Source organism: Parus major, chromosome Z (assembly GCF_001522545.3).
Source record: "Parus major isolate Abel chromosome Z, Parus_major1.1, whole genome shotgun sequence".
NCBI classification, from domain to species: domain Eukaryota; kingdom Metazoa; phylum Chordata; class Aves; order Passeriformes; family Paridae; genus Parus; species Parus major.
In genome coordinates, this window is record NC_031799.1 from 70,203,841 (window position 1) to 70,309,701 (window position 105,861).

Sequence of the window (105,861 nt, forward strand, 5' to 3'; positions counted from 1 at the left end):
TCGGGCTGTGCTGCCAGGAACAGGGACAGGAGGAGAGGGAACGGCCTCAGGCTGGGCCAGGGGAGGTTTAATTGGATGTAAGGAAAAAATTCTTCCCAGAAAGGCCTGTGAAGCATTGGAACAGGCTGTCCAGGGAGGTGATGGAGTCACCATCCCTGGAGGGATTTAGAAGATGTGTAGATGTGGCACCCTGGGACATGGTTTAGTGTTGGGCTTGGGTTGCTGCTGGGTGAATGATTGGACTCACTGATCTTAAAATTAAATGATTCCCTGAAATTTCTCATGAATTCACATACCTCCTGAATCTAGTGACTGTTAAGTGAGTCTCCAATACTCCAGGAATTGCAATTAAGTACAAAGGAGTTAGCAAGACAGGAATTTCTCCCAGCTGTTGTCTGCATTGAAAGATGCAATTTGGAAGACATATGTTTCAGTGCAGTGACATTATACACCTTGTTTCTCAGTCTAGACAAGCCTTTAGCATTCCCACCACACCACCAGAAATTCCACATTCTGAGGAGAGGAAAAGCCTCAGAAATCTCCTCACCAAAGGAGTTGCAAAACACACTGCCCATGAAAGAGAGTGCTTCTCCTTCATGGCTCACTCAGCAGAACTTTAATATCTACAGCAGAAACAGCTGCTAAAGAGAGAATGTGAGGTTTAGAAATGAGGGTTGCTGGTGCATGCCTGTCCAGTGACTTGGTTTTGCTGGGTTTTTCTTAACCACAAGCATAAGAATATGCATCACAAAGACAAGAGCACAGAAGGGAGAGAAAGGAGAAGAAAGCTGATTCTTTACTCCTCCTGGGGTACAAAAGGGGCTATTTTCATTCTGCAGCCTACTGCAGTGCAATGTTTTCTTCATCTACATGCAGTTGCTCCTGTATTTTTGTTGCACTTGTAGTTCGCCAACCTATTTTTTTGAGGGGGGTTTAAGTGGAGGGAAAGGTACGTTGCTATCCCATGCAGTCAGACACTGTGGAAAATGTGATAATTTACAGCATGGACCCTCTGCCAGTGGGGGAAAAAATAAAATGACAGTAGAAACTCCACATTTTAGTCCTTAAAAAAAAAAAAAAAAAAAAGTTTCATGCTGGGCTGAGACTCCTCTCTCAAATCCACATCAAAGCTCCCATTTTGACAACTTGTGCTAAAGTGGCCTATCTTTCCTTAATACAGCTGAATTACCCTGATGCAAGAGGACAGGATGCAAGTACCCTCTGCCTGTGCTGGGCCAGAAGACTTAAGCAGAAAGATGAAAACAAACAAAACCCAGTGACAGTACTCCTGTGACAGTAACATCAGAAACCACAAGGCGGCTCAGCGCTCGGCAGCGCCAGGACTTGTGAGGTGAAAAATAAAAATAAAAGTCCCCGGTTTTTAGAGCCGAAAGAAAGGTTGTCAGACAGATGCACGCTGATTAAGTCCCAGCACTGAGTAATTAAAAGACTCTCTAGCTAAATAATTCTCGTTTTACAGTGAAAAAAAAATTATATATATATAAAAGGCAGAAGCAAGAGCTTATCTGTTCCAGATAAGTGCAAGATATCGTTCCAGCAGATTGTTGGTAGACCATCCCACCCACACAGAAATTAGATGGGACACATTTTAATGATGCTATATCCTTTCAGCCGTGCTTTCAAAAAGATTACATTTTTTTTTCCACTCCAGAGTTATCTGGTAACTTCTGCCTTATGAAAGTTTAGCTGTGTTGTTAGTTGAACCCCTTTGCTCCCTGCTGTGTGCCATGTACCCACCAGGTCACCCTGACACCAGAGCCCTTTGCTCTGGGTACACGCTGCAGGACTGCTATGACAGCTGAGCCCCTTTGGCAAATATCTACTTCAGGATCCCAAAACAATTTTCTCCTGCTCTTTGCACTAAGCCAAGAGTACAGCCTGCTTTAAAACAACGAAATCAAACTCTTCCTCTGGAGTGGATAATTCATTTAATTTATTTATTACTTTATTAGTTTATTATTTATTAATAATTTATTTCTGGATGCTTTAACAAATTCCCATCCAAGGAAGTACCCACTTCATTTATTGCTTAGTAACAAAGTCCCTGGCAGATCTGCTGGACAGAGCAGAATGGTGAAAACACAAACTGCACAGGTAAAGGAACAGATCTGTACTTTGTGGCCATGTCCTGGTCCTGCCTGAATATTTTCATTTCTAGATTCTCACTCTTCAAAGGCAAGGTGGAGATCAGTTTTGGGCAACCACAGACCAAAGCAGACCACCTGCTTTGCAGACCTTAGAACAAAAAAAAATATAGGGGATGTGTTAATACAGTTTAAGAGGGGACATGGCAGGTGGAGTGACTTGCCAAATGACACCCACCAAGAAAAGATCATCTTAATTAGAAATAAAGAAGGTAACCCAGTGAAGTAAATTTTTGCCACACTCCTGATCACTCCACTGTACGGTTCAAAGACAGGTTTTTGTCTTGGTTTGGCCAGTGTCAATCAGCAATTGAAGAAGGAACCCTTGGACATGTCTAAAATCAACAAAATGTCCAACAGCTGTAGAAGATAGACCAAAATCTTTAGAGGAACTTTGTTAGAGACTTGAAAATGAGAACTATTCTGCTACAAACAGAAAGAAATTACTTTGATCCATTAAAACAGGGAAACTGATAAAATTCAGACCATTTCCACAGTGAGACACCAAAGACAAAGGACCAAAGGGTAAGAGTGTCATAATTCTAGTCAGGATCCATTGAGGCACCCTCCTGCAGCAGCTGGCACTCTTCATTTGTTGCATGGGGCTTGTTGATTGATGTCCTCCCCTCTGGAGGTGCTGGGCAGGCCTCCTGTGAACTCCTGAGCTGCCAGATCTGGCTGTGCAGAGGCAACATGCTGGCTCAGACCGCCACAGCTGCTCCCAGCACGGAGCTGCCTGATGGCTCAGGGAAAGACACCCATCCCAACCATCCTGCTTCCAGGGCAAGGAGCCCTTTCCTTGCCAGAGAGGCTGGGGAGAGTCACCTGAGCTCCATAGGCACAGGAGCTGGAGGCTCAGAATGAGACAGGGAGGGGATTGAGCTCTGCCAAGGCGTTTCCCACTCTGCCTCAGCTGATGCTGTGCAAGAATTTTGGTGCTCGCCCCACGCTGACCTCTTCTCCCTGTGTGGTCTGTGTGACACACTGCCAGATGCAGCACTGCTGTAGTCCTTAGAGCAGTTCAAGGTTATTAAAAGAAAAAAGAAAATAAGGGGAAGAAAACCTAGCTCTCTCTTCTGAGAGTGGGATGCTGCCCAACAGATACAATAAAAAGAAATTAAATGGTGCTAATTTGTTGATTGCTTACAGTGCCATGAACACGGCAGATTAAATAGCAAATTTATAACCTGACTGCACTCCAGCTGAAAAATCACAGAGTTTGGAAGAGAAAAGCCCCATAAGAGTGCTGCTGTGCTACTTGACTGCTTTTTCAATTGTCATGACCCACCTCCCTGCCTATTTTACAAGACATTTCTTTTCCTTTCCTGCTCCAGTTTAACAGGTGCCTGGTGCAGGAAAAGGAAATGAGGCAAACATAGAGGAGGACAGAGGCAAAAAGGTGGATGGAAGCAGGGCAAAGGGACACAGAAACATTACTTGAACAATGCTCAGACTTGACATTTGCAGGGTTTAACATGTGACAAAGGCTCAATCTTGGGAGCAAGGACAGACCTGTGGGCCTAAGAAGGAAGGCAATGTTGTTGTAGGAAGCAGAGAGGAAGAGGCCAGTGCTCTGGCTCTCCTAGTTGCTCATCAGGCTGGAGGAAATAAGATTTCCTCATGTTGAAGGCCAGCGGCAGAGAGGACTTGTTCCTCTGGGCATCAGACCAGCAGGCCAGGATGGCTCTTTGAGGGCTGCAGGATAAACAGGCAAAGAGAAAGCCTGGAAACCAGAGATGTTGCACCAATGAGGGCACAGCATCACTTTAAAGCTTCCCTTTCATTTTAAAAATATGATTATGGGCTCCTAACACCACAGGGAATAAACCCAAAATGTGGAAGGGCCTAAATACAACAAAGGGAGTCTGTTATGGGAACAGACAGCCTCAAATATGGAGGGAAGCTTTTCAGTGAATGTATGTCCCAGTGGGAGAAGTGGTATGAGCACTACTCTTCCTTATCTGCATCAGCAATTCCAGTGATCAAGTGGGAGGGTGGAGAGGAACTCACAATTTCTCCCAGTAAGCATTTGGCTTGCTTGTGGATGGGACAGGAGGACACCAAAATCAATGACTCTTCAAGACCAATCAGTGTTAATTACATGCATGTGTAGGAAGGTGTTGATAATGGCCCGTAGTAGGAAGCAACTCTGAGTTACCCTGCCTAGAGCAGATTGCTAGAGTTGTGATTTTTCTTTGCTTTTCCTCACCTTCGCCCCAGGATAAAAAATTGAGCAGCTCCTGCCTCTATTCTGGCTCTTGCTCATTTGCTCCTTCCCCTGCAAGCTGGCTCTGCTGAGCAACCTGCAGCACTGGCGATCCCAAAACCACATTTTGTCTCCTCTCTTCATCCTGTTGCCTACAGGAGTGCCAGGTTCTGGCTGACAGGCTGCTCTGCCTGAGTACTTGTGAAGCAGAGAGGCTGTGCCAAGGAATAGGCAGTATGTCTGAAAACTGAGCACACAGATCAGTGTTTGGCCCTAAATAAGGACATAAAATACATTACAATGTGTGAGTGTTAGAACCGATCCAAGTTTTCACATTCTGAAATCCTGAGGGGAATTGCTAATCTAATTTCAAGGGGGAAGAAAAAGCGGGGGAAATGTCTCCTTGTAAAAAGTTAACAATTTCTATGCACCCTGATCAACACCCTGTGCAGATGAGGGGTGCTCTGCACAACTCATTTTGGGTCTTGATTAGGAGTGAGTGGTGGCTCTGGCATTGGGCTGAGACCAAGGCAAGGCCAGGGGCCGTGTTCTGAGTCACCAGCACTGGGTTTTACAGGCTGCTCTCAGAAGCAGCTGTGGGCAGGAGGGCTGTTTGATCTCCTATGATTTTCCCTACCTGGTATGCTGGCAGCCCTGCAAGACAACATTTTGCTAACCTCTCAGAAGACTTTCAGGAATTTCCACAGGAAATAAACAGGAGGCCAGGCCCTGGAGCTGCTCTGCAGCAAAAAATGACAGAGGGGAGTTTGGAGGATTCACATCTGGAATTCAGGGAGGTGCTGGCAGCACGGGCTTGCAGGGGTGAGGTGGCCTCGTCTGCAGGGATTTGGGCAAACTGCTTCTCCTGTAAAGGTCTGTGTGCCTGTGCTGTCCCTCAGCAGATATTGATGTGGCCACTGGCCCTGGTCTCAGGTGTTGTCTCTGTGGCCTCTCTTAACACACACAGAAAGGCTCTGCTGCAGAGCCCTGATTTCCCAGTTAATCACATTGGATTCATGGGAAGGAAAGAATTCCTGGACTTCTAAACACCCCAGCTGAACTGCAAGGAGAGTTACTGAGGAGTTTGCTGCTATCCACCAGCTTGTAATCCCCCCAAAAAGGCAGATCTACAAGCATACTAAGCTGAAGGTATCACTGAGGCAGTGAAGACATCATTATGATAGCCCCACTATAAAAAGTTTCATGGAACTCCACAAAGGGTCCTTTGTCCAAAATTGCTCCACTCAGCTGCTTCCTTTTTACAGCCAAAATAGCATGGCTAGCCCTCAAGAGGAGGTGAAGGGTGAGGGGTGAGAATTAATTCTCTTGGAGCACAGGACATATTATCAATGAGTCTCCTACCAAAATAAGCCCAGGACATCCAGCACAGGATAACATCTTGGACCTAGGGGGTGTAAGTGCATCCCAGGATATTTTTTCCAGCCACCAGTGAGTACAAAGATGCAAATGGCTCAGAAAGGGCCTCTGCTCTACCTCTAGGGTGGGAAAGTCCCACTGATGGTTAGCAGCAAAGGCAAATGGAAGCCTGATTTAAGTGGGAGGTGAGACAAAACAAGTGCAGTGTGGCTTTTTTTTTTTCTAACATGCTTTCCATGGCATAGATTTCATCAGAAGGCTTTGAGCAGCCAAGCTGCAGAGGCTGTAAGAACAGATGGAAGGTATCACTCCTGAGCTGGAAGCTGCCATCTCCCATCAAGCAGCAGTGTCCAGTGCTCTGCTCCTCCTCTGCAGCAGAGTTAGCTAAGAATAAAATTCCCACAAAATCTATAGCAGTTGAGGGAGATGCAGACATTTACACACTGAATGTGGCTCTATCATACATGGCAGACAATCAATTCCAACTCCAGCTTAAGAACTGAATAGCATTTTGTGGGAAAAGTAAACAAGTAGGAATAGCAGAGGGGACAGTTAGGTGATCCTGTGCTGATTCATGAGCACCCATGCTTTCATGACTAAGGGGTCAAGACTCCAGAAATCTGAGGCATGGAGGCTTCTGTTTAGACTTTAAGATACCTCAGTTACCAGGGTGTAAAGCACAGGCTGTCATGTGTGAGGTGGGGAAAGAGTGGAGCTCGTACTAAACCAGAGAAAGAGGATGGTGTATGGCACAACATTTATATTTCCATTCCTCAACACCTTCTGTCTAGAGAAAGACTGTACCAGATTTCTCCTTGTCTTCCAGGAAGAAAAGCGTGCAAGAATCACACATGTGATAGCATGGGGCCAACCTGGATAAGGAGCAATTTTCTTGTACTCCATCTTTATCCAGACCTTCAGCTGTCTAAAACAGGACACATCTTTCTTTATGGCAAGCCAAGTGTACTGCATACCAAACCAAAGCCAGTGGCAGTTCTAAAAGGCACATTCCAGTCACATCTGTCATTATCTCAAGCCCTTCATGCCCCATTTTGGGTGCCAAAAAGGACTGCCAGCGAGTAATTACCACACAGCTTCTTGCTCACTCCCCCACCAGTGCAAAAATGAAAAAAAAAACTCCTGGGCTGAGACAAAGTTTAACAGGAAAAGCAAAAGCTGCACACAAGCAAAGCAAGACAAGGAATTCATTCCCTGCTCCCCATGGGCAGGCAGGTGCTCAGCCATGCCCAGGAAAGCCAGGCTCCATCACAGGCGCCTCGAGAAGACAAAGGCCACCACTCCAAATGTCACCCTCTTCCTTCTGCCCCAGCTCTGTGTGCTGAGCCCAGTCCTGTGTGGTCTGGGACATCCCTGGGGTCAGCTGGGGTCAGCTGTCCTGGCTGTGTCCCCTCCCAGGTCCTTGTGAGGCCTCGCTGTGCAAACACTGAGCTGCCACAACCAGCCCTGAGTTACCAACACTGCTTACAGGTCCAAAGCACTGCCACACTCCTGGTACTGTGCAGGAAATTAACTCTGCTCCAGCCAAAAGCAGCACAAAGTGATTGCCATGCACTGGATATCACAGCTGTGCTCTGCTCCAGCTGCCCTTAAATGTGCTCTTTCTGTGGCATTCTGCAATAAGTGAAATTGCTCGTATTTTTTTCTGGCATAGGGTACTTAGACCTTGCAATTATCCAGGTAAAAGCATCCAAACAGGCCATGGACACAGAGCATGACAACTTTGGGAACTGGTAGCTTTGGGTTACTGCACTACTAAGTAAATGGAAATTTATCTTGATGCCCTGCCTTGGGTGTTCTGGTGGATGAAGTAGGCATTGTTGTGTTGATTAACACGGCCTTTTGTGTCTCTGAGAATTTCTTCATGGCTGAAAGGGCTAAAATCTGATTCCTCTGCAGGAGACTGCCACCCACGTTATGGGAGCAGACCAGAGAATGTCTCTGCACCTCTGCTGCTCTCTTCTTGCTCAGGGTTTTGTTTTTGTCTGTCAGTAAATGTGCTGGGCAGTGAACAGTGCTGGCTGAGACAAAGGTACGTGCCCCTTCCTGCGCCCCTTTCCACAGAAGCAGAAAACCTTTGGTAGCAGAAGAATGGAGGTGGGCAGCACCTCAACACCTGCCCAGCAGAGGTGAAGGTGTCAATTCCAGACAAACATTTTACAAATTAGAGACAAGTGTCAGGCAAGAGTAGTGCAGAGGACCAGAGAAGATGTGGTTGGATTGCCTGGATGCTGCAAGTTAAGCACTGTAATGATGCCTTGAAGACCCAGCTGACTTCCCTCATTGTTGTTTTGTACTTTTACTTGTAAAAAACCAGCTGAATCTTCACCACTGTCTACTGCTCAAGAACCCTTTTGCTCTAAATAGACAGTTTCTGATGCCTGTGAAAAGTTCTGCTGAGTGTGTTACTTTGACAAGTATTGTGAAACATGATTTCATTACTAATGCCATGTGGTTAGAAAGGAATACCCCACAATCTATCCAGATTAATCTGCAGACACAGTTTGTCAGACAGATGCAACTGCCAGATTTGCAGCTGCAGAAGTGAAACCAGAGTTTGGTCAGAGTCAGTCACTGGTAGAGCTGTGCTGTGCAGTTAGACCTGCACTTGCTGTACAGTGAACCCAAAATTTCAGTGCATTTACAGCTGCTGCAGAGTATGAAAGCCAGCACAGTCCAAATGGGGCAGAACAGCATCAAATATGAGAACACACTTTTCCCCTAGTGCTGTTTTATTAAAAATATTTTATTGTAGAAAAAACTACCTAGCAGTCAGAGAAATCAGCAAGATTGAGGTTAGAGTTGCCATCAAAACTACCTATTCTTTCAGTTTGAAGTCATTCCCCCTTGTCTTCTCATTCCAAGCCCTTGTAAATAGTTTCTCTCCATCTTTCTTATTGGATTCTTCAGGCACTGGAAGCCTCCTCAAGGCTGAACAAGCCCAATTCTCTCAGTCTTTTCTCACAGTGGAGCTGCTCCATCCCTCTGGTCATCCTGGTGGTCTCCTCTGGACTGGCACCAACAGGTAGATCTCCTTCCCGTGCTGGGGAAGAGGAAACCACAAAGGAAACCTGCACATACAGAGCAAATTAAGGATGCAAATTAAGGTCAAGGATTCCAGGTGGGAATTCTGTGACAAGTCTTCCTTGGCTGTTCTTCACTGCACTGACAGGATAGTGCTCTCTGAAAGCACCACTTCCACAGCAGTGTCCCCTCACTGGTTCACCACAGCAGCTCTGTCATCCAGGACTGGGCTTACCTGCAAGGCTGTTGTGTGTCCCATCCTATTACTCACCTTTGTGCAGCCTGCAGGCTTTGCTTGTTCCTCTTTGCTCAATCAGAGTGGGATGCTGCTGAGGTCAGACCCCTTATCACACTGCACTCTGCAATGCAGACAGAGCAGTCCCCACCACTTGTAGCTCTCAGCACACACACACACACACACACACATCTGCCTCTATCATCAGGAAAATGAAGCAGCAGAATTACCCCATGGCAAGATCTCCACGACAGGTTTGAAATGCTGCTGTCAGCCAAGGTATGTGGAGGCATGAACTGAGATCCTTTGCTGTAGCCTGCAGAGAGCCTTTGCTGTCATGCTGTAATTTACATCAGTTACCTCTGCCAGTTACTGCTTTATTTTTTCATCAGCCCAAATGTCCTTCATCTGAACAAAAATTACATCCCTAACAACAACATAGCAACATGTCAAAATGGGGGCCTCTTCTGTCTTATGAACTTCTTGATGAATTCCACCTCCACTGGTGAGGATGCACCAGCATGGAAAACCATCACCAGCCAGTCAGAGAAACCACCATGGTTTATCTATCCAGTTTAGCCTTTCCTGAGTATTAAAATCAGATTGCTAGACAAGATCTGAGGCCTCATATGCTATCAGTTTCCATTTTAAAGGAGCACTGAATTTCATTCTGCTGATTCTTGCCTAGTATATCTAGTAGTGCACACCTTTCTCCTCAGTGCTTTTAGTTAGAATTTGTTAAATTCCAGAGTTTACAAATTTGACACTTGCTAGGTGTTCCATAGGTGTAAATCAGATTTTACACTGCTTCTAGGACATCACAACATCTGAGGATCTGACCTTTTAAGCTGAACATATTTGCTTTTCTAGGTCTGTCTGAATAAAAGCAGATAGATTTTTCTTTCCATTTGGGGAATTCTGCCCTCTCCAAACCATTTCTGAAACCACTCCTGGCATAAACAAGAGTATTTCAGATGGTTAAGATATATCTTTTCCCTAACAGCCAAATTAAGACGTGTTATCTGATGAAATCCAAGGCCTGATGCTTGCTACATGAGAACAATACCTATTTTAAATGCCAATTCATAACATCTTTACTATAAATCACTTGGACAACTGCAGTGTCTTGTTTTTGTTCCTGTATAAAGGTCAAAGTGTCATAGTGAACAGAAGTGCTCTACAAATACTAGGAGCTAATATTCTGCATGACTAAATGCTTGACAGAGAAAACACATCACTTACAGCAGACCTGGGCAGAGCAGCAGAGTTTAAAAAAATATCCAGGATCAGACTTTCTGATATGCTTTTCTGAAGAAAGAGTGCCTCAAGGGCAGCAGAAGTGACACAAATGGCTTTTTGCCATCATCTCACACTGTACCTTCCCCACAACTTTATCTCAGACCTCATCTTACCTAAAAAGCCTGAAGGTTTATGACACTAAAAGCATGTGTGTTTGTGTCTTAGTGCAGCTTTGAACTCCCAAACACTTGCTGCTCTTTAAAAATAATGGTCATACAAATGACAAAACAAAACAAAACAAAACAAAAAAAGGTCCAGTTTTGGTCTCACACTTATTTTAATTGTCACAAAATTCATGGTTCAGAAGAGACATAGGGGAGGCCTAACCAGGATTATTGGGGTGTTTGTTGTTTTATGGCACTATTTGGAAGAGTTTTATCAGGAAGGCTGAACACCAAATTGTATTGCAGACAGCTTCCAAGAGCAACTTTTTGTTTTAAGACCATAAAAGGCAAAAATAAACTGCCTTTTTCTGTGTGATCAAAGACCCAGCATAAAAAGTGTCAGGAGGACCTTAAATGCCAGTTCCTGTACTCCCAAAGTGTGTATCTTGGACTTCTTCCAGTGTGGGAGCAAGATGGACTTTTATTTTTATTTTCCTTTTAAATGGGAGAAAGCTGCCAAAATACATAAGGAGAAGGATTAGAGCCAGTTGCTTTTTGTTGGTTCTTTGGTGGGAACACTGCCAGGCAAAGCCGTATGCTGAATTCCCAGGGAATTTCACTCTCAAAAGCCAGCTTCTGGATTTCCCTCATTTGGGAAGCTCTCCCTGAAAGGGATATTCATATCTAGGAATCAGCTCAATGCAGAATTGTTGTACTGGCAAATTGGCTGCTGTCTATTCAAACGCTGCTCTGCATGGAAGCCTTTGCTGGGGTTACTTTTTTTTTCCCCCCCCCTCCCCGTTAGGTTGGGATGCCTGGTGAGCTGGGCATGTTTAAAAAGCAGGATTGCAGAGCACCCTGGGTAATCCAAAGTGTGCTCTTACAAAAGCAGGAAGAGACCATTGCTCCTGGTATCAATAGCTGCTAACACTGACTCTCCAGGGTCACTTGCCAAGGCTGAACAATCGGCCACAAACACATTATTTCTGTCTTCTCGGGGCCTGTGACGGTGTTGCAGCTGTTATCCTACAAAGGGACAGAGGGATGCCTCTTGCTACTCATCCAGGCTGTGCCAAACATCCTCCCTGTCCTGTGCCTCCCCTCTGCTCTGTTAGTTGGTCACATCACTGGGGAAGAAAGGAATATTTCTAAAGGAAGCTGCAGCTTCCCAGAATCTTCTTGCTTTCCTACGTAAGCAGAGGAAAAGGATGTGAAAAATCAGACAAAAGATGCAATTCTGAGAACTGTTTTGACATGGCAACGGTTTTGTCAACTTGAAAAAAAAATAATCTGGGCAGGAATCACACTTCTTATTTTTCATGTGTCAAGGAGAGATTTCCTTGAGGGTTTCCAACAAAAGACTGTTCTGTAGAAAAGCTAGACCCATGATTAAAGCATTAGACAGGGCATCTAGATTTTTCTTCCTCAGAAGATAATTTTTACATATCTATATATCACTTCATGCCCTTATATTTCACTCTGTAAAATGGGTACAATAACATTTATGTATTAGAAATAAATTCTTGAGCTGTTTTGAGACATTCAGAGGCTGTAGTGATAAGGGCAACAACAAAAAGTGCCAAGAAATAGCAGTATATATTACAGATACTGCACAGAAAAACTAAGCAACTTGTCAGACATTTCAGTTGGCTTCAGCAGATAGAAGAGAAAGAAAGCAACAGCATACATCATTGGCCAAGCATGAAAACCACATAATCCACCTTTAACCTACAAACTTCTGTGATTTTGAAATAGATTGTTTCTCTGTTCATTAGTACATTAGTAGAGGCATTATTTATCTTTGCAATAAAGTCCAAATGTCCTTATTACTGCTGAACCCTGATGCTGAAATGTAGCTCTTTTAAAGTTAGCAGCAATCATTTGCAATACAGTAAGCAGATGGAGACCCCATCAGAAATCAATGTCCCATTGTAATAGGTCCTGTGTGTCTAGACAGCCAGAGACAGTCCCAGCCTTTGAAAAGATTACAGGCTGAATAGACAAGAGAAACAAAAAATGTGGAGAAGAAGCCAGCAGACCACAAATGAAGTGTTGTGCTCAGGTTCCCAGTGCTGGTCCCTGGTGAAACAGAGATGAGGATATGCCTGGGGGTGCTGTGGCTGAGAGCCTCACACCCCACCTCCCACTCTGGGCACAGAGTAAGGACTGCTGAAGGGCTCCTGCTGCCAGTGAGAATAACAAGGAAAGAAAGATAACAGGATCATCCAGGGATTCAGCAGCGGAGGAGAGCTGACATGATATTTATCTGCTGTCTGCAGGAGAGAGTCATATTTCTTTTGCACAGATGGATGTGCACACAATCAACTTCTGAAGATGCAAAACAAGGGTTTCTGATTTCCACCCAGGCTTACCTAGTGATTACACTAAAGCCAGAGATAACTGTACCTGCATCTGAATAATTTTAATTAGCAAAAATTAATTAGTGCTCGTACATGGCAGTACCTGCAGGTGGAGTGGACTTGCTTAAGGTTAGTTAAGGTCTACTTAGGATTTATCTTCCGTGAAAACAGTTTATGTGACCTCCAAAATGGCCTGAGAATTTCATCCAAACTTGGCAATTAGTTTCCCCATAAGAACTGTGAAAATCTGTGGATTGATAGTGAAGACAGAAACAGTGATGGTATCTCTCCAGCTGTACAACCTTATCCCACTGGATATTGGAGCTTCCATGCAGACCAACACACTGAGAATTTGGGTTTCTTTTGTTCACTGCATAACTAGTTTGCAAATGCATTTATTGTATCTTACTTTAACAGTCCCTTACATACCTTTCTTCTCTTTAACAGCAATAGGATTGAACAGTGGTTAAATCAGATTGGTGTTTTTTTTAGTTCATATGCTTTGACTGTGAGGAGTTACTTTTGATACTCTATTTCCTCTTAGCATCTTATCCTGAAGATTTGATAGAAATCTGAAGTCCAGAAACAGTCCTGTCAAAGCAACTTCTGAACCAATAAAAATCAGTATTAATCTGAAAATGCATGTCTTGGGCTTACCTCACTGGTTCAGGACTTCTACAGTGTAATCATCATGAATACACACTGAGAAATCTGTCCCTGGTGACAGAGGGACTGGGGCTGGGTTTTGCTGCAGCCCCAGATTTTGGCATGCCCAACTCAGATGGTTGTTGCGACAGGCTGCTCCCTCTGCATATCCTGCCTGTGCCCACCTCTCCTTCCAACCTGTCCCAAGCCTCCAGAGAGCCAGAACATTGTTGTGAATTCAAAAACCCAACATTTCTGTGGCTAAACTCCCCCAATGTCCCTAAGGATTCCTGCCTGCTGCTGGCCAGGTGTGCACCCCACTACCAGCCTTGCACCCAAAGGCTCTACCACTGCTCCTCATGCTCAGGGACTGTTTCCCTGTGGTGGTGAGAACACAGATGTGATACAGCCCAGGCAGATGCTCCTGGATGAATTGCTAGCTTCTCCCCCAGGGCTGGAAACACGGCTGACTAGAAAGGAAGAAGTGGCCTCCTCCCTCACTGAGCTGGTGTGTGCCACCAGACAGTGCCAGCTGGCCTTATCCAGGTCAGAGAGGCACCCAGCATTTTGTCCTGGCTGGAAAAGAGGAGCTTAAGACAAGGGGTTCAAGAGGGAAAAGCAGCCAAAAGTCTTCTGGGGATGCACAGCTGCCAGCTCACTGAGTGTGATGGTGTTGGTGGTGCTGAGCAGCAGGAACATTCCAGTACAAGGAAAAGCCTGTTGTATTTGGGGCAGTACCTGCATATTGCAGTTGCCAGAAGAATGTGAATGAATGGCACTATCTTTTTCTTCATTGATCTGAGCACAGAAGACCTTCAGTGATTCAGTTTTCCTATCAAGAGGACATTGGTCTGATGAATCATTGCTGTCTGTTTGCAGCATCAAGGGGGGATGTAGGAGGTACTGCTTTGGGTTTCAATCACAATATGAGATTGAATCAACAGCTCACACATCTACATCCAACTACAAAAACCACATCAGTGCTTTTGCTCATCACCTAAAACCCACATTTACTGAAAGCTTTGCCTAACAGATTGTACTATATGGACACTGTGATTTCTTTTCTGAGCAAGACACAGAACTATCAACATTTTTTTGCTGATGTGCTGGTTCAGACTGTAGATTAATTGCCCACAATGTTTCAGTCCAAGACTCAAACAAACTTCTTTCATTTTAATACATTTACAGTTTCAACAGCTGAGTTATGTAATATTAATCAAAACTTGGCATAGACACATTAAAAACAGACTATGCCTTTTTTTTTTTTGAGTGAGGTGACAATTTACAACTAGACAACAAATGTCTAGGTTCTGGGAGATGAATCTGGAGAAACAAACTAATTTATTGCAAGAATCTTAGTCATAGATGAAGAATCCATTTTCTTGAGCATATAACTTTCTATTTAAAACTGTTCTTTCATCCAGTTACACGCTAAAGATGAGTTTTCTTAATTAGGAAAGAGGGTATAGCTCTTACAAGTCCATTTTGCACTTTTCTTATTTGTGTCTGTCTCCGTGCATGCAAAACAACCTGTTAACCACCCTGCTTATAAACTCTGTCTGATACTAGGAACCCTCTATGTTTTTCTATTCTACATTGCAAATTCTGTTCTCATTGTTGTGCGTGCCTGTGACCTTTTGCCTTCAGATTCAGCTGAAGTCCTCTGGGAGATGACAGAAAGAAAAAAAAAAACAACAACTTTAACTTGGCTAGATACAACAGTGGAGAGTCATTAAATCTTGGTGACCAGCTATTCAGTTACAGTCCATTTAATCATAGAGCAGCAAAATAATTGGCAATGGCTCAAGGCAAACTAATTATTCCAATCTGAAACTCGGCAGGGTAACAAGTAAACTGTGGATGAGGTGGTGATAGATTTTGCACATCTGACAAGCCTGATCTGTGAGGCTCCTGACAAGGAGAATAATGACAATCCAGGAAGTGTTCTCTCTTCAGTCATGTCAAAAAATGAGGAAAGACTGGGAGCAGAAAAACATCTGCTGGAAGAAGAGGAAAAGACCACTTTCAGGAGCAAAAAAGGGAGAGGGATGGGCTCTTTAAAAGCCTCTAATCTAAACCTTAAGGTTGCATGGCCACAGGGGCACAGAGGCAGGCTAATGTGTAGTTTGCTCTTTCTTCTTTTTATTATATTTTTTCCCCCTCTGTATGTCTTGCATCAGCCAAAAAGTAATTAAGCTTGCTGGCAATCATATGCACCCCGGGAAAACCAAGTGGCAAGCTCAGAGAGCTGCTGGGCTTGCAGCCTGGGGAAGGGATTAGCTGGAGCATTCTGGGTGCATTCTGAGCACCAGTGCTGGGAGGCTGGCCTGTGAAATCACAGCCACCAAGGCTGTGGAGTGTCCATGAGACAGAGCCTGAAATCGCAGCAGTGTTGACTCAGCCCATTGGAACTCAAAAGACATTAGGGTGAGTATTTGCAGGTTAGTGAGGGCACAGCCTCTTCCTCTTCGGGAGGTAATAAAACCACTGCTGTCTGGAGAGGCTCTAAAAGGCCACCTTAGGAAAGTAAACATTATTCACTCCTGGAAGAATTCAGGAGTCAACTGGATGTTGTTCTGGTGCTGGGTGGAAATTCAGATGTGCCTCACTGACTTCAAAAATGAGGAGATCTGCCGAAATGTTTGAGAGATAGCTTTGAGGTCAGAATTTCCTGGCATGGACGTACAAAAGTATGCCTCCTTCTTTCTGTATGGTAGCACAAAAGCTTTCCAAAATGCAGACAGGGTGTACAAAAGCTTTCCAAAAAACAGCAAAGCAACAAAGTGGAAATTATTCATGTGGGAGCTGTGAAGAAGTTATCACATCTTGCTCTGTAAGGCATAACCTGGTGAGTAACTTGCAAATACCAGAACTTGCAACAAAATTCTGTCATTAAGAAGTGTTTTTCCACTGACCCTTAAACAGAAGAACTAATGACAGAAGCCAAAGCTTAAACATTATAAGCAAATAATTCAGAATAAAAATTTCAGTGTTTTGGGGAATAAAACCTCACTCTCTGCACCTACTTCTGTGATCTTTAGTGGAGGGGGACAGGACTCTCAGACGTGCAAGAAAAAGAGAAATAAAATTTAAACTGAAGAGATGAGCTGTGTACAAATGTTTATTAAAGTCACCACTAGAAATGTACAACAGGTTTGAAATCAGACTACTTGTTTCTCATTCATTGTAATTCTTCTGCAGAAACCAGAAGTGATCATAAAAATTACATAAAAATCCAGATTTGAACAGGACTTCAAACTTACATGGAAAGCAGTGCCTGAGATTAAGGTCTCAATTCTCTGTCAAACTGTCTCTTTAATATTTTCATCAAGAAGAGTCCACCTCTTTCCTGGCTCCCATGGCTAATTACTCTCATGGTGTTTTTTTCCCCCCCGAAACTGGGAAAGGTATCTATAGATAACCAATTTGTGGAGATGATGCTTAAATGAACTTCCTTCCACATTTGTTTGTCATTGCTTCTCAGCCTAGGAACCTGGGGGCTGATCTCACCGTGATGACTGATGTCAGAAAAGGGCACTGAGTACTTCTGTCTTTTCTGTGGTCATTCTTAATTAACCTTCCATCCCCATTCAGCACACCTGCAGCTTTGTCGTGCTTCCACTCTGTAACAGAGCTTTTATTTGCTGTGTTTGACATCATTTCCCAATTTGAGCTCTGGCTGAATTCTTCCCTTGCTAACTACATTACTGGATGCAGGAGCACAGTTTCTATATTTCTTTGTGGTAGTCTCACCTTTTCCATCTCTCTCGAATCTCTCTTTTGCATCCTTCAGTAACTCACTGTTTACAGGATGTTTTGCTATTGTGCCTGCTCCTTTTTCTGATGAAGAGTGTAGGCCAATTTTATGCCTTGAAACTGAAAATACTCCAGTACTCCTGAGCTCCTTTGCTCTCCAAGGGGCACAGAAAGGTCAGTGGCTGGTGCAGCACTGTGCTGTTTTCTCAGCAAATACTGAGTTAGCTGGAGGATGGACAGCAGCTTGCATGTGCCATTTGAGTGAGCTGCTGATAATCAGGTGAAGCTGCTTCTGACAAAGGGGTGGCTTTCTTGCACAAAGGCATGAGAAGAATGCCTGTCTGTCCCATGCAGGATTTTCTGTGAGTCTGTACACCATTTCTCTGATTAGCTGAGACTGAGAAACAAAGAATCAGAGAGGTGCTTCTGAGAGCTGATAATTCATACCTAAGACAGGCCTAAGGCAAATTTGTGGCTGTGGGTAAGCACTTGTGGCTTCAAAACACACAGGAGAAAAAGATCCTTTCCACAGACAATTAGGGAGGAATAGGATTATGAACTGAGCTACCTGCTGAAGGAACAGAGAAGGCCTTTTAATTGTCCTTTACTCTGTGCAGTGGGCATAGGGACAATGACAGCTGGCTGAACCTTACCTCCCAAGCACAGCTACAGTCCTGCTGCACTGCCTCCATGACAAAGAAAGAAGCTGAGGACACCAGTACAAGTGATCCTCACCTCTGTTTGACCCTCCCTCCTGTTTCACCGACTTTGATGATGGCAGAGAAAGAGCCTGCAGATAAAATGTGCTCTCAAACCCAGTTTTTTTCTCCTGCCAGCAGAACTGGCAATCTGGGTATTACCACCCTCAATTCCCTAAAAAATTGAACCTGAGGAGATTCATTTGAGCAGGAACAATAGCAGCTCTTTGTTATTTGTACTGCAGCAGCACTGGAGGTTTGGATGGAGCTCTCTGACCATTCTCAGCTGGTGAAACCCATGTCCTGGAAAAGCAGTGAGTGGTAGGCTGAGCAGCTGCCCAGACGGGGTCACACAGGACTCGGAGCTCTAAAGTTTCACACACATCACAGTAAATTCAAGTAGTGAGACCTTGCCCAGCAGCCTGAATCAAAACCTGGTTCAGTCAGATTCCTCCCACCTGCCATTCCTTATTTTTGATGCCTGCATTTTGTTCTGAGAGCAAACTTTGGCATCTGGTAGCAGAATACTGAGTCATGATCACTTAACCTGGCAGCCCTCAGTAATCCTTCAATATTTAACAAACATCATTTCATATTATGTTTTCTACAGTTGTTACTTTTGTTTATCTCAATGGTGTAGTAGCAATTAAATTATTATGTCTGTTAAGTGAAAATTAAATAAAATTATGGATGCTGAAAGCAAGCAGGGAGCACAGAGCCTGTGTGAAACTAAGTCACACAAGGTTCTCACTCTGGCCTGAGAAATCATAAGGAGGAATCCAAACAGTTCTTGGAGAGGGACAACAACCTTTGCAGGTGTTGTTTGGATCCTTGTTGTTTACTTGCAAGAAACAGTCCAGGGGTATAGGAGCCAATTGACCACTGATGGTGATGGTGTTGGTTTAATGAGCAATGAGAGTTTTACCTCTTGGACCTTCTCAGACCTATCTATAAAAAAAGATTTAGAATAATAAAACTAGCTATCTTAAGCAACCCAGCTAAGACAGTCTGTGTCGTACCTCGCTGTTCCTAACACAGAGCAACATAAAATTAAATATTTTGAAGCATCATTCAAGAAGGAGTATTATGTGTCTTCTTGGGAATGTTATGCAAGTATGCAACCATGCAGATAACCATTAAATTAATCTTATTGACAAGTAACGTGTTATTTATTTACTAAGAATGTGGCAAATTCTGTCATATTACATATCTGAAAAAGACTATTATTAACCAGCATAGATAACCTCAGTGAAACAGAATTAAGAAGAGAGAATTAGAATAGTTTGTAAGAGTAGAGTCAATAACAATAGAATTAGAATTAATAGAAGCTGTAATTTTTAATGATATGGAAAACAATCACAGAGGAAGACACCTGAATGTCTCATATAACCTAAAAAAAAAATCTACTACCCAAAACCTGAGTAACACTTCAGGAAATCCTTAACAGATTCCTTTATCACAAAATGCATGCCACCGAGGGATGCAAAAAGTTGTTGATCCAGATGTTGCTGTTTTCCCAGCATCAGTAACTGAATTTATAATGATAAATTGGGAACAGGCAAAAATTACTCATCCAATGTCTGCATATATCTTGAGCAATCCATGATTATGAAAGTCAGGAGAAATCCCAAAGCCAGAAAACATTAGCTCCTTATCTTATTCAAGGCCAAATGGACTTTACTTTTTAAACTTCTCTTATCTATTTAGTTGTTCATATTAGGGAGGCACAAACAGATATTTGAGTATTGCAAATGATGAGGGATGAGCTACATTTATTTCATCCATAAATATTTTAATCAGATAAATGGCTCAATACTTTTTCTTTTTTTTCCCTTAAAGGACTATTTTCTGTATTTCTGAAGAAAAATATTCTACCATACATAACTTCTGTTGAACTAAGAGAATTATTTAGACTCCCTCCTCATGTGTAATTTAATATTCCTGTCGTTGCTTTCAGTATTAAAACAGTTTTGTTAAAAAGAAGAACAACAGGAAAAAACCTTACTAAATTAATGCTTTTTCTGTTCTGTTTGCACATATTGCTTCCTAGGAAATAAAGTGGCATGAGACACTTCCTGTGAAGACTAGAGTATGTGGGATTAGACACAGACAATCAGCTGTCTTTTGCCATCCTGGAAATGAAAGAGCAAATGGGTTACACTTTACTTTTCATAAGAACTGAAGTTATAATTACAAATTCCTTTCTTCTAACAAAGTATTGAAATCAGAGTCAACTTTGCAACTGAATTAATTAAATTTTATATATTCACAATGGGCTTTTTGTATTAGTTTTTCTAAGACATGTAAGCAGCAGTTTTGCACTGAGTATTCATAAGTTGTTGAATGCTGTACATAAACTGTGAAGTCTAACATCAGGAAGCAATACAATTTAGAAATAATATTACTTTAAGAGATTTGATTGACATTTTCTCTTTTACCCAAGTCAGCATTCACAATAACCAGACTTCTGGAGAAGAGATATTATTCTAAAAAATGAACTCGGGAACTCAGACTTAAATGAGAAACAAAATGAATCCTCACTTAAAAGCATTATAAGACAAATTCTTAAATTTCCTGTAAGTACCCTGAAGGAGAAAAGTAAGTTAAGCTTCAGGAGAAAGATCACCAAATTTTAAAAGTGTGTACATATACTACTATCAAAAGGTTCTTTTACGTTAACAGCAAGCCAAATGGGAGCCTACTAAAATAATCCTGTTTTCACCAACATGTCGAAGCCAAAAAGAACCTCAACAGGGTCCGAGAGAGAGGTGACGTTTCTGGAGCTTCGATGCCATCTGCTGTCCGGGTAAAAAGAGTGCAGTGATCCCGACATCCCCGCAGCACTTTTCCATTCCCATATGGAAAACTGAGCATGGGCTCTCCCCACAGCTGCCGGCTCCTAACAAGGTGACAGCAGAATTAGAAAGAAAACACCCCCAAAAGCTTCTTGGGACTGGGCAGCTTTCCAAGGAATGGGGAAAAAAGGGATAAAAGAAGGATGTAAAGCAGTAAACTGACACCTAGATTCCATGCAAAGAGGGAACAACTATTTCAAGAAAGGGAAGTGGGCACCAACTTCGCAGCTTTTGAAAAAGTTTTCTCCATCAAGATTCCTTTCAAGACAGTAACCTCTCTGCTTGGGTCCTAAAGTTAGGACAGGAGTCTATCTTTAAACAAGACTGCTTACACTTCAAAGATGAGAGACATGAGAAGAAGCTACAACAAAACTGCAAGTACAGATGGTCTAAGATTTACATCTTAGCTGTAAACGGCAGGAGATTGACAAAACTCCAGGGATAAAAGATTCCAAAAGACTTTATGTCTTTTGAAGGCCCACAAAAGTGAAATTTCTAGTCTATTTTACCCAACTCCAGATTTCTACTGTGCAAGTTTGGACTTTCACACTGAAAAATTCCGTGGCATTTACAAAGAAGTAAGGTTTCTGTGGCACTCCCACTTCAGAGAGCAAAGGCAATGTCACTTGCCAGAGAAAAATGAGGCAGTGCATTAAGTGAGCAGTAAGATTTGGGAATCTCCTACCTGAAGCAGCAATCAGATACTTGAGGAATTCATGTTGAGGCATGGGTTAATTACTTTTCCCAACACAACAGAGTCAATATGTGCATATTTGAAAAAGCAGCACTTATCATATTACAATTAAATTCTTACTGTAGGGATGAGCAACATTGGCTTTTATAATTGTTTTCCTTGGGGAATGTAGACATGAATCTTCCTGCTAAGCCAATTAATCTCCACTGCGGTCAGGGCTGCAGAGTTTCTGCTCTTTTGCAGAGTCCTTTGCCCTGTCTTTTTCCTGTCAGCAAGACAGCAAAAGTGTCTTCTGCAACTCTGGAATTCTATGATGAGATCCCAGAACGCCTGAACCATAGCAACCAGCTGCAGCAATCATGCATGTGCTGAATAGCTGGGGCTAATATGACTTGGGTTTCCAGGCACAGGACACATCCTCTGTCCTATTCTCAGCAGGTAGAAGAGATTTAATGCATCTTGAGTGCATTGGGTGGCATGTGTACATGGATAAGCATGTAATTCACACGAGCTCTTGTGCTTCAGCTGGAAACATTAAAGCCCCATCCCTTATAAGAAGCAGCACACTGCTGAGGGTGGCATTTATCTGGGTCCTTTACCTCTCAATGTGAAGTGCTATTGAACATGGACTAGTACTGCTCCACTGCCAGGTTCTTTCTGTTTTCCCCATTTCTTCTGCTCCTTTTTCTAAGTGTGCACATCTATGGAAATAGGGTCCTTTCAGTCTTTTCTCTTACAGCAAGCATGCAATAGCAATGAGCAGAAGAAAGAATGATTTGTAAATCCTGATAACTCTAATTTCTCCTCTCAGTGCCAGTTAACTCAGACAACATGACCTCTCCATTAGGTCTCACCAAAGTTTGGTTAAAGTCTGCCTGCTTCGTTTGATCTGATGTTTGCCCTTTATGCTTAACTTGAATTACTTTATGCTTAGTTTTTTAAAAGTTCTTACCTCAAGCAAATTATCCCTTTCAGGCCTCTTGCACTTCTCATGATCTTATTTGTATGTGACAATTGTAGCAGAAATGAAGTGCCACTGTAACTATCAATATTTGTAACCTGACATGCAAGTGAACTCTGCATAAATCCTGAAACAGAATTGCTGTTGTTTGGTCCTCTTCTTCATCTCAGAAAACACCATTTAGCCAAGTAAGTATGAAGACAAACCCAGCAATACTGATCAAATTTGATTTTCCCCCTCACTGAACCTGTTTTCTGACAAACAATTAGTGAATGACTGTTACTTCTTGTTCTCACTGGCAGTAATTTAATTTCCTCTTTCATTTTAATTTAAAAAAAAAAAAAATACTGTGAAGCTAATTTTCGAGTCATTGTGCTTTGCAGAGTCTGCCCAATGGGAGAGGATTGAGCCACATACAGCTAAAATCAAACCCATTAGCTGATCCTTTACTTCAGGCAGGATTAGCAGGCAGGCCTCTTTACCCCCAGTCAGGCATCCTACCTACTTCCCTGAGCCACTTCTTAAACCTGCAGTTGGAAACTGCAGAAAAAGAAAAGAAGAAAATATTCAGTTGTGAGTAAAGAGGAAAAACCATGCTACTAAATCCCAAGGAAAACAGCCCTCTGTTTTATTCATATTTGATTTCAGTGGTAACCATGGGAAACCAGAGCCAAACCTGGTACCCTCTTGTGTACTGCAATCCCTGACTCCAGCGCAGACAGAGACACAAGAGCTGCAATGGAAAAGGGCATGTCAGCTAAAGGTGGCTCAGTTAGCACTAGAAAAGGCTTTACTTGAGAGGTTCAGTAGAGATCCAACCCTAAACACGAAATGGCCAGGTGGACTCGAGAGACTCTGCGGCACTGCTCGGTAACAGCACCCTGGGACATGGCGTTTTGCAGGGACCTGGTGTGTGCAGCCTGAGCACAGGAGTGCTGGTGATGCGCTGGGTGTTAGAAAAACATGATGTACTAACTGAGGATGTGACACTGCAGTGTGCAATGCAATATGGACCACGGCTCTGGGCTTTAGGAGAGACAGAAGGCCCCTCTGAGTTAACAGACTGACACTACCTACAAGCTGAACTTTTTCCCCCACCAAGGTTGACAGGTAGAGGGAACAATCTGTTCATCTGTTTTACATTTCAGCCTTTCACAACTCTCTAATTATTCCATCTGCCCTAGCTCAATTGTTTGCTGAACCTTGAAATTTGGCTGGTAAGTAGTGCTCAACTGGAATGTGTAGTGCAGCCAACTAAGAGTCTGTGCAGATCTTTCTTAAAGATAGCACCCAGCACGCTTCTCAGCCACCTAATGAAGCAAGGCAGTGCTTCCTGGTGAGCCTGCTGCCCCATTAGCATTCAAGCACTTGCTGTGGCAGTTGTGTCCAAATATCTGTGGATGCCTTTCTAAAAAATGACATTAACTACATAAAAGGGAAATACAGAACAGGGAACTGTGTGTGTGCATCCACTTGGGTGTTAGGAGTGTCTAAGCACCATTCAGCACCATTCAGCTCAAGTCATCTGAAGTAATGCAAAACATAAAAATAGTATGTTTTGGATAGTACTCTTGAGTGCTAAGAGCTCTCAAAAAAGCCTGGATATTCTGATGATGCCCTTTGCAGAGATGAAGCATTACCCACATAACTCAAAGTTATCTGACAAATAATTAGCATTACTGGCACGAATGGTGATTAGTGCCATCAAGGTACAGGAGGTGAGGAACTGACTCCAGGAAGAGTAGGAAGAACAGGTGCAGAGAGGGTCTTAGTTCAGGAGTAAGATCTTAGAGAATTCTCTGGGGTCTTACTGTGAGTTTCCTTTAATGACAGTGTTGCAAAATGTCCAGAAACTTAAGAGTATTGGCTCAAGGCTTACAGGCACTGTCCATGTGGAAAAAGATGTGCCTCTGAAAACTCTGAGTATATAAATGTAAGCAGCATAGACTCCAAACCCTTTGGTGACAATAGGAAGAATTTCTGTGAGATCAGCAGTTGAAAATTGCTGAAAGACACAGGAAAGTCTCTTCCAGAGTGTGTAAATGTGTCTTAAATGTATCAACATGTCACTAAGAAGACAGAGCTGTGAGAAAGTCAAGTGGTTCCACAGTGCAGGTGCAAAGCAAGATCCAGAAGCACAAACCACAGCAGTGACATGCTACATAGGCTCCAGCTCAAGTTCAAGAAAGATTAAATCAATTCAGAACAATTGCAGAGAATGGCAAATAAAATATTCGTGAGAAAGAAGGCAAGACTACAGAAGTTTGGCATATTTAGTCTCACAAAATGCAAGCCAAGAGTAGTACAATTACTTCACATGAATACAAACAAATGCTGAAAACCTGAGTGGCCATGCTGGCTCAAGACCAAACAGGTTTAAACCGATCACAAACACATTACACAGGAGACAGGAAGACACTGAGTTTCAGGAGAAGCAGTTTTTGACTCATCATAATTAATTGTGAGAGTCGTGTGGAATAAAATACTCTGAACCTAACAATACAAAACCAACAACAAAATCCCCGATTCTATTAAGTTTTAAGGTATTTCTAGGAAATAGGGACTCATATTTGATATGCTGGCCCTGTCTCATATTCCTGCATTCTACATTTGAGATAGAGCACAGTGTGTGGGCATAGAACTACAGCGTTCCTGTGACAGTCTGGTTTCTGGTCCCTAGAATTGGTTCTCCTGGGGGAATTCACCCTCCCTGGCACCTGCAGTAAGGGAAAGGCCATTAGAGCCATTTCAGGAGGATGTCAGAGATAACACAGATGTTAGACATACCAACTGAGATTATGGGATTATGCTGGTATGGATGTGCTACTCAAAAATAAGGAAGAACTGGCCAGGGTATAACTGCAATGATCCAGACACAGGAGAGTTCAAGATCCAGGGTGGGGAGCAGGAAGGGGAATAGCCCTGAACCTCATGACTGAATGCTGTGGCTTACTCAGGGAAGAGGTAGGTGTGAGGAAACTCCTATGGGAGCCAGCTCTTGTGGGGTTTCAAGGGCAAAGGAGTTCATAAGAAAAGTCCATGCTGATGCTCAAGGATAAAACACAACAGATATTTTAGGAGGTTGGCTTGGCTAAAAAGAGAACTCATGGCAGAGCAATGCAAAAAAAACCCAAACCCAAAAAACAACAACAACAACAAAAGAAAAAACCAAAACAACAACAACAAAACAAAACAAGAATGCATAAGCATGTTGGGAGTTATGAGAGATTATGACAGAGATTATATTATTATTTCTGCTGAGGTGTGAAGAGGTGTAATCAGGAAAACCAAAGCTAAGCCAGGGTTCAAGAAGTGCTTCTGCTGCTATGTAAGAAGTAAATCAGGTAAAGAAATTATGACAAATGGGTTGAGTGGTACATTGATGATTGCCTGCAAATGCAGGCAAAAATTAGGTACTTTGTGCCTTCTTACTCTCAGTTTCCACTGATACTGTTCCCAGGTGTTTTAGCCCAAAGGCAGGGGTGGAGGAATTCCAGGAGTAGAGGAGATTCAGCTTAGGGGTCTCCTAGAAAATCTTACTTTATACAATTCCATTGACCCAAGTAGGATTTGTGTGAAGGGAATTGACTGAGGTGGCTGACGATAGCATGAGGCCACTCTCTGCCATTTTTGAAAGGTTGTGGAGCCTGGGGGAGGTCCCTGATGATTTTATGTGCACCTAGAAGGCACCTAATGATTTTATGATTCCCAGGGTCACTCTGGCTGGGGCAGACAACTCCAGGCACATGAGCTAAGAAGGTTCATTGGGTAATACCTCGTGACTCCCTGGGAGGCTGCAGTGCAAAGTACCACAGGCTTTCTCCACATCTCAGCACTTCTGGCCAGCCCTCTGGGCTCCCTTGATTCCTTCCACAAGGAGATTTTCACAGAATCTCGGAAAAGTTTGGGTTGGAAGAGACCTCTAAGATAATTTAGTTCCATCCCTCCCCTCCATACTCAAAAGCAGGGGTGCCTCCACTAGATCAGTAGCTCTGGGCTTGAACACTTCCAGGTACAGGGCAATCACAGCTCCTCTGGTCAAGTCTGTGTCAGGGCCTCACTACCCTCTGAATTAAGATTTTCCTCCAAATATCCGACCTCTTTCAAGTTAAAATTATTCCCCCTTGTTTTATCACTACATGTCCTCATAAAAAAAGAAATCTCTCTCCAGGTCTCTTGTAGTCTGTTTAGGTATTGGAAAGTGCTCTAAGGCTTCCTTTCTCTTCTCCAGGCTGAACAACCTCAACTCTCTCAGCCTGTAGGAGTGATGCTTCCTTTTTTCCAGGCACCACAGAAGTCCCTTGATTGCCATGACTTTTCAGATATGATGGAGAGTGTCTTGGCAACATCAGCCAATTCTGTCAGGACTCTGGGATCTCTCTCATTGGGCCCCAGGGACTTGTGTCTATTTTCTCTCCTATCCAGGGTGCAGGGAGGTGGTCAAGGGTCATCCCCTCTGCTCAGAACCCACCAAGCCTCACTGAGGCACTGTGTGCTGTTTGGGGTCCCAGGCAGAGCTGACAAACCAGAAGGGCTCACAGGAGGCCACTGGAACTGAAATGATCACCCTCAGAGGAGGGTCTGTGGGGCTGGCTCAGTACAGAACAGAATGGTCTGAGGCAGCTCACAGTACACTCTTGTGCCTGTGGGGATGAGATCAAGTGGATGGGGCCAGGGTCTTCCCAGTGAAGCACACCCTTTGGAAGGGGGGCAAGAGACAGTGACAACAGCAGAAACTAGAGAAGTTCAGCATACAGCTAGAAGGGGAAAAAAATTAGAATAATTATGCACTATAGCAGGAGCCAGAAGAGGCTGTGGGATCTTTGAAGGTTTTCAGATTCTGGCTGGACAAAGCTCTGAGCATCAGGGTCTGAATTCATCCTGGAATCCATTCCTCTGCTCCAAGCAAAAGTTTGGGGCAGAAGCTACCTGTATCTGTGCCAGCTACAAGGCTTTTGTGGTCTGTGACCTAGGAGTTGGTATTGTTTTACACAAGGTTTTATGTACACAGAGTAACTACACATCCGAGCGAATTCCTGCTGAATCCAGAGGGCTCACACTCACCAGCTGTCAGGTTACACATATGTTAGGAAAGCAATGTACTGTAGCAGCTACATTACTCCACAGCAGATGGCCTGTACAAGCTTGAACACCATGACAAAAGCTTCAGAGCACAGCACATTGTTCTCTTTTATCTGGAAGTCAGTACAGAAAGCAAAGTGTTGGAAAGTGCATGCTGAAAATCTAGTAATGCAAAAATCCATAGTCAGATCTCTGTAGAAAGATCTGTTTTGGTGTTTAATTCCTTATCCCACACTGGGAAAGACTGCTCTGTGTGTGTGGCTGCCCATCTTAGGCCAAATTTGTTTATATGAGTTTCAACTGCATTTTGATTAAATTAAAATACTTTCAGATAACCACAGTGATGACTGCAATATGATTAATGACTCATACAAAAATAAACTGATCTAATTTACTCATAGTAGGCCCAGCTAGAACTGTAGGATTTGATTCACTATTTTTCAGATAAACATTATTCTTGGAATCGATGTTCCAGATTAATTGCTGACGACTCCTGACGTCATTTTCCTAGAAGCTTTTAATAGAGCACTCAGCAATCCATTCTGCAACTGCTCAGTCCCCTCCTGAAGCTGGGAAGACTCGCCCTGTGACAACTGTCAATAGCAATGGGCTGCCCTGGCTGGCTGCAGTATTTGCCATTCTAATGCCTCATGCAATTATTGGCCTTGCTTTGGAATATTCAGATGTCTGGCCTTTCCACAGCAGCTCTGCAGAACCACAGGAGGACAGTGTAAAGCTTCCATCTCCCATTTGTCCTTGTTATTACAGGACAGGCAGGGACAAAGAAGCTCAAACAGAGCCTAAATATTAGAATAGCTGGCAAAGAGTCTGCACTCTGAAACACTGTAAAACCCCCCTAGAGCTACAGCAGCCCTTCCTGCTAACAGACACAGGCACCAGATAACTGTCTTCAGAGGCATTTGTCAACTCCCAATCAGTTTTATTCCCTTCCCTTTCAGCTGTCTGGCACTCCAAAGAAACCAGTGATTAAATAAGGAAACTTTTCAGGGGTAAAAATATTTTTTCATTTCCAGATAAACTCCCTTGAAGCATACAGAATTCAATACCTCCCTCTCCTAGGTGACAAGTCATTTCTGCACAGCACAGATTTAAAGAGTTTGATTCCAGTGCCCATCAATAGTATGTTCAGGGTAATGACACTGCTGGGATAAGCTTCCAGAGTCACTAGCCATGGCTGTTACATGCCTGGAAGATGATCTCTTCTTGGAAATGCTTGTGGCAAGAAGCACTATGCAGCCTGGTACTTGACTTCAAGGTCCATTTGGCCTTTCTTGGCAAACCTCATTTCCTGCAGTTGCAAAATGACACTGACATGATGGCAAGGGAGCCTATAAACAAACAAACAAACAAAAAGCAAACATCCAAACAGATACACGAAGGGGTTAGATTCCAGCTACAAGCCCAGTGCTGTTGTGAAGCTGGACTATGCTCTAGGAATAGTTCCTGGAGGCAGAATGCTTTGCAGACACACCCTGGACTGAGATTCCCTTTCCCACCCCTTGTCCCTCACTTCCTTAATAAATGGTATAAAATAAATTAACAGTGATTTCAAATTAGGAAGTGCATGTACTTACTATAGCTACTGCTCCTGAATCTCTGTATAAAGGAAATAAAATAAAGGAAAAGGCTTTGCAACTGAATGGGAGCATTTATTATATGTTTAAAGAAAATTTTCAGATTGGAGTCAGCTGAGAAATCTTTTGTGGGTTTCCCCATACTTGGTACTGATTTTACTGATAGAAAATATCTAGATATTCCTAATACAATTACTACACCCACATAATTAGCATAAAAAATATATAAGCCTGTCAGGACAATAGTCTAATACACTTACCACTCTGTTATTTTATAGTGAATTCCAAGTATTCTTGGCAGCTGTCTGAGTGTCAATCAGGCTAAAAAAATTAACAACAGAAAAGCAATCACTCTCAAAATAAAAGACCTCAAATGTGAATCCTGCATAAAAGAAATTTTAGTCCCTTTTATCAATACAGACTGGGTTTCATTTTGATCTCATACTAACTTCCCATCAGTCTGTGCAATAACACTGAAATGTAGGTTCTTCTCTGCAGACTCCAGTGCTAACATCTTGGTGTCCAAGGGCTGATGGGAACTCTAATGGGAATTTCCATGCTTCTGAGTGTACTGCTGAAAATGCACCCAGTGATTTCCCTTATCCAAGGCAGTACCACTGCTTCAGAGTGAGATGCCTCCAAGTCTGAAGGATCCAGCCCCTTTTGATGACCTTTATTTTTTCAGACCATGAGACAGGCAGACATGAGAGATTACAGATAAATCCAAAGAAAAGCAAGATACAGACCCTCTTCTTCCTGCAGCTGGTAGCTGCTGAAGTGGTTACAACCACCTTGCCTGTGTAGATCCACTGCCTCCATGGTCACTGCCAAATACCTCACTGTTTAATTAGCTGATTAACCTGCACAGGTGCTTTTCACTATCGTGACAAACAGTGTGAAGCTGCTTCAGTGTTAGTCCTGCACAATAAATGAGGATTATTGAGGAAGCGTGGTTGCAGCTTCACAGTGCAAGTAAACCCTCGAATTATTTCTGTACCAAAAGAAGTAATGCTGCCAACAGGAGGTAGATAAAGCTCTAGAGTGCATATGGAATAAGATTAAGCATGAATTAATGAATTACTGCAAACTGGAATCTAAGCAGAGGTCAACCTGCTCCAGACATGTGCTTGCAGTTAGTTCAGCCTTCACAAAAGGTCCACTGGTGTTCTCAACTAATTTGTGGTACAGAGAAAGACAGTGGGAGATCTGCATGGAGACATGTGGAATAGCAGAGACCAGTCAATTCAATGGAAAATCTCACTACAATGTCAAATAAACACTACAGCCTAGGCTACCTTGCATTAATTCATTTATATTTCATAAAACAGAAAAAAACCTGCTTTTGAAGCACTTTGAAGGGATAGATCACTTATTGTGAAATAAGTGTGAAATGCTATCTTTAATGAAGGGTAAGGGCATGTTACTGCCTGACAGTGATGGTGCTAACTTCCCTCATCTCTCCATTACCAGCTGTTTGATCCCAAGCCCATCCAGGCTGTGCTGCCCTTCTGGAGCTCTTCTATACATTTACCTGTATAACAATTCTTCCTAACCACCACCACAAGCTCAAAATCTTGCTCTTCCTTCTATAACTTCTGTTATCCAGACTTACAAGCATCTGCCTGGAGTACTCGCCTCTGCATGCCTCCTCCCAGTTCAACACAGCCAAAATAAATTGTTTTCTACACCTTCAGGCCATTTCTGTCACTGCTGTCTTGTGTTTGAGAACCCTGCATCCACCTCAAAGGTGTGAAATAGAATGTGATGCTTTCTTGCAAGCACCATTTCACCCCTTGCATCCCTAAACAGTTCTTTGGGGTGAAATTCACCTTCATATCTTTTATCAGCCCTAGAATCTGGGTAGGACCTGTAAAAATTATGGCAATGATAAAAATGGTGGGCAGCCTTAATTGCATCCAGGCATCTAAGACAGTGGGATGACCCAGGTAACAAAGAGGGTATGTGTAGTTACTGCATGTTAGAGCAGAAGTTGAATTGACTTACCAAGAGCACTGATTCGTGTCTTTGCCTCAGTGGTTGGCACTGAAAACCACAGAAACTTTTCCCAAGATAAGCAGACAAACTGCAGTATCATGCAACAGGGACTTCTTTTGTGGCTGGAGAGGTGACACACACATAACCCGAGATGACAACACGCAGACATGTGCACACAAACATTACCCTGTAACAATCAGGGTCCTTGAGCCCACAGGTGTGCTCACAGCTGTGAGCAGGTATGGGTGAAGACCAGTTCCTGGGGAATCATGGACAACCAAAAGGAGCTGAGGAAGGCAAAGCCATGGCAGCACAAAGCTGGAGTAAGTGAGACAGGGAGATCAAGTTACTTGCAAGCAAGGATACAAAAGTAATCATCATATGCAAATTAATCATCATATGCATTTGCCACCAAAACATCTTTCTAAGTCTTTGGCTTCATTTCACATCTCTCTCAAATCAATCCAAGTTGTTTTTTTTTTTTTTTTTGTTTGCATAGGAGAGGTTTGCATGCTCACTGAGTCAGCATATAAACTGTTATAAATGAAGTTAGCTAACTGTGATGCTCCAATCTGCACACAGGGTGATTACTCAAAATACTTCAGACACAGAATAAATAAAACAAAAACCACCAAGCACTGGCTGTCGAGAAGAAGCACTATGAAACTAAATTATGAGAGGACTCTGGGGGAAAATTCCAACCCTCAATTCTGCAACTGCAAAAAAGAACTGGAGAGCCAAGTCCTGCCAGATTTTATGGAGCTGAATGGGCTGAGCTAGAGGAAATACCAAGAATCTGTTTATTTATTATATTCCCCATACAGTGAGCTGTCATAAGTTCCTGAACCACTCAGAGGGAAAAAACAAATCACAGCTTCTTTTTTTTTCCTCATTCTATTTCAAAATTCAAATAAATGCTCAGAAAAAAACTTCATCCTTAGCCATTCACAGCCTCTGGAGTTGTTTCCCAGTTATTCTGGGGCTTTTACAAGCAGAGCTGAACAGCCACTGTGCAAATGAACCCTCAGCCCTGGGCAGACCTGCTTCACACACTAACCAGCAAACACAGAAGTCAGAATGAGTCGTTTAACACAATCTGAGCAGAAAAGAGTAGCGAAACTGTCACAACCCCCCAGCATGAGGTACTTCAGTTTGCATGTGAAGCTCAGCACTTACATATCTGGACTGCTGAATAAAAAGTTAAAAAAAAAAATCCCTTTTATCTTCAAAGTATCGACTCAGATTTGGTATCAGGCAATAGTGAAAGTGAACAAGCAGCATATTTTAAGTTGTAACCACCCAAGCAAAAAATAGCAAGTGATATTTTTTCTCTCTCACTCATATTTTTTTTTTTTTTAATGGCTCTCCACACAGAGCAAGCAAGTTATTGTGTGCTGTCAAGAATGCTGGATTCCTACTAGCAGCAGTCAGCGGTTTCTTTTTAGTTGCGAAAGCTGCAGGAGGCTCTGGCTGTCTGGCAGCTCTGTGTCAGAGCATGAGCAGGACACTGGCAGAAGCAGCACCTCCAGCCCTGTGTGTACGTGTAGCACATCTCCATTTCCTCACTTCCACAAGGAAAGGGGTCTCCCACTTTCCTTTTGCCTGGCAATGCCGTCTGCTGGCCATGCCGCTGGGAGGAAATGGTAGGAAGCCAAGTCTAATGTAAAAAATGAGTTAGAAGATGGTTCTTATTACAGACACTAAGCTGACAATGTGGCAGGCTAGAAATTCTCCAGTCATTACACAATACCAGGAAATTTGGAGTTTAACTGCAATTAAGTCAGCCTGACATCAGCACCCCCTTTTGCAGAAAGACAGCCCTGGGAGATACCACACCTGCAGATGGAAGAGGCTACAAGGAAATTCCACACCTGGTGATTGAAGAGGTTACGAGGTGCAGGGGAAAGGGTCTCTTTTACCAACACAGCTGGCTCAAATTTGTGTTTGTTTGTAGCAGCTTCTCTCCTGTATTACCTAAGGAGCACCAGGGCAAGCACAGGTTAATGCCCATCAAATGTATGCATCAACTACTCAAACACTAAACTACAAACTACTAAACTCACCGTGAGCCAGCAGCGTGCACTCAATGTGCTCACAGCCCAGAAAACCAAATGAATCCTGGGCTGCATCCAAAGCAGCATGGGCAGCAGGTCAAAGGAGGCAATTCCACCTCTCTTCTCCTCTTGTCAGACCCTTACCTGCAGTATTGCATCCAGCTCTGGGGGGTCTCAATGTGAGAAGGACATGGAACTGTTGGAGCAAGTAGAGGGGAGGCCACCAAGTTCATCAGGAGCATCTTCTCTGTGAAGTCAGGTTGAGAAAGCTGGGGCTGTTCCACCCTGGAGAAGAGAAGGTTCCAGTATCTGAAGGAGCCTACAGGGAAGCCAGAGAGGGATGCTTTCTTGGGAACTGTAGAGATAGGACAAGGAGGGATAGGTACAAACTGAAAGAGGGTAGATTTAGTTTGGACATAGGGAAGAAATTCTTTACTGCGAGGATGGTGAGACACTGGAAGAGGTCACCTGGGGAGGTTGTGTGTCGCTCTATTGGGAACGGAGAGAAGAACAACACAGACTCTCTTGTGGAGTCGAACTGGAGAGTTTTCTCCCAATTTATTGCTTCAGATCTTTTTTATAGACCAATATGTGAAAGTACAGAAAAGAAAAACTCTTATTGATTAGTAAACTAACACATCACCATCACTGGTCAGTGGGGTACACCACCCCTTGACCTTCTCTTGCAAGAAAACGAGGAACAGACAAACAGCACCTGCAAGGCTGTTTTCTGTCTCTGAGGATTGTTTTAATTCCTCCCTATGATTTCCCTGGCCACTTTCTCAGGCAAGACTGAGAAAGTTATGTGGCCTGCTATTCCACAGGCACCATGCTCCCTGCTTCACAGTTAACATCCATAGCTGTGGATGCCCCAGCCCTGGCAGTGTTTAAGGACAGGTTGGATAAGGCAACCTTGAGCAGCCTGGTTTAGTGGGAGGTGTCCCTGCCCCCTGGCAGAGGGGTTGGAACTAGAGGGTCTTTTATATTCTATGACACCAGCACTGGCAGAACTTCGGTGTTTCAACCCACGTGTGTACTAATGAACTTACAAGTAGTGTGTCTGTGACACTCATTTCAAGAAGGACATTGAGGGGCTGCAGCGTGCCCAGAGAAGGGAACGGAGCTGGGAAGGGGCTGGAGCCCCAGGAGGGGCTGAGGGAGCTGGGAAAGGGGCTCAGCCTGGAGAAAAGGAGGCTCAGGAGGCCCTTCTGGCTCTGCACAAGTCCCTGCCAGGAGGGGACAGCCGGGGGGGGTCGGACTCTGCTCCCAGGAACAGGGACAGGAGGAGAGGGAACGGCCTCAGGCTGGGCCAGGGGAGGTTTAGTTGGATATTAGGAAGAACTTCTTCACAGAAGGGACTGGAGTTGGATGGATTGGAATGGGATGGGATGCCCAGGGAGGCTGCAGAGTCACTGCCCCGGAGGTGTTCAAGGAAAGACTGGACGCGTCATTCAGTGCCTCGGCCTCATTGACACGGTGCTGTCCGCGCACAGGCCGGATAGCCTCAGAGACCTTTTACCCCTCAACCGCTCCGTTCTCTCTTTCTCTCTCTGTCTCACTCGATACATACATATTTAGATATATAGATATTTGTATTTCTGGGTCTCTGCCCGCGCCCCTCCTCCCGCTCTCCCCGCCCTCAGGAGTTCCCGCGCCTGCGCCGTGCCGGGCGCCTCAGGCCGCGCATGCGCGTCCCCCCCTCCCGCCGAGCCCGACACCGCCTCCCTCCTCCTCCTCCCTTTCCCGGCCTCTTCCCCGCCACCTCTTCCCGGGAAAGGGACGAGGGCGGCCGGAGCGCGGCACGTAACCGCCGCCATGCAGATCACGCTGAAGACTCTGCAGCAGCAAACCTTCCGCATCGACATCGACCCCGAGGAGACGGTGCGGCCATTCCCGGGCTCCTTCCCCATCCCGCCTCCCCCACCCCCGGGACGCGGCCGTGGAGAGGGATGCGGGGATCTGTGCCCTCGCCCCCGGGGAAAGGGAGGGACGGACCCCTCTGGTGAAGGTGGCCGGAGATTCAGGGAGGGGATGGGGGCACGGGGGTGATGCGGTGTCCTCCCGGGACAATTTTGGGGGGTTGGGGGCCGGGGGGAGGGGGTGAGCTCAGCCGGGGGTGATGAGGGACCCCTTTTCCTCGGGATGCTGGTGGGGAAGAGTGACTTCCCATCGCCGAAGGAAAGGCTGCCGTGGCCAAACCCTCGGCGGAAGGACTTTTCCCCCCTTGTTTTTGAGGAGAACGCCCCGGAGGTGGGAGGGGGAATAGCTCTGAGGTGGAAAGGGGAAATAGCCCGGGAGGTGGGAGAGGGGCTAAATATCTCACGTAGTCGTGGGAAGGAGAGGAGCGCTATAGGAAAGGAAAGTTTTTCCTTACGGGGTTCGGGGTGCCGTGGGTTAGCAGTCAGTGGGGCACAGATCGCTGCTGGTTTATAATGGGAGCACTGGGAGAGGGGATATGCTGAGACTGTCTCTCTCCCGGGGTGGGGCTGGGGGTGCAGCAGGAGGAAAACGTGGTGGTCCTTCCCATCCTTCTATGGATTCCCACAAGGGAAAAGCTGGGGGAGATGTGGGGCTTTTCTGCTAGGGCAGGAGCATGATTTGGAGAGGGGCTGGTGTTTGCTCCCAGGTGCATCGCTATGTGCCCGGGCAGGTGTGTGCTGTGGAGGTGGGAGAGTGCGAGGAGGGTTTATTGTTTGGCCTCACGGGGCGAGCTGCAGTGATTAATCAGTCTGTACTTAGAAGGGGAGGGAGTGCAGGAGAGACTCTGCTGACCTCGGTGGAGCTGGTGTTGGCGTGTGTGATGGGGTTCACAGCAGCCTCATTCCCCTTCCCCGGTGCCTTTGGATGTGTGTAATGATGCTGCGAGTGAGGAGACATGTTTTGCTTCCAGGTGAATGTTTTCTTCTGGCACACGGGAGCCCGCTGGAAAATCCTCAGGGAAATGCAGCATTCTGAGATGAGAAGGGCCTTAAGTGAGTTGGCAGGGTTGGAAGTTGCCTTGTCACTTGCCTGAGCAGGGATGGTCAATCTGATAGCCAAGGCCATACACACTTGTGGCCTTGGTTTGAAAGATCTGGGGAGGCTGGCAGCTTTCCAGCAGCCTTTCCTGTGGCAGGTGGGCAGTGAAGCTCTAGAAACTATGGAACATTGTATCTGCTCTTAAAAAGTCTGTTGGTTTACCCTCTTCCATCTTAAGAAAAATAAAGGATGACAGTTTTAAGTTGGACTAAGAGCTCACTTGGGTTATCATTGTGACTGAGAGACATGTCAAGTGCCTAGGAGAAACATGGGTCAGAAACCTAGAAATATTTAAACCATAAGTCTTTACTGTTACTGAGAAAACTCTCTTTTTTTTTTTTTTCCCCTCTCTTGCTCTCTGCATTCAGTAAAATCCTGGGAAGTAAATTCAAGGAGAGGACCGAAGGAATGTTACCAGTCAAAGCCCTCACCAGTTTATGAGACAGCAGAATGCAATGACTACAAGTTGGATTGTGGGAAATGAGACTGCACCCTCTGTTTATAAATGTAGCTGCTACAGTAGCTCAAAATTAAAATGCTCCTCATGAGCATAACTTCAGGTTTTAGCCAGGAATGGGTGGTAAGACAAAGGAAATCTGGTAGAATTTGAGGAGAACTTTGTTTTAAAAGCAGCAGGATAAAGACCTGATGTTATTAGCTGTAGAGGTGAAGAACCTGTTTAAATTTCTGTGGCACACGTTTTAGAAAATTATGAAGAACTTACTCTTGGAAGTATTAAAAATCATATTGACTTAATAAATAGAAGTTCAGCTTTGGGCCTTCAGTTACAAACTGAGTCTTAAAATCAATCAGAAAACGATTTAAAATATGCTATGTTGAGGAAGTGCCTCACAAGTGTGTGCTTTCAAGTCCTCAGTCAGACTTTTTCGAATACACAAATTTTAGCTAACTATGCTGGTTTCTTAGATTAATTTCCTGAGATCTTGAAATGTGTTTCATGTAGTTTGGGGAACATTACTTTTAGTCTTTGGACCATGTGTGTGTTTCTCAGAGGTAGGCTTGTTTACTTGGATTTCTGCCCTGTGCTGTGACAAGGCCAAAAATCACGTAGTTGTGATAGGCACAGGAAACCTGTTGATCCAAAGTTGGGTTCTGTTTCTGTAAAATTGCTTTCATGCTCCTTTTCTCCCCTTACTCTCAGTACCAAATTAATCTGGAGAGACTTGATGTTACTGTGCAAGGTAGCATTCTGACAATATTTAATGCTTGTAGCTGAGAGCTGCTGCTGATAAGAATGTTTAAACCACCCTCCAATGAGAATTTGAAGCAACACACATCCTAATAACTAATTAGCTTTGCTGCTTAGCTTTTTGCACAAGCAACTGGTGGGTTTTTTTTCCTATTAAATCACACAGTTGAGTTTTAAACTTTCCTTCAGTAGTCTGACTCTAGTTTTGGTTTGGTTGTGTTTTAAAACATTAGCCAGCTGAGTATTTTGAGTGAATAAAAACTGTACTTGAAGCTATCTTGCTTGACAAAGCACTGGGTGAAGACTGTCAGGTACTCTGACTGACTAAAGAAGATGAAAAGATTTAGCCTCAGGCCCTATTATTGGGGAAAGCCCGTTATCAAATGAAATTTTCGCAAGCCTGGCTGTTTTTCCTCAAGTATTGTGATGCACCCATCAAGCTCCACACAGGGGTGCATATACCTATTGTGGCCGTTCTGGTGTTCTGAGCGGGGCCACGCAGGGCTTGAGCGCTCTGACTTAACCAGGGTAAATGAAAGCATGTATCAATCTGCACAAGCTGCTGCTTCTTTTTGTTGGCTCTCTGTGAGAAAGTAAATACGTGAAACATTGTGTTAGGAAGGAATAACAAGCGCTGTCTGACACTGATGCAGGCCTGTGTAGCCACATCTCTTGTCTGAAGTGACAGTGTTGACACTGTAAGCTTCTAAATGTAGCATTTCTGTTGTAGTTATCTCTATCTAGATGCTAAGCAGGGTTTTAAAAGTCTTCAACAAACATTCTTAACTCTGAAAGTGAAACACTGGGCAAAAGTTAAGTCTGTCCTGTTTTGTTTTCAGCTCCCCCTGTGCTGTTAGCCCAAAAACCTGGTTGTCAAAATGCAGAGAAGTGCAGGGAATATTCAGGATGTCAGCAGTCTTTCGGCCGCAGTCTCTATGTCACATAATATGGGCTTTCACATTTCACTGTTCCACCACAGCACTTGAACACCCAGGAAAAGCCAGCTTGTTTAACACCGTGTCAGCAGAACACATAGTTGTGGAAGTCTGAGCTTCTGCTGTGTTCTGGTGTGTCCATAGTATGTGTGTGCTTTATTTAAATGTGTTTATGGAGATTTCTGGATGCTAATGTTACTGTGTCAGAATAATTAATTTTGTAACAGTTCTGGAAGAATCAGAGACCACTGATGAGTGAAATGGTGCAAGCTGACTCCAGGGCTTGTAACTTGTGAGTGAGTATGAATGAATGTACTCTTGATAACCTCATTCATACATGTGTTTCAGTGCAGATTAATCCTACAGCAGTTGTGGGTAATAGGATTGTTTTTGTGTTTTCCTGAGGGTTTATCATTTTAGTGGTTAGAGGAAAAGTGCTCAGTTCAAAATCCAGAAATACCCTTCTAGGTTAAAGATGTTTCTCTGCTTCAGGTTGTGGCATTTTTCTATAATTGCTCTTTGGGTTGTACAATTAGTATTTTTCTCCGCTTCTGGAGGATTGTTTTGTTGTTCTTGCATCTCTTTAGGATTTTATTGTTTTTGGGGGGGTGTGTGTGCTTGCAGGGGAGGAGGTGGTGTGAATTTGAAGGTCTTGCACTTGCTACTTGTGGTTTGATATATGACTCTGCAAAATTGTAACTTCAGAGATAACTAGAGTAAGAGTAGCTACATTTTTTTTTCATTGTTTTCATGCTTTCTTCATAGACTGTAGCATTTTGGAGTTATGGTCTGTTACAATTCATACTTGTTTAGCTAAGTCTCTAGAGGCTTTTTGCCACTGCTTTTCTTTGGTGTATGGTCCTTTTCTGTTTCCTGGTTAGAATTAGGATTTTCTAGCAAGGAAGTAGTTCTGATTCTTGGCTGAAGAAGGCTAGGTTTTCACATGTTCAGGAGTATTTTCCTGACATTCTAGTGAGTGTTTTAAATAGAATTTCCAAAGAAATTTGGGTAGGATGACATATTTTTTTTAAAAAAAATTAAAAAAGGAAAGGATAAGATAGCATAAATTACTTCATACAACTAAAATTATTTTATTCGTATTGGAATATGTTTTTATATGTTGTCCATTTTTCAAATGCCATGGCTGTGCCCATAATGTTTCAACTATTTTATAGAGAATCTTCTTATCCAATTTAGCTGTCAGCAAATAAAAGTTAGCTTTGTACTTTTAATAATTTGGCAGTATTATGTGCTGTATTCCTCAAAATCTAAACTGTCTTGGGCCACCATTCTCAAGGTTGCCAGTACACTGAGAAGTTAAATACAGAGATTGTACACATATATCTAAATATTATTAATGAATATATCTAGATATAGAGATTGTACACACTTAAGGATGGTTCTATATATATTAAGGTCTGTTTTGCAGGTATGACTGGAAAACAAAGGTATCTGTCCTTGATATGGATAACAACAGGCTGGAAGGTGTTCCCTTTGAAGGTTGGTGAAAGTGGAGAGTACATTTTAATTAAAAAGAATTGATATGAGCAGATAATCCAGCTACTGTCTGGAGTCCCATTGCTGCCCTTGTGTGTAAATGGCTGTGTTTGCTGACAAACCTTTCGAAAATATATTTTTTTTAATTCCTGAAACACAGAAAAGGATATCTTTAGGTGTGAGATAGGGGGGTGTAAAGTTAGAGCCCCCTGGCAATGTTTTCTCTCGCCAAGGTTTGTGTCTTTGGTCATGGTTCCTGTGGGTGGAGTGGACTCGGTGAAACAAATATCTCAATTTCACAGGATGTGGTGATGTGCAGCCTGTCTTACCTAGAGCCTGTAAAGATAACTGTCCTCTGCATGCTGCCCTGCAGGGAGCACCAAAGGAACGGGAAAAGGAGAGGGAAGGGCTTGCTGTGGCTGTGAGCACACAGAGTGTTGTCTACACACTGACTCTGGTTCTCCTTCTCTTTGTCTTTCCCTGTGTTTTGAAGCAACCCTCCAACTGGCAGGTCAGCTTGCAGTGTTGCAAAAGGGTTTTTTAAGTGTCTTTTTAGAACTGATCAAAGTGGCCTGTCAGTCTTCTTCATACTCAAATAGCTGTGTCACTTTTATACTTGTAAATGGGTTTGTGGGGAATGTGCCTGTTGTGAAAATTGTCTGCCCAAAGCTACAGGAGGATTTTTTGTCCTAATCAACATGACCATGCAAGAGTCACCACTCAGACTGTAAGCTTCCTTCCTAAAAAAAGCCTTTGTGTCTTCAGAGGCAGGAATGTCCATCTTGCTGCTTTTCTTCAAGCTGCAGATAGCTGAAAGCTCTGCTTTAGGTTGAAATTTGTGTTCCTATGTTGGTTAGTACAAAACTGCATGAATGCAGCTCTTTTAGTCACCTTTTTGCATCAGAAAACTGGCCTCAGTGTCTCCTCTATCTGTCAGGGCTTAGATCAATTTTGAAATGCAGGGCAGAAGTGTGTGGAGGCTTGGAGGCCAGGTTTGAGATCAGAAATTATTTCTGTTGATATCTGGTCAGTGCATAACAACTACTAGACTTAAAAATTTCATTTGTGTGTAGATGAGCTCAATTTTGTGGAGGAAATTAGAAAGGTAGAGGTAATTGCAGAGAAAGTAAATGTCAGGGCTAAATTTGGATTTTTACCTTGACAATTCCAGACTGTTTTTCTTCAGAAGAGGATGCTTCTTTCTTTGTATACAAATTTCAACAACAGTAAATACAGCAAGTAAATAAAGGAGGTTATGAATGCTTTATCCTGTCTGTTTTTAAATGCTGGAGTAATTCTAGATGCCTTGTTTATTTGAGTACAACTGGGTTTTTTTTTCCAGGCACTTACTAAGCTCGTAAACCTGGCTGGGTTAACAAGGCTCTTCCTCTCCTGTGGTTCTTCCCAATTATTGTATCTGTTATGCCTTTGAGGCCTGAAGTAGGGCAGTGATCTGTTCATGTAACCACCATGATTGCCTTCTGACTGAATATGAGTGTCCTGTTTAGAAAGATAATATAAGGGAACACTGTGAATGGAGTTTTGTGCCAGAAAAGCCTGCTTTTCTAATTTGTAGAAAGAAGTAGCTGGAACCAAATGCATTCTTACCAGTAAAAGTACTGTAAAGCATTGATTTATGAGCTTAGTAGTTTCTTATCCTCTGTGTGTTTTCCGTAGTAGGCACAATATTTGTCATTAATCAGTTGCTGATCATGGAGTTTGATTAAGGGTAGTAAAACCTGTTGCACTGGTCAGTTTGTTGCTTCATTAGCAGGTTTATTGTCTGATACAGCTGCATTGTCCTCGCCTGACTTTGAGCAGTGTGTATATGGCAGTATAACATGTGGTAAATATTTTTGCAAGGGCAATGGGAGGTGAAAACTCAGGAATATCAAAGCTAAATTCTAAACAAGTTTTCAGACTGTGATGTCCTCTCTCAGGGAGGAGGAAAAGGGCAAAGCCCTTTGGAGTAAAAGCTTTTGTCCATGTCTAACTATGACTTTTCCCAAAGTCTGGATGAAACCTGTTAGCCTTCTACAGAAAAATATGAAAAGTGGCAGAGAATTATAAGTAGATTTAAAGAAAAAAACCCTATGTGCAGCATTTATTCTCAAAGAGAAGCAGTTCAGCAGTTGGTAGGTTGGTAGTGAGGGTCTTTCAGACTTGGTCTTGGGATGCATCTCTTCACAGTCCTTTAATTGATTTGATTTGGAGAATTGGAGTAAAAATGAACAGAAGCATGATGACATTGACAAACACAAAATTTGACATTAGTGCCTGGCTGCCTGTTTGAGGGTCAGACTTTGGTAAGTGGCCCTCGAATGAGAAGCATTGATTGATTGGAGTTGGGTTCATTAAAAGGTGAAGCCCTAAAGATCACAGATCCTGAGACGTCCAGGGAGAGTAGTGATGCTACTCTGCTTCAAATGTGCTCTCCACCTGTTCCCAAGGGCAATGAATTTCTACCTTTGGGAAGAGATGCCTGGAGCCTCTGGAAAACTCTGACATGAAACTAAAGAGACCTGCTTAGCTTAGCTCACAAATTTTGGTGAAATTGTGCAAATGTCTTATGCTAGTAAGCACCAAGGGATGTGGGAAGGCTACTCATGCTTGAATTATAACATCAACATAAAAAAAAATCAGTATTAGTAGTTTGGGAATTAACTTGGGCAGGAAACTAGAAGACTGCCAATATCAGAGTAAACTTTGTAGCAGCCTCTTAGTAGAAGTAGCAGACAGCCTTGTCTGCGGGTACATCAGATTCCTGATGAAGATTGTGGGGTGGAAGATGTGCTTGTGGCTTGATGTCTACAGAAGAGATCCTTTCCCGTTTTGTATTCAGTTTCACCCAACATCTCAAGAAATTCAGCAATTTGCCTGTGTAATTATCCATTAAAACCAATGAAAGTACCCTGTTCACGTTTTCATTAGGATTTATGGAATGAGGCTTTGAATAAACTTATGATTTTTGCCTCTTCTGTGTTAGCATTTATATGAGGTAGGGGAAATGAAAACTGGTGTGTGAGAGGGAAGAGGGGGAGAGTGTTTGACCCATGGGAGCCGCTTCCCTGGACAGAACCCAGTGTGCCCTGCTGGCTTAGCTGGCAAAAAAGTGACTGCAAGGAACAACTGCAGAACTCAGCACTGGTGATTTCATGAAACCCATTTTTAGATGCCTGTCTGGGATGCAGCTGATGACTGGTGTTTCTTTGGAAGACCTCAGTTTTTCAGTTAGGAGTTGATTTGCTCTAGCTCTTTATTAAACAGATTGCATGGCATGTATTCTCTAGGACGTTGCCTTCAGTTTCTGAGGGAGTCTAAATTCATAGAGGACAGAAAAAAGTCATCTTGACTTGTAAGTGTGTTGTTTCTGAATCTTTAAGGTAAAGTGTTTGCAGATGAATTGATGCTCATTTTTAAAGGTATTGCCATGAAGTACAGGCTCTGTTTATTGTGCTGTGAAATTTTATTAAGGGCAGAGGAAAAATGGGATTTGGTCAGGACCGAAATACATTTTGAACCCTAATCAGGTTGAATAAAACTAGGAAGCCTGAAGGTTTGGTTTATGGATCTGTATTTATGAGAAAAATAAATCATAACCTATGGATGATTTCTCAGTTTGACAGATCAATGTGCTGGGTGTGCTTCCCCAAAATTAATTTTCACTTAATAACCAATGGTGGTGCTGAAGTCTAGGTTCTCAGCAACCTAATTTGCTAGAGGCAAAGTTTAGGATGTTGCTTTTTTCAGGAGTTCACTGCACCAGCAGCTGGAAGATGCAGCTGTCTTTTCTGAAAAGCATTGAGAAGGCTTCTCCCTCTCTCTCTCTTTGTTTTTTTTAATTCTTCCTTGAAAATGGAACATCTGTGGTTTAAATCTAAATGAAGGTGGATCAGACTACTGTCTGACCTACAGGTTGTTGCACCATCATGCATTTTCTTCTCTCAGCAGAGTTATGAAGGCATACCTCACTATGCTTTCAGTCACTCCAGTTAAAACTGCAAGAGGAAATTCTATGCCACTGGAATGTTACTGCTAAAATTGATGTATCTGATCTTATCTATTCCTTTTCTTTTTATTCTGAAAAATAAGTATTGTATCCTCTGCAAATGATGTGTTTCTGGCCTCTTAGGCTAGGCAGTGATGAAAGCCAGAATAGGCAAGTGCTTTTTATTTTAGCCTGAGTGTTTCTTGAACTTGTCTCTAATAGGAGAATGATGAAGTCTGCAGCTGGCTGCATTTTCTTCCAGTTCAAGCTCTAGTAGTTAAGAGTTGGTTTAAGTCCTTTTGTTTGTTCCTTTGAATAGCTGTGATGCAATCAGTTCATTGTATTCATTTGAGATATGACAGATTCCCTTATCTAAATCACTATCCTTTATAAAGCAGTTAGGCAAGAGCTCTGAAATGCTCTTGAATCTAATCTGGAAATTATTTGACTATTTGGTGTATTTTCAGTTTTAAAGTAGCAACTTGAATAACATTACAGAATTTTTAATTTGTAATTCAGAGCCCATGGTGTGTTACTGTCAGTCACCATAATATCTGATATCTTTGGATGGTAAGAGTTCACAGTAGAGTGAATGTCCATTTAAATGTGAGACCTATGTAAATGACATTTCCTTTGCAAATGGCTGAGCATAGATAGCAAGATACTGTAAATTGGCTCAGTTACGTTAAGCTTAAATTTCTTTTAGAATTTTGTAAGCTGTCAGCCAGAGAACTTGAAGTCATTTGTGTTCCAATTTAGGATGTAATCTGTTCTTAAACTGATTGATGCATGTGGCAAGAATACAGGCAGAGAATAAAGACCAGCACTGAAAATTTTACTGCCTATTCTCCTCTGGACTTCCAGTTTTTCCAAGAATTAAGAAGTTAAAGGTGGCCTCTGTATTGGCAAGCTCTAGCCAAAGATTGTTCTTTAGGAAAAAACTTGTAGTTTATGTTCAGAACCACCATGGGTCTGTAACCTCACGGTGTTATTTGCATTGATAGCTACTTCACTGAGGCAATAAATGCCAAACTCCTTCATGTGGATCCAGCTACTGCATAGTAATTAGTATAACTCTTTATTCTGTCCTTACCTAGACCACCACAATAATAAAAATTATGTAGTATTAGTATGCAGAGAGGGTTTTTGGATTGTGGAAGGGGACTGTACAGCTGAAGCACAGTCACTTGAATGTCCAACAAGGATGAAACTGCCTGTGGCTGCCACGTCAGTTCTCCTAGGTGTAATCCTGTGGAACATGCGGCTGCGTGCTCTTGGTGGTCCTCAGCACGTGGAAGATGTGAACCTGTTGGAGCTGGTCCAGAGGAGGCCATGGAGATGTTCAGAGAGTGGAGCACCTCTCCTGTGGAGACATGCTGGGAGAGATGGGGTTGTTCAGGCTGGAAAGGAGAAGGCTCTGGGTGAAACCTTGGAGAACCTCACAGTGCCAAATGGGGGCTTATAGGAAAGATGGGGACAGACTTTTTAGCAGGCCTGTAAAGAATAGATGTAAGCAAGGGATTTTGTACAGTGAGGATGGTGAAACACGGGAACAGATTCCCAGAAAAGGTTTTTTTTTTCGTTTCCCTTGGCCCCATGGTGTAAATGGAAGTTTGTCTACATCTGGAGATGAATGCCACCTGCCAGAGGGATGAAAGCATAGTCCTGTTTATTGCAGACTTATGGAAGGGGGAACATTTTGGGAGGTTTTGGAAGAAGGCAATGCCTCAGGTCACTTGCAGTACATCAGTCACAGCACAGTAATAATAAGGGGAAATCGTACACACAGGTGGTCAGCAAAGGCAAATTAATTGTTGGATCCTCCTACAGTATGTATCTTAACTCCTTTCCATGGATCCAATTATTGTGTAATAAATCAACATGTGTGTTCAGTGTGTCCTGACCTAGACTTTTAGCTGTTCAAACATAAATGTTTGAGAGAACACATCTTGGTTTTGTTCCTTGTGGGAATAAGACTGTTGTCTGGAATAAAACAATAGAAAATGAAGAAGACAAAGTAGATATTTGAAGCTAGTACCTTGATTGATGCAGTGGACATGAAACAAATTTTAATTTTCTCTCACAAAATAGATTATACATGTTAGTGACATTGCAATACTTGTTACAAATCTATGGGTAACTGGGTATAAAAGAAGCAGCCTCCAGTCATTATCTTTGATTGGTAAAAATGCATAAGTGTAGGAATACATAAGGAGAGTATTAAAAAGTAGACATTTGGAAACATAACAGGTTTTTACCATGATTCAAGGGATTCATTTGCCCTGGTGTATGCAGGACTTTAAATGAAGTTATGTGAAGTATTAGTATAATATATATATTTAAGTTTAGGAAAAAAATCCTTGGTGACTTCTCTGTGGTGAAGAGGAGATTGTTCAGTAGCAACGTGAGTGACTTCCATCCTTAAAATTGGGGAGGAATTAACAAGTTATATTTTTAATTTTCAAGAAAATATGCTTTAAAAATAAACGTAAGTCCAAAGATAGGACAGATTGTTGTAAAGTAAGTGCATGAGAATGATGATGCTTTCAGCAAATTACTGTCGAATTTGACTGTCCTCAGAACTCAGGGGTGGCAGAGAGCTGCTCTTCATTTTGCTGTGGGAAAGCAACTGCCTGGTTGGAGACTAATTCCAAAGCATTTGGCAGGTGCTGGGATGGCATGTACGATACAAAATACCAAAATCATCCTTTCTTCATCTGCTGGGGAAGAAGACCTGGCTCCCTATTTTTGTTTAGTTCCATAGAGGGATGCAATATGTTGCGTTCTATATCCTTGCAGAGTTTTATGGAAAAGGTTTTTCGAATATTTAGGAAAAAAAAAACAACAAACCAGCAAACCCTTTATAAAGTGGTGTTAGCTTGTAGTAATAAGCTCATAACAGACTGGTTGTCTTTGTTCTGTGTATACAGGGAGAGTCTGCAAGAAAGCAAGAAGAATTGACTGTTTGTGCAGGCAGTTTGTCTTAAAACATGACAGCAGATGTGAATGCTTTTACAGGAGCTTGCTTTACCTCCTCAGAACAGGATTATGGAGACTTTCTGGAGAGCTGGGGGCATTCTTACCCATGACAACTAGCAGTGCCACTTGAGCTACTGGTGCTGTAAAAGTGTTGGAAGATACATCAGTGGTCCATGCAAGCAAGTAAATGTGTAGGCTTAGAATTGGTGTGTGAAGCTCCAGAAATTGTGGTGGAGGGGGAGGAGTTGGAAAGTGTTTATGTAAGATAAGCCTCTGAACATTTTGCACAAGGCTTTGCATATGGGGGCTTCAAGGTTGAATGTCATGGTGATCTTAGCAAAAAAACCCCTGGCATTCCCTGAAAAGTGGTTATGATGATGAAAACCTTCAGCTGTTTATAGCAGGTGTACCTTCTGCATTCCGGGAAAGAACAGGGCAAATGGGTCAAGAGATGAAAACAATTTTTAATTTACTTTTTCGCTGTGTTGTACACTCATACTAATAACTTCTCATGGAAAAAAATAATTACCTAATTTGATTCAGCCCAGGAGACTATTTGTGAAAGGGACATGTTGCTCTGCAAAGTGGTTACAGTGACATACTCAGAAGACTGATAAACTTGACATAATCAAGACATGATTGAAACTACTCTTCAGTATTTAAAACTTAAAGTATACTTAATTAGGTTTGTACTGTGAACTTTGTTTTCATTAAGACTGTTTTTGTGCTTTAGGTGAAGGCACTGAAAGAGAAGATTGAATCAGAAAGGGGGAAAGATGCCTTTCCAGTAGCTGGCCAAAAACTAATTTATGCAGGTAATGGATATTCTGAAGGTAACTTATCTGAACTTGCCTTATTTTATTGTTGTTGTTTGACTTGGATGTGAATGTTCAATCTTATAAGAATTCTAAGAACTGAAGTACAGGCAGGATAAGAGCCCCCACAAATGCGAAAACAAACTCAAGGTTGAACGGAACTCTTCATTTTGAATTGGAATTTTTTAGGTTTTAATACATGTGTGTCTGTCAACTTTGCTCTTATAACAGAATGTCTTGGGGGTAAACTGGGTGAAGAAGAAATAGCTTTTGTTATAAAAATTCAGGATTTAAGCAGGTCAAAGCTGCTGTTCTGCTTAATTCTTTTCTTGTTCAGTTTATGCTGTGTATAGCTGAAGCATTGCTGTATATACCTCAGAGAATTAAAAAACAGATTATTTCTTTAGGATTAACAAAAGAAACCCACCACCAAATCCTTGCTCTACAAAGGTACTTTCAGTACTTTTAAGCTATCACTAGAAACGTGTATTATGTACAAGCAAAAAGCAGGCTAATGTCAGTTAAAAACATGAAATTAACTTTATTTGAGCTTTATTTTACTTCCCTTATTCATTCTGGTGCTAATACAGAAATCCATTTTTTTTGTTCTTACTTCATGTCAGAACTTTGGTCCTATTCCAGTACTCCCTCTAGTGTTTTTCTTTTTCCCCTCTAAAACTGAGCTTGAAAGAAGCTTTGGTGGACATTTTACTTTTGTTATGTACTGCTTTGTAACGAGTATTGTCTTTTTCACTTGTAATGAATAAAGCCAGTGTTAACAGTGGAGAGATGCTAATGGGAGAGAAGTTGTGAGTCTGTGTGTTTGTACAGCTCCTCTGGACTGTGTCTGATATCAGGTTTTATCTCCCTGGTGCTTCAGTGAGGGGAGTGCATGTCAGGAACATGAAGGTGGAAATCTCGTGCATAACCAAGGAATGTGAACCAGGCAGAAGGCTTTGTGCAATGTGTGTAACTGCTTGGCACTCTTAATACTGTGTTTCTGTGATTGCAAAAATCAAAGATTGCATAAGATTCTGTGACATGACTTGAATGTTTTTTGAAGCCAGAATGCATCTACAGTATTGAATAATCCTACAAGCAGTAGGAAATATAGGGAATAAGATTGAGAATATAATCTTATCCAAAGGTGGATTCTGTCTTTTTTTCTTTTTCTTGGACAAGAGATACGAGGGTATATGATTACATTTTTACTTTTATTAAAATGAGCTTTAGAATTTTCATGATTTGTTAAAGCAAAGTGATACCCCCAGCTGACTTTGATTAGAGAGGCAGATCCATTGTGTTGACATCTGTATTAGGGTGAGGTCTAGAAATCCTGAGTGTGGTGTGCTCTGAGAAGACAGGATGTCTGTATATATACTTCCATAAAGCATATCTTTTATATTGCATACACATTCATTAAAGCCTTCCCCAAAGTGCCTATGAAAAGTTGTGAGTAAACCCATGTAGGTTCTGAGTCAGATGCTACAGGTATTGCTATTACTGCCCTACATGTATTACTTCCTTAAATGTTTGACCTGCAGGACTGGTGGAACCAGTCTTTTGTGTTCTGAGTGCCATGAAGTGCCTGTGTTGTTTTATTTCCTTGCAATCCTCAGGATAAGGATGTGTCATTCTAGTTGCAGTTCACTAGAGAGGTTGTGAAATGGAAGCAGTCTGTGGCACATCTTCAGAAAATTAATCAGTTTAAATTGTAAAATACTCCCTGAAAATTCTAACAATCAGTGCTATAAAACTCACTGAAATACAGACTTGATTTTCTGATTTGTGGTTCTACCTCTAAGTCAGTTTATTCTAAGAAAAGGCAAAAAGTATGTGTCTTATTGTGTTCCTCAGTTCTTTCAGAAGTGTTTCAAATCTAGTTTACAGTACCATGTCTGCTTATGAAACATCAAAAGTCATAGTTTAAAAAATGTTTCTGGGTTTGCCTGTTAGCTTTTTCATCCTTCTGTCAAGATGGCAAATTCTGGAATGATTCTAGCTCTTTCTAATGTTTTAGTCTCGCAAATTGTTGAAGTTGCAAGGTCACACACTTGTTATTGCAGGTAATGCTCTTATCTGAGGAGCAAATGGAAGGTAAATAAAAAGGAGTTTCCCTTACTGTGTAAGCAGGCATAATACAATAGACATATTTGGTTAAGCTTTTTGTGTGTTAACACCTCTCCTCTGTATTACATGTGTCTTTGTAAAGGATCCAGTGAATCTTTTCAGATTTAATGCTTTTTGTTTTAAATGGTTTTAAAGCCTCTTCAGCACTTAGGGCAGCAGCCCTCAAGCTATCCACTACTCTGCACTCATATGAGGAAAATTGTAGCTCTACTGCCGGAGCATAATGGCCAAACTTCTTGTTGGGTTGTTTAATGTTTAAGAATTTGCATGTTTTTGTGTGGAAATCCCAAGATCATCTATTGATTCACTAAATAACTTCTTAATTTCTGCCTGTTTAATTTCCCAGGTAAAATCCTTAATGATGAAACTGCTCTTAAAGAATACAAGATAGATGAGAAGAACTTTGTTGTGGTTATGGTGACAAAAGTGAGTAATCGTTTATTTTGAATAGGAAACTTCATTAATTTAAATCTGTTTTAATTTGTGATGAGTGATTGTATATGGCCATCCTTAAAACCAGTGGGATTTCACCATATGCAAGTTCAGGTCCAGTACAAAGCTTGTATGAATAGATAAAAAATACTGCTTCACAGTCTTGGTTTGCCTAGGCTGATTTTTGCTGCTGCTCTGTGCTGAATGGTTGTATCAAAGAAAAAAAAATTGCTAATGGCTGATTCTACTGTTTATTCTTTCTTGTCTCTCTCTGTTTTGGTTTTTTTTTTCCTTTTATTATTAAAAGGAAGAAGGCAGCCTAGGTAGTTTGTTGTTAAATCCTGTGTATGGAACTGTTCCAGCCTTGCCATGTTGCTTTTCATAGTTCATGGCTTTTTCTTCTTTCAGACCCAACAGCATAAACCAGTAGAGACAGGATACATCTGGCAGTAAACAAACCTATGGGTTTTGAAAGGCTGCAAGTGCAATTTATAGGGAATGGCTGTGACACGTGTTTGAAGTATTTCTTCTCTGAACCACTTGTCAGGCTGCTTCCAGGAATCAAGCCACTGATTTTCCAGGCATTCCAGACCATTGCGATCTGAATAAAACTGGCTTCGTCTGTGCTTTGGAATATGACATTTATTTTGAAGCTGGAGTTCTTCCTCCTGACAAAGAAAACATATATTCTGTTGCCCTTTATTTTTATCTGGTACTATTAAACATAATTAAATGTGGGCTTTTTGAAGATAACTGTTGTTGCTGTTTTCCTGAATGAACAGCTTTCTAGTCTGTGGTTTGCCACAGAGGCATTTATCAGTACAAGAAAACATGTACAGATGATATGTCAGAGTTCAGTTTTTAATTTTGTTGATAGCAGAAGACTCCAGAGAAGTGGTGCAATTGCCAGTCCTGGAAGTATTCAGTAAATGTGTGGCTGTGGCACCTAGGGACAAGTTTAGTGGTGGGTGTGTCAGTGCTGGGTTAGATTTAATCATTTTAGAGGTCTCCTCAACAATTCCATGATTCTAAATGCAGATCTCCATGAAGAACTGCTAAATTCAGTATATTCTGATAATAAAGGATCTGTAGTTTCAGTATTTCTTCAGTCTTAAAATCTTTTTGTTAGTCTTGGAGCTCAGTTGCCCTTTCCTGATTCTGTTGTGGATAAGACATGCCCAGTCATGTAGGCACAGACTGCTAACTTTGTCTGATGCTCTGACGTTGCATTAAGGGTTTAGGAATCCAGCAGAAAATAACCCCCCTTGCATTCCAACTGTGTCAGTGTTTCCTTTGAGTGCTTAAAATGTTATTTGCTGTGCCTGTCATGTTGGAAGGTATTCATTCTTAAGCTCACCTCTCCTTGCAGACAAAAGGAGGAGGTAAAGATTTTCTTCTTCAAGCAGGCAATGTCTGAAAGTGGTACACACCTTGAATAAGTAGTTTTGTTAAAGTTCAGCTATTTCTCTTGGAAAGGCAAAGATTGGGGTCAACTTTGTCAGCTCTTGCGGTTATTTCTGTGTGGAATTAATAATATAACCAAGAAAATTTCAAGTTTCCATAAGAGATGTGAACATTATTTCACTGTTGCATACAAGTATTATTCACTCTAAATATTCTGCTGTAAATTTGGTAGTCCTTCATTTTGCTGTATCCTTGGTGCTTGCTTCAGAACTGAAGTATTTGAGATGTTATTTTAGTGCTCTGAATGCAAATACTGCATAACTAAAACATGTTGCAGGTGAAGTTTAATTTTTTTTTTTTCATCTTGTTTTCCAGCAAACAGCATTCATAATGAAATGTGATATCTCTCTTAATCACTTTTTTCCAGATCTGAGTGGTGAGGGAAGCTTATGCCTGTTCTGCAGAGAATTTTTTGGCAGCTTGTTTGGTTTTGTCTAGAAAAATGTGCTTTTGTAAAATACAGGATTGTTTTCATATTTAGAATATTGTGGTCTGTAAATATTTAGATCTTTGCATTTCACTTTATCCTCACAATGTGAGCACTCAGGTGTCTAAGTGCTTCACTGACCCTCTTAGTTGCTTGTTTGAACACAGTGAAGGGTGTTAGAGGTTTAATGTCTTGCACCACGTTAATGTTGTGCTTGATGCAGAGGCAGCAATATCAAACACAAATGGTCTAAACAGAACTTAGTGGGTTGCCTGTAGAGAGCCATGGATTTATGAGCTTTGTGCTGTGCCTGAAGTCTGTTGTCCTCCTGTAGCCCAAAGCAGCAGCTGGAGCGACTCAGCCGTCAAATGCCACTTCCACTGTTGGCTCAACAACTGCAGCTCCCACAGCAGTTGCTGCACCAATCCCTGTTCCTGCTCCTGTGCCAGCTCCTGTCCCTCCACCACCAGCACCAGATGCAGTGGCTTGTGAACCTGCACCTGTGAGTGCCCCAATAGAGGAGAAGCCAGAAGAAAAACCACCTGAGGCACCAGCTGCTATCAGTCCATCATCAATTGACAGGTATGAATAAGCCTCCAGGAATGGATTCCTGTTTCTGTTGCTTCTCGTTTTGATTTTAAGTTTTCACTACAGCGTTATCCAATCACACTCTCCCTTCTACGTAATTTTTCTTCATTCTTAACTGGAATTTCAGTCTCTGACTCAAGTATAACATTACTTGAGTTGTAAGACGTGCCTCTCCTTGCTTTTGCCTTCTGTGGTTGTAAGACGTGCCTCTCCTTGCTTTTGCCTTCTGTGGGAAGTGTGGTTTAGAGAACAAACTTGTGGAGGGGAGAGTTAAAAGACACAAGACTTGAGCTCCTGTTAAACATTTCAGAGTTGCTATCCTCCAAGTTTCTTTTCAGACTGAGGATATTCACCTGCAGTGGGGAATCTACTGCTCACAAAGCCCTTGAAGTCCTAAGAGGAATGTGTCCTGTCCTGCTCATAACCCTCTGACTGTGCATTGGGTCATGTTGGTCAGATTCAAACCATAAATTCCTTATTGCTTATGAGTCCCTTAATTTCTGGAAAGAGCTTTTTCTTCCAAAATGTAGGATATGGTGTCTTAAAGCTACAGGGTTGTTGTTTATTTTTTTCTGAATGTTCCTTGGCCCATCTACAGGTAATTGTGGGACCTAGGAAAATTTTTCACCTCAATTTTCTACAATTGAGAAAATCAGGTGGAACATAGAAGTTTCATCCCTATTGTATGCTGTTGCCATTTTTTGCATAAGTTGCCTAAGTACTGCATGGGATTAAAGTATTGTTAACTGGAATTTAATGGCCCCTGAAGTGCTACATACCATCAAATCTCCATTTTTCATACTCTGGTTTTTAATTAACTGTGTGTTATTTCTGGGAATACTGGTGTACACAGTATTTTTTTAAGTGATTGTTTTTAAACACCATCAAATACTGATTTGGTCATAATGAAGCAAAACTTGCAATTGCCTAATGTCTTGAAAAACTCATCACTAATTTCTTGCACTAAATACACAAATTGATGATTTAATTTTGCAATTCTGAGAAATTGGTATCTCTTAGAAATGGAATGCAAATGAAGTTTCATTTAGCAGTCAAATTAACTTAGTTGTTAAAAAATACTAATGAGTGGGGTTTTTTCTTATTTTTTTCCTTGCTCAGTTTGTCCAGTAGGTTCAAAGATCAATCTTTCTTACTGAAACAGTGTTTTTCATGTTTTTCATGTACAGATTGCAGTTTTGCAAAACAGCAGTAAGGGAGCCTCAGTGTACACACATAACAGGGAGGAACAAAATAATTTAACATATAGATTAATGTTAACACCTGCCTTGATTTCAGTGAGTACTGTTTGCTTCTGATTTGCTTTGGAAGTTAAATTACTGAGGCAAGATTTATTGACCCAAGGCCAGGCCAACTGGCGCCCTGCTTTGCCTTTGATCTTTTTTTGATTGTAAATCTTAACTACTGACAGATACTAGTGAAGCATTCTTGTTGGAACAAATTATTTCTTGCATAGATCTTACAGAGATCTCTCTGTAAGTGCCTTGTTGGATTTTTAGTGGCGTCTTCTGAAAACATTCAGATCAATCTGATGATCTTTCACTTGCTGGTAGGAGTTGCCAACTCTGGTAGCCTGATTAATGTGAGGCTCCTGCAGCTCCATGTCCTCAAGTCTGTCACATTATCAAGACTGAACATGTATTCCCAAAATATACACACAAGATGTATATAGCTATAAATATATGTCTGGCTGATTAGGTCAGCTCAGGCAGGGAAAATCCCAGCACTCATGCAGGATACATCAGCCACATCCTGTTCCCTTCTGGCTATTTAGGGCAAAGCCCACTGCTGCAAAATGAATATGTACAAAACAGAAATGAAAAATAAGAATTTCTGTTTTGATAGCTGGCCCCTTAGACTCTGCCAAGTTTTTGGTACGAGGGCATGGGGACCTGAGCCCTGCAATGCTGTTCCAGGCCCTGATTCCCATTGCCTTCACATGCACACACACACAGACACACAAAGGTCTCACACAGGAACTGGCTGCAGTCCTTGGCCTTCAGACTTCCACAGTGTCTGGTCTCAGCAGTTGCTGGCTCCACAGGTGTCTGGATCCCCCTAACTCACAATTCCCTGTCTCTGTGAACACTTGGAATTCCACATACACATGTGTGTGTAGAACACACACACACAAACACACACCCCCTGCATTATGAAAAATTTTAAGAAGTAGAATTTAATGAAAAGACAGAATGGATGGATGGTGACATGCAGAGCATGGCCAGGCAAGTGTTTCTTATATATGACTGGCCCTTTTTCTCCTCTTTTTGCTCTCTTGACCTGTGCTTTTCTTCTGCATCGTGCCTTAAGCTTTCCTTTCCCTGCCTTTGGTTCTTCCTCTAGATTTCCCCCCAACACTTTTTCCTGGCACCCCACACTGAGTTGCACCACTCTGTAGGCTCTAATGCCCTTGAAGGAGTCCTGTTGAACCACCCCAGGTGCCATCCCAAGACCAAGGGGCTGATGATTTAATTTTGCAGCCCTGGGAGTGGGGCTGGTATTCCTCTGCCTAGTGTTGTGCCTCTGTGTTCCTTGCTGTTCACGGAGGTGAGCCTTTAATCCTGTAATTTAACAACTTTGATAACTTGAGATGGAGTAATTGCAAATGTTAGTAGTTTATACTTCTGGGAAAGTAGTATACAGAGATTTTAATAAGTGCTTGCCACTTACCTCCTTGGGTCTTCATTGAGGTCAAACTGGTGACTGTGGGGAAGCAGTTAGTGAGACTGCTGTGTGCTTTTAAAAATCCACCTTGTTCTCCCACCCTTTAAAGCATTCAGGCAAGCAGATGGCTAATCCCTGAGCAGATGGGCAAGAGCCAAACTTCTGGGGGGTAGCGGGGGAAGGTTGGCCTTGTGTTAAAAATGCTAGCATTGTAAGTTTGTAAAATCTATTCTCACTGTAGGACCAAAAGAGAGCTCTTTGGAAAGCTTTGTTGGTTTTTTAGAAACAAAAGGTGCTATTAAGAGTTACAGCTGCTGCTGCTTTTTTCTTTTTTCTTTTTCTTTTCTTTTTTTTTTTTTTAAAGAAAAAACAAACCAGGAAGTTTCTCAAAGTTTTGTAATTACCATTGCACTTGTCTTCATCTTACAGTACAACAGGTGATACATCTCGATCAAATCTTTTTGAGGATGCTATAAGTGCACTTGGTAAGTGGAGAGTTTTTTTAATGTAGACATTATTTTGGTGCAGCAGAATCATGACGGATTAGCAGATGTTGACATTTTCTTCTCTATCTGTCATTGCTAAAGTTATAATCAAATTGCTCTTCTCTAAGACCTGAAGTTGATATCTTGGAACCAGCTTCAAGAGCTACTTTACTAAACAATATTTCCCCTTTACATATTCTTATTGTGTGAAAGGAAGATCCTTGCACTCCTGCTTTTTTCCCCCATTTGCTTTAGTTTCTCTCTAACTGTTCACTTTGAAGTAGCTTGAATAGAAGATTAGATCTAAATATGTGTGTGCTTTTCACTTTTGCACCACAGATTGCAGGGCTCATAAAATGGATGCCTTTATTATTCACTTGTTCCAGCTTTAAAAGTACTTGCTTTTTGACACATTGAGATTAGATAAATTCACCAGATCTGCTGCTGTCTGGGCTGAGAAATGAATGCCTCCATGTATTTACAGTCAACTTACTTTTATTTTGACAATTTAAATAATATTTGTTTCTCAGTGGAATAGACAGAATAAAGACAACAGGAAGGTCTGCCACTCACGCTGATTTGGGTAGAAAATTATTAGACAAACCCACAGCTCCTTACTCCTGATGAAATTTTTGGTTTGTTTTGGAGTGTAACAAATTCAGGTACAGAAATAAGGAGGAGGTGGGGTTTTTGATTTGTCTTTTGTCTTTAAATATGAAGCTGCAATTTGGTACAAAGAGTAAAACCAAATGAAGACTTATATTTTTGTGTGGATGTATTGGAGGTAGGTGCTGTGATTAAGCAGCAGAAAGTGATTTAGGAGCAGCAGTAACATTTTACATGAATTAGTGGTAGCAACTCCATTTAGTCTCTCCAGCTGCAGCTTAGATCTTAGGTGTGACATACTGTTTTAAATTGTATCATCCAAAATAGCTGATAGATACTGATAGCAGGAGACAAAAACTAAACAAAAGCAGAACTAAAGTGGCTGAAGTGAAGGTGCTTCTTTAACTATTCATAATATCTCAGTGGCCAAGATGAGGTCATCACCAACACAAGTGTTTAACAGTGTTATCAGCAAGTTAATTGAACCTGGTGATCTTGATTCAAATCTCTTCAAAATTGGGGGGGAAAAAAACCAAAGTATTTCAAGAACATTACCTCATGATCCTTTTTATATGGGAGTTTTTTGGTTGGTGTCTGATGGAGTAAACCCATCAGACAAACCTGACGTGTTTGGAAATAAGAGGTATTCAGTGTGATTTAAGTGTTGTCAGCCAAAAATTTTTAAGGGCAATAGACATGAACTCTGTTGTTCTTTTTCTTTAAAAACTGTCCTGAAGGGTATTTGCTTGCACAAATTGATGGAGTGTGTTCTCACATCCTAAGTTGGATCCTATACATATTCTAACTGTTGCTTCTCAATTACACTGTCTGAAATTAATTGACTTTGCTTTAAAAACAGGGATTGGTGTCTATGATTTGCTGTTGTTTTCAGTTAAATGCTGAAAAGTGATGTGGCTTTGTGTATTATGTGAAGATCTGCATGTCTTGCAGTCCTTGTGCAACCACATCTTTCACAGGAACAGCCTAAGATTTCTTGAGGCATAGGATGAGAATTATTGTGGGGAGTATGATGAACTGGATTCGAGACTTAATCCAGCTTTAAAATGTTATTTGAAAGACAAAAGCAAAGAGAAGAATCAATTCAACATTGACCTCAAACATTTCCACTAGCACTAGGGACAGAGAGGCCTGACTCTTTACCATGACACTGCTGGTGTGCAACTTCTGAATTGTTATTCTTGATCTCATTCCTGCACAGTTTGTGAAGTAGGCTGCATGGAGTACATGCACTTACATTTTTAGTAATTCTGTTTTCCTCCTTTGGCTTTTAATTATGCCTTAGGTAGCAGCCTGTGCAGACCAAGCCAGCCTTTTTGCACCTTTTTCCTGTATCAAATCTCATACTGTTCCAGTCTCTACCTTATTTGCTTATAGCAATAATAAGCAAAATATAAGCAAAAAATACAAGGCATAATAAGCAAAAATATATTTGCTTATACTGAAAAAGCAATACTCATTGCTTATACTGAAAAAGCAATGTTCAAGTAGTAACTAATTACATTTACAGGTATTTTGTCTGCTTGGTTACTTTCTTAGGAGTGGTAAGGGTAAACTAGTGTGGTGTAAGGAAGAACATGAGCAGAAGTAATAATATCACAGTGTTGGGACAATTATTGGCTTGGCTTTTTTTTTGCTCCCCTGAAGATACAAATAGAAGTATGTATCTTTAGAGCAAGGTTTGGTGATATTTTTATTTCACATCTGAAAAAATGGAGGCAGATGATGTTATAGGCCTGTATGAAGACATGAAGAGCTTATTCCTTAAACTCAGGTAGGCACTATTACTTTGAAGCCCAAATAATAAATACTCAAATTAGTCAAGGCTTTTAAATCCTTTATTTCTGGATAATGCACAAGTACCCTTGGGCTAGGGCTGTTTTATTGTTTGTTCTTGACTATACTGCCCTAAGTCATACACCTACTGATTATTTAGAAGCACACATTAAAAAACAGGCAGTGGGGTTGTATTAATGCTGGCTTGAGTTAGACACCTTCTCCCTAAGGGAATAAAACATAATGTTTTCTTTGGCTCTTTTAATTATGACTTACTTGCTTTAGCAGAATAGCTCTTGTATTTGTTTCCTGGGTTTTTTTAAAATATTATTATTAATCAGTTGTTTTTTTATGACAACTGTTAATTATTTAACTTTCTTGTCACTAACTTGATATTTGCAGAGTCAGTCAGTAGTAGGATTTCACTGAGATCAGGAATACCTTAATCCAAGGAAGAAGGTATTTTAATGCCTGGGTTTGTTTGTATTTTTTTTTTGCCCCCCAGGAAGATAACCTTGAAGACTTGCCCAATTGCAATGTATAATAGAATAGTTACCTTTTTTTTTTTTTAAATTTATATACTTGCTGCCTACTTTTGAGGCAGGAAAATTAAATGGATTATGAAAAGAGATTAATAATCTTCCTAACAGTTATATTAGTGAACAGTTGCCCTTAAATTGCTCCATATACAGTGTATGTACCTTTTGTCTTGATTGATGCAGGTGTGGGACAGTTTTCATCTCTTTTTGCTGTAAGAGGTGGGGGATTTGATGGGATGGATGTCTTGTCCAATGTTAAATTGAGTAAGATAAGAATTAAATGGGATAACTTGGTTTCCTGAACCCCACTGAGGTCTTGGATGATGTTCCTAGATACAACTTCTAAGTCTTCTACGTGATTTGAGTTGGTCCACCTTAAATTGGTTGAGTTACTTTGATCATCATCACATAGTGATATATAGCAATATATAATATATAATAATCACTAATTGTCATCTGTCTAGCAACAGCATAGCAGAAAGTCTTTATTTGGAAAATCCTCAGTGGCTAATAATTTGATAGGCAGATTTCAAATGAATACATTTCCAAATGTAAGCTGCAGGAGACTTCTCTTGATTACATCAGGAATTGAATATTAGCTGTGAGGATGCCCTTGACCTTAAATGAAAACATTGAAGAGAGAACATTATTTCAATTACAAGTACAGAAGTATCACAAGTACTGCTTTTGTCAGTAGAGGTTTGAATTTTCTTCATTACCTTCCACTATTTCCAATCAAATTCATAATGAAACCACTGAATATTTTTGGAATTAAAGCCACAGAACCATGGCATGTTTAATATAAAGCACTCTTTGCAATGAATGACTGAAATTCAGGTAGAAATTACACTTACCCCTTACTTTTTTTTTGTGTGTGTGTGTGTGATTATTTTCATCTTATTCCCTCAAAATGGTGTTCCTGTGACTTCTAGTGACTGGTCAGTCCTATGAGAACATGGTGACTGAGATCATGTCCATGGGCTACGAGCGGGAGCAGGTGATTGCAGCACTGAGGGCCAGCTTCAACAATCCTGACAGAGCGGTGGAATACCTTCTGATGGTGAGCACTTACCTTACTGCACCTTCTTTTTTGAGTTTGGTTTCCCATATAGTGCCTTTCACTTTGATTTTGGGGTTATTTTGGACATGACTCAGTCACTCAGAGTGACATTTGCCATCTGGAAAGGTGAGAACAAAGTTTTGACAGACGTGCTCTATTACAGAAAACACTGAATAATCCCTAACCACCTCTACCACTTCTTTGCTTTCATTTTTTGTTGATTGATATGGATATGTCTGTAAAGTATGTCCAATTACAGTGATATAGCTTTAACTGCCAATGGTTGGCTCAGTGGTTTTGTCACCTTTGTGACAGCATTAGTTGATTAGTTATACTTTTGTATCTATATTGTTACCATTAGGTTCCAATACACTGTTTTTGCTAATAATGCACAGTGTTCTTAATATACTTTCCAAGCAGAAAGTTTTGAGAGGTTTTTTTTTAACTATTCTTATCTGGTGTTTTCATTTCAGCAGTTTTTTAGAGAAGAAACAATTTTCATTTGGTAAATAAAGCTTGAAGGGTTAAACAAACTTCACTGGCATGAGAGGAAATAGAAGAGTAATTTCACTTTAATGAAAACCCTGTGAGTTGTTTTAGGGACTTTTTGGATCGTTTATTGTTGTATACCTTAATCTGACAGGTGAAATGTAACCACCATAGAATCTGTCTGATTTTGTTGCTTAATCAGTATTTCCAGTACATTTAATTTTCACTCTGGCATACCACTTTTCTCCTGATGGGGTTTTTCCTTTTAGCAGATCTGAACTTTATTAAAATCTGGCAGCCAGATATCTTGACCTAATCCTTGCAAAATACATGTGGATTGAATTTCTGATTGATTGATAAGAAATCTAGCATCTTTACCCTCTAGTTATAAAACTTCAATTTTGTTAATGAAGTTTTCCTTCAGTAGTTACAACTACAAGTCCCTGGCATGCTTCCTACTTACATTTATGTTCCCAAATCTACAAAACTTGGTAATCTTCAAATTTTCAAGTGACAAAAACAAATGTTTTGAGTACAATAATGTGAAAAGTTCAATTTCCAACTAGCACTAGGCCAAGCAAAGGTGAATGCAAAAGCTCTCAATTCTGTCATAAGTCTGAAAGTTCAGACATTTGTTTTTCATGTTGTAAAAATGTTGGGTTTACTGTTCATCTAGTCTGTAAATACACTGTGAATTCAGTGCCTCCTCTAAGTGTGGGGTCTGCTGTGTGTGTGGCAGCATGCAATTCTTGTGCACTCAGCTTCTGGCATTTCCCTCCTCTAGCTTATTTCTGTTCAGGAACTCCAGAAGAGAGATAGAATATCCCTGTGAAGGAGCTGCATGTCACATCTGCCAAGTGCTTTGACTGCTAGGAGCAGTTCATTTCTAGTCCTTCAGTAGGTCCTGTATATAAAATGGGTCCTTCTGTTATGTAAGATGTCCCTCTACGTTTTGTGTTATCCTTCACTGGAAATACCTTTTATTTTTTCTTCCTCTTCTTCCTGCTGGGAAAGGGAGTAGGGAGGAATGGTGTTGCTCTTGGAGATCGTATTAGATGGCAGACTTTTTGCTGTCCTTCTAGAAGAATCCTCATGCTGTAAGTCATCTTTATAACTGTGCTAGATCTTCTGGGGTCTGAAGATGTTCCCTACTTTCCTGCCGCATTAGAAAAAGGTTCTTTTTAGTCACTATTCATCTGATCTGTTGATGACACTGTTCTTTGACCCTCTCTCTACATTACTTGCCTACAAACTATCACCAGCATTATCTTTTATATAATCTGCAGATTAAGATTAAGACATTGAGATCTGTAAGTGTAACAACACTGTCCAGGTTTAAAGAACCTGGGTACAGCAAGGGTAAGGTGTTCAAAAGGACTTAAAGTGCAATTAAAGCACAGCTGTTCCTCAGACAAGCCCTGAAATTTCTACTTGTTTTCCATGGTTCAGATGGCAAGCTCTTCAGTTTTCATGGTTTGGTCATTGAAGATTATAGATGTAATCCTGCAGTTGTAGAAGGAATTGCAAAAGATGATCTTTATTTTTCTATGCCCCAAACTCATCTTTGGTGGCATTTACATTCAGAGCTCTCTTTCAGCCAAGGGTTTCCTGACCTCTAGTTAGGAAGGAGCTTTGTCATCTCTTCAATAACCAGCCTGTTAGTTTGGATATTTTTTGGGAGCATTTTTTTAGAGTGAGTATAGTCAAATACTGAACACCATTCCTAGAGAAATGGTCGACGTCCTGTGCCTGTGAGTGTTTCAGAGGCATTTGGACAATGCCCTTTACAGGTTTTAACTTCTTGGTCAGCCATGAGTTGGTCAGTCAGTAGGACTTAGATGATCATTGTAAGTACCTCCCAACTGGAACTACTTTGTTCTCTATTCAGTGCAGAAGCTGGACCTGATGTGATTATTGCCCTGCAGAGAGCACTGTCAGCTGAAATCCACTCTACTGCTCAGTTAAACAGTAAACAATTGTTTCATCCACCATAAGGCAACAGCAAAAAAAAAGTGGCCTTTTTTTGCTGTCCAAGCAGTGTTTGCATTCAGAGTGGCATGTGCTGTGTGGTTTAATACCATGTTTTATTTTGTTGTGTAGCTGTGTGAACAAGGTCCACACGCCTCACTGGCATTGTCTGATAACAACTGCACACAGTCTCCGTTATTTGGAGAGTGATAATTCAAGCTTGTCTTCGGAAGTTAAGATGATGTTCAAGATGACAAATAATTTCTAAGTAAATTGTTTGAACTAGTTTACACAGTCCTTCCATTCAAGAGCAAACTTAAAAGTTTAAATAAGCACATGCTGTTTGATCTGGACACAGATTGCCGTGATGACGTACGCCTGTGAATAGGTGAAATCAACTAGTAATTTCATAAGATTAACCCAAGTTGTCACATTATACTTGGATTGCCAGAAAGTACTGATTTGATGGAAAAGGTATTTAATCAGTGCTCTGTAAGCCACTGATAAGGGAGAGTTACCTCAAAATTACACCATTAATGGAATCCTCCTCCCCCTCAGTGGAGAGAGGGATGTGTAGCAAGCTTACTGAGCTGTGTGAAGGTAATGAAGTGTGTGACAGGGAAATCTTTCATTTATTCTCCTGAGTGGCTTAAATGTGTACTTGATGACCAGGTGATTTATACCTTGATGTGCTTTTTAATAAACAAGGTAAGGCAAAGAGCATTGCTTGGAGCACTGTCCAATTCTCCCTTTCTAGATGTGTCCTTTATATTAGCTGTATATTTGTCCTTTTTGTTCAGGTGTAATGATGAATATACCATGTGAAGATCATGTTACAGCAGGACTTTTAATCTACATTACCTACCAGTGATTTTTATGGTAGGCTTGACAAACCTCTTCATTGTCTGGTTACCCTGTAGTTCTATAATATTTCCACCCACCCAGTTCCTTACATTTTGTGGTTCCCCAGCAGAAGGCTGACCCTTATTTGGGTAACTTGTCTGGGCTGTTCCAAGAGGGTTTGTTGTAATATTTTTTGTGTCTCTCCCAGGAGTAAGCTTGCAGGCTTCAGACAGGCAGATTGAAAAGACAGACTTGGTGCAGGAGTTCAGTGGCAGCAAGGAAGGCAGGGTTAGGGTAGGAAGCTTGAGGGATTTCCATGCAGGAGAAAAGTGGTAGAGTGAGGTATCATGGTTGTGTAACCCAGCTTCTAGTTTATTATAGTATTGTGTTTTAGCTTTGTGCATTTCAGCCATCTGAGCAGTCAGTTCCTATATAAAGTTGCTTGTACATAGAAAATAAAAGGCAAGTTAATTTTTTTTTTCTTTTTTAAACTGCTAAAGCTGGGTGACATACAGACCTTTTCACCTGTAAGATACAGTAAATGACAGCTTTTCATTGAGGGTCCCAAGAGCTGTGTTCTTGTATCTCTTCTCATTCCTTGCCAGTTGTATGGAATTGTTAATCTTAGCATTTTGTGCTGCAATTTGTTCTTGTAATGTCACTTTTGCACAACAATATAACATAGTGTAACAGTATTTAGTTAAACTTTTTCCTTCATATCAAATATATTTAAACAGGATTCAAAGCAAGTACTTTTTATCAGGCAAAGGGTGTTTTAAAGTGATGCAGGGCATGCTTTGCTGCCTCTTTATACAAACACATTTTTCTGCCAGAAAATAAAATCAAACTTCTTCACAGTGTTCTCTGTCAGTTATAAAAGCATAACTCACAGGATCTTGCCTTATGTTTGCAGTGAAAGCATTAAGGTTTTTTTTTTTTTCCCCCTTCATTCTGAAAGCCAAATAACTGCATGCAGTTGAAACATATCTGTTAGCATTCTGTGGGTAATGATGTGAACTGTGGCTTTAGGGTATACCTGGAGATAATCAGGCTGTGGCTGACCCCCCTCAACCACCAAGCACTGGTGCATCTCAGTCTTCAGCAGTGGCAGCAGCAGTAGCAACTATACCCACGACTACTAGCTCACTAGGAGGTAAGAAAGGCTGTATTTGAGAAGATGTGATGAACAATGTGCACTTAATCTCTTTTTTCAGTCAGTTTTAAGTTCCAGGTGCTCGTGAGCTGTTCAGAGGGAACTGGATAAGAGCTGTTAACATGGAAAGTCCAGGTGTGGTACTTTCTTGGGACAAGTAGCTTGTTCTGTGTCACATGCAAAGCTTTCCATAAATGCAGTGAGCTTGCACAAGTTCTTTAGTTCAGTATTCTGGATTCTTAAGTGCAAGACCACAATGTGGGGAGGGGTTGTATTTTCTCTCACTTAAACTCTGTGTTTTCACTCTCTGACTGACTGGGCACTGCCCACTATGACTATATTAATATATTTGCCACACAGAAGCAGGAATATTGAGGGAGAAACCTGAAATTAGGCCATGAAGTGTAGCACTGGAGAGACCTATAAATGACCTAGGACTCCTCACTCAGCACCGCAGCACTTTGACAGTGGTTGGTGCCTGCTGAAGAGAAGGGTATTTATCATGTATTTATCTCCTTCTTAAAGGGAGATAGACAAACACATGAAAGGAGCCTAATGAAGAGGTAGGAAAGGTCTGTTTTAGGCTGTGGTAGAAATGGTGCTCAAGATACAAGAGACAAGACAGTCAAGATTGGGTAGATGTGTCTGACTGAGATTAACCAGAGATGAGACATCCAGAGTAAAGTGTTTGAGATAAGGACAAGGCTGTTGGATCTTAAGAGAAGACTGGGTGGAAAGGAAATGCATTGTTTAACCTTAGAATAAGGAAGTCTTGCTTAAACTAGAGTGAAGAAAAGAAGCAAATTATTCTATTCTTCAGTGAGTGGTGTATTATCCACTTTCATGTCCTGTTTCTATCTACAGTTACAGTGCAGGCATGCATTTTATTAAGATTCTCAGTAACTTTTAAAAAGACATGTTATTTCTCTGGTCTTTTTTTCAGGACATCCACTTGAGTTTTTACGAAATCAGCCTCAGTTCCAGCAGATGAGACAAATTATCCAGCAAAATCCTTCTCTGTTGCCAGCATTGCTACAGCAGATTGGACGGGAAAACCCCCAACTACTGCAGGTGGATCTTAAAACAAGAAAACAATGCTTACTAATTCTGATGTAGCTTTACAGGAGAGTCATGTGTTGATGTTGTCTGGGACAATGTGTTACTAGCAGTTACAACATTCTATTGCTGGCTTTTCAGCAGTTGTTGCTGTATAGAAGGTATTTTCTCTGGCATTTGATATAAATTTGATATATAAGAGGTGAAGAGGGGGTGAGGAGGAGGAGGAAGGGATCACTGCATTTGAATTGAAACATAAAAATTGCATTTGTTCCGGTTAGATTTAACAGGTATTTTCTGTGCACTTTTTACGCATCCCTTTGACTTCTTAATTCTCTGAAAACAAATATTTTTGCATGTCTGTTACTTAAATATACGTGTTTCTTTTACTGTTCTGTGCATCACAGCAAATAAGCCAGCACCAGGAACATTTTATTCATATGTTGAACGAGCCAGTTCTAGAGTCTCGCCAAGGTTTAAGTGGCAGTGATGATGGTGCCAGCACTGGAGGAATAGGAGATGCTGGGAATGCTCATATGAACTACATTCAAGTAACACCTCAGGAAAAAGAAGCTATAGAAAGGGTGAGCCTTTCTTCTTTGAAATTGCCTTTCTTCTTTGAAGTTCTTGTTGCTGTAGGGTGTTGACTCCAGTGCATGTCTAAGGCATACTTAACTTAAACTTTGTTTAGCTCAGTAGTTCTGCATCATATTTGGTATTTTCATAGTTGGCATTTCATAGCTGTTGTAGCCTTGTTTCAAATTATATCTCTTCTTGTTTTATAGCAGTTGAGTCTAAAATATCTGAAATCCGTCGTACTGAGAAGAGGCAGAGCATTTTAAGTGATCAGAGACCATCCTGTGATAATTGAGATATTGGAATGGGTTTCACTCAGGAATTATTCAGGAAGTAATTCCTCTTACTTCTGCAAAAAGTAGAAGGAAGTAGCAGAAGCCTCAGCCAGTACTGTTCTAGGTCATGCCATGACAGGTTTGCAGGTACAAAGATCTGGCTGCTTAAGCACTGTTTGAAAAGTACTCAGAAAGTAAAAACACTCTTAGTTAAGTAGATTAGTTGAAGTCAAAACCCAGTTATTTGTCTGTCCATGACAATTAGTTAATTATTGTTTTCTAAAAGTACTGGTAAGTGTGAAAATATACTCTGAGTTGGTGTATTACATTCATAATACTGTGTAACTGACTAAATATGGATTTGCATAGATGGCAGTGCCTCTGAGGTTTTTCTCAGGACAAATTGCAAGGCTTTTGTTCTACTGTGGTAGTGGTTTGGCACCCCAAAGACAATGTTTTTTAACCTGGCAAAACAAAACTTTATGTAAAAATCATTAGAATATACCTATTTGTATATAGGTGTCAGCTCTCTACATCTTGAGGAAATTGGCAATTATTAAAATTAATCTTATAAAATTATTTGTCCATGTACTTTTCCACAGGTCATCTCTAATCTGTTGCATTTCCTTTTAAAGCCATTTAATGCAGTAGAGCTTTATTACCTCTACAACCTGTTCTAAAACCCAGCAGAGATCCTAATACACTTCTTTCTCTTTCCATGAAAGACAAACATCAAAATTCAAGTGTCTTAGTATTGCAGCTGATGCCTTCATGCTGTTTGTGAGCCTGAAATATAAAATCTGAGGATGGCTGGTGAGGGATAATAGGACACAATTTTTTTCTCACAGTTATTTGAACTGCCCCATACATGAAGTACCTTGGAGGTGCTGTGAGGATTTTAAGAAAATCTCCAAAAAGTGGAGTGTACTTGCCTTTGGCTAAAAGGAGAATTCATTTGCTGAGTGCCCCTAAGTGCTGGCTAAACCCTTGGCACAGCAATAAGTTCTTCTCTGGTGTTCTCAAGCCCTGTTGTCACTGTATTCCAGACATTAATTAATTCTTTGACTTCTGAAAACCAGATTGCTCTCAGCTTACTTCTCTTGGCTGCAGCATGTAGCTAATTTTTTAAGATAAACAACTGAAAATATGGCTTAATGTGATGTGCTGGACAAGATCACAGGCTGGGAGCTTTTGTGCCAGGCAATTTTTTCTTAAAAGTGCTTTAGAACTTTGTATAATTGTTTAAAATGAGCTTGTTTGAAGTTTTGTTTTATTTTTTTGGTTGTTTTTTTTTTTTCTGCAGCAGTGCAATGTACCGTTACTTCTTGACAATATTATGACCCAGGTCTCTTTTAGACTTTCTGTGTCACTGAAGAAGTGACAAGTTTTTATGATGCTTCATTAGACTTAATCCAATCATATTTTAAAGTGAGGATCCTCTTTACTAGAGGCAGAGGCAGCACCTCATTTTTCACTTGCTGAAGTCTGCCTTGAAGTAGGCAGCAATGATATTTTCAAGAAGGCAGTAGTTGCTTAAGTGACATCACAAGACACTAGACATACAAAGAAGCCTAACATGCAAAATGTACTTCCTAAATATGTTTCTTTTCTTCAGTTAAAGGCATTAGGATTTCCTGAAGGACTTGTGATACAGGCATATTTCGCTTGTGAGAAGAATGAAAACCTGGCTGCCAACTTTCTTCTACAGCAGAACTTCGACGAAGACTGAGAGAATTTTCTTTTCTATTTCACACCTCACACCAGTGCATTACACTAACTCTGTTCACTGGATTGTCTAGGATATTTGGGCTTATATTCATTATGCTTGGTGTATGGCAAATTAGGGGGTGGGTGGAAGGGAGAACATAGGAAACAAAGCAAAGAAAGCAACCAGTTTTAAATGTCTGTTTCTAAATTAGCAGAAAATCGCACAGTGTAAAAAAAAAAACCAACCATATATATATATACAACCAAAAAATCAGCTTCTGCAGATAATTAGTTCCTTCTATAACCTGTAGGTTAACTTTTTCTAGGTTTAAACTCTTATTGTACTAGTTCCAGAAACGTAGTGTAATGCACTGTTTCATGTTCCTTTCCACTTAGTATTGACAATGGAAGTAGCCTGTGCTACGTAGATTCTACAGTCTGTATTTCATGGCAACACTGGATAGCAGCTTTGTGAAATCTAAAAAATCTGAGCAAATGTAATCCTGAATGCCAGAATAGGGGGATTCAGGTTTTTTTCTTCAGCTGTGTTAAAGTAGTGCAAGAAACACACTATTTTTGTCTAATGCTGAATTAGAACAGTGTTGGCTTTTTACTTTTTTTCCAAGGAAAACCCACTGCAGTTAAAAGTGTCCTGATTATTGAAAAACACCACCCCCTTCTTTGTCCCCCTGAAATGATCTGAGAAACTATATACATACAGAAAAAAAATTATTATCCTGTTTACATATTTTTTCTTTGGGAAAAAAAAAAATTATAGATATCTAATTACTGTTCTCTTAATGTTATCTTGCAGTAAAAGTTTTAAAAGCAATAGATTGCATGTTTGGTTTTGTTATATGCACTCTAGTGAATTGAATATTCTTTTTCTGCCAGCAAACAAAATGCAAGCTTCATTTTTGTCTGCTGCAATGAGACTTTATCAAATCAAATTTCACCTTCCCAACTTTGTTGAACCAGCTTTTGTAGTACAGCTCTAAGTGTTCTGTTGCTCTTGAGTAGATTGCAGTGTTCAAGCTATTTCTGTTAAGTAAGGACTTTTGGGGATTTATTCACTTTATAAGGAAGAGAAGTTCAAAACTTGAGATATCAAGGAAACTATCAGTTTATTCCAATGTAAAAAAAAAAATAATTGACACTCGAAATTTTCTATGGAAAATAAACTCTGGTTACAGAGTTTTGAATCTTACTTCTTTGTTTCTACTTACCATTTATTTTGTTTAGTCATCATAAAATGTTAACAATGTTGTTTTTTTTTTAAATACATGTTTATTTTTAGAGGTAATTTTGCCCATCATTGCAATACTAGGAATAAAAACAAATGTAAATTTAATCTAAAGCTGTTCTGTGCAACGTTACCTGAACACAACATGGGGATAGTTTGATTTTTCTACTGTTGTAGTCCAATTACCTGGATTACAAATTTACCTCTACAGTAACCAGGAAAAAATATTATTAGTGGTACAGCCCTGAAATCCTGTACAACTAATGATATTAATGATTTTAGTGATTTAGTGGTACAACTAAAAAATTATTTTCTGCTGAGTTTGTCTATCAGTGGATTAACTACTTAATTACTACTTAAGCTCAAAGTACAAGTCAAGTGTCTTGAAAAAAAGAGCTAAAAAGACTGAAACGTTTGTATTTTGTTTCTTCATTGATTGGCCATAGTCTGTAAAAATATTATCTGCACAAAACAAATGCATTAAAGCCTTCTACTTATTTTCTTTTTTTTTCTATTCTTATACATCTGTGATATTTTTCCAGATAGTGTGTATTTTAATTATTCAGATTTTATTCTTTTGAAATTTCTTAGGTGTATATTGTCTAAGTGATCAGTAGCACAACCCAAATCTATCAGTAGGAGATGTGATACTGCTAAATAGGAAATAAGTCTTTCATAATGTTTTCATTAGAGAAGTTAACATTAATACCTGAATCAGCTAGTGGACTTCATCTAAATAGGATTCTCAGTTTATCTGTGAACTGGGAGAGATGGATTTTGATTTAACACTGCCCACTGAAAGGGGCTGTTTGTTATCTGTAAAAGGACCAGCTGTCAGGTACTTGAAAAACACCAAATTGCTACAAGGACTTCTTGAATGTACTTTTACTACATAGCTAATACCTAACTAAGACAAAAGCTTTTAGTTTGTGGGAGTCTTCTGTACTGATCAAACTGCTATGAGAAATAACCATTCCTTCTCTAGGAGGGTGGAGAGTAAAGCAAGAATGTCTGGGTGTTTCAGTCCACTCCCTCCAATTTTGATTTTGAAATGTTTACTTATTATAAATGTATTTGAATTAAAGTCTGTTGAGCTTGTTCTTTGTAAAAAAAAAAAACAACAACAAAACAAAACAAAAGCCAAAAAAAAAAAAAAAAAGCTAGTAGCTTTGTTCATTTGTAACTTTGTATGCTGAGTGACTGAGGGATTTATGGCTGCTGTGTTTGAAGCCTTACTAGTCATGCTGTTCCCGTTTTTTCCAGCAGTGAAACAGTGTTTTTGTGACTTCTGATGAACAACAGGTGTCTGACCTTACATGCTAGCAAAAACTGTTACCTGTCCAATAGCGGGATACTTGCCAGGGAGAATCGTGTCTCTCTTTGTAGTAGCTGCCAAAAGGGAAGAATACATGGAATTCATGTGGTGTTGAGGAGGTGTGACCTGAGCAAGCTGCCTAGGTGTGTTGTGCCTCGTTTTCTACCAAGTACTACCGGGAGTTGTCTGCACAGAGTGCTCCTCAGCTTCTCTGCTGCAGATCTCTTAGGGATTTGGGGATCAGTTTCCTCAGGGCTTTCTGAACAGTAGCTGAGAAAATAAAGTATTTCTTCCTAAGTTTTGGTACTGTAGTCCTTACCTTTGTTGTAAAACTTCTGAATATCTGCTTAGACAAAAGCTATTTATGATGCACTTTTAATTGGGATTAAAAAGTTACTCTGAAGTCATATTAATTCTGTAGTTGTCTGTTCTTAAGTCCTCTCTACAGCTGCATTTTAATGCTGTGGTTCATTTACCTTGTCCAGAGATGCCTGATGAATCCAGCTAAAACCCAAGCAATTTGACTGATCAAATGCCCTGTTCTTACCCCACTAACTAAGTAAAAAAAAAAAAAGTTCTGTTTCTAACAGAACTTTTTAGGAATGTGAGATAATCACTCCTGAAGTCAGACTGTGACTCTGATTTTGGAGTGCTGGGATGAGCTTCACTTCAAGAACATTCATGAATGAATCAAGCAGAGACGCAAAGCCAAGTCCTCAAATAATGTATGCAGATCCGTCACCTGTGGTTTCATTGGATCTTTCATTTGGTTTTAAGAGTTTTGAAGGCAGCCACACCTTTTTTTTTTCCTGATTTCTCTTAAATCCAGCTCTGTGCACAAAACTAAGCTAGAATTTCTGCACTTCAAAACACTCTCCAGTTCAATGGAAACAATAAGGTGGGAGTGGGGAGAACATCTTCGTCAGTAAAGCTTTTAGTTCTTCTTCCCTGCCTGTTTTGGGATGCCAACACTGTTCAACACACCATCCTTTGAAGGCATTATTCTAACACAGGTATAACCACGATAATGTGGTTATGAAGCCACAATTTACAAAATTTCGTGTATTCACTAAACTGTCCAGAAAAGCAGGTTTATTCCACCAGTAATTAGGTGATGTATGGGAAAAATTTAGGTATTCAGTTACCACAAAATACATGACTGATCAGTGCTGCTGATGCCTGTACCTGCAGACTGTAGCTGATACTGCTGACTTCTAATTGTCAAGTGCCAGTTCTGTATTGATACATTTCTTCATATAATATAAGACGTGTGAGGAGAGGAAAAGGTTGTGTGAAACTTCTTGGGTTTCTGTGTGGACTCAATTTCTTTCCTCCTGTGCAAGAGAAATAAATGTTAAAGACAGACAATTTAACTCCACTTCTACTCAAAGCACATTTTCATGAAGACACCAGCATCTCTGGCATTTTCTGTCCAAACTGCAATGAAACTAATAAAGACAAATACATGCTCTTCAATAATGGTGGTAGTCTGGAATAACTAATTGTGGTACTCTGAAGATCTTCCCTCCACTTCATCCCTTTGCTTTGGCATTTTCCTTTGTGAGCTCTCTCAAAGCATTATCTGCTGTGTGCTTCCATTTGCTGAAAGTCTGGTGCTAAAAACAGTCCTTTAGGTTTTGTGTCATGTGTGCTTCATGCAGTTATGCCTCAGAGCCCAGGAGTGCAAAGTGTCTTTCAAAATAGGTATCTCTCTATTTTTATATGCTCCACACATAAACGTGAATACTCTGCGGTGCTGAGGGCAAGGAGCAACATCCTTGAAATTCTTGTTGCCTGAGATAAGAGATTTTAGATGTGATAGACTAGGAGTAACCAGATACACCAGCAGGCAGCTGTTTGACATCCCAGGGGAAAGGTTGGTTGCTGTCCTTGTAATGTGAAACATTTGACTCTAAATGTGCAGCAGCCAAAGATGAAAAAACAAGGCAGTGTCTCCCACGTGGCTGTGTGGCTAAACCTGTAGAATTCCACAAAGTCTCGTCAAAGTCAGACATGTATTTTTAATCACATCTTTGAATTAAGCTTGTTTCTTCCCACTCCCTTGTTTTTACTCTAAATCTCTTTTTTTTTTCCCCCACTTTCTGTTCATTATTGAAGAAAGCATGCCAGCTGCAAAGGGTGCACAACCAGCTTCTGTTAGGGGATGGAAGAATGGGATTTCAGAATAGGAAAAGGGGCAGGAAATAGTCTTCAGGGTGGGATATGAAGCAGGATGATAAAAGGGATGAACACCTGGGGGAGGTATCTCCCTGGGGAGGTTGAGGTGAGGTGTCTGGAGCTGGAGTTGGTGGTTTGAAAGGAAATGCATGGCAGAGTTACAAAGGTAATGAAGGAATGGAGCGGCAGGGCCAAATGGGGAGTCAGAATGAGCAAACCTTTGGCGGGACTCTGGATGTGTAAGTAAGGGATGGATGGAGCATTTGGGAACAGAACTAGAATTTATCCATGAGGGCACTCCAAAGACAAAGAAATTACTTGTTTTCTTTCAACTTGCCCAGTAGCTTTTTGTGTAGTGCTTTGCTTCTAAAACCAGTTCTGAGGGAGATGATGAAGAGGTTACAAAAGGAGGGCAGTAAAAAGAAACAGAAAGAGACAAACAAAAGTTTGTACCATGGCATATTCCATACAGACACGATACAGTACTCTGGGGTAGTCTGACTGCACTGAGGTCCTCCTGCCTAAAGGTGGAGAGGAAAAAAAAAGTAATTTGATTTTTTATTTACGTGAGTCTCTGTGTTGCTGGAAGTGAGATGATCTGCCCAAAAGCACGCATTTCACGTTAACAAACATGCTGCTTGCTTCCCCTGTCTCCATGTTAAAATATCAAATTCCCTTTGGCAAAGGGCAGGATTGTGCAGGACACTCTTGGAGCAATGCTGGAGAGTCCATTTGGGCAACTGTTTCAGATGGGATTGTGCTTTTTGAGCATGAATGTAATTTGTGATGCATGAGTGTTCTAAAATCTAAACTGTGACCTGTGTAAAGCTGAAAAAACCTGGGAACATTCAATCTTGGAAGAGCAGCAGGGCTAAGATGAGAAGCTACTGGAATATATTAAATATGACTGTAAATCAAGAAAGCTGTAATTTCTTTTCAGCTGCAGTAAGAAATTGTTGCTAAATCTGTACATAGCCGTATTTTTCACATTTCACAGAATTTGCAGTAAGTGGCTCTCTGGTACACAAACAGAAAGGAGGCAGAATACACAAAAAAACCCATTTCCTAAATCTAGTTGGTGTGTTGCCTATGTTACCTTCAAAATCTGTTGCAAATGGTCATTCCTGAAGCTCTGGACCTCTGTTTGCCCTGCACAAGGGTGATTTTACTCCCAGGCAGGGGCACCAGGATGGAGAGCTGAAATTAACCCTTTGTTGTAGCCACCTGTGGGAGAGGCTTGTAAATTCATCCACTGCTCTTAGCAAGAGGGAGCCTTGTGATCCCAGTTTAGAATTCCCTTTGCTCCAGGGTTGTTTGGAAATGACCTGTTGCTTTCCAGGTGGATTAGAATGTCACTTGTGAGTCCTGCCCTGCTTAAAGGCAAGGGTAGCTGGGAGCTAAGAGCACAGGTGAGGAGAAGAGGGAGGATCCCTGATGAAAAGGGGCAAGGCAGAAGCCAGTTTTTGGGAAGAGTGGCGTTATTTAAGCCTTCTGGTGCAAAATGAGGCTGGGAAGTGAAGCCATGCATTTGATTCACATGGTCAGGCCTGTCAGGTGGCAGACACAAACTGGAGTTTTTAGAGGAAACACCCTGTTGGAAGGGAGGGTGGCAAAAAATTAGGTTTGCCTAATGGGGCTGCATCTGGTGCAGAATTCTGCCATTTCTATATTTGAATTTTGAAAGTGAAGCCACTGATGCTGTAATTTTGTTTCCTTGCTGAGCAGCTGAAGGTTGTGGTGTCTTCAGAGTGCTGTGTTAATCCCTAATAAGCCTTATCATGCCCTAATAATACCCTCTGAATGCCTCAGATGTAAGTGATTAGGCCCGTGCTTACACAAATAGGTGTCTCAGTGGTAAGATGTTATTTGCATGATTGTGGTTTGTAGGTGGAGAAGCTGCAATCCTGTCTTCAAATTACTCATTCCAGCTGAAAAAAAAAATTCCCTCTGTGTGGCTGTCACATCATCATCATCATCATAGCTTGCATGGAACAAGGAGCTGGATTTTTGCCCCTTTTTCTCCCTGGGGGTTTTGCTTTAAAGTGAGTGTGCTGGGACAGAGATGATTTTTCTCACTGTAAGAAAACACCAGTAGGAGGATGTAGTTTGGATTTGTGCTGTAAACAGTGTTTAATAACACAGGGATGTTTTAGTTATTGCTGAGCAGTGTTTGCACAACAAGGCCTTTCTCTGCTCCTCTCACCACCCTGGCTGAGGGTGCTGAAGGATTTGGGAGGGAACACAGCCAGGACAGCTGATCCCAACTGACTCAAGGAATATTCCAGAGCCTGTGATATCCTGGTGATATCCTGTAGGAAGTGATGGGAATACAAAGGAAGGGCAAGGGACAAACACATTCAAGGGGTCATCATTATTCAGGTGGAAATACAGGTTGCTAAGTTTTAATCCTGCTCCCCCTTCACCTCTGACCCCAGCCACTGTGTTGGTTGTCCTCCTGTTTAACACTCAGATTTTGTAATCAGGAATTGAGCTGCACTGGGGAGATGGAGAATGAGCAGCTCAGTTGTCAAATTAAATTAGCATTTAGACAAGTGTAGGCAGAGGTCACACAGAGCTGACCAGGCTGGCTGGCAAGGTAACTGGGAAAAAGTGGGGGGGAAAGTGATTCATTCTGCATTTGGGGAAAGAGAAGGGGAAATGCCAGTCTGGGGAGTTGTGTAGTGCTGAAATCCCAGGTTTGAGAGTCTTAACAACACACCAGTGAGGTGTCTGGAGAAGGGAGATAGCTGAAGAAACCCTGAGGGTTTTATAGATATACAAAAATATATGTAGCTGGCAATATTTAGGGTTGGGCTTCAGTAATTTCAACTCAAATCTGTGTCACTTCTCTCCTGCAGACTTTGAGTGTGCCAGAATCTCGATGGAGACTGCAATCCCAAATCTGAATATGTAAATCTGAGGGCAAATAACACCTCAGAGAGCTGGGTATTGGGGTGGGAAAGGCAGTCATGTGAGTTTGGTCCTGTGCTTGCTCGCTAGTCTGCTCATCAGATACGAGCAGTTCAAACAGTGTCAAGGACTAGTAATTTCACTTTGAAAAAAATCATGATTGTGAGGGGGGCAGGATGAAGGTTTTAGAAAGACTTCCCATTCTGGTGTTTTGTAGAACTAAACATATCCTTATTTGCAACCTCTATTCTAAGATTTTTCTGATCTATTCTTTCTAAGTTTGCAGCTTTAAATGAGCTGGAAAGAAACTTTCCACGTTTAGTGACTTTATTTTGTTTGGGGGGGGGAATTTGGGGCTTTTTTTTAGGGAATTTTTTATTGTTTGGGGTTTTTTTTTGTTTGTGGTGTAGGTTTTTTTTGTTTTTCTGGGGGAGGGTTTGATTTTTTGTTTTTAATGCTTATGATGATAACTGATTTTACTGTTTTGGCAAGGAAAATACATTACTTTTTCAAATTTAAATTTCCTCTTGCTGAGCAGAGGCACTAGGTATCTAGATGTTATTTGATACAGTTTCTATTTTTCTCCACATATGTGCATGGGGCCAGGAAGAATAAAAATTATGAGGGTAGATTTTTTTTTATTTTTTTTTTTCCTCTTTGGTTTCCAGTGCTAAGTACCCAGGCAGAGTTTCTGTGATGCTGAAAGTCTTGGCTGTATCCCTTGTGCCCATGCCAACAAGTCTGAAAGCCTGAATGTAGCAAGTTAATGCTTCTGGACTTGTGCACAAACATTCATCTGGCCTGTTCTGAATATCCTGGTTTTGCTGTTCATGTACAGGACAGCTGTTTATTGTGGGCATGGAAAGCTGGTGGTTCTTGACCCCTGTGACAGCTTAGAGCATGTGGAATCTGTAGGCTTGGAGTTTGGACCCCTGGAAAGGAAGAGAGCAGAGCGACTTTGGTTAAAAAGGCGTTTTTGAGCCGCTTGGAGCCAAACCAGAGGCAGCTAAAAATTCTGTTGTGCTCCTTCAATACCTTCCACTTACAAGTTTGTAAAGCTTGAGCTCTCCATCAGTGCCATTGTTACTAATTCCATTTTTTCCTCACTTTTTGATTTTTTTTATTTTTTTTTTTTTTTATTTGAGATGTCCCAATTCTGTTTGTCCCACCTCGTGGTCCTGCCTGCAGGCCCTGTGCAGATCACAGGGGATGAATCAGCAAGAGGTGGCACATTGAACTCTGGAAACAGGTCCTCAGAAACTGGAGCATCGTGTCCTCTGCTGTCAGCAAGTGCCTGTGAAGCTTCCTAACAGAGTTTGTGTCATCTTGTCCCTTTTGTGCTTGAAGGACAACGTGCTCTAAGAGTTATTAACTGTGGCTTTAGATGGAGTGGAAAGGTTGTGTGGCTTTGACCATCATCTGTGAACCACAAAGAGGTGGAATCTGATGGGGTTTTCATATGGGCAGCCTTGAATTCATGCTCAGCTTGGCAGGGAGATGTGCTGTTCACACAGAGTTTTTTCAGGTTTCAGTGGTGTCTAAGCTTTCCTGAGTAATGGAGGACATCATTATTTATATAATGAAATAAGATTGGAGGCACATATTGGAGCAGGTTTTACTGTCTCCATCTTTGGAGGTTTCCAAGTCCAGCCTGGTTGAAGCCTTGAGTGTTCTGATATAATCCTCTAGCTCACCCAGGATGACTGAAGATCTCCAGAGGTCTCTGGCTGATCCAGGCTCTCAAAATTAATTATTTTTGTCATGCAGCTTTACCATTCCAGTGGGGATTTATGTTCTGTGAAAGCTTAGCCTCAATTTCCATATCCTGCCCTTCCTTTTGTTTTTTTTTTTTTCTCTTTTTGAAGTGTAGAAGCTGCCCAAACACCATTTGAATACTGAATTCTGCCACCTTCTCTTCATATTTTAAGCAGACCCGTAGAAATTAACAAAGCAAGCTTGTCTGACATTGTTAGTTCTTTAAAAATCCATCAGACAAATTAAATTAGGCCTACATTATTTTTTTTTTTCTTGGATTCTGATAGGAAAATGAAAGAATTTGCAGAATCAGGAAGAGTTAGCTGACTTATCCAATGGTAAATAGGAAAGAAGGGTTTTCTGAGCTGGCATATAAAATAAATGCTCTGGATTATTTACTGTGAAAATTTCTGACGTCCTTTATTGTTGTGGAAGCAGCTGCCCATTTGTTTATTTCAAAAACATTGCTTTCACAGTGGGACAACTTTCCCCCCTCACCCCTCCAGCTAAAACCATCTATTAGTGTTTCCGAAAAATTTTCAAGAGGCAAAAGTCCTCCCCCTGCAAAAAAAACAAACCTAATTGCATGGTTTTTGTTTTTTTTTTTTCCTCTTCTTCTTTACTTTAACATTATCCAGATGAATAAGAACATGGTTTTTTAAAAGTGTAAACTGAATAGAAAATGTGACTGGAAAGCCATTATTTTTCTCATGTCAACCATATAGCTCAGGGATCCTGTTCAATCTTCCAGGGTTGGGAAGAAGTGAGTAGAATAAGTCATAAATACCAAACAGATTTCAGTGACCTGGACTCCCAGGCTTGCCTTGAAGAGAAAACCAGCAGAGCCCCTTGGGTGAGTTGTTAGAGAAATCTCACAGTGAGCTCCCTGCAGGCTGTGACAGGGAGCACCTGAAAAACCATGTGCTGAAATCATCCTGCTGGGAGAAGCAGGGAAATCTCTTTTTTTTCAGAGTGTGTTGGGTGTGGAACAAAGCAGATGCACAAGCTTTCTCCTCCTGTCTTCTGCTTGGGGTTGCTTGCCTGCTACCTGTTATTTCCTTTCACTCTGGAACAGCTGTGATGGATCAGCAGGATGGGTTCATCTACTTTGCTGGGATAAATTTGTTGGGGCACCCAAGTTCAGCTATTAACGTGGGTGATTAAGGGGGAAGTTGCACCCTGGCATTTCTAAACAGAACTGATTTTCTTGGTTATGAAGTTTTATCTTTGGGTGGAAGTTAGCAAGAGGTGGAAATCTCTCCTACTGCTTTTAACAGCTGGTACTGGAAATTTAGCAACAAAATTAGTTTTTCACCAGTAACAAATGTGCACTGACTATTTCTGTCACATCTTCTCAGGCTTTTATGCTTTAGAACTTGCACATTCCAGCTGTCTGAAATGAAAAATGAGGCTCCCGTTATCCTCAGCCAGTCTGTCACACCACAAGGTGTAAAGCAGTCGTGTTTATCAAGACTTTTAGGAGCCAGAAGGTCAAAGCTGCCTTTCATCCATGAAAATGATGCATTTAGCTTCTTGGGACATGCTTGCTAAAATATCCCCCTGACCCTTCAAGGCAGAGCTGCTTTGGTCTCCGTGCCACTAAAGCACTTTGTTCACTGATAAATGACAACAAGGAACGTCCACGTGGAAGCTTCTCTGAGGATTTGCCACCTTGCAGTGCCTGAGCAATTAAGAGCAGGGGTGGGAATTCCCATTCTGGGGTGGCAGGGCAGGCCACAGCACCACATGAGGTACCCATAACTCTGTTTGACCTCAAAGGACCCCCTCACCACCAGCCCTGAAGTGGGCAATTATTCCTTTTCAGCTGAGAGGAAACCGAGGGGTAGAAAGGAGCGTGTGCTCCTCAGCCCTGTCTCCCTTCTAATGGCACAGGCTGGGCTGTCTCAAGCCTGCACAGCCCTCAGCTCATTTCAGAGTGCTAAAAGGATCTCGACAAACCAGTGAGAGTGAGCAGTGCTGGATGTGGAAAGAAATATTCTGGCCAAGAGGGCACTTTGCTCCGCTCCCGAATGGAGGCCTGCATTTCAAGTGCCTGCTTGCCCACTGTCTGTCCAAAGCTGAGCCTGAGACGCCTGAAAATAACCTGAGAGGCTGAAAATTAACTTGCTTGCTTTTTAGACTTTTGTACAACATAATGCAGCGGCTTGTTTCCATGGTGCTTGTTTTCTCTACGGCTCTCCGATTGTATGGGCAAATTAAAAACCTTGGATCTGTTTTCTTTTCTTCCATCCTGGACCCAGTGTTGAAGATCACCTTTGAAGCAATCACTCTGATAATAAATGGAGTCTCCATGGTGACTTGCAGGTAGAAGTGATGTCATGAGGCAAAGAAGGATGTTTTTCTCAAACTCACTGCTCAAAATAGCCCCGGTGCCTCCCAAATCTCCCAAAATCTGTCTCATCACGGTCTAGCCTTGAAAAGGAAAGTGGTGCCTACGTAGAAATGGGGGTATGATTCACATCAGCTGGTCCAAGACAGTGTAAAGGACATTGTTACCTCAGGCCTCCTCTCATCCCTGTAAGTCTCCTGTGATCATAATGGAAATCTTGTTCCCAGGATGAACAATCTGCTCTTCCAGCTGAAGGAGGAACCATTACCTGCGTGGCACTGGCCAAAGTGGGGCTTTTGGTCAGACACCTCAGCCTGAATGGGGGATTTGAGCAGTTTGCTTCATGCAAAGCTGGAGGGCTTTCAGTGCCCCAATGACAGCAGAGTCTTCGTGGGGATCTTGGTGAGGGTTTGGTTCCTTCAGAAAGTTTTCAGTTCTCTGCAAAACTTTTTTTTGATAGATGAAATTTTGAATTTTGGGCAGCTGGGCCATTTGTCATTGGCAAATAGAGATAAAATGGTAGATAGGAATTGGCTTTATGGGGGTTTTGACTGACAGCTTCTGCCAGGAAGTCCCCTGAGTGACAGAAATAATAAAAGCCTGGTTTATGTGTGGGTTTGTGTCTCTTAGTGTACACTGAGCCCTCAGAGAACTTTTCCCTATGTTGAGATGGTTATAAAACTTTTTCTTTCCCCTCCTGTGACTTTTTTTTGATTTCTAACTGCACATGGAGGAGTTTGCAGGACAGCCTGCTTCTCTTCAGCATGATGGATCTGTCTTTGGCTGCTTAACCTCCCAGGGATCCCAAACCTCTGTCCCAGTTAAATCTGCTGAACAGGTTTGGGGAGGGAGGGGAGGTGGCTAAAGAGATCTGAGTGACCACAACACACCTCAATATATCAATGCCATTGATACAACTTCTTAGGAAACGAGGTTCTCTTCAAAAACTTGGAGGAAAACCTCAAACCCTTGGAATTAAGCTCTAAATCCCCAGTGGTATCTGTTCCCTGTGTGTTATTTTGGACACCTTCCTCCACACCGAATGCCAGAGCCCATCCAAGATTTAGAATAGCCATTACTGAGCTGTTCTTTTATTTGCTGATGGATATCTCAGCTGCTGTAGTTTTCCCAAGTGCCTTTCCAAGCAGGCCTTTCCTAAGAGGTCCTGATTATTTTTAAAGTTTTAAAGACACAGTGGCCCTCATGCCAAAGCAGGGAGTAATTTGTACTGAACAATTGCATTTCAGGTTTTTAAAATTTTTAATTAAAAAAAAAAATAAAAAATTTCCAGGTTTCCCTAAAGAGGACTTAAAGGAAGGGCTGGAAAAGGGATTTTCCTCAAGGGCATGGAGGGACAGGATGAGGAGGAATGGGTTTAAGGTGAAGCAGGGCAGGTTCAGGAGGAACTGAAACAAAGACAATGAGCCTTGCACTTCTCTTGGACACCTCTTTCCAAAGCCAGTGCCCTGCAAGGAAGCCTGAGAGTAAATAAGACTCAATCACTGTTCAGAGTGCTGAGGGCTGACAAAAGGAGACAGTAATTTTCCTTTGGCTGTAGAAAAACAAAGGATATTGAGAGGGCCAGAGCATCTGCTGATGTAAATTACCAGAGTTTTACTGGTCATGGGGTTCATATCCCATTAACCCAGCTGGGAATGTGTCCCTGGGAGATAGTTTAATGATTTACACCATCAACATGGAGGTAGATGAAAAAGCAACATTAAAAAAGCAATATGCTTGGGTCAATGTGTGGGGCATTGAAGGCCTACATTAAAAAAAAAAAAGAAAAAATAAATAATTAGAAGAAGCTTTTACTTTGTTGCTAGCTTGGAAATGGGTTTTTCTAGTAGTGTGATCTTATGGTCAGGTGGCCTTTTTAAACCTGGGGCTTTTTGTTTGTAATTACTGGCTTTACAGATGAAATAAAGTTAAAAATAGCACAAACTAGTGCCCTGCTCCTGCAAATGCTCAAGTGTCCTTATGAGTAGGACCTTAGAGTTCAAAGAGGTCTAAGGTCCTTACGTAAGCAATCTGAAATGCAGAATTTATGTGTTTCAATTCTCTGTTTTCCTGAATTGTTTCCTCCTGGTGCAACTTGGGGTGCTTCGTTTTGAAAACCAGACCAAGGACATCTGGAAATTCCTAGGCTAATCTAATTAACTGCTAATAAACAGCTTTTTTTTTTTTCCCCCTTCTCCCCGTCCCCCACCTTCCCATTCTCCTCCCTCCTTCCATCCACACAGTAGATTTCTTTGCTTTTTTCTAAATAAAATAAAATAAAATAAATATTTATTTAATTTTATTTTTCTGTTTGTGAAAGGCTGACATTAACTTCTGGCCAGGTGACAGGCAGCCTGGTCAGGCATCAAGTCACAGATGTGACGGGCGTGGTTTTGCTCATCCTCTCGTAGGTGTGTCACCCAAAACGTGGGGGTAAATGAAACTCCCTAATGCTATTTTTTGGGAGCTGGCATTCCCCTATCCCAGCCTGGGGAGCATGAGGGAATAGCTCCACCTAGGTGCACACAGCTTCCCAAACTTCCCGCTTTCTTACAAACTTCAGGCAAGCAAATTACCATTCATTGCTTCTAAATTACATTTTTCTCCTCGTTAATTAGTGTTCTCTCTTCTGCTGGTTATTGTTTTCTCGTTTCTCATGCTAACTTGTCCACATTTTTCTGTCTTTTCGTTATCTGTCTTTCGCAGGCAGGGAGTTTCCAGCATATGTTGAATTGCCTTTGATAGTCTTTTCTTTATTTTCTGGTCAGTCCAGCATGTCCTTTGAGGGCTATAAATTCTGGATTCCAGGTGTCCAGGGTTTAGCTCCCCCAGACTTTCTTCACTGAAGCCTAACAGGGTTAGTTTAGTAAAACTTAAAAAGTTTTGGTGGTCTCATGAAGTCCCTCTAAAAACAAGAATCTGTGAGAAAAAAGCTACGTTCTGCCTAAAGTGGAAGATTCCACTGCTTAGCTGCTGGTGGATAGAAACAGGATTAAGTGCAACAATTAATTAAAACTTAATTAAAACAGCTAATGAGAAAAAAAAATCAATTAATTAGGGGTGCAATGTCATCCCCAAACAGGTGCAGGGGACATCAGAGGCTGCGAGGGGCAGCTGTGTCCCCACAGCTGGGGCAGACAGGGACCTCCCTCTCTCAGTTTCTCCTCACTGATGCTCCAGCCCAGCTCTGTGGGGCTGAGCTGGGGCAGGGGAGAGATGAGGGGTCAGGGGAATTGTGCCCTGGGCTGGCAGCTGACCAAACCTGTCCGGGCTGGGCTTGTTTGTACAGCTTCAGTCGCTGCTGTGTTCTGTATTCAGAAGACCAACACGGCTCTAGGGGTAGGTTTGTGTGACCCAGCCAAGGCACGTTACAGCTTGGCTGATTCAGCCCAATTAGTCCTGAATATCAAAAAGCACCAGATTCCAGCAAAGCTGTTGTGAGAGGGGAGTTGCTTCCACTGCTTCCCACTGAAGTTTTGTGTGTGGCTTTGTGTGCTGTGCTGGGGGGGGGGGGGGGGTAGCATTCTGCTTTCTAAGCCAGATTAGAAATCCTGTTGTTGCCCCCTCCTTCTGCAGTGGGCCCCTCTTTCTGTCTGCTTCTGACACTTTCCAGGCCTCCCTGCAGGTTTGCATCCATGCCTCCTGCTTCACAGAGGTACACAGCAAACAAGTCCTTCATCTGACTGCCATTTAGCTTAATGAGAATCTTTCCTCTCACTTCAATGGCAGCTGGAGCACGTCTTTCATCTTTCCTTCTCGGAAACTGGTTGGTCAAGGTCCCTTTTTGTTCTTCTTGTGCTGGCCTTTGTCCCCATCATCTCTGAGCACTTCAGTCAGCAGTAGATTGCTCTGTCTTGTTCTGGTACTCTTATTCTCTTTTGGGGAATAATAGAGTCTGGAGTGTTCTGCATGTCCCCATCTTTAACTGAGGCTAAGTGGCAAAGATGAAAGGACAGATTTTCAAGATGTGGATGAGAGTCTGCTGCAGTTTTTCAAAGACATTTAGAAGCTTCAGAAACCACCACTTTGTTCCTGTTCCTTTAACTGTCCTGAGAAGACCCAGCATTAAATGGGTCAGAAAAGGTCACAGGGGAGATGCAGAGGGGGATGGAGAAGCACCAGTTCCACATCTGCCTCTGAAAGTTCCCTCCTCTAAAACCTGGACACCTCCCAGCCTTGGGCTTCAGCACACAGTGGCTCTAAAGGCAGAGTGCCACCAGAGAAGGATCCTACCTGGAAAAGCCACTCTCCTGAAGCACCTGATGGTGGGAGTGGGCTGATTTCAGCCTTCAAAGGCTTCCCTGCCTTTCCTTAGTCACCGTTTTTCACAATCTAAGGGTCCATGAACTAAGGACTTCTAAACAAAGTCATATTTCCAAGGCCCAAAACATCACCAGGCGGGCACTGTGGGACTGGCTTAAGGTTTCAGAGGCAAAGAGCAACTCAGGGACTTGTTCCTTTGATACAGGGATGTGACAGAGGCAAAGAAAACAGAACAAACCAAACCACAACACATCTGCAAACTACTGCCTTGTTGACACAACACAGCTCAATTTCAACCCAGAAAATTGTCTGCTTTTCTGGCTGCTCTGAGGTGATCAGATATGCACACTACAGCAATTAGTTCTGCCAGCAATTATTTCTGCCTCCAAAAAACGCAGTCCTTCATTAAGACCTGGCCCGAGATGTCAGAACCCCGCAGTTAACCTGGAATCTTTGAAGTCTTTGGATGTTGAAAGTCTAACAGTAATAATGTGTAAACACACAAATGCTTCCCTAGGATGTCACAACCACATGAAGGGCAGACTGAAGCGTGTTGGTGAGGCTGCAAGAAGCAGCAGGACAAAAGTTTGAAGGTTCTGACTGCACATCTTTGTAATAAACATCATTATTTTAATAAAAATGGTGTGCCTTTGACTGATATTTTTTTTTCCCAGTTACTCTGGCACACATTCGTGGCACTTGGTAGAGTGACTGAGTCACTCAGATTACAGAGCAGGACTGGTGTTCCCTGGGGTGGGCATGTGACTGGTCATTTAATGATACCCTTTGTATTAAAGTGTTGCTGAATGACTGCTTGAAAGGTTCACAAAATTATATCCCTACCACCTTGGCTGACAGGTAGGAAGAGATCATTAAAATAAACTCTGCAATATGGCAATGACCAGGCTTGGCTCCACAAACTGCTGTCTTTATACAAAGAGACTGAAATTTAAAAAAAGCACAACAACCCAGGAACTGCCATTGCTCAAGGACAGTTTGTGGCTCATAAAGCAAAGGACATTTTGAGCAAACACAGTATCAAGAGGAACACTGCCATTCTGAAGATCTTTTCCAGCTGACAATTAATTATTGCTGAGCCTTAACAAAGCCATCTGCAGAAGGTGTTATGCCCTTCATCAACTGATACTGATGTGGCACTGGCACAAGGGAAAAAGATAAAGTTTTGAGCTTTCCCAAAAGAAACAATTGGAAGCTACCAGTCAGACACCCCCCAGTTCTGCTAGGTGGCAAATTTACTGCTTTAACAGCCCTCTAAGATGGGGACAGTAAGGTTGTTATACAGAGCTGAGACCAAAATGATGCTTAATGAGCTGTGGTGAGCAGCTGTGGTGTGATGTCCTCTCCATGTGCTCCTTGTTTGTTGACTTTGATGGACAGGGGAGCAGAGGAGTGGGAAAGGAGAGCGGGGTCCTAATGCCAGATAACCCACTCCTTCCAGGACTAAAGTCAAGAGCAGAAAAGGGGTTTTGATCTAGAAAGGTTCTTCCTGAATTTTCCCCTGCAAGAGCCCAGAGAGAGACAGAGACAGAGAGAACAAAGCATGCACAGGGAGATGGTTTTGACTGCTCTCTCCTGTGGCTTGTGCAACACACACAGATGCTCCAGGCTGGAGCAGCTGTGCTATGGACACTGGCTGAGAGAGGTGGGGCTGTTCAGCTGGAGAAAAGAGGGCACCAGGGAGACCCTGGAGCCCCTTCCAGTGGCTAAATGGGTTCCAAGAGAGCTGGAGAGGAATTGTTTTTACAAGGGCCTGGAGGGACAGGGTAGGGAAGGGTGGGGGATGGCTTTGAGCTGAGAGAGGGCAGGTTTAGATCAGATATTAGGAGACAATTCTTCCCTGTGAGAGTGGGGAGGCCCTGGATCCCTGGAAGTGTCCAAGACCAGGCTGGACAGGGCTTGGAGCAACCTGGGATAGTGGAAGGTGCCCTTGCCCATGGCTGGGGGTGGAATGGGATCATCTTTAAGGTCTCTTCCAACCCAAACCATTCCATGATTCACACATACATCAGGTGCAGAAGCTGGATGGTATCAGTGCTTATCTTCACCACTCGTTTCCTGTGTATTTTGGGGCCTTTCTAGAACAAGGACTGATGTTGTGTTTCTGAGCCTGGGGTGAAATCCTTTAAAGTGGAAAGCTGTGCTATTTTAATTTTGTTGTGTGGGTGAGATATAATCCTCAGAAGAATGAATAGTCCTGTGTCTACTGCCCAATGGCCATTAAGGTCTCAAAATAATTACAAAGCCAGGTGGTGCTGAATAAAAAATGAAATCTGTGAGGTGTTTCCAGAGCTGAGCCAGTGAAACATTTCCAGGCAGCCTGAGATTTATTTTTTTTTCTGCTGTGCAGCAGAGGGGGTTGGATTTTATGGCACCATGAAAATACCCTGACCACAGACACCCAGACTTCTGTGACTTGTTTGCTGGGGAGAGGTTTCTGGGGAAATGGAGCTTCCTATGGAAGTCTGAAGGGTTTTTTTTATTAAAATTTTTGTTTCTTTTATATATTTTTTTTTCTTTTTCCACAAAAGAGGCATCCTACATGCATTAATTTACAATTTGTAGCTGGGGTTACAATTTAGAACAAACAATGGGAAAGTGGACAGCATTTTGCAATGAGAGGGCAAAGCCTGTAAATAAGAATTTAGTGGGCCATATTTTCACTATGGAGCAGGAATTTAGAAAATTGGATGAACTTTACCAGGAGGCACCAGACACACACTTCTGGAAAATGATAAGCCACGTGTATGCAGCTTCCTGAAAATCATGTATCACTTTTGAAAATGTAGGATTAGGGCTTCAGGATCCCCAGGCCCACACAGTAGTCCTGCCACATATGGAACTGGAAATCAGAGAAACTGATCAGCATTACAATAACAGACTTTCTGCTCTCCTGCCAAGAATTTTAGGCTGAGTAAAGGTATTACCTTTCTCAAGAAGATAAATTATGGCTCGTACCATGAATGAAGGTACTTGATTTTTGAGATTTAGACATGGGATCCTTGCTGGCAGTACTTGTAATTTATTGCAGAAGTCAAACATCCCATTTACTGTGTCCATGCCAACCTGCCTTGACAAAGGGAGGTAATTTCTTCCTCTTCATACATATAAGTAGTCTGTGGAGTTTTTTTAACTTCTCAAAGTATAAAGAAAGCATATTTATTCTCAGCACCAAGTCCTGGCTGGTGTTAATTTCATCTGTGCTTATCTGAACTCGAGCACTAAATGCTTGTTAAATAATTGGAAGGCATAAATGGAAAGAAAATAAAAAAAAATGTGTTGTTTATTCAGAATTCTGGGGTAAAATAGGCTGGTATCTTTAGATGACAACATGCAAATCATACGAATTGCCCAGTTTTGCCTGCTAGCCACTTCAGCAGCTGTCCCTGTTGGCAGGCATGAGATGTTTTATGGCATCTGATGCCTCCTTCATGTGCCAGTGTCGGCTGAGCTGTGTCTCGGCCACAGTGGCTCCTCTTCTCCCCCTGCACCCTTTTCCCACAGCTTTCCTGTAACTCCCAAACCCTCTCTGCTCATCTCCCTTTGTCTCTTGAGCTCCTTGGAGTGTGGATTAGCTGTGAGGAGGCACCAGGCAGGACCCCACACTGATTTACACCCTCTGCCCATTTCTCAGCTCCACAAAAACACATTTTATCACCTTGTGACCATCAGCCAGTTTCTTCAGCCCATCCCCTAAAGCTGACCCGTGCTCCTCAGGTTTTCCTACCCTACAGCCTGTGAGCCATGCCCTGGGTTTGCCTGTGGAGCCCTGATACCTGGTCCAGATAGCGGGCAGTCAAACCAAGCAGTGCCGCGTCGCGGATCCCGTCTGGGGGCGTTGGTAAAACAGACCCACACATTTCTCATGATCTCATCAGCAGCTGCAGAACCTGGAGGACCTGCCACCTCCCAGGGAGAGTGTTTATTCACATCACGTCTTCCCCCTCTGAAAATTACATGATGAGAGCTCTTGCAGCAGGCTGTGCGGTGAAAACACCTCGGAAAATTCGAGTGCGTCAAGACAGAGCGGCAGCCTTATTGAAATAAAATGTTTGTTTCATAAGGTGCGCTGACTGGTTTTAATTTCACCAGTTTAGGCCCAGACATCACTGTTGCTTCACCCCCTGAAGGCAGCACTGCTCTGGAGAATTCCAGGAAAGGAGTTTTCCACATTTGTAACTCCTTTCGAGCACAAATATCCCCACACCAGGCGCTTCCCTTCTGCTGCAGATGCCCCTGGACCAGCTACAGCTGAATGGGGGAGGACATCCCATTGCCCATCCACCTCCTAGGCTGGCACACCACTGTCCCTGCATGAGAAGGGCCTTGTCAGTCCCAAGTTCTGCCTGTGAATGTGTAGGATTACCAGAGGCAGGCTCTTGGATGCGTTCCCCAGCGTGCCTGGCTGCGGGGCTGTCTGTCTCTGCCTCTGTGTGTGTGCGTGCAGGGTCACAGGAGGTGCTAAACCCTGCTTAATTCTGTCAGTGCTGCCACATCTGAAATCCACCGGGCAAACAGACCCCGGGCTCCTCTGCTGCATGCCTTGCGCTGCTTTTTGTGCTGCTTTGTTTCCCCAGTTTCCTCCAGCTCTAATTTTGCCTCGCCAGCTCCACTGTAGGGGAAAGAAAAGCTGGAATGTGACTCACAGCTAACGTTTGGTGAACCCCTTTGGCAGTCCTGCGAGATATCTACACATGACACACATCAATTAGCCAAACTACAGAGAAAGGAGTCTGCATAAGGTAAATGAGCACTTTTTAAAGACTTCCTTTAACTCATAATGACCCCATCAAGGAGTAGGTGATGTAAAATACATAATTAAGGCCAAAGGTAGGTGGTGATACCCACGGACTTCCAGTATCTCCTTTGTGACTGCTTGCAGAGATCAGCATCTGGCAGCACCCTGGGACAGATTCTCCCAGGACCTCAGCTGTTTGGAAAACCAAAGCACTGATTTAGATGCAAAGTTGCTTTGAAACTGGTTTCCAAAGGAAATCAGGGACCAGGCAGTCCCTTTCTGGCTGTCTCCGTCCTTGAGGGCTCACCCCTGGATAATTCCTGAATCCATTTGCTGCCACACAGGTGACCCAGCAGCAAACAGCCCCGCAGCGTGTGAACTCTGGCTTTTCACACAGCAAGGTGGAGGGGCTGGTGAAACAGTCCCTTAACCCCTGGAGAGTGAATCAACACTCCTGGTGTGAATCAGCTGCTGTTTGCTCAACCCCAGGGGTGAGGGAGTGTGAAAAAGGGAGTGGTGTCACTGATGCCTTATCGGGGCTACCTAAAAACAGAGGCCAGGCAAAATCAAGGGAATAAAAAGTGATTATGTTTATTGAAGGGCCTTCAGGTACCTTTAGGGCAGACAAAGACCCCCAGGGGCTGCAACCAAAATGGATGACAGGTGGGTTTTCAGACTTTTATAAGTTTGGTCCATTTGCATATTGGAGGGGGGTGGTTAATCTCCCAATTCCAGTTTAGGGTAATGAAGTTATTTACCCCAAGTTTTCTGCCCCCAACTCCGTTTTGTTTGTGTTTCTGTGACCTGAGGCAGTGGGGTGTCCCTGATTCCCAGGCCTGGAGAGGAATTGCTGTGCCTGACCAAAATGGGGAAGCAGCATCCAACACTGTATGTGGAGTTTAGAGTCACACACAAAAGAATCACAGGATTACAAATATATGGAAAATATAAAAGATAAAATCCTAAGGCATGCTCACAGCGAAAGGGACCAGGAGGCAGGGAAGGAATCATTCAGGTCAGCTCAGCCCACACCACTGGTCTCATTTGTGGTCCAAGGCCACAGGGGGCTTTAACACCCTCAGCAGTGAGGAGATTCTAAATAAAACAGCAGCCCAAAAGGATAAAGGGATATCTGTGGGACCTTTACATCTGCTCCTATAATATCAGATCTGGACACTCATAAATAAGTAAAATGAGGTGTATCATTAGGGTATAATGCAATTGTAAAAACCCAATCTTTTAAGTTAACAATTAACAATTTTCATTTTTTAAGGATCATTGTTGGAGTAGGAATTTTGTGTTCTTGTGCATTCATTGGGTCATTACTATGTTGATAGTTTTCAGATTATGTAAAACTTTTTGTTATTTTTTTAAATCATAAATTGTGGGTCTTCTATGGGTTTGTAGAAGAAATTATATATTTTTAGATTTAATTGGTTTTTGATTAATTTTTGTGGGTTTTTCAGGGATTTTGTTGTTTGTTTTGGGTTTGGTTTGATTTTTTTATTTTTTATTTATTTTTTTTTTAATGTGACCTTAAGTTTTGGTTGTACATCAGTGGCCCCTTTTAGAAATTTGTTGTCAAAATCAGTTTTTATTACGACAACAGATGTGGACACTCGTGCTGTGACACTGGATCTGCATTGGGAGGAGCAAGAGAGACTGTATGGCATGGGTCAAACTTCTCACAGGTCCTGCTCCCTTCAATGAATTCCTGCTCTCAAGTTTCACTGAACACATGTGCAGTTAGAGGATATATTTTAAGCTGAATACACTTCTGAATACATCACATATCTTTGTTAGAGTAGGCAAGAATTTGGCCAAAGCTGTAAAAATACAAATTAAACTTTTTTTGAGCCCCCCAATTTGAATATACAAAAGATGAAATTGAAGTGGCCTGGGTTCTGGTACTCATGTGTCTTTTGATGTGTTTGCTGGTAAAGAGTCTGGTAATCCCCAAGGAGGGTCTTGCCATAATAAATACAATAAAAATAGCATGGTTCTACATATTTTGCCATAAAAGAGCGTTTCCCAAGCTTGTATTTCTACCTGCTCTCACAAACCCTGTCCTTCCACACCCATGCCAGGTTGAGTACCCTTTACCTGATGTTTTTTCCTGGCTGTGGAATGTGTGATAAATGGCAGCAGAAAGGTTTCCCTGATGGAATCCCAAACCTTGCAAGAGGTCTCCTCATCCAAAGCACTGATACCCTGTGTGAGACATGAATAAATTAAAATGAAATGCCACAGCAGCCAGCTGTGTGCTTGCATGGCTGTAACAGCTGGGAGCATAATCCAGGAGCTTGGTGCTGGTGGCAGCTGTGCCACTGCTGTGAGGGACCTGAATCCCCTCATGCACGTGTGACAGGCTGAATTCCTCACAGACAGAGAACAGTGAAATAATTCTGGTTTTTTCAACGCCAACAAAAAAATTCTACTTCAGATGAGCTTCACATACTAGGATGATTTGAAGAATAGGTGCCCAAGTTCAGACTGCTCAGGGGGACATCTGATTGCAGAAGGTGTGGGGACAGAACCTGGATAAAAGGAGGCTCAGGGGGAACCTTCTGGCTCTGCACAAATCCCTGCCAGGAGGGGACAGCCGCGGGGGATTTGGGATGTTATCCCAGGGAACAGGGTCAGGAGGAGAGGGAACGGCCTCAGGCTGGGCCAGGTGAGGCCCAGGATGAACATCAGCAGGAATTTCCCCATGGAAAGGGTTGTTAAACACTGGAAGGGGCTGCCCAGGGAGGCTGTGGCATCCCCACCCCTGGAGGTGTCCAAGGGCTGCCTGGATGTGGCACTCAGTGCTCTGGGCTGGTGACAAGGTGGTGACAGTCACAGGCCGTGGGCTCCATGATCTCGGAGGCCTTTTCCACTCTGCACGACTCTGTGGTGCTTTGCTCAGCTGTGCATCATCAAAGGCAGTGCTGAGGCACAAAATTAGGGAAGAATTCTCACTGTTTCCTTCACCAGTGAGGTGACAGCACCACCAGCATGCTGGGGCCTCCCAGCTTCCCCCCAAACCTGAGCTGCCACATGTAGCCTCTGAAGGGCTGGGCCAGGCACTGGCATCACCTTGGGCTGCCATGGAGACTCTCTGTGCCTTTCAGCACTCTTCACACGTGGCACAAAAGGTATATAAACCCCAAAAAAGCTGTGATGAGGATCCGGGTGGGAATGGAGTGCTGCCATCCTGAGGGCAGAGCTCCTCCTGAGCCTTCCTTGAAGGGACAGTGTCCTGCACAGCTCCAGACTGTGTGGCACACTGAAGACACACCAGCCTTCCTCTCCTGGAGTGCATCTGCAACAAAAAACACATTACACCGAGTGGAGGCCCAGCTGGAAGGTAAACTTAAAAAAATAAGGCAAGAGAGAGGATGTGCTTCCAATAGGGATCACCCTTCCACCGAATTTAGAATGGAGGACCCACAGATCTTCTGGCCCTGATCTTCATAACCAGCTATTTTGCAGCTGCTGCTGTGCAGAGATCAATAACCAGTTTTAAAGCGTGCTCTCGTTCTCTCCCTGTGTCCAGAGACGGTGACTCTGTGCCTCCCTCTGCTGTTGGCGACAGGGTCACTGCCCTTCCCTCAATCCCAGTTTGAAAGTGTCTTCTTCCAGCTTTTAGCTCCTGTTAGCTCCTCCTAAACCTTGCTCTGCAAGGTGTTCTACACTGCAGCATTGCCCTCCTCTTTAAAATGCATCCTTTCTGCATTCTGCTTTAGTGCAGATACCCAAAGACTCTAAATGAGCAAATTTGGGTTTCAGAGAAGTCTCAATATAGCAGCATATGCCTTTTTTTTTGAAACAGATGGTGTTGGTCACAGTGGAAGAAAGCACATGGGGAATAACATGTGCTTTTGGGCTGATTTATCCTTGTGTGCTGGGTTGGATTTTTCCCAATCACTGCCTTACAATGTAATTAATTAGTACATTTTTCTATCTTGGTGTCCTGGCTGTAGAACTGGATTCAGTGGTTTTGTCTCAAATTACACAGAAATACTGTGACTTTTCAGGGACCACCTTGAGTGTCAAGTGAGGATGTCAGCCTTAAGTGACATCCTTTGTCCCTTTTTCTCCATATTTCCAAAGATGTGGCATAAAATCCTGTGGATTGCCAGACCAGCCGCAAGAACCCTGAAGTGCTTTGTAAAATGGCCCTTTAAATGGCCACTGTGCAGTGTGAAATACCTGGCTTGGCTTTCCTCAGATTTGTGTGGCCCTGGCTGCCACACTATGTGCCTGTCCTGAGCTGCTGTGACCCCACTGTGACTCCAGCAGCACCATGGAGCTCGTGTTGGGCACTTGGAGAATGAGCCTGGTTTCTGTCTTCCTTCTAGGAATGTGCTGTCCATGAGTCTCTCCATCTTTGTGTCCTGCACTGCAAAAAACCAGCCTGGACTTCTCCTAAGAAAGCTTAGGTTTGTCTGGCTCTTGCATTTGTGTTGTCCCATGCCCTGCTGTCTCTACTGAGTATTTTGGTGGTTGTTCCCTCTTGAAGACTGCCCACCCTTTGCAATCATTGGATGGGTCCAATTTCTGTGGGGAGCTCGTGCAAATCTGTGAGAAATTGTGACTTCCAATGGTCTGCTCACAAACAGGCTCTCAGATATCTCCCAGTGGGCTGAGGCTTGGGAAAACCATCTTGGGCCATTTTGTTCTGCTGTAGTGGGGTGTCTTGAACCACCTGCACCCCAGAGAAGATTTAGGCAGCACCTCTGTTTTAATTCTGGCCATGGGAAGAGCTGATGGCTTTACAGGAGCTCTGCTTTAGGCCACAGCTGCTCTCCAAATGCCCTGGGAGAGGTGAGTTTAAAGAAAAAACAAGGTACAGGCCCTGTGACAAATCTCTGCTGGGCCAGGGGGGGAATAGGAAATTAATCAGCCCTGCTAGCTGAGCATCCTTCCTCAGGGCTTGCACGATCCTGACATCCAGGGAGGATGGAGGGGGTGACCCTGGTGCAGAACTTGCTCTGAGCTCCCACTTCAGCCCACAGGCTGGAGGGGTGGGTGCCCCAAGCCTTGGAAACTCAAGATTTTATCCTAAATAAATAGAAACAGTTCAAGAAAACAAATAAGAAACAGCTCCTTCTCCCCTTCCACACATGTTTTAGAAGAGAGGTCAGAAGTGTGGCATGCCACTATGAAGATGAAAAGAAGCAAACATCATTTTGATGCATTTCTGCATAGGCTTCCTTGACTGGAGACTGATATTTGTGAGGATTTCACCAGCATATGAATAACAACAGGACAGTGACAAAGAACAGCCGGCCAGCAGGGCTCTTTGCTCACCGCTAGATTTTCATTTGTGTTTTTACTCACACTCTGCATTGCTCCAGTGTTGGTGTCAGAGGCACAGAGTGTGTGCCCTTATCTCTAATACCTGCCTCTGACATCCAAGAAAGCACTGAATTTCATATAACACCATGGAAACAACTGTTAAAGTTAAACAGAAAAACTAGGAGTGTGAGTGTGTAAGTTAGAGGATTTTCTTATGTCACTGGGTGGAAAAGCTAAAATTTAAAGTTTAAGCTAGTTTAGAAAACAAGAGGCAAGAGGGAAGATTTAGGGTGTTGTCTCTTCTTCCTTCTTTCTTCTTTATCTTCTTCTAGAAGCTTTTGGGTAGTAATGAGCGATGGGATAAAAAGTGCTGCAGTGCAGCACACAGGTGTTGGGTCATTGGGTCACTAAGAAAAATAATTTACTTGGCATTTGTTAATTGGATAAACAGACATATATAAAAGACCTTGAAAAAGATCTCTGTTGGCCATTTTGCACCTTTCTATCTTAGTGCACATAGCTCCTTGTACCTTGTATGCATGTAATGCAGATAAAAGAAGAATAAACAACCAAGTCTGAACAAGAGAAAACTGCCTCTCTCTCATCAGTCTCAGTCCAAGAGGCAAAAAGAACCCAGTCACAAGTGAACCATCAGGACATCCCAGAGCACATCAGCTCTGCTGCTCGTGCTGGTCTAAGACCCATCTGTCAGCCCTTCCATGAAGGCAGCACCAGAAGCCCCAGCTCACTTGGTCACCTGATATATTTTGCTGTGAAAAACTCAGCTTTTTTTTTGTTCATAGATCCTGGATACAGACTTCAGGTACCTCTGATGAAGCAGTGGGTCTGTTTTTTTTTTGTTGTGCCCTCCCCAAATGCTAAATAACATGCTGGACCACACTCAAACACTAAGCAAAAAGGAGCCATCTATAATGTACGAGTTTCACAGCCAAAGGTGGACCTTTATTGAATCAAATTCCAGGATGTAGAACCTTCAGGATCAAATCTAGAACCAAAAGGTTTGCAGCTAACTTTAAAAACCTTCCCAGCTCACATAAGGTGAGACACAAACCTCCTGGCAAATGTGGATATTCAAATTTTCTAATCAGGGCTCCCACACTGATAACTTTTGGTTTTGATTTGGCTCTGGTCTGGAGAGAAAAGTTTCTCTTTCAGCTCTGGGGTGGCTTGCACATTTCCAAGGGAGGATTATAAAGCATTTTGGTTGTTTAAATAAAGAGGGGGCAGGAATGTTTGTGCTTGGGGTCTGCCTGGCTGGTATAAACAAAGTGAATTGCATAAAAGCAGAGACTTTTGTTGGCAACAGGAACCTGTTATGACATTTTTCATTTTTAGAAAGTGTAAATCTCCTCAGTGTTTGAAGCAAAGTGATGGGAACAACCAGATAACCCTTAGGGGAGAAATGACCAGGCTGAGTCACTGCTGCACAGCTGGTTTTTACCTTTCTAAGAAAAGCAGGGGTCAGAAGCTGGGAGACAATGCATTCTTAGATGTCTCTCTCCTGGATGTCTAGTCATCAGCTAGTCACGACTCTAATGAGAAATCAGGCTTTCTTGTCCAGGGGCTGAGAAGATGAAGCCATCATTCTGCACCTAAAATTACCTCTAGATTGATGGTGATTTATTCCTTCCACCAGCACATAAAACTATTGATTCAAATGGCATTGGATTCAGGAATTTTGTTTGCTTCATCTTCTAGAAGCACCTCTTAAAGAAGGAAATGTAAGATTTTCTGCCCTTTCCCACCCACTACCCTCTGACTCAGGGGGCTCTTTCACACTCCAGAGAAAGATTTCCAAGAAGAGGTGAAACTTCCAGGGTATTTTGGCTCAGCAGCTCCTCCTGGCACGCTTTTTGCCAAATTAATTTGCAGATCTCACCAGGGTCTTGGCGAGCCTGCCTGGATCAGGCATGTCCAAATTACACACAGCAGCATCCAAAACAGGCCACCCCTCCTGGAATGGGGCTCCGGGGCACTGACATCACACTGGCACCATTCCACTGGAGCCAGGCTGGCACTGATTTTCCTTGATTAACAGCCCTCCTGTGGTTTTCCTACAGGAATCCCCCCTGCAGCAGGCATGAGGCAGTGATTTGGTGCAAGACCTTTGCTCCAGGGCATATTGTGCATTAGACTAACAGTTCTTTTCTAGAAGTGCTATTGGATCAGTGAATGGGGCATGCACAAGAAAGCTCATCCCTTCTTGGCTGGCAGGTCCATGTTCTTGAAATAGCAGGTGTGCCTTGGAACAGCCACATTTCCAGCTGGGCTGCTGCTCTGTGGGCTGACCATGCCATCCTTGTCTTCTTGCAGCTGTTGGAACTTCATCCACAGGTTATCACACTCTGGTGATAAGGTGCACTTCGCCTCCAAGACAGGGAGGGATTTCCCCAAGCACTGGGTGAGGTGACCCACCCATGACCCTGGTTGCCTACAGAGCAAACTTAGTAGCCTTCTTGCCACTGAGTCTGTGTTTTAGCTCAGCCAGCAAGAGTAAAACAAATATGGATGCTTTATGCTCATTAATTCTCCTGTGTAATTGTGACAGGCAGTGGCTAAGGCTTCTCAGAAACCTCAATGCACAAGGAGATTTCAGCGGTGCCTCTCCTTCAGGCTGTGCAGGCATCCCCGAGCTGTGGGGCAGCCCCCTGAGACAGGACAAGGAACTCCCATTCTGTGCCAGAATCACAACCCTCCATGGCCTTGCCTTAGTTAAAAGTGCTGCAAGAAGGTCTCACTGGAACATCATCTTTGTTTGACAGTGGGGGGTGATGAGTAGGGTTGATAGCCCATGAGAAGCTTCTGTCATGTCTGGACCAAAATGGGATAACCCCCGATGCACACGGGCTGGAAAATTGGATGCTGCACAAGCCAGGGCTGTCAGCATCTGAGGGGCTGTAACAGCATCTGCAGTCCTCTCTCTTTACAGCTTTAGCTCTGACAAAACCCGTGTGGAACAACACTCGACCAAGCCAGTGCTCTGCTCAGAGGAAATGTGATTGACCAGCACCTCCTGGTGCAAAGGCACTGCCGTGCAGGCAAGAGCAAACAAGTGGCTGGGCTGAACAAGGAATTTCACCTTGAAAACAGAGTTCTGCAAAGAGGAATCTGATTTTCATAAGACTGCTGCTGGGCTACTTTTTCTTACACTTTTTTCACGGCTGGTTCTTATATTCTGTGGAAATCCCAGGCTTCTCGAACTGAAATTGTGCATTTATAGGTCAGCAAATAAAAACCACCCCAAACAAACAAACAAAACAAGCACCTCAAAACAAGATTATATTAAAAAAAATCCCTAGGTTGTATCTGGTAGTGCATTTAAACATAGAGACCAGGGGAGATGTGGCACAGGTGGTGTGGGGAGCAGATAAAGTCCCCCTGGAGCAGAAGAATGAGCAGCAAATGTAAATGTTTCAATTGCAGCTCTTGCAGTCAGGCATGTGTACTTCCAGCTGCTTTTCCATCAGCCCTCTGAAGGTGGTAGTGTTCCCTTCTCCAAGCTTGCAGCTTCAAATGAGAAAGTTTAAATGCCTTCTTGCTGTAGGGACCGGGAAGAGATGAGCAGGTGGGAGGAAAGAAAACCAACAGAGGGCAGGAAATAATCAAGAGAAAATCAACAGCCCTTGCAGAAGCCACTCTGTGCTGTGCTGGTGAGCTGAAACCTGTCCTGCTCATGCCAGGGGAGAAGGATCTCCACTGTGCAGTGCTGAGGGCTCCTTCTCCCAGGGTATTCACTCAATTGTCACTTTTTGGAGCAAAGTGAGGGAGACCCACAAAGATTCACAGGACACTGGCTGTTGCTCCAAGGAGGGGTGCAGAAGAGAAGATCCTTTTGCTCGGGTCTGCTCATGTCCCAGGGAGGGCAAACTGAAAAATAAACATGCAATACAAACGTGTTTAGAGCATTGGCACTAATTCTCATTGTGGTGATGCACACAGGGAGCAAAACACTGTGTTCTGTGGAGGGAACTGGGAATGCATTCTGCTTCATTCAGCAATTGTAAATGACAGGTCTTGTTCAGAATAATCTCTGCTGGATCCTCTAGCATCCCACCAGCTCAGAGGCACAAACCTGCAGTCAGGGGTTCTGCAAGCTGCCCTGTCATTTTAGCATAATGGATGTAAATTGCACTAAAAGGGAAAGAAAAAAAAAAGAAGACTCTACTGGCAAACCTTTAGGTAGGCAAGGAATTAAAGGAATTAGTGAATCAAAGGTACAAGTTCATAGCAGACCAGCACACGAGCTTGGCTTCTGAACTCTCAGTTTTGTGCATATCCCTCCTCATAGAGGAGGAAAAGTTCCTGTGAGCTGGTGATAGCCTGTGTTCAGTATTTTGTTGAAAAACATCCTTGAAGGCCATTTCCTATGTTGTAGAAACCAGTCTGTGGTGTACATGGCAGGAAGGACCATACCCAAGGTCTGGGATAACTTCTTGTAAGACAGTGAGGCACAGGACAGATGAAACCCTTAAATTCTTGTGCACTGGTTTGTATCTGGGACTAGAAAGAGGATCAAGCCTATGCTGTGGGCAGGAGCCTCCATGGCTGAGGAATGTCTGGATACTCATGTTTTATGCTAATATTTGCAGAAGAATTGTTTGGTAGGGGGAGACTTATCCAGACCTGAATTCTTCACGCACACAGAATTTTCTTCAAACCTTTCCCTGTGTGGTGCAGCACATGAAGTCACTCCTGATGCTTCAGGAGCAAGCCTGAACATCCTGGTCCCTACTAGCAGCTGGTCAGGGATGTGGTGTGACAGCACCATCCCTTCAATCACACATTCTGTGGATGCTGAGATGGCAAATAAAGCTGGGCTGAGATCACTTACCTTTTGTTTTGGAAGAAGAACCAGGGCAGGGTAAAAACCCCAAGTATCTCAATGCTAAAGTGCTTCAGGCTGCTGCAGACAGGGAAAAACTGGCCAGAGACACTTGGGAAAGCCTTGTCTTTGCAAGATGTGAGCTGAGAGTTTTCTGGCTGGGGTGGTGTTTCCACTCCTAATTTTTCACCACTGAAGGATGTCGGTCTGTGAAAAGACAGAATACTTTGTGAGGACAGGATACCCTTTATTAGCAGTACTCATTTGTCATCTTTATTAAAAGAAGACAAAACCTGAAATTTAGCTGGAAGTAGCTTCTAAGGGTAAGTCTAAGACAATGCCAGGTACAAAAAAGTTTTCATGTCTTTGCTCACCAGCTCAAACATTGATCTGAAAGCAATTGAAACCAAACAAAGCCTTGTGATGCTGGCCTCTGAGTGTCTCCAGGAAGCAGCTTGAGATGGAGACACAAATTTGACTTAATCACATGCAGAAAACAAAGAAGCAGAAATTACAGCATCACTGGAGTCACTGAGGTATTTTGAGCTGCCTTCTTAAAGTCTTAATAAAAGACGGATAAACAGGTTCCAAAAATATGTGAAACCACCACACCTAAACCCTGGCCCATTCCTAGCATTAAAAAGTTAAATTAAACTAAATGTTTTCAAAGGCTTTGAAATGTTTGGTGGTTATTTATATGATGGCCATGCCTTCAAGCCTAGACAAAAATCGAGGTCCCACTGACCATGCACAGCTCTTGCCACTGAAAACAGTCAGGGTTGTGCTTCCAAAAATGCCAGCTTGGTGCATGTTTTAGAGCTGGGGTTCTGGGACACCGACAGACTCCTTCCCCCATACCTTTATTCCTTTTCCCCCCACCAACAATTTCTTTTTAAATGCATTTTCCCCGAACACACTTCCATGCCTGTGGTGGAGCAGCAGGAGAGGAGCAGTGTTAGGTCCTAGCTTTTGGTTTTTTGTTCTGCTGTAGCTGTGGCACAGCTTTAACCCAAATGGACACTCTGGGTTCTCAGGAGCACCCCTGGTCATGGATAAAAATGGGTAATTCCTCCAGAGGCTGCAAGACCTCTGGTCTGTTCACAAAATGCAGGGTATTGTCACACCCCCAACTCCTGCAAACCAGGCCTGACTTTTTTCCTGTGCTCCTCAGAGTACACTGGGGCTGAAAGAAGGGTTTGTCACCAAGTAATGTCCGTGTTTTCAGCTTGTGTGGCTCTGACACTTGCTTGTTGTGGGATGCCTGTGAACTGCCAGGCTTTGCTGGCACGATCACCTACAAAACATTGTCATCTGTAGGGGAAGGAGCAGCAGCTGATGGAATTCCAGGCTGGACCCCTCTGTGAGGCACTTGAGCCTCATCTGTGGAGCAGGGAAGGTTGTTTGCTGTTTTCCCTGCCCTGTCACAGCTGGCAGGGTCTGGCAGCTGCAGGAGCCTGGCCCTGGCATCTCTGTCACCCCACTGCCCACAGACTCCGAGCTTTCTGAGCCCTCACACATCACCTCCCTGTCTGACTCCCCATGAAGATAACCCTCAAACCACATTAAACAATTAGCACAGGGAAAGGGAAATTTTGTGCCAGACCCCAGAAGTTTTATGGATGAAACAAGGCTAAAATAAAATGACTGATTAGATTCTCTTTATCCACTCGAATGTGGGGGCAAAGGTTACTTTGCCACAAGTGTTTATCTTGCTGGTTATGATTCAGCTGGCCAACTGTTGCTGTATGACCAGAACAAATTTACCTTCACAACTAGAGAAGCATTAAGCACCGTTTTATCAGTCAGATGTCTAAAAATCATGTTTGCTGTTCTAATGCACATCTCCAGTATGGAGGGCTGCTGAACTGATTGGACTGTTTGTTTTCTGCTTCCCCCATGGGCTTTTCAACTTCCCCTTCAGAAGAGCTAAACAAACTACTTGACACATTTAAGGCTGAAATAAAAACCTGGTGTGGAGGGCGAGTAGTTTGATCAATGTCCTGGAGGGCCCTGGTTGTGCTCGCTGTCTGTGACCGTCAGGCTGGAGCCGTGCAAATGTACCTGAGGTTTAAATAACCCAGATCTCACTGAGGCTGTCTTTGGTTACTGCTTTGCATATTCAGGCTGTAAGTGAAGGCAGCTCAGGAGTCACTGGTGTGTGCCTGGTCGAGCCAAACCACCACTGGCACATCCACTCTCCGGGCAAGAAGAGGATCTGGAGATGGAGGAGGGACCTGCAGATGCCTTTCCATCTATCCATGCTCACAGCAGGCTCTGTCCTGGCCAACATCAGCCCTGGCACAGGCAGCCTGGCGTGTCAGCAGGAGCCAGGATCTATTTTCATTTCAAACAGTCCCCGGAATAAATAAATAAAACCTTAAAAGAAAATGTCATCAGAAACCATCCTGAAACAGATAGTGAAGTTTTCTTCCTGATGCATGCAAAGTCAATTAGCGTGTTACTAAATACATGCTGGGAGACATCATCATAATAGGAACAATCGGTGCCATTTGAATAGCCAAATATACTTTTATGCCATATTTGTTTACCTTGTAGAGCGCATCCGCGATATGCATGTAAATGCCGGAGCCTATTTCTTGCTAAGCACAGTAATCCCTCCTGCCCTCAGCCCTCGCTGTGGTTCCTTGTTTGTACCTGTCAAGGGCTGCTGGGACTTACAGCTGTTGGTTTAAGCAAATGCACAGCCCTTCGCCAACAGGAATATCCTGTTCAGGGCAGCGCTCCGAGGAGCCAGTTATATAAACTTAGCTGTATGCTGCCACAGCAGGATGTTCCCCCCAAAAAATGGAGAAGCAGGAGACCTTCACTGGGATCCTCACCCCTAACCTAGGCAGAAACACTGATTTTTCTCCGTTAGCATGGGCTGCGAATGGTTTATTCCCAGTTAAGATTGGAGGAAGCCCTGCTCAGCGCAGAGAGGCTGGTAAGGTATGAAAATATCCGAGTGCAAGTGAAGGCAGACAAACACAAGGCCTCCAACAAGTCTGGTTCTTGCTCAAGCTGCAGTTTATCAGGGGAACAGGTCAGCATGGCCCCATAATTACACTCAGTCCTACGACAAACAGACTTCAGCCATGGCATGCAAAGTGAGTGGGAATAGGGAAGTGATCTTTGTTCCTCTTCTAGGTGTAGGAAGCTGAAATGCAGGTAACTTCTGGCACTATTTCATCAAGGTGCTTAAGCCTGCATTTAATTTTTAAGCTCTGAAATGCGTGGGTGGGAGCTGGCTCCACCAAGTCAAAGGCAAAACTCACATGAAGTGGGATTTTGCCTTCTCTGACTGTGAAAGTGTTTCAGGAGGGAAATAGCTTGCCTCAGGTCACACCGGGAGTCTGTGGCAGAGCTGGGAACTGACGCCAGCTCTCTGGAGTCCCAAACTAGTGCCTTAACCTGTTTTTAACTTACTGCACGCTTCCTCCCAAAACATCATTGGGCATTCTTAGATACGCCAGATACCCTGGCACGACTGTAAGCCCGTCACTTGTTTTGGCCAGATTTGGAGGGTGAGATGAAATATGCAGCTTTCATCTCATCTTCTGAGTGATGTTTGAATATGACACAAACAAACAAACACACACACACAAACCAGCCGAGCTGGGTGCGTGCTGGCAGAGGACTGCGGGCAGCGATGTACAGCACTGCAGAGCCACCGTGCTGCTGTACCAGCGAACCATGCGGCTTTTGACAAGACCCTGTTTTATTTTGGCAGTCTGATGATGCATTAAGTCTCTTTCCTAGGTTTCCAAAGCTGCACGGCACGGCTGTGCCGGGATGGTTCAGAGATTTCCTTCAGCACCACCAGCTCCATACAGCCAGGTCCACACATCGATTTATTTACTCGGGTTGATCCTGACTTAAACCGATGCTGCCAGCCTAAACTCCCGGCAAATCTGCCCCTGGAGAAACAGGCGGTGGTCAGCAGGGCTGCCCTGGCAAAAGTGCCCGATATTCGCTGAGCATTTTGGCAAGGGCAGCAGAGCTCCCTCCGGGCTGGCGCTCGGGCTGAGCAGGAGCTCTCTTCTCCCCAGGAAAACCCCGGGACCGGCAATCCTCAGGGTGGCACTACAAAACAATTAATCACGGCTGCACAGGACCAGCTGCTGCTGCTGCAGCAGCCCGAAGAGCTCCTCCTGTGCCTTCCTTGGTAGGAAGACTTGAAGGGTGAAGCCTGCACCTAACACCAAAACCTGCTTAACCCCTCTGAAATACCCTCAGTATTTGTCATCCAGACAGAGATGGATGTTTCCTGATCTGTTAATGGTCTTGGCAAAAGGCTTTTCATCCAGCCTCCAAGCACCAGCGAGAGATACCCTCCTGACTCCTCCTTTCACGTTCCAGCAAAGAAACCGCACCTTGTTTGCCTTCTGCAAAGCACTAGAATTAAAAAGTTAGGGGGGAAAAAAAACCCCAAGGCACAGCTCAATATGACTCAAACATCTGGAAACACGATTATTCTCTGTATTCAATTAGTATTGGTGTTCTTTGCTCCTGAAAATCAGCATAAGGGTTTTCTCACCTAAGAAAAAAGGCAATAATCTTTCCTTATTTGTTGCTGGAGGCTCAAGCAAGCCAAATTCTGCTCATGTGGCCATGATAAACCAGGGACAGCTGTGTCCCTGTAAGGTCTGATTCAACCAGGCCATGAAAAACATGAACACTGAATACCTGAGAGGTGATGAACAAACCTGTGTTAGGTGTGTGCCTGCCAGAAACAGAATGCAAAGGAGGTACACCAACAGTGCCAGAGGTTTTCACAGGTGACCAAGGATGCAACAAGGCATATGCAGGTATGAGGGCATCTGGTTACTGTCCCTCTGAGAACCAAGGCTCTGTAAAAGATCATCCTCAGGCAATAAATAAGTGCACCTTTTTAATGGGTTTTTGTTTGTTTGTTTGTTTGGGTTTTTTTGGTGTTTTGTTGTTGTTGTTGCTGTGGTTTTTGGTTTTTTTTTTTTTTCTGAAATGGGCAAAACAAACTACTGTCAAAGAGAGAAGGGACAGATTATTTTCCTTCAATGTATTCATGTTGTCACTTGCCATGGGATACAGACCACCAGACACCTTACAAATTCCTACCTAAGAGGTGAATCAGTCGGTCAGTCCTGGGTGGGCAGTTGACTCCTCTGCTGGAGGCAGACAGTCTCTGAAAGTCAACTCTTATTAAAAAATATTAAATTATTCAAAATATTTATTATTTTTTTGTATTTTATTTTTTTCATGTATAAATTTATTTATACATTATTAAAAATGTTTATTTTTAAACATCATCTCCTGTTCATCTGAATGTGAGTATGGCCTGCCAAGTCCTGCCATGCCAGGCATCACTGGCTGGTCACTCAGCTGAGCCAGGGAACATCTGCAGGACCATCACCAGGGCTGGTGCACAGCCAGTTCAGACCTGTTTGTGTTTTTATAAGAAAGCAGAGTTTTCCCTCACTGTGTGCTGTGGAAGGCCATCCAGGCTGGCCTGCTGAATTCAGACAGAACTGACTGTTCTCATTCTGCCCCAACTTCCCATGCAAAACTGTCCTCGAGACTTTGTCAGCTTGTCCTCACACAGCAGCCCTGCAGGACACCCATGACAATTGCACCAGACACCAGAAGGACATTTCACCGTGAAATACTCCACAGAAGTGAAGGTTAAAGTCAAATTCCTTTAGAGGATGGAGCATGAGCCAGACATGGAGGGGAGGTAGCCAGTGCCAGCTCATGCTGCTGCTGGCTCCTCAGAAAGATCCAGCCTCTCCCAGCACTTGCTGCTTCTCCTCCTGCAGATTTCAGGCTGAAGAGAAGAGCTGATCTTTACAGGAGCCCCCTCCACACAGATAAAACTCTTTTTGCTATTTTTTATTGTAAGAGGGCTTTCTATTTTCCCATTTAGGGTCAGTGTGCGTGTGTTGGTGCCCTTTCAGCCCAGGTGGTGCCTGGAATTAGAATGCCTCTGGAACCCCCAAAAGATGTCAAAACCAAAGATCCCCAAAGAGCCACTGGACTACAATGACCCCACACTCCAGGGTAACAGGTGTGTGAGGATACAGCCTGACCAGGACTCTATTTTCCCACTCAGATGTACATGGAAACATAGCATTGCAAAAGTAGTGTTTAATTGCGAGGCACAAATCCCTTCTAAAATCAGAGTTAAACGTCCCCGCCAAGAACATATGTGTTTTCTATAGATTTAATTACATGAGACAGGAAAGGAAAGATTTGCCCAGATACTGTGGGGATGAGTGCCATAGAAATGCCCATAAATAAATAAAAACACAGAGCAAACCCAGACATCTTCAACAGAGTTTGAGGGGGAACCCTCCTCCTCCCAAAAACCCAAACAAACCCAAAGAATAAAAAAAAAGCCCTGCCTGGCATTTTCTACTCACTCCCTCATTTTAAAGAAAGAAGAGATCACCACCACCTCCTTTTGACATAGGACCCAGAGCTTATTTGGGCTCACTCAAGCCGAAAGTCACAATCTTTATTTGCATTTCCCAGTGTCTCCTTCCTGCTGCTTCTCATCGCCCTATCATCACCTGAGAACATTTTTGTGCATACTAAATAATGAGCATCGCTGGGAACCTCGTGAACTTCTATGTTATTTGAATTCAGAGGAAAAAAAATTTTAAAAATGAGCTTTCACACACCTCCCAGGTTGAAAACCCTGACCACGTTATACATTTTCTTCATTGCAATAAAGGAAACAAGATGAGGCCCTACGGGGCCTGAATAGTGATGTGTGGCTTGCTTGTTCATTGCATCCCACAGATGTGAAGAGCACTTGCCAAGCTGCTGAGTGAGGCCCCCTTGGTCTCCTGGTTTCTGATTCCTTTTGTCATGTTTTTGAGTCTTTTATCTCAATTTCTCTGTTCATTTGCAAAGCATTTCGTCATTTCACTCCCACCACCGGGCTCCAAGGACTGGATCTTTATGAACAGCACCCAGATGTAAAGTGAGAGTCCCATCTCCCAAACAAAATTATCAGCTTGGCTCCACAGCAAAATTTCAAATTCCCTTGCAATAAACTGGTAATGTTAAATGGTGTCATTGCAGGCACAGTGTGGGGGAGAGAGGGAGGAAGAGAAGAAAAGAGAGCAAGGTTGGACTCAGGGAT

At 42.5% G+C, this 105,861-nt stretch overlaps 1 protein-coding gene and 1 long non-coding RNA gene across 5 annotated transcripts; one reads left to right on the top strand and one right to left on the bottom strand.

The window, feature by feature from the left end:
- Positions 1-27,169: 27,169 nt before the first annotated feature.
- LOC107215765 lies at positions 27,170-31,473 on the bottom strand. The gene is made up of 3 exons (XR_004495578.1): positions 31,079-31,473; positions 29,335-29,395; positions 27,170-28,828 (listed from the first exon to the last, which is right to left on the bottom strand). It is a non-coding gene; the product is annotated as an uncharacterized LOC107215765 (long non-coding RNA).
- Positions 31,474-34,801: 3,328 nt separating this feature from the next.
- Positions 34,802-70,810, top strand: RAD23B (RAD23 homolog B, nucleotide excision repair protein). Of its 4 annotated transcripts, XM_033520297.1 has the most exons (13): positions 34,897-35,004; positions 36,014-36,095; positions 36,510-38,578; positions 39,716-39,786; positions 47,484-47,565; positions 50,042-50,121; positions 52,353-52,600; positions 55,718-55,773; positions 59,645-59,772; positions 64,102-64,225; positions 65,169-65,296; positions 65,689-65,865; positions 67,748-70,810. In XM_033520297.1, exons 4-13 carry the CDS (start codon positions 39,718-39,720, stop codon positions 67,859-67,861), a joined length of 1,206 nt encoding a protein of 401 aa, XP_033376188.1. In that variant the 5' UTR covers positions 34,897-35,004; positions 36,014-36,095; positions 36,510-38,578; positions 39,716-39,717; the 3' UTR covers positions 67,862-70,810. The 4 variants fall into 4 exon arrangements, with proteins under 4 accessions (XP_015508951.1, XP_015508953.1, XP_033376187.1 ...); XM_033520296.1 differs by lacking the exon at positions 36,014-36,095 and having other exon boundaries at positions 34,894-35,004; XM_015653465.1 differs by lacking the exons at positions 36,014-36,095; positions 36,510-38,578 and having other exon boundaries at positions 34,802-35,004.
- Positions 70,811-105,861: the final 35,051 nt, after the last annotated feature.

Excerpts from the sequence above, each read along its gene's own strand:
- RAD23B (XM_015653465.1), top strand. The coding sequence starts at position 34,809 with ATGCGCGTCCCCCCCTCCCGCCGAGCCCGACACCGCCTCCCTCCTCCT. Across the intron at positions 47,566-50,041 it reads CCAAAAACTAATTTATGCAG|GTAAAATCCTTAATGATGAA; the intron begins GTAATGGATATT and ends TTAATTTCCCAG. Across the intron at positions 55,774-59,644 it reads GGATGCTATAAGTGCACTTG|TGACTGGTCAGTCCTATGAG; the intron begins GTAAGTGGAGAG and ends TGTGACTTCTAG.